The 124,501-nt window shown below is 42.3% G+C and overlaps 1 protein-coding gene and 1 pseudogene across 3 annotated transcripts; one reads left to right on the top strand and one right to left on the bottom strand.

The window, feature by feature from the left end:
* Window positions 1-5,768: 5,768 nt before the first annotated feature.
* LOC147018058 (filamin-C-like) lies at window positions 5,769-109,474 on the bottom strand. Of its 3 annotated transcripts, none has more exons than XM_085897351.1 (28): window positions 109,363-109,474; window positions 108,709-108,859; window positions 100,193-100,627; window positions 61,327-61,578; window positions 61,125-61,222; window positions 56,718-56,865; window positions 56,463-56,581; window positions 56,245-56,322; window positions 55,743-55,905; window positions 55,358-55,558; window positions 55,060-55,197; window positions 46,705-46,828; window positions 44,417-44,553; window positions 43,321-43,514; window positions 43,085-43,198; window positions 36,333-36,476; window positions 35,374-35,497; window positions 35,034-35,194; window positions 34,680-34,770; window positions 33,626-33,798; window positions 33,365-33,482; window positions 14,320-14,582; window positions 11,145-11,391; window positions 10,679-11,026; window positions 10,395-10,565; window positions 7,354-7,516; window positions 6,251-6,411; window positions 5,769-6,003 (listed from the first exon to the last, which is right to left on the bottom strand). In XM_085897351.1, exons 3-28 carry the CDS (start codon window positions 100,605-100,607, stop codon window positions 5,828-5,830), a joined length of 4,521 nt encoding a protein of 1,506 aa, XP_085753477.1. In that variant the 5' UTR covers window positions 100,608-100,627; window positions 108,709-108,859; window positions 109,363-109,474; the 3' UTR covers window positions 5,769-5,827. The 3 variants fall into 3 exon arrangements, with proteins under 3 accessions (XP_085753477.1, XP_085753478.1, XP_085753479.1); XM_085897352.1 differs by lacking the exon at window positions 109,363-109,474 and having other exon boundaries at window positions 108,709-108,781; window positions 108,818-108,859; XM_085897353.1 differs by lacking the exon at window positions 109,363-109,474 and having other exon boundaries at window positions 108,709-108,763; window positions 108,818-108,836.
* Window positions 50,196-50,336, top strand: LOC147018059 (signal recognition particle RNA; annotated as a pseudogene).
* Window positions 109,475-124,501: the final 15,027 nt, after the last annotated feature.

The following is a 124,501-nucleotide window of genomic DNA, read 5'->3' as shown; positions in this document are numbered from 1 at the left end:
TTCTGTAAAACCGCATGCCTTCATGGCAAGCACACACAATATACAATGATCCCCAGGCAGTTATTTCATTAATATTCATATAGTTAGTCCTCCCCTCATGTCTCATGGGTAAATGGGATGAACTGCATTGCATGGGACTCATAGTTAGGTCTAATATACATCTCTTCTATACGCACTTTGACCTCCACTTCAACCCTTTCCTTCGAGCCGTTATACAAAACATGCAGGCAAAAACATGCATGCACACATGCCACTCAACAGCAATTTAGCAGTCATGCTGCGGGTACATCCCGAGTGTTCAGATTACAAGCATCTCTGGCAGGTTCGCACTGCGAGCGCTCCCTGCCGACAATGAGTTGTTCCACAGGAGTTTGTGCACCAATATCCATACGAATGTGTGCCAGTTCTCAACCATAACCTCACCTAAAACCATTTCACTCCCAGAACCCAATAATCTTCACCAATACCACCTATTCAACTATTCACACTCATACCTCGCTGCAATTCGCCATTCTACTTTGAGTGCCACATCGCACCGGACATTACCCTGGTGCAGCGCAGCGATCGACAACTCCACAGGCACCACAATTACCACCTTTCACAGAAGAAGATACCTGCGTGAGCGTCCTGTTCTATGATCATCATAAGTGCCCTCAACCAGTCATTAAACCACGACAAAACCTCAAAGAACGAGGAGGGGACATGGGAAGGGCGATTCAAGGATTTGACGTGGCGCCCGAATGTGCGTTGCGACCAGTGGAAGAGTCCATAGGTAGCAGGAGAAGTCCGATACAATTCAACGTTGGAATAACAACCAGCGCACATTCAGGGCTTGGGTGCGCGCTCAGGGATTGCGGCCTCATGTAAAGTGAGGAGCTCCAAGCCGTGCCAAGTTTGGCAAGCCACTGCGCCTGTTTCTGGTCTTGGAGCCTGGTGGGACATGGTTAAGACCACTGTGGCCCAATCGAGGAGTGGGATTTGGGCCACAGTGTGTCGCGATGCAGTCCTCGACCCACCCTTCACCTTGGGCTCATGAAGCAGCAGTGCAGAGCCATTTCTCTCTCCCTTTTAGCCAGAGCCAGAGTCTTGAGTCTTCACCACAGCCTGCTCTCCTGTTTCACCTCGACTCCTTCCACCTCACCTCACCTTTCACTCCAGACATCAGCCTGCTCACGGTTATGAGTACATCTCACCTCCCCTTGCCATCATTGCGCCGCTGCTGTTGCTGCCAAACTGTGGAGCCAGTATGGGGTCACCAAGTAGCCAGTTCACAAACAGATCAACGTGGAGCATAAGGTGCTGCAAAGTCCCCATGATTGAGCGGGAAGGAGGGAACAGCACACAACTACCATGAGGTGGGAATGCTCAGGTGGAGCGTCCCACAGAGGTACACCATTCACACTTGCAGACATCTACATGGTTAGGATAAGGAATTTCCTCCTCACGCATTTAGTTCTACTATCTCTATCTACCCCCCCCTACCCCCAATCCCACCCACTGTGGATGCATAAGCCTGATTGTTCTTTTGCGGATCGGAACGAAGGAATGAATATACTGGCGCACATTCACATTTTCCTCTTGCAATACATCACACCTCCCACTCCCACATTTTAGACACCAGTATTCCTCCCACCTACCTCTCCCTAAGCATTCTGAGTTGCATTGGTCAACCGACTGTGCCAGGTATTTAGAAGACGCTTACCCTCACCTATTCTTCCTCTCTCTGCACCAACTAATTTTCCTCGGATGTGTGCATGTGATGGTGCCTGTCCTAGCATAAAATAAGACTGTAGAAGGTATATGGGATAACTCTACTCTGCGTCTGCTTTGTAAGAGTATGTATTTTGCCGCACCCCACAAATTCCTTGCTTTCCCTGCTGTACGTACCAATAAATCCCATCCATTGTGCCACATACCTTTCCTTGGCTTTGTTAAATAAATATGCTATTTAGAAATGTTCCCAGCTCGTTTTAGTGTTTTCTTTCATTGGTCCAGCATGGCCCACACCCTAGCTTAGCCAGTACATTATTCCCCAACGATCTATTTCATCGCCGGTATGTACTTGGCAGTTCCACTCAGCTGCATCTGATCTGGTTTAAGCAAGTACGTACCGAGGACGTGTTCCCCGATAATGAGATCAAGTGACTCTCAGGTAAACGGTTTTACAGTAGATGGAGGACCCCAAGACACACAGTCGAGTTATTGGCATTCGCGGTTGATTTGCAACCCACCGAATCATGAAGTTATTCGTGTGCAATGGTCTGCGATTCCAGTGAGTCCGGTAAGTAACCTAAGGCAGTCCATCCCTCGGGTTCTCCCCATGACACCAGCTCCGCAACAATATACTTATACCAAGTTTGGTCAAAATCCCTTCACTGGTTCACAAGTTTGCACGGTAACAGAATTTTTAGCTAATGGGACCTCTGACCTTTGACTTTTTAACTCCATAATCCAATTAGTTGATGGATACATCATTAAAATACTTGTACCAAGTTTTACTTTGACCACTTCAGCCATTCTCAAGTTATCACGGTACCGAAAACATATCAACGACGCAAGGACAGAACTTGAAAACATAATGCCTCCAGCAACTTCGTCAACAGAGGCATAAACAATGGGCTTCTTGTTGCTGTAAAATTGACAAATGTTTGTGACTACGTTATATGTACAGGGAGATCCGTATTCAAGTCCCTAGTTTAAAAAGAGAAAATACAACATTTTTGTTTTTGTTTGAAAGCTTGTTTATCATCATTAATATTTTTTTTTCTTTGTTTTCAGATTGATCCATTATGGCTGAGATTCACCGTTGCTCAAGGAACACAAATTGCTGCACCGTATGAGGTTTTAGTCTGTTCGAGCAGTTCAAAGCTGGTGGTGGTGAGAATTCAGAAGACATGCTACTTTGGATCCAAAAATGATTAAAAATTGTCACCAAAGGCAATTATAACTACTGGTTCAGTCAAGGACACAAGACGACCAAGAAGATCAGAGAGAGAGAGAGAGAGAGAGAGAGAGAGAGAGAGAGAGAGAGAGAGAGAGAGAGAGAGAGAGAGAGAGAGAGAGAGAGAGAGAGAGAGAGAGAGAGAGAGAGAGAGAGAGAGAGAGAGAGAGAGAGAGAGAGAGAGAGAGAGAGAGAGAGAGAGAGAGAGAGAGAGAGAGAGAGAGAGAGAGAGAGAGAGAGAGAGAGAGAGAGAGAGAGAGAGAGAGAGAGAGAGAGAGAGAGAGAGAGAGAGAGAGAGAGAGAGAGAGAGAGAGAGAGAGAGAGAGAGAGAGAGAGAGAGAGAGAGAGAGAGAGAGAGAGAGAGAGAGAGAGAGAGAGAGAGAGAGAGAGAGAGAGAGAGAGAGAGAGAGAGAGAGAGAGAGAGAGAGAGAGAGAGAGAGAGAGAGAGAGAGAGAGAGAGAGAGAGAGAGAGAGAGAGAGAGAGAGAGAGAGAGAGAGAGAGAGAGAGAGAGACAGAGAGACAGAGAGACAGAGACAGAGAGACAGAGAGAGAGAGAGAGAGAGAGAGAGAGAGAGACAGACATACCACACCTGGTGAGATCACCAGAAAACATTGGCCGAGTAAGAGAAGTGTTCCCAAGGAGCCTAAAGAAGTTGATCAGACAATCGGTGAGGGAGAGTGGAATAAGTTATTGTGCAATTCACTCAGTTTTGAAGGACGACTTAGGATGCAAACCATACAAACCTCGTTATGCTCAGCGGTGGTCACCAGATGATTGCGACAAGAGAATGGAGTTTTGTGAACATTTCCTTCAATGGATTGATGACTGTTCAGGTGTTAAATAACATGATCTGGTCTGATGAGGCCGATTTCCATGTAGGTGGTTTTGTCAACAATCATTACTTGTCAGGAAATTATCAAAGAATGACAGTCGATTGCAGCCAAAGTTGGCTAAAACTGCTCGTTTGGTGCGAATGACTTCAACCCAACTGACTGGACCTCACATGCTCCAAGATACAATGAACAGACAGAAATACTTGGATATGCTTTGAAACTTTCTTAAAAAAAAAACAAAAAACTCAGCAATGGGACAACAAATTAGATTTTTATGCAAGATTGTGCCCCTCTGCACTTCTTGATTGATGTTTGTAATGGTTTGGATACACACAGATGGATCAGGGGACAATGACCAAAAGTAGCCATGCATGAGTCAGGATTTAACCCCATGCAATCTCTTTTTTTTTGTGGGGATGGGCTTAAGAAAAAGTGTCTACCAGCAAACCTATTAATTTGGTCAAATTAGAAAGTTCTATCCACAATGTTTTTCCGATTTGCCAGAGGCGTTTCTTCAGCGTTCAATGTAAAATGTTGGCAAACGATTGAAAACAAATGTGCTGAGAACGCAGGAGCTTGTGTTGAAATTTGAGGTTTTCAAATTAAAAACGGCAATAAATAGTTTTTTTTCAGGAAAAAAAATATTTTGGCATTTTATTTACATTTCTATATTTAAAAGAGGGACTTGATTATGGATCACCCTGTAGGTCTCGCAGCATATTTTGCAGACTTATGCGCCTTGGTCAAAAATACCATCAATCCACCCCTTCCGTTCTTTCTCCTCCATTCAGTCCATGAAAGTCGAACACGTCCTGCTGCTTCGTCCCAGATGAAGGCCACATTACGGTCAAAACGTTTGACATCTGGGTCTTTGATCCAAAAATTAACTCCAGTGTTCATAGTTTCTGCAGCTTTTGTCATTTAGGTATCTCTGCATCAAATGAAAGTGATACATTCTAACCGCACTCAATTATTCTCCATTTTTGAGTGGCTAAAGTCAAAATCTGATCAATGAAGGTTTAAGATTTTCATTCCCCATTCTCAGCCCACCAGGGTGATTTCAGTCTATGAATTTGGAATCATTTGCATCGACATCATCTTAAAAGACATTCATGATATTCTTCCCTGTGAACTAATTGCAATCATTCATGTAAAACAGATAATGTAATGATGTTAGCAAATTTCTAATCTTGAGAGGGATTGATGTAGAGTCTGAAGGATAATACAAGAACTTCAAATATTAACAGTGATGATGATTTCTGGAATGACCCACAGGAGAGGAATTGAGTGAGTGACAAGTCATGAAGAAAGTAGACCGATACTACATAAATTTTGGGCTCTTACACAACTGAAGGCAGTAGTTTTTTTTTGATTTGGATTCTCAGCTGCTAAAACCAAAACCAATTCCAGGAGAATTACCATTTTACTAATGTCAGCAAGTTGCCCATGCCCGCACGGAATTGTAAATGGGGAGGGGGGGATGAGAAGGCAAAAATGCAAATGCTGTCTTCTGTCATCAAGCTGGCAATCATGGGAGATACGATTCACATTGAAATCCTCCAATGGTGGTCAGGTGCTGCATTTGAAACTATTTGTTCGATACATGTAGCTTTTTGATGCTTCGGGTCAGGAATAAAAATTTGTATTGGTGTCAAAGCCAGTGATCAATTGTAAATTAATAGTAGGATGGTTGATCAAATGAATACCAACTGGCTCATTAATAACTCATAATGGGAGTGGTCTGGTCAAATATGGTGCAAATCCATATGATGATTGACTAATAATGTCCTTGGGACATATAGTGATGGGCAGTGAAAAATAATTATATCTATGAAAAGGCAATGTGATGCAGTCTCTCCAAAATCAATCATAAAAAGTTTGGAAAGACCATATTAAATCAGATTACAAAACTGGAAGAACCTCCCCCCACCCCCTTGAAAAGACAAACATTGGCCTCGAGCCTTTCACTTCCGATGAAATGTATGTTTCTCCCACATGCACAATTTTGCAATCTCCACACACTCTGAAAGCCCATCAACCTCAAACCACTCTTACTTACCCCTCGGCCCCTGTACCCTCACATCTAATGGAGCCTGCCCAGCCTTGCTGGCATCCACTGCGAAGTTCTGGGGAACATTCGCTCGTACACCAGTTCCCAGGCCTGGCCCAGACACCCTCACCTTGCTTGGATCGACAAAATCCCGCACAGGCACACGGAAAGGACTACCTGCAAGGAAACAACAGCAAAAAGATTGTATGACTGACAAGAATGATTTTTCTGTATCACAGCCTTAGTTACATGATTGTTAATCACAATGTGACATGGCAATTGGAAGATGGACAAATTAACCAAATATACAAGTTTATGTCAATCAAAATGTACATTTTGAGAACTTTACATCCAGAGAGTGGCAAAGAAATTTCTGCTTAATGTTGTTGGTAAGAGTGTTGCAATATTCTCAGTATCCACACACCTGGAACAGGTAGGCCTCCAAAAGTAATGTTAAAGTCATAATCTCCAGGGACATAAGGAGTGTAATCCACCATGCAGCTTCCATCCTTGTTGTCTTTGCAAGCCATCTTGGCCTCTGATGGCCCTTCGATGGCCAGGCCGAGTCCACCAGCTCCTGCACCCCTGCACAATCAGCAGATTCACAAGGTTGTGTTCACACTGGTGCAGCTACTAACAGGATGCAAAGGCTTGGCAATAACAAACATTATACACAATGTAATTAAATAAATCAAACAGGATGATCACATAAATAATGGCAAGATAAAGGAAAATCTCACTCACCCTCCAAATAATAATAATAATAAACAAGCTCAAATGAACCAAGATCCTCACCCTCTTAATGATGACGTCATAAAAACGAATATGACATCATTGTGATGTATCAGGTTTGCGATAAATTATCTGTGCTAATGCCCGGCTTGATTCCCGCAAACAAAATTCAAACAGCTTGCCTAGTTTCGGAGATAATGGTATAGGTGATTTCCATTAGCGGCGATATTATGACGTCAACTTTTTTTTGTAGGAAGAATTTCCAAAATCGGAGATGGTTACTGCCTGCGCGTGGGCTTTCTGCATATACATGGCAAGTTTCACGAAGATCCGATGAAAACTCTGGGTTGTGAAACAAAAAATAGGAATGACGTCACAAAAATTGATAAGACGTCATAGTGATGTTTCATATGTGCGGTAATTAATCTCTGCTAATGCCATGTTCGATTCCCGCAAACAGAATTCAAAAAGCTTGCCTAGTTTCGGAGATAATTTTTTAGGAGATTTCCATTAGCGGAGATATTTTGACGTCATAACTTTTTTTCTCGGAGGATTTTTCAAAATCCGAGATGGTTACTGTCTGCGCACGGTAATTTTACATATTTATGCCAAGTTTCAGGAAGTTTCGATGAAAACTGTAGGCTGTGAAACAAAAAAGGCCACAAGAAGAAGATGAAGAACAACAACGTGAGAAAGACTTAGAGATCCTCCACAAGCATATTCACGAGAAAAACAGTGAAACAATAAATATTTTGGCATGGTACTTTTATGAAGATAAGGCAGGCGACACCACACCTAGTTTCCACAGTGAACTTGTTGGACTTGTGGCAAAGGCCGGATTCGAGACCAGGTCCATAAACTCTGACACGAGAAGGGTCACACCCATCGCTCACAGCAATCTGAAAGGGGCTTCCAGGCACTGGTGCACCATCATAGGTCACTTCGAGTGTATGAGGACCTAAAGAGTGATCAAGCATGCATCTGTCATTCAGGTTGATCATTCCTCCACTTTGAAATTTGAACAGCAAATTAAAAAAACACGCACACGCACACGTGCGCGCACACACGCACTTATCAAAACAGGGTTGTCAGCATTATTCAAGGAAAACTAAACAAAATTTCAACAACAGAACGAGTACATCACATCATCATTGACTTTTTCACTTTATATCCTTGCATCCAATAAATAAATATCATTTTCTGTCTGTCTGTGTGCAACACCAATCACACCAAAACTCATGGTCAATTGCCACTAAACTTGGCACATGGACAAAGTTAGACCTCATGGTGAATATGGGCTACTTGGATTTTTGCGCTGTACACGTCCCCAGATAGTGGGGCAACTTAGCTAAATATAGCATGACAATTGTGCATTTTGTGAGGAAAGCACCAAATTTGGCACACGAGTAGCCTATCATATTATGAACAGATTTGGATATTGGGCCATCTCAAATTTTTTGATGGCAGTGGAAAATGGCTGCCACAGCCATCAGCGGCTGAATTTGAGATGGCCCAATATCCAAATCTGTTCATAATATGTTCGGCTACTAGTGTGCCAAATTTGGTGCTTTCCTCACAAAATTCTTCTCACGAGAGGAGGTACAGGCTTCATTTTTTGCAGCGCACATTCTGCCTGGATGGTGCCACCACACAGAGTACAAGAGGTCGATGTCAAATTGTGTGTGTGTGTGTGTGTGTGTGTGTGTGTGTGTGTGTGTGTGTGTGTGTGTGTGTGTGTGTGTGTGTGTGTGTGTGTGTGTGTGTGTGTGTGTGTGTGTGTGTGTGTGTGTGTGTGTGTGTGTGTGTGTGTGTGTGTGTGTGTATTGCCATTTATTTTGGTGAGGCTCCTCCTGCTGATTTATCACCTTTTGGTGAGAAATCAACTGCACGGTTTCTTCACCATTTATGTTTCTTATGTGTTTGAGTCTTGTGTATTTGAAAAGTATGGGTTGACTGACTGCCTGAACACAACTTAAGCTGTGGATCAACTGATGTGGATCCGTGACCAAGGATGTGGATCCACCATTTGGAGAGGTGCTGAGCTGAAAGCATCCAAATCCTGAGGAAGAACGGTGCCCAGCTGATGATACATGAGTTCAGGAAAGTGTGCGCATGTGTGTGTGTGTGTGTGTGTGTGTGTTTTACTACAACACTTGGATAATGTAAACAAAACAAAACAAAAAAAGGTAAAAAAAAAAAATAAATAAATAAATAAATAAATATATATATATATATATATATATATATATATATATATATATATATATATATATATATATATATATATATATATATATATATATATATATATATATATATATATACACACACATGTGTCAAAAACTTGGTAAAATGGTGCATAGTTTGCCAATCATTATACAAACTGGACGGGCACCCAGTAGAGTGCATACCTCCACCACGTAACGCCTGATCTAAGAGAACATATCGGGCCCATTACATTTTTTAAATATCGTGCTATACAGTACTGTATAGTTTTTGGTCCAAACTCTCAATGGTGAAGAATCACTTTAAAATTTAAATAATTCTTGTATCCGGATCCAGATATTCACCAAAATCAAATCAATTCGGCCTTGCGAAACATCCAACCTGTCCACATCTTTTTGCGATATCTTGCTACATATCGGTTTTTCCCGACCTCTCAATGGTGAAGAATCACTTAAAAAAAAAAAAAAAAAAAATTAAATATATATATATATATATATATATATATATATATATATATATATATATATATATATATATATATATATATATATATATATATATATGCCTGGTGTTGGCGCAGTGGTTAGGGATCCAAAAGGTCCTGAGTTCAAGCCCCGTTGGACCACTGAATTAATACACCAGGGGGTTGACTCAGCCTGCGAAATGAGTACCAGTGTACTGGGCCGGTGTATACCCCGGTTAAATAGGTGTACCATATCCCTGTGTCGTAAGAGGCGACCAGGGTTGCGTCAGGAAGGGCATCCGGCGTAAAACATGTGCCAAATCACTATGTGGATCATACGGATGATCCGCTGTGGCGAACCCTAACGGGAGCAGCCGAAAGAAGAAGATATATATATATATATATATATATATATATATATATATATATATATATATATATATATATATATATATATATATATATATATATATATATATATATATATCAGATCCGGATCCAGATCTTCACCAATATTGAATTAATTCTTCCTTGTCACACACCCAACGTGTCCACCAAGTTTCACCGAATCCGTCCACATCTTACTGAGATATAATGCTATATATCGTTTTTGGCCCAATCTCTTTATGGTGAAAAATCACTTTTAAAATTATAATAGTCAGATCCAGGATCTGAATCTTCACCAACATCCAATCAGTTCATCCTTGTCACACCGAACCCATCCACAAAATTTCATCCGGATCCGTTGACAACTTTTTGAGATTTTCTGTACACAAACAAACAGACAAACGGGTGAAAATAACCTCGTTCACCTTTGGTGGCAGAGGTAATAAGAAAATAAGACATTATGTGACGTAATTTGGCACCTCAGTGACCACACCCTAACCAACTCCTTTTGGTGAAACTACAAATCGACAAATTTTATAGAAAGTAAAGAAATCCACCTAATTGGCAAAATACTGCATGCAAATTTCACAACCTTCAATTAATCATTCTACCCTTTGGAAAATATTATATAGAGTCCAGAGAACAATGACTAAAAGAAAAGAAAATAACTTTGCACCATATTTGTTTTTGAAATATACTTTGTCAAAACAGCAACAACAGTTCAAAACGATCCTTACACATACACAGGCATGCACAATACCTTCTTCTGCTGGCGTATACTGCACTTGATATGTTCCATCCTGGTTATCACAAGGCACAACTTCATGTTGAGCACCAGATGGGGCCTCAAGTCTAGCGTGGACTGGCTTCTCGGCTGTGCGGCCAAGAGCACGAGCGTCCACCATCACCTCAGTCTCAACATCACGCAATGCTGTTGGTTTAAAAAAAATAAATAATAACAATAATCATAAAATCTCCAACACAGAGACTATGACAAACACTCATTTCAACCACAATGGGGACTAACGCAGAGTTTCTGCTTACCTTTTTCTACCCCTGGTCCATAAACGCGCACACCGCTGAGGTCAAGCGATGGTTCCACTTTGAGAGTGGTGGGGAAGTTTGGAACAGGCTGGCCACCATAGGTCATGCCCACTGCATGAGGCCCAGTACAATGAGGTACATAGCTCACACCATAAATGCCATCTCGTTTCTCATCTACTGTGACATCAGCTGGCAATCCTCGTTCTGGTGCCACGGTAACATCGAGTGGTGCAGAGCCAGCACGAGAGCAATCCACTGCGAAAGATGAAGGCTGGCCCACATGACCTTTCTGCAGACCAGGTCCTGATGCACGCACCTTGCTTGGATCGAACTTGGAGCCGACAACAGCTGAGACACAAAACAAAATTGATAATTTTAGGCGACTAATAGCTTGTTACTTTAGGATATGGAGTACCAAGTGCACTAAAATCCACAAGCAAAATATCTCCCACGTTCCAAGCATTACCTTTGAATGGCGAGCCAGGAATATGGCAACCAGCAAAAAGGATGTTTATGAGGTAGTCTCCTGCCTGAGGTGGGACATACGATGCAGAGCATGTACCATCACCGTTATCTCGACACTCCAGCCGTGCCTCGCTTGGACCTTCAACAGTCAGCGCGAGCCCGCCCATGCCAGCACCCTTGGTGTCCACTGTGAAAGGAGCTGCCTTACCAATCTCACCACCTTTAAGACCTGGACCCGTTGCTCGCACCTGTATTTCACACAAAGAAAATGAGAGGAATTCGAAGGAAATAAAAAAAATTCAGTACAACGTCGTTTGGATAACAATCCATTCGAGGGCACTGCAAGATTTATCCGGTTCATCTATTGAACAATAACTCGATGCTCATTGACATATGCATTGGTGGAGAAATGGACAGAATTCTAATGCCTGAATACCAAAGCCTTATTTATTCATGCAAATGCAGCATTTCATACGAAGACACCAATAAATATGTACTGCGTTTTAGCAGCAGCAAAACCGTTTCTCAGCGACTATCCATTTTATGCTTCCGAAGGAATTAATGTCCTGGATGGCATTCACTGCAAAAATACCGTCAGTGGCATAACAAAGGGAACACATGAGCATTGCAATTGAATTTAGTTTTTTTGCTGTTATTAATTAGTTATTCAGAAAATGAACAAGTTATTGTGGTGTGTACTACAATTTGTGACCAGGCCATGATCATCTTGCCAATAAAAACAACAACTGTGAAAATGACAGACTTTAAAACTAAAATCCAACTGTTCTCTTCTCATAGGGTTACTACAGGAACAAGACAAGATAAAAATACATTTTGTAAATGAAACCCTCCCCCACCAAAACAAAACAATGAATCAGAGGAAAGTGAGAGTATGATAGAAAGGGTCAGAATGACAAACATACAAACATACAAAGGTAGCGGAAGAGGCCTCATCCAAATTAATGGACAACACAACATTTCCTTTCGTGTGAAAATACAAATTTGCAAAAACAAACAACTCAGTAAATATAGGCAAATTAATCAGGAGAGGAAAGATAATGATGTGATCCACATAGATTTAAAGTGGAGGAACTCTACAAGCGTTTCAGGTCATGATGAAATTTCTACAAGCATTGGTCTCTGTTTTCCACACAAGAAAGATTTGTGGAAAAGCCAATTGACAGTGGGAAACAGAGAAAAAAGAGAGAGAGAGAGAGAGAGAGAGAGAGAGAGAGAGAGAGAGAGAGAGAGAGAGAGAGAGAGAGAGAGAGAGAGAGAGAGAGAGAGAGAGAGAGAAAAAAAAAAAGAGAGAGAAAAAGAGAGAGAAAAAGAACAAGGAAAAAAAAAAAGAGAGGGAAAGAAAATGAGAAATAAAAAGAGTAAGAAAAAGAGTAAGAAAAAGAGAAATAAAAAGAGTAAGAAAAAGAGAAAAAGAGTAAGAAAAAGAGAAAGAAAAAGAGAAAGAAAAAGAGAAAGAAAAAGAGAAAGAAAAAGAGAAAGAAAAAGAGAAAGAAAAGAGAAAGAAAAAGAGAAAGAAAAAGAGAAAGAAAAAGAGAAAGAAAAAGAGAAAGAAAAAGAGAAAGAGAGAAAAAAAAAGAAAGAGAAAGAAAAAGAAAGGAGGAGGAAACAAACCAAGTTAGAAAGTTGGGTTCGATCGGGTTAATTGGGGTAAAAACATCGCAGGAAAGAATGGGGGAAGTGGATGGGGCATAATATGGCAGTGCACTGCCTGCTTAAAGCTCAAGAGAGAAGAATGGGATTGAACAGGCGGAAAAAGGTGATTCTGCACGTTGGAGAAAAGAGGAACATAAGAAAAGTGCATAGAAAAACCTGGATTTTGGGAGTTGAACCAAGAGGGGGTTACGAGAAGAACGCCCATGTACTGAAGGAGCTCAGGAGGGTCAGGGGGAGTAAGAACAGGAGAGGAGGAAAAAAAAAATCAAACCGATGTGTCAGTCTCATGTTGGGGGGAAAGGCCTTATGCTTTGGCCAAATCAAGACATGTCAATCATGTTAAGAGTTTTAGATTCCAGAGATACAATATAGGGCTCCAGCCCATAGGGGAGAACAGCACTCCATTGAGCTACAGACAAGAACCTTTTTGACAGAGCAGTTTCAATTTATCAAGGAGTTACTTGGAGCGACGGTGGATGCCCAGTGTCATGCTGGCTTTGGAGGTCAGCCTTAATACAAGATCAGCCCAGGAGAGGTCGTGGCAGATTGTGAGGCCGAGGTGTTCAAAAGACAGGCCTCTTCCTATGGCTTACCATGAAAATACATAAGTGTGTTAGCCTGACAATCATTCCGGGGCAACAGGGTGAGACTGAGATTTGCCGGCATGAAAAGACATTTTCCATTTGTCAGACCAACATCTAATCAATTCAAGATCAGCACAGTGACGCAGCTTATGCTATAAATCTGTGCAATAGGATAATTAAATATAAAATACAATGTGGGGCTACATGCAGAGGAGAAGGATTTCCAAAGCATCAGAGGTCGTTTATGCAAATGATGACCAAGACGGAGCCCAAGATACGGCCTTCAAACATTCCAGGCATACATAGAAGCGGACAGGATTCCATCGATACCAAAGCATTGGAGAGGAGGAAGTCAGTCAGGTATCAGAGACCTTGTATGCCACAGGCAGCCATCATAACAGAGGAGGATGCCACAGTGTTGAATGTCCAATATATGTCCAGGGACATGTTCCTGGCCTCTTGTTTGTGATTTAGGGCCTCCGACCATTGTTGAAAGAAGCATTTGCAGGTTCATCATGATGACGGAACCCATTATGGCCATGTGATCAGGCTGTTTGAAGAGGAAAGACTTGACATTGGCAGCAATGGAGTACTGCTCTCCCCCATTGGTGAATAGCAACATATCTATTTTGTCTGGATTCTGTGGAACCGAAACTCAACATTAATGGCATCTCCCAAGATTATGAAAAAGCAAAACTTGTTGCTCTTATTGCAGAAGGATTGCAGGCCTCTATTTTTAAATACCTCTCAGGTCAAACTCCATCCACTTTTTCAACCCTCCGATGTAAAAAAATTAACAAAGAAATTAAACTATGAACTTTAACTTAATACCACCATTTGACATGACTACAGGTTATATAAGCCAATGGAACATTTGTACTGGTCACAACTGCATAAAGTTAATATTTTCATAGACACCTTGCTGGGGTTTGCAGGGAGAACACCTTCTGGTGAGAATGGGCTTCCAGGGATGGGATGCCCATCATACAAGATGTCCACCTTGTAAGGCCCTTCGTCCTTGGGAATGAAGCGGACCGTGTGGGAATCCCCACTCAGCCCCGTGTCAAGCTTGCAAGGGACCGGCTTATGCAATGGAGAAGTCACACGGACATCCACCTTACCCTGGCCACCGGTACCACGTGTTGACACCCGGAACTCCTGGTCCTTTCCAACTTCCATTTCTGTCAAAGTCGTGAGGGTTAAGGACAGAATAGTTATCAATAATAAAGCAGAGTACATTTCAAATCCATGCAATGTTATCTTAACTTGCTCTCATTTGGGGCATTCAAAAAGTTATATGATAGAGAGAGAGGTAGAGAACACACAATCGTCAAAAACATGCCAAGAAGGCCAATAAATAATAGTTGGGAGGGTCAAAGTCCCTCAGAGGAAAGAAAAGCTTAAAGGCGATTGAGTAGAGCGGGACCTTGATCCTGCAGGATAAAAGGAGAAAAGACTAAAGCTTTAGGCTAGTGACAAGTTAAGAACATGCAACGGGGAATAACTCTGCAAGGAACATAGATTACCCAAGAGGAACACCATTAAAAGCCGTGGGAGGAAAACACGGAATCGATAAAGTAGAGAGGGTACAGGACTGGGTGAGACAATGAAAAACACTGGAGAGCACTAGCAGCGTGTCTAATGGAGTCACAAGCTGAGACAGAACGTAAACGACGAGGTTCGGAAGGAACCTTGAACCAACGAGAAACACAAGGTTAACGAGCCAGGAGAATGGCTAAGTGGGAAATAGATGTGTTATGAATGTTTGTAGTTACCTCTTTGGACGTATTTGTGAATACAATGTGATTGGAAAGGTTGAGTTTGGTGTTAGACGCAAGTTGAGTGTTCCAACCTGGAACTTGTATGTGTGGAACAACTTGTACGTTTGTATAGAGATAATGATTGGTCGTCATCGTAAATTGTGAAGACTTTCGATGAGGTGAAATGCGCACACCAAATCCAGAGGAAATGAGGCGACCGATTCTGCACATGTTGTTAATTAATTGTGCGGGGCGAATGTCATTAAGAGTGTTTTTACTGGATTGAGGTGTGTGTGTGTGTGTGTGTGTGTGTGTGTGTGTGTGTGTGTGTGTGTGTGTGTGTGTGTGTGTGTGTGTGTGTGTGTGTGTGTGTGTGTGTGTGTGTGTGTGTGTGTGTGTGTGTGTGTGTACTTAATAGGGAATTGGAATCACGCATGGTGGTCAGGAAAGGAGTCTGTGCAAGCCTGACTTGCTAAGCTGTCGGATTATGTAAAGATTGTTCGTGAATGGCTAAATATTACGGGTTTATGACTGATAAAATAATATTAATTAATTGTGTAAATTACTGTGGGGATTTGAGATTTTGCTTCAATCGATGTTACGGGTTCGTTTTAAAGTCAATTTGGATTCTGTTTTCATTTTTGGTGGTCGTTAAGCATGCTTAATACTTGATTGTCGAAAATCTGTTGAAAAAAAACTGATATTTTATGGGGTTTTTGCGGGTCACGTGACGCCGCGGGTTTTAGCATGCACCACAAAAGCCCGAGAATTGTCCCGTCGAGGGACTGCGTATTGTTAGGGTCTGGGAGATTAATTTTAACATTTTGGAAGGGTTGAGGACGTGCTTTATAGGTTTCTGTAAAAATTCCGATGAAAAATGAACGTTTTAAGATGTAAAAATATTTGTCACGTGACTTAGATCGGTAAAACAGGCGCGCTGATATGACGTATAATGCTCGTACGTGTGTGCGATGGTGTAATCGCACGGCCTAATCAAATTACATTCAGGATACGAAATTGATTAATAAGGACATTAACTTTGCTGGTAAAATATTGAAGCCAAAGAATTGCTTGATTTTTGTCTTTTGAGAGCGAGTGCCCACGCTCTCAGGACATAATAACAAATAGCTCCGCAAAGTGGGCGTAACCCCTCAGCCCATGCATTGTAAAAGGAAGCAGTAATATCACGATGATGCAGTCAGTTAGAGCACGTTGGACGTCATATCGAAAATCAATGAGACTTCAAGATGGCTACCGTGGCGGCAAGTGAAAATCGCAGCACGCCCATTTTTGAAAGGAACCTTCCTCTACTCAACTCCAACACACACACACACACACACACACACACACACACACACACACACACACACACACACACACACACACACTGCAAAAATGCATTTAATCGGACAAGGCAAGCCATTCTCGAAATTGACGAAAAACAATTTTAAGACGACTGCCGTGGCGACCACACTGAAAATCGCAGCACGCCCATTTTCGAAAGGAACCTTCCTCTACTCAACCCCAACACACCCTGCAAAAATGGATTTAATCGGACAAGGCGTTCTACTCGAAATAAACGGAAACAAATTACAAGATGGCTGCCATGGAGGCCACATTGAAAAGCGCAGCGCACCCATTTTTGAAAGGAAGCTTCCTCTACTCAGTCCCAATATACCCTGCAAAAATGGATTTAATCGGACAAGGCATTCTCCTCGAAATTAACGGAAACCAAAAGTTGACGGACGCCCGAACACCTTGGTATGAACTTTGACCTCTGTGACCTTGAAAAGTAGGTCAAATCAAAAACCCGGGTTATATATCATGTATACTCATCAGATATACCCGTGATAAAAATTTGGCGATGATCCAGCCATTTGTTCAGGAGAAATAGCCATTTTCTAGGTCCTCTACTCAGTCCCAATATACCCTGCAAAAATGGATTTAATCGGACAAGGCATTCTCCTCGAAATTGACGGAAACCAAAAGTTGACAGATGCCCGGACAATGCCTGTGACAACAATACCCCTTAGCCAATTCGGGCTGAGGGGTAAAAAGGCAGATAACCAAATTAAAATATACATACATCTCGATATTTTCATTCTAATTATAAGTTGAAAGATTAAAAATTTGCATTCGTACTTGCAGGAAATCGACTTGCACCAATCAAAATAAACAGAATTTTAAAATCTTGAAGAGATCATCACAACAAAACTTGCATTTTGCAAACAAACAAATTTAAAAGGGCACTGGTGTAATATTGGAGGCATTCATTCATTGTACCTTTATGTTACAATTCCCTAAAATTAGAGCGGAATCCGAATACCAGTTAATGACACCAGTTGTGGCCAAAACAAAATATAATGAAACATTACAAGCTGTGATAACCAAAGCATTTAGAATGTTTTAAGATAAGTGCAAGAAGCTAAGAACATGCATTTTCTCTTATTATCAACAATGGGAGGGTAATTATGCACACAATGAATGATGGCTGCATTTTTGACTCAGTGATCTGTCTTCTCCAATGGAAAGTCTCGCCGTTACACAGTTGGCTGTCTGCAGAATAACTTGAAGGCTTCATCGTACAAAGATAAAATTTGGCAGACTTTTTTTTTAATCCTTTGAACCTGAGTGGCCGTTTTACCAACCACTAGTCAAACTTCCATTTCCTCAAGCAGCCAGTATGCTGGCCCCTATTCAAACCTCCATATACCCGAGTGGCCGGATTTTTCTCCAGGGAGCCCAGGGAAGGGGAGTTGAAAGTCCATGGAGTTTAGGGTTAAAAGGGTTAAAGCTAATCAAGGAAAAGCCGACCATATTTTAGTGCAATTTTACATTTGAGGTCTCATGTTAGAGTATGACATTTTTCCAAAAAATAAATCTAGGATGGTAAGGATCAAGTGGTTGAAATGTTGCACACCACTTCAGGCTGAACCAAAGTACAGTTGATTAAATTTTGGTGCATTTTAATTGGTTTAGTGAAGGTCCCAGGTTTGACAATTGAGGAGAAATCTCACTCGTTACTGTATGAATGATGCCAAACTCCTCATAATCAAGTTTTCAATAACAATCATTGCAGTTGCAGTCATTGGATTTGGACCAGTGTCCTGATGCCAGTGCAACGCTGGACTGTGTGGTGGACATGAGGTCAAACCTTTCACCCGAACGATCACCAATTTAGTGACGGATTGGCCTCAGAGACCATACACTATCCACTGGGAAAGTCAAACAGATCTTTTCTTCAGCTTTTAACGTGCAGAAACTCCAAGATTGGCACCTATGTTAATTTCCCCATTTAAAATGGACTGGGGCCGAGCATGAACCCCAGGGAAATGTACCGCAATTTGCACCAAATTTCTAATGGCAGAGAGTTAAACTCATGCCATGGTTACAATTGCCAAATCTCGAACCGCATACCAGGCCGACACATAAGTGGTGAGAAAAACAGAAAAAAGAAAAGGAGGCCCTGAGGGATAGGGAGAACAAGCTTAAGTCAAACGTATTACAATAATGTGTACTCAATACATCAATGTGTGGGAATATAGAGTGCTTATGCAATACCTTACTCAATTACACCATGAGGATTCAGACAGGAACAGGTCACGAAAAAGAAAGAACTTGGTCCCCACGTGATGTTTGCTTGGGGTCGGTGCTAGCTCGGCCAAAGGACAGCAAGAGAGATTGTGAGTGTTTGGCGGGAGGAAGACATATCTGGCTGCATCATGTCCAGGCTCTGTAGCCTCTTGGTACATGTGCACTTGTCTGGTGTCATCAAGTCCTTTGTCTTGTCTATCCACCATGTCCACTCACCGGGCTACACAGGATCTCTCTTGCTCACTACCATCATTGCTCCACATTCTCTGCATCTCCGCTCCTTGCTTGGTGCTGTCCCCACTCATTGGCTTTTCTCACCTCGTGACCGTCCACTAATTAGTTTCCCATCTGACCTCTCAAAGCCTCTGGCCACACCCACAGTGGCGAGCGGTTTCAGGTGGATCCTGGCAATTGACAGCACAGCCGCAGCTCTCGTCTTCATGCACAGTCACAAGGAGTTACTTTTTCAGTCGAGGGGGAAAAGGGGAGGAGAATTGCTGGGGCTTGGAGCTGGTAAAATGTCCATTTAAAGCAACATAGACAGACTACAGAGGGAATAAGTGAAAGACTTGAGGGGAAATGGTGGGGAAGCTTTGAAATTTATTGCAGTGGGGAAGGGTCACAGTCACCAGCTCCTAAACAAACTTCGACACATGTTCTATCATCACACAGAAACCACACACTTATGCTAAATGTTTATTGATGGCATAACTAGTCTATTTTACACCTATTACACCACCCCCCCCCCCCCCCGCAAACCCAACAATATTATCCCTCTCTCTCTCTCCTTTTGCCAAACACCTACTCTTCTTCTCAATAACTGTTTGCAAATAATACCATTTCTCCCCCCCTTTCAGTAAAAATGCAGTCATAATCCAATAGATGACATTTTTATACAAATGGGAAGACATGGAGATTCGAGCAATGCAAAGGAGAGAGATTCAGAAGTATCAAATATATTTATCAAGAAGAATATTCACTGCACAAATACCATGTAGAGCCCTTACATCAAGCAGCGTTTGGTCTTTAAAGGGTCCGGCAGATTTCAGTCCACATCGCGACTGCAGGCATCATCAGTCGAGGCCGAGAAGCTAATCCTTATCCCTCATCAATGGAGTGATAACATGGTGCTAATTTAGCTGTGACATTATTCTGAAGTTCATCTCCTCCAATGTTGTTCTCTTCTATCTGCCTCTAATTATGTGTTAATGACCTCTGGCATGTATCCATTCCGACCAACTTGATAAATGATAAACTCTGGAATTGAGTATGCAAAGAACAAATAACGTTCTGCCTCACAGACCCGCAACTTGAACAATGTCTCCACCTGAGTATCGGTCCGTGCCCCATGATGACAAGAATGTGGACGAGCGAAAAAGTGACTGCACTACACTGTTCTACCCTGACCATTTATAGTTTCACAAGCTATAATTATAATATTTTTATAAGCAGTTTGTTTTATTCATTCCAACAAATTAAGGTCAGCGTATCAAGGCGTGTAGGCCAGGGTCGACATGGTGTTAAGGTGGGGTGATGCGGTGACGGAGCCGCTGGGATTACAGGTTTCCTGGGTCAAAACCAAGATCCAGGCTTTCAATGGCATCTTGGATGCTGCTGTCCTGTCTGTGTCTGTTTGTGGTGAGGATGTTGAGGTCATGGAGAGATTCACTTACCTTGGCAGTGATATTCATGTCTCTGCTGGCTGTGAGTCAGAGGTCAATCGACGTCTGGGTCGGGCCTGGGGAGTCATGGATTCACTGGATAATGGGGTGTGGCACTGCCAGTCCCTGTACGGGAGGACAAAAGTCCGAGTTTTCAGGTCCTTGGTGCTTCCAGTCTTGCTCTATGAGTGAGACTTGGACTCTGACCAAGGATCTGAGATAGAGACTTAATTCCTTTGGTACCAGGTCTCTTCGGAGAATCCTTGGCTATCGCTGGTCGGACTTTGCGTCCAACAAGCGGTTGCTGAGAGAGACTCAAATGAGATTTGTTACCTGCATAGTCTGTGAGCGTCAGCTGCGGATGTATGGACATGTGGCTCATTTTCCTGACGCTGATCCTGCTCACCAGATTCTCTCAGCAAGGGAGTCTCGTGAGTGGAGGAGGCCAATGGGCCGATCACATGCATCGTGGTTGCAGCAGGTTGATCAGCATCTCAAGGAGATGGGGATGGGCCAGGCATCTGCCAGGGGGATGGCCAGACAGAGGCCCCTGGACAACGGCGGAAAGTTGGTGCAGTGACGTGCTGCTCTTGCACATGCTCCCATACCTGACCTGACCTGATGCGGTGACTGTAGGGTACTGTTGTCTTTCAATTTTATTCAGGTTACCATCATACTTGTGAATTTCCCGAGAGAAGAATGTTAGCAGGGATGGGGAGCGAATAAATAAACTTTTATGCAAGAACATCTTAAAGGGGTGATGTCCACAGAATGTAGCTTTTACTTGTTTAAAATGCCTTTGGTTGTGTGGCCAATGAGGTGCAAGGGAATTTGGTTCTGGCCCATGACCAAAAGTATTTGAGGACCCACATGACTAGCATCAACAACCTGGGTCACTCAATTAAGATAGAGTTATTTAGACTTTCGTAAAACATGAAGATTGCCATTTGTACAGCCATAGCAAAAAATTCACTCGGGAGTACACCATGGAAGCCTGGTGTTGGCGTAGTGGTTGGGGTAGTGGCTTGGGATCCAAAAGGTCCTGAGTTCAAGCCCCATGGGCCACTTGAATTAATACACACCAGGAGGTTGACTCAGCCTGTCATCCTTCCAAAGTCGGCGAAGTGAGTACCAGTGTACTGGGCCCGGTGTATGCCCCGGTTAGAATAGGTGTACCATATTCCTGTGTCATAAGAGGTGACCAGGGTTGCGTCAGGAAGGGCATCCGGCGTAAAACCTGTGCCAAATTATTATGCGGATCATAATGGATGAGGAGAAGGAGAAGGAGAAGGAGAAGGAGAAGGAGAAGGAGAAGGAGAAGGAGAAGGAGAAGGAGAAGGAGAAGGAGAAGGAGAAGGAGAAGGAGAAGGAGAAGGAGAAGGAGAAGGAGAAGGAGAAGGAGAAGGAGAAGGAGAAGGAGAAGGAGAAGGAGAAGGAGAAGGAGAAGGAGAAGGAGAAGGAGAAGGAGAAGGAGAAGGAGAAGGAGAAGGAGAAGGAGAAGGAGAAGGAGAAGGAGGAGGAGGAGGAGGAGAAGAAGGAGAAGGAGAAGGAGAAGGAGAAGGAGAAGGAGAAGGAGAAGGAGAAGGAGGAGAAGAAGGAGAAGAAGGAGAAGAAGGAGAAGAAGGAGAAGAAGGAGAAGAAGGAGAAGAAGGAGAAGAAGGAGAAGAAGAAGAAGAAGAAGAAGAAGAAGAAGAAGAAGAAGAAGAAGAAGAAGTACACCATGGCATTGAGGAGCCAAATATTCCCATTCCCTTCTTTTCGATCGTATAAGATCTTGCGACAACTCGTTACTCAGTGCAGTCCCACAGAGACCATTTACCTCTTTTGTTTCCATTCTGCACACTAAATATAAATATTTAAATACAATTGGTTTGATTCCCAACAAAACATTGCAGGTAACAATGTTAAATCACAAATCAAACAAACAAACAAGAACATGAAACTAGAGTACATAGCACACAATATCCCACACAGTGTTCAAGGATATACTTAAAATTAAAAAAAATTTACTCGTGTGGATCGGCTCTCTACACTCGCCTCTCCACCTGTTGTTGCAGATATTGACGTCACAGATTTGCTGTGTTGGCATGATTTACACCAATCATAATAAAACATTTCTATCATAGCAATATATTTGTAATATTGGTGATATTACACTACCGGTCAAAAGTTTTAGAATACCCCCATTTTTCCAGTTTTTACTGAAATTTAAGCAATTTAAGAAATTTAAGCAGAGTACAATTCAATGTACTCTGAAATTAAAGCATAGAACAAATAAACAATTGCAGATAAAAAAAAAAGAAATCATGGAATCGTTTTGTTGAACAAAATTTAATCTCAATTTTTGACTCGTCAGAGTAGCCACCTTTTGCAGATATTACAACCGAACATACTCGTAGCATTCTTTCTACAATGGAAATCAAATATTGTTCGGAAAGTTCTTCCCAACACTGTTGCAGAAGTTCCCACAAATGTTACACTTGTAGGTTGCTTTGCTTTCACCCTTCTGTCCAATTCATTCCAAACCAGCTCGATGGGGTTTAAGTCTTGAGACTGTTGACCATTTCATGATTTGAAGCCTACAATCTTGTTCTTTTCTTCTGAGGTAGTTCTGACATAGCCTGGAGGTATGTTTTGGGTCATTATCTTGCTGGAGGATGAACCCCTGACCAACTTGGCATAGACCAGAGGGTATTGCATGGCACTGCAAAATGCTGTGGTATCCCTTTTGGTTCATGGTGCCAGTCACTCTGTGCAAGTCACCAACTCGGGATACAGAAAAAGAGCCCCAGATCATCACGCTTCCTCCTCCATGTTTGACAATTGGTGTCCATTGACACTGAGGAACCATCCTTTTGTCTACTTGACTGTGTACAAAAACCCTGCGTGACGAACCGAAGATTTCAAATTTTGATTCATCAGTTCATAAGACCTTCTTCCAGTTTTTCAGTTGTCCACTGGTGGTGCTCCATGGCCCAGGCAAGCCTCTTTTTCTTGTTTCACCATCTTAGCAATGGCTTTCTTACTTCCACTCGACCTGTCAAACCTGCACCTCGAAGTCTTCTCCTCACAGTTGAAACTGAGACTTCCTTACTTTGACCAGTGTTAAGCTGTGCTTGAAGCTGCTGTCCTGTGAGCCACTGATCACGCAAACTGTTGACTCTCAGAAACTTGTCTTCTGATTGTGTTTTGGCTTTGGGTCTGCCAGACCTCTTCCTGTCAGAGTTTCCTCCAGTTTCCAAGTGCCTTTTGATAGTGTAGGCAACTGTACTCACTGGCACCTTGGCTTACTTTGCAATTTCTCTGAAGGAAAGACCTCCACTTTTAATGGTTATAATGGTCTGTCTGTCTGCCTTTGTTAATTTTCTATTGATCACCATGATAGCAATATACTACTTCCTGCAGTGCAATATTATCCAAATAATGCTTCAGAGGATGGAGCAACACAATCTGTTCCCACTCTGCTTTTATCCAGACAGAGGATTTGCAACTAATCAACAAAAGTTGGGACACCTGTCGGAATAGTTTGCATCAACTTTCAAGGCTTAATTTACTTCCATTGCTGCAGAACAGCTGCAGTTGCCAACCAATTACTTGTTCCCTGAAAAGGGCCTTTTTTAACAACTCTGAAATTTACATTATTTTTCAGTTTTTGGTAACCTAAACGTCTTTTTTTTAACCAGTGGCAGTTTACCGCTTAGCTTTATACCATTTCAGGTTATTCACTGGACTTGAACTGCTTAAATTTCAGTAAAAACTGAAATATTGGAGTGTTCGAAAACATTTAACCAGTAGTGTATATATATATTTGAAATTTCATTTAAGACAAGGTCCAAGTGGTCTAAGTGGTCAAGGGTCTAAACGGTGTTGACGTCCAAGGGGTCTAAACCAGTGGTTCTCAAACTTTTTTTGACTACCGCCCCTTATGCCCTCTTGGACCAGCCCAATGCCCCCTTGTCCTATCGTTCGTGGTCGGACACCCAGTGGGCAATAGAATAGTCCGAATTTATATAGATAGGAAGCAAAAATAACCAAAGCCAAATATTTTCTGAATAATATTTTACTTTATTTTACTTTACTTTTCTATTTCATTTTACACTACCTACAATGTTTCAGCAGAACAGGTCCAGGTGAGGCAAAGTGGGAATCTGTTATCACAGGTTCAAATACCGTTAGTGTGAAGGGTGGGCCTGGTGACTCGCTGCGAGATTACGAACGTCTGGCTCCATCTCAGTGAGGTAGAGACACAGATCGCCCCTCTTGGTTATGTCAAGGCGGTTTCGATACTTGGTCAGCAGCACCATCACGGCGCTGAACCCTCTTTCAATGAGGTATGATGTGGGGAACGCCATCAGCAGCAGTTCTGCCTCTGTCCACATTGCTGGGTATTCGTCCCGCTCCAGAATCCAGAATTTTCCGTATTCATGCTGCAAGAATCTTGCCTTCGCCTCATCATCATTCCACAGGTTGATAATTTCGTCCTGTAATTCGCGCTTCACATCTCGAATGTCACATTTGAATGGGTTGATCACCCGTGCTGGCACCGACAGTTCTAGCATGTCTCTGAAACGCTGCTCCATATCACCACGAATCTTCTCAAGGTGATTGCAAGAAACAAACAGCTCTTCATCAGAAACAGCAGTTTCCTTTGCCAACCGGGGAAAGTGGTACATATCTCTGCGGCCGAGGGTTTCCCTGTGCAGAGTCGCCTTGGTTACGAACGCGCTGATCACTTTCTTTGCTTTAATCAGCGTCATATGGTCACCCTGGAGTTGTTTGTTGACATCATTCAGTACACTGAATATGTCCGCGAGGTAAGCCACATCATGCTCAATCACATTCACTTTCTCCGATAAATCTGTATTAATTTCCGACAGAAACTCGACCACTGTCGAGAAGAGGGCATGGAAATGGGTCAAACAAGTGCCTTTGGACAACCATCGAACTTCGGTATGCAACAAGAGCCTCTCGAATGGTTCATCATTCTCCTGGCAAAGCTGACGAAACAGCTGATCATGCAGAGACGATACCTTGATTTTATTCACTGCTTTGATTACTATTTGGAGTGATGTATGAAGTCTGGTGCTGAGAGCTTTTGCTGCAAGATGCTGGCGGTGCACGACACAGTGAATGGCGAACACGGACTGTACCTGGTTCTTCAGAAGCGCAATAAAACCACGATAGTGGCCAACCATTGCTGGTGCCCCGTCCGTAGCGGAAGCGAGAATGTTCTCCATCGGTATGTTCTTATCAGTAAAGTACTTCTCCAACGTTTGGAAGATGGAAGAACCCTTCGTATGGGTCTGGAGAGAGCAGGCAAACAACAATTCTTCCACCATTTCCTGATCACGGATGAAGCGAACGTAGCAGAGTAATAGAGCTTCACTGTCATGCAAAGTGAACTCATCCAGCTGGATGGCGAAGTGCGTGCTTCTCAGCTCACAACACAGCTTATCTTCTACATCTGATGACATTTCAACCACCTGGCCACGGAATCATTGCTGAGCGCAATCGACGAGAGAACTGGATACAGATCCTGGCCCATATCAGTTTTTATCACTTCCCCAACAGCCGGTTTGATCAACTGTTCACCGATTGAATACGGTTTTCCAGATCTGGCAATGAGCAATGACAGCTTATAAGACGCTTCCAGTCCTTTATCCACGAGCTTTTGGCTGGCTTTGAACATCGTCGTTACCGTGGATCGCTTCTCAAATTTATCTTTCAGCGATTAGAAATAGCTGACCTCTGTGCGAGCCTCATCACTGTGCTTTTTACTCAGGTGCTCGCTCAGTCGAGATGGTTTCATTGCTTCATTGGACAGCGTGATACCACACAACAAACACATCAGTAACTGCGTGTTCGTCAGGGATGGAATGAATCCATACTTGATGTATTCAACGGAATGCCGACGACACTTTTTCTTTGAGGCCGACATCTTGAATCCGACCGGACGTGAAGCTTTTTTGAATAACGAAATCAATTCGCCAAGATGTCGAAAGAGCAACACCAGTGATAAGGCCAAACAATAATTATATATTTCCGGTCTCTGGTCAGCGCGCGCATCTATTTTTACCCTGCACGTCAAAAATTTTTTTTTGAATATTTCCGACGGTAGCTACAACATCCGCCTAAAACACAATGCCGCGCCGCCTCGGTACTTACGCCTCACTGGGAATTGCGCTGCCGGATCAAACATGTATATGGTATTCACACTATGTGTGTATTAAAAAAAAAACACTGACTTGCATTGTTGGTAAACAAGTCTGTAATATGCTTGAAGAACTTAATGATTTTCAGAAGAAATACATTTTAAAATGAGTTCATTATTTACAAAAAGACCTACCTGTCCCATTGCCTGTCTTTAATTTCTCTCTGGATGGCGCCACGGCAAACGAGGAGGACCGCAACGGGCATTGTATGGCCAATTTGCCGAATGGCGCCGGGTAACCTGTTCAGACTGCAGGAAGCCCAATGAGCGCTCCTAATCGCCGCTGCTCCTCTAAATTGCCAGTGCCCCCCAAATCATTGCCTGCGCCCCCCCTACCACTTGTGGAGTCTGGAGCGCCTCCCTGAAAGTTCCCAGCGCCCACTGGGGGGTGGTAGGGACCACTTTGAGAACCACTAGTCGAAACGGTGTTGACGTCTAAGGGGCCTAAACGGTGTTGACGTCTAAGGGGCCTAAACGGTGTTGACGTCTAAGGGGCCAAAACGGTGTTGACGTCTAAGGGGCCAAAACGGTGTTGAGGTCTAAGGGGCCAAAACGGTGTTGAGGTCTAAGGGGCCAAAACGGTGTTGAGGTCTAAGGGGCCAAAACGGTGTTGAGGTCTAAGGGGCCAAAACGGTGTTGAGGTCTAAGGGGCCAAAACGGTGTTGAGGTCTAAGGGGCCAAAACGGTGTTGAGGTCTAAGGGGCCAAAACGGTGTTGAGGTCTAAGGGGCCAAAACGGTGTTGAGGTCTAAGGGGCCAAAACGGTGTTGAGGTCTAAGGGGCCAAAACGGTGTTGAGGTCTAAGGGGCCAAAACGGTGTTGAGGTCTAAGGGGCCAAAACGGTGTTGAGGTCTAAGGGGCCAAAACGGTGTTGAGGTCTAAGGGGCCAAAACGGTGTTGAGGTCTAAGGGGCCAAAACGGTGTTGAGGTCTAAGGGGCCAAAACGGTGTTGAGGTCTAAGGGGCCAAAACGGTGTTGAGGTCTAAGGGGCCAAAACGGTGTTGAGGTCTAAGGGGCCAAAACGGTGTTGAGGTCTAAGGGGCCAAAACGGTGTTGAGGTCTAAGGGGCCAAAACGGTGTTGAGGTCTAAGGGGCCAAAACGGTGTTGAGGTCTAAGGGGCCAAAACGGTGTTGAGGTCTCAGGGGCCAAAACGGTGTTGAGGTCTCAGGGGCCAAAACGGTGTTGAGGTCTCAGGGGCCAAAACGGTGTTGAGGTCTCAGGGGCCAAAACGGTGTTGAGGTCTCAGGGGCCAAAACGGTGTTGAGGTCTCAGGGGCCAAAACGGTGTTGAGGTCTCAGGGGCCAAAACGGTGTTGAGGTCTCAGGGGCCAAAACGGTGTTGAGGTCTCAGGGGCCAAAACGGTGTTGAGGTCTCAGGGGCCAAAACGGTGTTGAGGTCTCAGGGGCCAAAACGGTGTTGAGGTCTCAGGGGCCAAAACGGTGTTGAGGTCTCAGGGGCCAAAACGGTGTTGAGGTCTCAGGGGCCAAAACGGTGTTGAGGTCTCAGGGGCCAAAACGGTGTTGAGGTCTCAGGGGCCAAAACGGTGTTGAGGTCTCAGGGGCCAAAACGGTGTTGAGGTCTCAGGGGCCAAAACGGTGTTGAGGTCTCAGGGGCCAAAACGGTGTTGAGGTCTCAGGGGCCAAAACGGTGTTGAGGTCTCAGGGGCCAAAACGGTGTTGAGGTCTCAGGGGCCAAAACGGTGTTGAGGTCTCAGGGGCCAAAACGGTGTTGAGGTCTCAGGGGCCAAAACGGTGTTGAGGTCTCAGCGGCCAAAACGGTGTTGAGGTCTCAGCGGCCAAAACGGTGTTGAGGTCTCAGCGGCCAAAACGGTGTTGAGGTCTCAGCGGCCAAAACGGTGTTGAGGTCTCAGCGGCCAAAACGGTGTTGAGGTCTCAGGGGCCAAAACGGTGTTGAGGTCTCAGGGGCCAAAACGGTGTTGAGGTCTCAGGGGCCAAAACGGTGTTGAGGTCTCAGGGGCCAAAACGGTGTTGAGGTCTCAGGGGCCAAAACGGTGTTGAGGTCTCAGGGGCCAAAACGGTGTTGAGGTCTCAGGGGCCAAAACGGTGTTGAGGTCTCAGGGGCCAAAACGGTGTTGAGGTCTCAGGGGCCAAAACGGTGTTGAGGTCTCAGGGGCCAAAACGGTGTTGAGGTCTCAGGGGCCAAAACGGTGTTGAGGTCTCAGGGGCCAAAACGGTGTTGAGGTCTCAGGGGCCAAAACGGTGTTGAGGTCTCAGGGGCCAAAACGGTGTTGAGGTCTCAGGGGCCAAAACGGTGTTGAGGTCTCAGGGGCCAAAACGGTGTTGAGGTCTCAGGGGCCAAACGGTGTTGAGGTCTCAGGGGCCAAAACGGTGTTGAGGTCTCAGGGGCCAAAACGGTGTTGAGGTCTCAGGGGCCAAAACGGTGTTGAGGTCTCAGGGGCCAAAACGGTGTTGAGGTCTCAGGGGCCAAAACGGTGTTGAGGTCTCAGGGGCCAAAACGGTGTTGAGGTCTCAGCGGCCAAAACGGTGTTGAGGTCTCAGGGGCCAAAACGGTGTTGAGGTCTCAGGGGCCAAAACGGTGTTGAGGTCTCAGGGGCCAAAACGGTGTTGAGGTCTCAGGGGCCAAAACGGTGTTGAGGTCTCAGGGGCCAAAACGGTGTTGAGGTCTCAGGGGCCAAAACGGTGTTGAGGTCTCAGGGGCCAAAACGGTGTTGAGGTCTCAGGGGCCAAAACGGTGTTGAGGTCTCAGGGGCCAAAACGGTGTTGAGGTCTCAGGGGCCAAAACGGTGTTGAGGTCTCAGGGGCCAAAACGGTGTTGAGGTCTCAGGGGCCAAAACGGTGTTGAGGTCTCAGGGGCCAAAACGGTGTTGAGGTCTCAGGGGCCAAAACGGTGTTGAGGTCTCAGGGGCCAAAACGGTGTTGAGGTCTCAGGGGCCAAAACGGTGTTGAGGTCTCAGGGGCCAAAACGGTGTTGAGGTCTCAGGGGCCAAAACGGTGTTGAGGTCTCAGGGGCCAAAACGGTGTTGAGGTCTCAGGGGCCAAAACGGTGTTGAGGTCTCAGGGGCCAAAACGGTGTTGAGGTCTCAGGGGCCAAAACGGTGTTGAGGTCTCAGGGGCCAAAACGGTGTTGAGGTCTCAGGGGCCAAAACGGTGTTGAGGTCTCAGGGGCCAAAACGGTGTTGAGGTCTCAGGGGCCAAAACGGTGTTGAGGTCTCAGGGGCCAAAACGGTGTTGAGGTCTCAGGGGCCAAAACGGTGTTGAGGTCTCAGGGGCCAAAACGGTGTTGAGGTCTCAGGGGCCAAAACGGTGTTGAGGTCTCAGGGGCCAAAACGGTGTTGAGGTCTAAGGGGCCAAAACGGTGTTGAGGTCTAAGGGGCCAAAACGGTGTTGAGGTCTAAGGGGCCAAAACGGTGTTGAGGTCTAAGGGGCCAAAACGGTGTTGAGGTCTAAGGGGCCAAAACGGTGTTGAGGTCTCAGGGGCCAAAACGGTGTTGAGGTCTCAGGGGCCAAAACGGTGTTGAGGTCTCAGGGGCCAAAACGGTGTTGAGGTCTCAGGGGCCAAAACGGTGTTGAGGTCTCAGGGGCCAAAACGGTGTTGAGGTCTCAGGGGCCAAAACGGTGTTGAGGTCTCAGGGGCCAAAACGGTGTTGAGGTCTCAGGGGCCAAAACGGTGTTGAGGTCTCAGGGGCCAAAACGGTGTTGAGGTCTCAGGGGCCAAAACGGTGTTGAGGTCTCAGGGGCCAAAACGGTGTTGAGGTCTCAGGGGCCAAAACGGTGTTGAGGTCTCAGGGGCCAAAACGGTGTTGAGGTCTCAGGGGCCAAAACGGTGTTGAGGTCTCAGGGGCCAAAACGGTGTTGAGGTCTCAGGGGCCAAAACGGTGTTGAGGTCTCAGGGGCCAAAATTGTGTTAATTTCAAAGGGGAGTAAATGGTGTTAATATCTAAGGGGACTAAATGGTGTTCAGCTCTAAGGGGTCTAAAGCGTCTTTTAATATGTTTGAATCCTCAGGAACTTTTGCGTCTTCAGGGTCCTCAGGATCTTTGAGGTCTCAGCAGGCTCAAGGGTCAAAAAATACATTCCAATCGTATGGAAATTATAGACATATAATCACACGGCTGGACGGACAGAGGGAAGAAAGGATGGGACGGACGCTTGTCGAGACTGAGATGTGTGTGTGTATATATATATATATATATATATATATATATATATATATATATATATATATATATATATATATATATATATATATATATATATATATATATATATATATATATATCCGGAAGTTTAGCGATACTGAAGCAGTATTATACATTACCTTCATACACTAAAGTTTAAATAGGTTTAAAGGAATATAAAGAAATTAATTTCAGTTTTCCCACCATTTTACAGTATCTATTACATCACCCAATTTAACACGTTACATTAGTTATGTTAAACTGCAAACTTTTCTTCCCATTCATGGTCCTATTCATGTTCAAAATAACAATCAATCTGAACGTCATTCCTCAATCATAAACTAATGACAGACTGACATGAACCAATTGCTTCACCCTGCTTTTCCCTTGACGTGCGCAGGGTTAATAATAATTTTGAGTTTCAATATCATAAAACCGTTATCGAATACCATTAGTTAAAAAAAAAATGTTATGATATTATAAAGTAACATCAAACATCAAAAAGTTTTAAAACGTTTTCAACATGCAATGTTTGTGATGTTTTTAAAAACCACAAAATCATGTTTTCATAATATTTGGCTATGACGACGATTTTCAAATGTTGTTAAAATGTTTCATGTTAACTAGGATGGACTTTCCAACGAGGATGCACAAACCAAGCTGAGCTAATGTCTTTTCCAAGGGGGTCACCAGACATAACACTTGATCGTTTAAGTTTTTGCATGAATTCGATGAAATGAAAGTTTTCATTGTGATGTTGACCGTGAAAATTTAGTACAGCAATTTTTGGGAAAATTGGCCTTAGGGTTTGGAAACATATGAGAAACGAACAAGAATATTCGTGTTTGTGAGTGATTATAAATAAATATATGTATGTATGTATGTTCCCGAAATACAGCCAAAACGGAACACGATAGTGCAAAATCTTTAGGGCCACCTTACTCGCCATTCACCTGCGGTGTGCAGTATCAGGTTTCAATTCAAATTGGGCAAAGAATAAAATTATTTTAAAAATCAATTCCCGATTCAGTCAAGTTTTGGAATGATGATCCATAAAGCGCAAGGACAAACCATGGAGAATGTGTTGATATACCGCGAGAAACCAGTTGGCCGAATGATGACTCCCAAGGTAAATGCTCAAATTTTCTTCAAGTTAAAGTTTGACCGCAAAATAATATTAAAATTGTCTTTTTTATTTTATTTCCTTTTCTTCTTCATCAACCGCTGTCACAACGGGTTCACGGGTCATCGAGTAATATGTATATGTATATATAAATATGTTTTCAAAATATATAAATATATAGATAAATATATAAATAAATAAATTTATTTATTATGATTGAGCGATCTTTAATTACCAACATGCCACCTGGTGGAGGGCGCATGAGAACATCTCTAAATTCACCAGGTTAATTTGATGTGAATCAGCATTTCTGAGTGCAACAACCATGGTGTAATTGCCGACAAGACAGCCGAGCAAAGCCCTCCGGCTATCTGCATTGAGGCACATAAGCGTGGACCCAAATTGCTCATTTAATTGGATTCATAAGCCAATTTCCTAAGGGCTTGGGAGCTCGCTTCTGCCTTTGGGAGCTTTGTTGAAAACAAAGCCAAAGACCAGCAGCATTGCAAGACAAACCGGTGAAGAATCAAAGCATGCATGTTGCACAACCGGCAACTACACCACCAACAATCACTCTTATAAAGTCTGATGGTGCCCATCAAAGCACACTGTAGGACACTAATTTGGCAAAGCAGCAAGAAAGATATCCATAAAAGGGCAGGTTGCTAGCCCATTTGGTGGCCTGGTGCTGACGCTGCGATCGTGTTGCAGGCCACCATTATTAGCTGTCACAACTATCCAGATCTCCTTATAAGGGCATGTTTTTAGTCTGCTGGGTGGCCTTGCGTTCACCCCACAATCGTTGCATGCACCACACTCATTGGCCATTACAAGGGATTGAAATTTCATGAAAAGGACATATGGATGACGGTGGAGATTCAATAATGTAAGGGGGGGAGGGAGGGGGTGAGACCTGTAATTATGTGGGGAGACGAGGTTTCTAAACACGTGTTCGACAAGTTTTATCACTGCAGGAATTATACCACACTTATGCTGACACATATTGTGAAATAACTATTCTAATCTCGCCCCCTATTTATACGTCAGACCTAAGTAGTAATTGCAGGTGTTCAAGCAAAATTTGGCTTTATTGCCAGATCATCAACTGAGCATTTTGATGGACCGATTCGGTGATGGAGTGACTAAAGGCTTGTTGTATTGTCCTCACCCGTGGGTTATATTCCCATGCCGTATATACATTAATGTTAACATCATGAGTGAATAGTGACCTTTTCAGGATTAGTTCTTTGGCATGGAAACATTCATGACAGGTTGAGAGAGCCCCAAAGCACTGCTAAGAATATGGGACTCCACCACTTTCATGCACCACAGTTGGAAGGAAAAGAAAGTAGCCAAAGATAAACTTATGTGCATTACACGGTATACTAATCATTCATATCAAAATGTATTGCGCAAAGAGGAAGGCCCAAACCCTGCCCCATGAGCTTCGCGTACTGTTCTCCATCCCTTCGACCTTGATCTTGCTCAAGTCCAGAGGAGGAACAACACCAACAGAAAAAGGACTTCGGGGAACATGATCGCCACCATATGTAACTCCAACCATCATGTTACCCTGAAAGTCGAATGACAAAACGTATTCACCGTTAATGATCTAAACTGCTGCCACTCTTGAATCAACTAAAATCTTTGGTTTAGTTTCTATTTGCTGAAATAATATAACGCAGCAAGAAGAAGAAGAAGAAAAAAAAATCTCACCGTTTGCAGAGGTGTGTACTTGACAGTCTGTGTGTAGTCATGGTTATCTATTATCTCAACATCTTGTGCTGCAGGCTCGCCTTTGTTGGGTCCCATGAACTGCGCGTCGAGGCATGCTTTTCCTGCTCCGCGTGTTGTTGCCGTGAAATGGGTCGGTTTCCCGGCCTCAACACCTGCAACGTGTATTCAAAAGGGCACATCTATAGTTACACATTAAATGCATGCTGGTGTACTGAACCAATTTAAAACAGTGGCACCAGTCTGAAAGCAGCATAATTGCCTTAAAAACAAACAAATAAACCAATGTCACCCGCAGGGTGACCCGTATCTTGCCAAAAGGTGACCACGTGTGACTTCTTTAAGGTCACACTGAGGTGAACAGAGCTGCTATCCACCAGGAGCGACTCCTTGAGGAATATCTGCCTACGAGAGATTACGATGAGAATCGTTCTACAGAGTAACCATGAAAAATATGTGTTTGCCTCATAACGTCACCAAATGACGTCATAATGCCTCAAGCTTGACATATCTAGAAAGCACTCATCGAGGTGTTCAATTTGAGATACTACACGATATGGTTCCTAAAACTTGAAAATTTGACCTTGGGATCAAATATGTTTGACCTCAGGCACTAACCATGAAGGTCAAGGCCAATCGCCACCAAAAATTAATCAGCTGAGCGCCAGACCATGAACTATATTCCCATGAGGTTTGGAGACGATTAGATTAAATTACTCAAAAAATAATTGTTTCGTCGACTCCCCTGATTTGCGACAAAGTGACCTTGACCTTTGACCTTGACCTTCAAAATTTTATGTGCTGACAGGGACCTCTACAGGCCTCTGATATGCGAAGTTACAAAAATTTCCAATGATAACTGTGCTCTGCAGAATTTTTTATACGTGATTACAGACAAACAAAAAAAATAAAATAAAATAAAATAAAAAAAATAACATACAAGCTGACCGACATATCTTGCAAAAACTTCGTTTTGGCAAGATAACAAACAAACAAAAAACCACGAATACTAGTACAAGTACCAGTATGCTCTTACCCGTTTTGCAAAGTCCAGGACCCTCTGTCTTTACTTTGCTGGCATCATGTGAGGGGTCAATGCGGATACGGAATGGACTTGAAGGAATCTCCTACAAAAGGAAAACGTCAGAAGAAAAAATGTGTAATGCATTTGCTATGGCTACTGCATACACAACTTTGAGATTTTTCCCTTTACTTGGCCATAATAGAGCACAGCATTTGATCAAATAATAATTAAAGTCCCATAACCACAGATTAGTATTTAAACATAGCGTTGTGTACATGATTGAGAAAACGCACACGCACGCACACACAGTACAAAGTAGAGTCAAGCCTACAATCAACACACACGAGTACAAGAAAACTTGCTCACTTTGTCAGCAAAAAGCACCATGATGGTATAGCGCCCTGCTCCGGGTGGGGTGTATTTCACTGTGAATGTATCATTGTCATTCTTTATGATGTCAAAATCGATGTCGGCTTCAGCTGGTCCAACAACACCTGGTGAACACTTTATACCAATGCTCACATCACCTGAACATGGAAGGGAGTGAGCGAAAGGAGGTGAAAAAGGCAAGCTGGCAGCTTGGTCTGTCTATGTAATATATGAGCTTATAACAACTTTAAGCAAAAACATTTCCATCGACACCACACAATTTGGCTCACTCGTGGAACAAAAATGTTAGAAAGGAGGTAACGTAAGAAAAGATTACCCTGGCCAGCCTCGCTGCAGTCCACTGTGAAATATGTTAGCTCATTGGCTTTCAGTCCTGACTTTTCAACGCCTTGACCATATACCTTCACCTTCTGTGGGTGACTTCCTTCAGACACATTCACCTGAGAATAAAATTTAAAAAAAAAAAAAAAAAGTTAAACTTCCAGGTGATCCACTTATGAGCAACGACCTCTGGAGCAATATGTGTTGCATCCATCTCTGCACTGGTCGTTATATAGAAATAAGCATCGTCACATCGAGCTCACTGGCTACGAGCTCATCCCAAGTTCACCAACGGACCAATTCATATACATCACCCATTTATATAATCGTAGTGAGTAATAAATACCCAATATCTAAATCCTCCCCAAATTTAAAGACATCAACCAATTCTCACTCCAAGTTTGGCTGAAAGCACACTATACACACATCTCCACAAGAAGGTTAAGAATGTCATTTGTAGAAGTGTGAGGCACTTTTCCAAAAGTCTTCAAATATAAAAAGATGCAGGATAAATATAATAAAGAAAATTCAATTCAAGTATAACAACTTTTTTTTGTTTTGCCCTTGGACAAAGGAAAACCTATTCTTCTTCGGTCATCTCAGGTTTCACCAAAACACGCTATGCAGTCAGTGGATGTTCCACAGTAATCAAAAGCAAATACATATTGGTCTGGGATTAAACTACAAAATCAGACTACATATTGCATCACTACTGAGGTGTGGCTCTGCCACCAATTTGAAATTTAGCTCAGGTGGATCCATGCTCAATGTCCATCCACCGAATGGCACACCCATTGAAGCAATGCCCAGTGTGCAAAAGCCAAATCCGACAGGTGATAGTCTGATCGAGAATGAAATCCCAACAAGACAGCTCAAAGTTAAGTGCGTTAACTCCACAACATCCCATCAGACTCAGTAGTGTGTACCTGACTGGTCATCATTCAATTCACTCACCCTGAAAGGGCTCTGGGGAACAATGACATCTGCCCAAGTGGGAATGATGGTGTGTTTGGCTGCACGTTTGGGAGTGTAGCTGCACAAGAATGTCCCATCGTTGTTGTCCTGTACGTCGATGTTGATCGGCCGGCCATCAGAATCCTGCATGCAAAGAAAACAGGGACTCAGCAGGTTGGAATCAGGGATGGTCAAGGGTAACTGGCATTTGAAGGCCCATGCCTATAAACTTTAAAACATCTGCAGCCATGTTATATTTTTTAAATGACAAGACTGCTGTTTTGGGTGCATCAACTGCAGAATTGTCATCTACCTCTTGATGCTAGCTTTTAAATTTTGTCTATCAAGGCAGCGGTTGGCTCAAGATTAGGCCAATAAGCTCCAGTGAACCTTGTGGTGCGGAGAGAATTTGAGGATTTGACGCACGATTCTTCACTAGAGACCAAGAACGCAAGACTCGTCTGGGATGAAAAACATGTTCCATGTAATTGACCAAGCTCCAATCTCATGGAGGTTGCAGAAATAGATTTGGCTCAAGCCCACCTATTAAAAGGATGAAAAACTGGCACCAGATGGAAAGGTATCAAAGAAAATGGAAAGTCAGGAATGTAAATCAGCAAAAGGAATGCACTGCTCCAGGGATCAAGCAGCTTCCAAAGAGAAGAGTTGAGTGGAAGAGAAAACACTAAAAAGCAATGCACTGCTTGCACATCCAGAGTGTGTTTGTCAGGTGGATAAGGCGTTGACTTCGTACATCAAAGTATGGAATCTTCAAGAAAAGCAGGATGCCTGAACAATTGATATACATAGAGAGACTACTCTGACCTTATGTTTGATGTGCATAGTCTGCAGCATGTACAGGATTGAGTGGCTTGGTCAAAAATTAAACATTCTGTCCACCTTTCCTTGCTTTGAAGGGGTCATGTCTGAAATGTTGCTTCACCATTTCACAGCTGTCAGCATTCCTCCATCATCAACTGTCGAGAAAGTTCATGTCCTTATGTCTTTGCAAATGCAAATGGACTCATCCTTATAAAGACTAGTTTTCTGTCATGTAAAAAGAAAGCAAACGACATGTAATAGACTAGTTCGAGAAAGAATGACAACTGCTGCAATAATCAATTCCATAATTGGAAAGGATGATAACTGGTCTGCACTTGAAAGGATCAATGTTGCTGCCATTAGCAGGAATTGAAATTTCACTGGCAATCTTGCAAGTTGATGGTGGGAAACCAGATGTGAAGGACTTTGTAAAGCACAGGGACAAAGAAGGAGCCAGGTGAGGGGAGCACGTCTCAAGAATACAAGTACCAATTGCATCAGGTCCAATTGCAGATGAAGTGTAAACACCAATCCAGGAGTCTCTCCACCTTACGAAGAGAGAAAATTTCATACGATTCATTCCGTGAAAGGAGCTAGGTAAGGCCACCGATAGTAGTATAATGGAAACAATACCTAGGACAGAGAGGATTTTTAAGATTAAAAAACAGCATTTGGGTCTTCTGCTTCTATAATTGCCTACATTTATAGATACATTTAGCTACCTCAATGTTCCCTCTGAATTTAGATTTGTCAAATCATTGCCCACGGCTTTTTGTAGTTGGACCCACTTCCATCAGAAAATTTTAAAGTCTCATAGAGCAAAGGAGCACTGACTGACATCGAGTCACCAACTATTTAAACTGCAATAACCATATACTTTTCTACATCCCATGGACACGAGACATCAGGTCACATGACTGTTCACATTCCCATTTGGATGTCAAGCTAATCCAGGTGATCAAGCTCAAGTAGTTGTCAAAAAAATGTGCAACGTCAGAATTGAGCTCAATTACCTTGCTCAAGTATGCTCAAACCCTCAATTGTGTGACAACAGATCCCAGTCAAGGTTTGAACCTGTGTGGGGAAACACGATGTTCACCGACGCATATATAAACTTAGTTCTGAATGGTTAAATTGTGCACACTTGTTTATGATCAAAAAATAGTTATAAAACTTCCATTATTGTACCTTTAAGTCCCATACGTGTTCTACATCTGCTTTTGTGCCACATCATAAGGCGATACAGTCAAACGCATGGGCTGCCAATACTGTCTATTGTTCTGCTCTTTTGTCATCCAGGCTGTCGACCCACCACCCTCCCTCAAAATACACTCCTCTTGCTTCCCTTGATTACGTTTTAAATGAGAGTTCATAGAACATGATACCCCATGCAGTGCTCCAGTATACACTTTAAATTTAATAAAATAATAATTTGAAGGATCGTTTAAAAAAAAAACACAAAGAAAAATAAAAAGAAGAAACATCTGGAAGTTTAGCACAACTGAAGCAGTCTTGTACACCACCCTTGTACACACTGTAATAAGATGTCGAGTCACAGTGTCGGAGATGGAGGCTTTATTGATCACCACAGAACACAAAGCCTGATATGATGGCTTCTTCACAACGATACTGCAACCTCTCATCCCGCATTTTGACATACATCATGGTTCTGCAAAGTATTTTGAAGAAGATTTGTGTTCTCGTGTTCAAAAATAAGATTCAATTTAAATACAGGTTTAACTAAATTAATTCTGGGTTTTACTGCCACTTTACCCAGTGTTTATTACATCTCCCTATCTAAAGGCCCTGTCACACCTTGACGATTTAGCCAGCGTATGTAAAATTTGGCTAAAACGCTGGCACACGTCGAATATGTTATGGGTAAGTTTGTATACGTTAAGAGCACGCTGGCATACGTCGTAGTACGCTGGCTTTTTTCATAGTATCCTGGTATACATCTTTGCACGCTGGCATACGTCGTAGTACGCCGAGGTGTTAGACAAATTCTCCATGCTTGAAATTTTTCAACGTATGCCAGCGTATGACTCACACGTTCCACATACGCTTGGCCATAAGTTGTAGGCACGTTATGCGATCGTTGACACACGTTACTTGTAAGTTACTCATAAGTCGAAACACGTCAAGGTAATGGTTAGCGTCAGTGTTCCAGACTCCCTGTTTTTTTTGTTTTTTTTTTCTCTTCGGTATGACGGTGATGTTGACACTTCGATTTCTAGTGCGGTGATAATATAATATAATTAATAGGCTGCCGCTCAACGATTTAAATCATAACCGCATTAGAAATCGAAGTGTCAACATCACCGTCATACCGAAGAAAAAAAAAAAAAAACATGGGAGTCTGGAACACTGATGCTAACCATTACGTCGAAGTGTTTCGACTTATGAGTAACGTACAAGTAACGCGTGTCGACGCGTGTCAACGATCGCGTAGCGTGCCTACAACTTATGGCCAGCATATGCGGAACGTGTGTCATACGCAGAGTATGTCGAGAAATTTTTAACATGCTGAAAATTTCTCGATGTACTCTGCGTATGACGACGTATGCCAGCATGCTCTTAACGTATACAAAACTTACCCATAATGTATTCAACGTGTGCAAGCTTGGTTCGACAAATTTTTCATACGTCGGCATACGCTGGCTAAAACGTCAAGGTGTGACAGCGGCTTCACACTTCGATGTCTAGTGCGGTTATGATTTGAATCGTTGAGCCGCAGCCTATGAATAGCCACCGCCACGTGATCGTCGACGATACGCTGCCGCGTGCTATGCATAAAAGTTAGACTATCGTTGGGCATAGGTTGTGAACACCGACAACACGCTCAGCATTCGTTGGTATAAGTTATCTATATATGATTGAAACATTCTGTGTGCGTTACCAATACGTTATGCATATGTCCAACACGTTATTATACGCCCAAAACTTAAAAAAAAAAATCAATAGTTCAGCGTATGCCAGCGTTTTACATACATTTTGATACCTTGCCATATGCTGGCTAAAACGTCAAGGTGTGACAGCCCCTTAACACATTACATTAATTATTCATGCCTGTTGTTTGTGTCCTTTATAGCATCCTTAAAAACAGTGAGCTTCCTGTTTGGAATGATTTGCAATTTTGTTTGACTGCCAGACAGCCAGAGTAAAAATATTATCTCACTCATCAATGCACATGTGGAATCAGGACAAATTCAAAGTTCTGCAAAACAGCAAACTTGTCTTCCTATTCATGTTCAAAATACAACATTTGATTTAAATGTTGTTCCTCCATCATAAAGTGATAAGACAGGCAGTCGGATGGAGACAAACGAATTACTTAACCCTGCTTTCACTTCACATGCGGTTAAAAAAAAAAGAAGAAAGCATTACAAATATATATATATATATATATATATATATATATATATATATATATATATATATATATATATATATATATATATATATATGAGGGCATCAATTAATTATAGTAGAGATCGACCCTTTTGCGACCCATTGCACCCTTACGGTTTCAAGACAAACTCTGTGCAAGATAAATTAATACATACTGTACCACGGCAGCACCCACAAAGGACTACGCCAATACGAGCCGCTTTCACAGCGGCATTTGATTGAAAATAAATAAAAGCAGGTGCTTCTAAATCACCCACCGAAAGAGACCAAACGAGGCACAGGAAGTGAACATACAAGTGTCATCAAAAATTTAAAAATTTGGGATCAAAACCAAACAAATGGTTAATGACATGGAATAGGCCAATTATATGAACATAATGACCCTGTGATTGGATTCCATTGTAATAAATTACTGACAACCCCTAGCCGTATGCATCGATACCCACACGTGAAGCAAAAAGTGTAGTTAAGCAATTGGTTCACTCTGTCTACAAGCATCAGCTTAGGATCGAGGAAAAACTTAATTTAAAATTTGTTCGATTTTGAACACAAATCGGAAAAAAAAACCTGTTGTTTTAGACTTTGGGAGTGATATACAAGAGAGTGATAAATTTTTCACTCCGTCTGCTTGTCTGGCAGTTAAACAAGATAGAAAATCATTCCAAACAGGAAACTTACTGTATTTAAGGACATCATAAAGAACACAAACAGGTATGAAGAACTAATGTAACGTGTTAAATAAGGTGGTGTAAAAGATGCTGCATCAATGGCGGTAAACTTCCAAAAACATTTTTCTCGACAATCTTTAAAATATCTATTTTGTTTCAGTTGAATCATAGACGAGAACACAAATCGCCTTTTTGGCACTTTCATACCCTTCTGTTCAGCAGTATTTGGATAAAATATTACGGCATTTTATGTTATTGTGACTAATCAGATTTGCTGCTCGCAGAGCCCACCCATGTCCTTGTTTTTCCAAGACAGTGCAGGGTAAGGTGTTCTATGAACTCTCGAGTTGTAAAAGTTAATCAGGGAGGGGGAGGAAGGGGAAGGAGCAAGAATAATGTAAATGAAGGTGAAATTGTGAGGTTGAGATTGAACAGAACAGACCAATGGACAGTGCAGGCAAAGTGCAAATCTTACTGTGTATCACCCTGAAATTTAACCCAAGAGCAGATACACAACACGCATGGGACATGCAAGTGCAATCATGGACACCGATGTTTTTTAACGATTTAACAATCCGAAAACAAGAGCACAATTTATCATACTGACAGAACTAAGCTTATAAATGAATCGGCGAACCTCGCATCTTTCACAGGCTCGAACCGGGCAGGGATCGGTGGCAACAGAATCCGATGTTTGAGCAAAATTTGGCAAGACAATTGAACCAGAGACTGACATGGACATGGTTCATTCTTCATCGATGGTGACGACTCCAGCTTCATTGCCAGGGCTAGCTTCAGAGCCAAATGGCGGCAAACCAAATGCCATGTTCTCATGATGTCGTTTCACAAGGCCTATCAGAAATGGATAACCCATTTTAAATGTTCCATTGACAGATTGAAGCAAAGTAACACACCAAATCAAACTAGAATCTGAACAGTCACAACAGTATTTTGCTGACATCAATAGTTCCCATATGCATATCCTTCCCTTAATTTGCACATTGCTTTGGTTTTCATGCATTCGGTAGAAAAATCAGGTAATTGAAGATTCCGAAGGTTTGATGCATGACTGTACTATTCACGCATTAAATACTGCCTACGTGGTACTCATCTGAAGCCGAAGGTTCCCATTCCATTCTCCATGAAGGCAATCACCTATCAAATGGAGAATTTGTGTTTGATTACCGATTAACCTCAAATCAGCATCTTCCGAGGCTGGAAGCATAACCTCGGTGTGCACACTCATCTCTGAGCTGTCTATCCAGAGTTTAAATCTCAGCCCAGCTATAAATTGTTTTCGCAGACAAGGTGATACATCAATGTGTGCCGTCCCTCTGATGGATGTTAAACTGGACATCCGGTCTGTCAGCATTAGTTGGTGCACTTCAAAACATCCCACTGTGTCCTTCGCAAAGAATCGGCAAGCTATCTCCAGCACCCTCGCCAAATTCCAAATCCATGCTATAACGTGCATGGGGCACTGCATCAACCGCACGGTTATGGCAAACTGCAGTCACGTGCTGCATACAAAAGAAAAAGAAGGATCTTCCTGGGATTCAGGCAGGTATCCCTTTTGACATTTGTGAGCCAGTCATGGCCTCTCTCCCTTCCAGAATCATCTCTGGATTTGCAAAAATAAAGATCATGTTCAAGTTGTGTGAAAAACCAGCAATCTAGCAGCACATTGTCATCACCACTGCATACATATTACATTTTGTCCCTCCAAAAGGGGGCCAAGCTGTGATTTTATCCTCAATGAAGGCTTCCATCCCCATATTTGCATCTCCAGAATGGCAGAACAATGAAATTAGGCCTACCAGTTAAAGAGCAGATGCTAAACAGTCTCCTCACCTGGCACTGCACATCCAGCCATCCTTTGCCTCCAGCCTGTGCATCCACCGTGAACTCAGTGCGCTTTCCCACACCTGGCCCCTGGGCTTCCAGCCCTGGACCCCAAGCCTTCACCTGCAACATTTCACCAGAATGCCACAACACATCGAATAAATTGTTTTAATGATTTTCAAGCAACCTGCAGTTGAAGCCTATTATTATTATCCTTCAAAGGAGGTAAACAACAAATTCCTTGCCTTTTCAGGAAAGCAATTGGGAGGTGCATTCTGGATGTGCACCATGAATGGGCTATTGCCGATGTCTTCTTCATCACATAGAATGTGCACAGCATAGTCACCTGCCTCCATAGGCCAATAGTGCACATCACAAGAGCCATCACCCCGATCGTCACATTCTATGCGTGCCTGAGATGGGCCCTCAATCGAGAATCCTGGATTGCAGGAAAACATCATGCACAAAGCATTTGGGCTATGCTACACAATATCAGCTATTGACAACAGTTGCAGTCTCAGTCTGAGGGTTTAAAGATCATTAAATCATCATACTCATCACATCATAGTCATATAAGCTGATATGCACATAATGTCAAAATGTGTGCAAAAGAGAGGGAGACAGAGGTAGAAATGAAGAAATGCACAAATGAAAAAGTGGCTTCAAATTTCTCAATTGCAAAAGGCAAACATGCTCATCCTAACTCAAATATTGTACTGCTGAACATTATAGGATGTGACAAAGGCAACATGATGTTCTTGTCCAAAGCAGGACTTCTAATGCACTAAATCTGCCAAACACAATGACAAAGGAATCAGAGTAACATCTGTGCTGGGAATACCTCTCCCCTACCATCAGTGAATAGAATTGTCACTTTCTTTAAAGTCACTTTCTTTCCAAGTTTGGGCACCAAAGCATTTCCTGGATAATTTCTGTTGGAATGAGCAGTGTTCAGGCAATGCGGAAAACCAATGCCACAGGGGAGTTCTCTGGACCGTTGCCCACACTCCCGATAAGAGAATCCACAGACGCTCGGTGGAGCGGAATGAGAACACGGTATGCATTCCAGAACAACCGCTGACCTTCTATGGCAAAACGGCGTCTCAAAAATTGCCGACTCGTCCCTGGTGATGACTCATGCTCCCAGCACTCATTAGTCAAAGTAATGGTGGCCATGCCTCATGTTGGCTTTTCATAGGTTTTCTTCCGAGAACATTTCATTTTCTAACCTGCCAACGGTCTAACTTCTGGCCACAGCCCAATACCATTTGACTGGACATTACATCACTACAGATGGCATTACCATCAAGGAAACGATTCTCGATTTCATCCACAACTTACCCAGAGTTCCAACTTCTCCACCTAAAGCTTCAACCACAAAGTCCGCCGACTTGCCCACCATGCCATGCTCCAACCCTGGGCCCCAAGCACGAAGTTTCTTTTCCTTAAGCTCAAGCCCCACTTGCACCTCGAAAGGACTGTCAAGGTACAACAATAATTGCATCGTTAGTGAAAACATTGATGTTGCAGTGAAAAGATAAAAGGAGCAATGAAAATGAATTGATATATTTTAAAAGCACGAGTGCTTCAGTTTGGAAAATAAAAAGAAAGAAAAATAAAGGGAGAAAATATTGAAAGTGTGAAAGTGATGGTGGGGGAGGGGTTCCCTCTTTTCACAATACCAACCAAGACCTCATTTGGCATGAATATTTGAAAGAATTTGATTTCCCATTATTGAGCAAACAACATTTAATTAGGTGATTTTTTTTTAATCCTTTAATTCTTATGTATTGGTGTTTCAAAGCGATTGTTTAAAGTGTTTTCGGAAGCTTCTGTATGTTCAGTCCATCCCACAAAGCAGGCAACATGCTTTGCCAGCATCATTGAGTTTCTGTACTGCGTTCCTCCCCACAAAACACTTCTTCCTATATCGAGACAATTTGTTTCGCCTTTACGTCGACCTCCTGGTTGCGCTAAACAAAACCACACACATTGCCAATGATGTAATGGCAGCAAGCAAACACCAAACACGAAAGAGCTCACCTATAGACTGAATTACGTTCTTTCAGCCGGTGAACCTTTTGACCGTATGCTCTATGGCTGGTTTATAGTCTGCGTAAATCGCTGAATATTCCCCGAGATGGAAAATGAGCCTTCCCCCTCCACCAATTTTTAAAATCCATCCCAGATTTGCAAAACAAACAAACTCAAAATGACAATTTCTGGCATGTTTTTCATGAAAAATCGAAATGTTAGTGACACACACACACACACAACAATTTGGGGCTCAAGGTTTTCCATGTATATAACATTTTTCTCGACAGATTAACAAAACATTTTGCTTCCACCTGAAAAAACAAAAAACAAAAAAAAAAAAAACTGAAAACATCAACATTGCAATCAAAATTAAGCAAGTTCAACCATTCCTTTTTTTTTTTTTTATTTAAACTCTGCATCACTTTTTTTTTATTACTTTTTGTTCATCTTACATCGATTATAGTAAACCAAATTGGTCACATATGAAGCAAACGAGGCCATTTCCACTTTTTGTATACTTCACAACATATATTTTGGTAATGAATCTCATCACGAGATGCATGTGAGATGGTGCACTCAACATAGTTTGTGCAGTGACGTTGCCTTTTAGTTGAGACTAGTTTGTTGTGACGCTCTACCTTACAAATTATACAAGTTTATAAACCTTATTTTGTTCAACTGTTACATGAATGGAAATGCTTGTATTTTGGATGTACAGTACTGCACTACAAATGTTGTAAAAATAAAAGGCGGCTTTGTCTTCAGTCTTAGGTTACATCAAATGGTGGTGCCCAGTCCTTGTGCGATTGAAAAAAAATTCAATTAAATTATCTCATTGGTGAAACTTTTTGTATTAAAGGAAACACGTCACCGTGATCGATTATCTCTGTCACTGAAGGTGGATAGAGGTTATGTTTTCAACCCTGTTTGTCTATCTGAGCACAATATCTCAAAACGTTGTGGATGGACAGGTTAGGTTTGTGCAAGGACAAATTGATTTGATTTTGAAGATCCAGACATGAGAATTTTTAAAGCGATTCTTCATAATTAAGAGATAGGGCCAAAAATTATCGATAGCACAATATTTCAAAAACTTTTGGAGGGGTTATGACAAAACCTGGTGGATGAGCAAGAAAAATGACAAGAACAAGCACATTCAATTTTGGTTCAGGTCCGGATCCAGATCCGTCCCATCAGTTGGATACAAAATGTAAACTGTTCAGCCTGACAGAGGCACGCGCTCTACCCAGTGCCATTCTCATTTCAACTGCATAGTCACTGAACAATTTTGCTTCATCAAAATGTTTAAATTATTTTGAGTTTGTATTCATCTCATTACTGACCAACAGGCATATAAAACAAGATTAATTTTTATTAATCAATAAACGTTTGACCAAGTTTTAGAAAACTGAGAAAGACGGACCTCGATAAATGCATGAAATTTAATGGATTGATCGTTGCTGGAGATCAGTGGTTTGAAAGTAAACCATTTGAAGAGAAATTGACTGAAAACATGAGGTTACCCTTAAACAGCCACAAACAGAGCTGCACTCCACTGAAAGCAAAGAAATTAAAATGAGAGCTGCATTCACCTGTGAGGAATGGGTTGACTGCCCCACGTGATTGTCACTGTATACTTGCCAAGAATTGAAGGGTAATATTCAAAGGCATATACACCATCACCAACATCAGTTTTCTTCACTACCTCTTCACCTCCTGAAGACACACACAAAGTTTACTCTTATCCGTTATGGCAATAACATCCAAAATATGTCAAAGCAGAAAACCTTTTGGAGTTCCAAGTCAGACTTGTAAAATCTGCTCGGAAAGGTTCTCAGCAATCATTGAAGCAACATCAAGGATGAGATTGGAAATTTGAATCAATGGCAGTTACATATCAAAGCAGACATTTATTGCAATCGTCCTTTCACGTGACAATCAAAGAAAGCAAATCCATCTATTCTTCATAAAGTCCAGTGAATTTTACAAAAGACAAAATTTTCATATATTTTCAAATATATCTGATCTCATATGTCACTGAAAAAGAAAAAAAAAAAAAGAGAGAAAAGAAATCAAACATTTTGATCTAGTTTGGGAATCCCAGTTATACATTGTAACAGTGAACAGCCATGTCGTAGATGTAATCGCATAACCACATGTGCAATCCCCTTTTAGTGACGGACTGCCGAAATAGACCATGTACCGTCGTCCGCCAGGAAAGCCAAACAGATCTTTACTTCGGTTTCCGGCGCATGGAAAACTCGAATGTGATTCTGCCGCTGTGATGAGTTCCTCATTTGTTAATACTTGGGCCAAATGAACCCTGAAGAATCCTATCGCATTTGATGAGCCCCTAACGAGCTTGGTGCCAAAACTCACAGTCGTGGACCAACCCACACTGGGATTATAATTATAATACCAATGAACCAAACAGAACCACACATTGCCCAATACATACAAATGCTTGAACAGGTTTTAATAAGAGGGAAGGGCTGCAAGACCAAGGAGGAGGAGAATGAGGAAGAAGCACATCCCATGCACCCACGACACCACGGTCAGCTTAACCACGACTTCATCCCTTTCACATCACAGATAAGTAAGATGGGGGAGGGCATAAGAGAAACATTCTCCCCCTAACAGCTTAGGGTCTGTCATGGCTCTGGGTCCAGTCCTGGCCAAATTGCTCCTTTTGCAGTAGTCACCACACCTGTGCTCACTGGCATGGACCTTGGCATCTTGACGGCACACTGATCACGAAAACCCTCAACCACTCAATGCAGATCTCAAACTCCAATGCAGATGCCGACAACAACCCAGTGCAGCTGCAACTCTCCCCTTTATCACCACCACGCTACTCCTCGCCCACTCACCCCAGTGACCCCACGACTGCCCGTTCATTGGCCTTGCACACAGACCGAGCCATGCCATGACACGCCCACAGCTATTGGCATAACCACGCCGGCCTTTGGACATGATGTGTGGCCACATGAGGTCAGGAAAATCAGGACGTGAAGCACAGCACACTTGCTGGTGGACCTTGGCAGCCAATTCAGTCATGGAAGACATATAGGACATTTTATCGGGGGGGGGGGGGGGGTGGGTCAAGAAAGGAAAGGAGGGGGGGAGGACGGGCATGGGGCTTGGACACCAAAGAAGGGGGGAAGGGAATCACTATTATTGCTTTTGATACATCCTTTGACACGTTCCGTGTCGTTTTCACATTCATACCATACTCCATATGCTGAACAGATACAAATGACATAACTGATCTATATTACCCCCCCCCCCCCCCAATCACGTTTCTGCAACAATATGTATATATCCATACCAGCAGGAAAAGAAGATCTGACATACAGCAAATAGTTACATCAATTGAATATGGCCAAACTTAATTTTCAGGAAACTTTTCCTTCTTCGGTTTCCCCATGACCATCTGACAATTGCACGTGCTTTTTGCTCACTGTATAGTTGATTCACTGTACACATCTTTAGTTATGTGATATTGTTACATGTAGTTTTGAGTAATTCACAACAATGTATGATTCTCTATGGCTGGAGTGGTGGGCTTGGGATCCGAGTGTCCCGAGTTCAAATCCCGCTCAGCTGTTGAAATAATACCAGGTAGGGTTGACTCAGCCTGTCATCCTTCCGAGGTCAGGAAAATGAGTGCCAGCTTGCTGGTATCCTGTGTCGGAGTGGCAACCGGTCCAGGATTGTGCCCAAGAGCCAATGAGACTTTTTAAGCAGCACCAACGCTCTGCCCATGGTATGGTATGGTCCTGATGGATGGATGATCATTTGGTCTTTCAAAGGTAGCTTCACACATTTGTCAAATTTGAAATGTCTATCTGGATGGCCTGCCTTTCTGAAAATGGGTATCGGCATGCTCGGGACCAAAATGGCACAAAACGTCGATACTATGTGGCGAAGCACCAAAGACCAACCACATTCTGAGTGACCGTGTGTGACATCACATTGGCAAGATAATCATATCCACTGAGTGAATCTCTGAAATCGGATCCAGACTGCAGCTTTGACAGCCAGAAGCATCCCTGGGTTGAGACCAATCAGATGCTAATGGTGGTTCTACCAGATACCAACTTTGTTTGATAAATTTTGACCCCACACTTTGAGCCCCTATTGAACATGCCATGCACAAATTTGTTAACCTTTTGAGATTGGTTTATGATACACTGAACATTATGAAATAAAGTCAACAATCATGATTCGTTGTATCAAAATACTAATTTTAGATGAGTCTCAAAGATTTGCATGCACCTTTCCAGATGCAAACCCCAAATAAAACCAAATGGGTTACAACCCTTTTGAGTAAATGGTTCACAGAAGTACAAATGAGTATACTGCAGAAATGCCCTTAGTGCCACTGGCAACACATCTCTCAAAATACCATTTGAGAGGTCACAGACGCCTTCAATTTTCTGACAAACAAAATTGTGTTCTTTCGGCATCCAAGATAAAGGATCAGGAGGCCAGCCTTGCCAATGGACTTGCTAAACGAGTTATTTTTTTTTTTAGGAATTTCATACCTACCATGGAAGAAATAAAATAATATAAATAAATAAATAAACAAACAAAAAATTATGACTTACAACTACATAAAGAGCAAACAGATTATTGATGAGAACAAAACAATTTGAAGATATATTAATATATATATATAATTTTGTGTGTATTTTCCAAGTATATATATATATATATATATATATATATATATATATATATATATATATATATACATATACATATACATATACATATACATATACATATACATATACATATACATATACATATACATATACATATACATATACATATACATATACATATACATATACATATACATATACATATACATATACATATACATATACATATACATATACATATACATATACATATACATATACATATACATATACATATACATATACATATACATATACATATACATATACATATACATATATATATATATATATATACATATATATATACATATACATATACATATACATATACATATACATATACATATACATATACATATATATATATATATACCGGGCGTAGTGGCGTGCGCCTGTAATCCGGCTACTCGGAGGTTTGGGTTGGAGGATCGCTTGATGACGGGAGCTCTGCATTGGGCTTCGCTATGAGAGGGTGTAGGGCAGCCCGGAATCATGGCGAAACCCAATCCTTATCCCTGTGTCGTAAGAGGCGACCAGGGTTGCGTCAGGAAGGGCATCCGGCGTAAAACCTGTGCCAAATCAGTCTGCAGATCATAACGGATGATCCGCTGTGGCGACCCCTAACGGGAGCAGCCGAAGGAAGAACGAACATACATATACATACATATATATATATATATATATATATATATATATATATATATATATATATATATATATATATATATATATATATCAGATGTTGGGTTCCTCAGTTTTGATAAAGGACACGCGCACATGCACGCACTCATATCACCACCAAGCTGAACAATTCACATTTTGTATTCCACCGATAGGCCAAATCTGTATCTGGACATTAACCAAAATATAATCCACCAAGTAGTCATAATCGATCAATAATGTTTTGATATATCATGTCGCATGTCATTTTTTTTATCCCCATCACTCAAAGGTCAAGAATAAGCCTGGTGTTGGCTTCGTGGTTAGGATGGCGGCTTGGGATCCCAGGGTCCTGAGTTCAAGCCCCGTTGGCTGCTGAATTAACACCAGGGGGTTGACTCAGCCTGTCATCCTTCCGAGGTCAGCGAAATGAGTGCCAGTGTACTGGTCCCGGTGTATGCCCCGGTTAGAATAGGTGTACCATATCCCTGTGTGTCGTAAGAGGCGACCAGGGTTGGCGTCAGGAAGGGCATCTGGCCATAAAACATTGCCTCAAGAAAAAGCCAAACCCCTGCACAGCAGGGAAAAATGGCTGTAAAAACGGTCATTTATTTTTATTTTACTCAAAGGTCAAGAATCACTGTATAAAAATAAATTCTCGGATCCAGAGATGAATCAGGATCTTCACCAAAATCGAATCAATTTGTCTCACACACAACCTCCCACCAAGTTTCATCAAAATCCATCCACATTTTGAGTTATCCTGTTCACAGACAGACAGACAGAGTCAAATGGGTGTGAAAACAACCGTCCACCTTTGGTAGCAGAGGTAAGAACCAGCATGTAATAAACAAGCAATCCCTTTACCCACTACCAATCATCCACAGCAGACGCTCCCCATTGGATGGAGTTACATTCTTGCCAAACTCCGCAGAGGGCAAAACCACGATGTGCAAAGTTAAGACCTTTTCGTAAAATAGGGTTGGGGAACCAACTAAAATTTATCGACTTTTCCACCTAAACGAGTCATAAAAAAATTAAAAACCCTTAAAATTGTACTTACTTTCATGATGATGATGGGTGTTGTAGATGACGTCGATGTCCCTGGCTTCGGGTCATCAGTCATCAGACCTTGTGAAGGAGGTGTTCTTTGTCTGCTTTGCTTTGTTCTGTTCTGCATATCTTAATAGACCTCTGTACAAGGTGCCATGACAGCATCCATCTCATGCTCGATTTTCAAGCACCTATCCGTGAAGACTTTTTCTTTTAGTTTCAACGGAGTTTTCAGAGCCACGAGGCTCAATATACGCCACGCACCCAACACTTCAGCTGAAGTAGTAAAGTCGGGGTGACTTTATATTGTTAGACCCATTTCTTTCTTAAATTTCAACAACGATTTGCAGAGTCAAGAGTGCTTCTGGGTCAAACGGAACAGTGTGTCCGGTACACACAACCAGGTGATCCCCATCTTTCGAGCAGAGTGAAAGAGGGGCGATCTGGGTCCCCTGCACTGAGGGCATTGTGTGAAGATGTGATCCAAATCTTCGGGACCCTTACACCGCTCGCAGAACCCCATTGGAAGACACCCCATCCTCTGTAAATAGGAGTTTAGAGCACCATGTCCATGTCTGAGCTTGGAGAGGATTGCCTGGTCACTTCAGGAGTGTCGGGGAAACTCAATAAAGACAAGCAACAACCCCTCAAGATTTGTGCCTCATTCTTCTTTTACCCCCCAAGTGTTCTCTTTCATGCTCCTCAACTTTATCTTATTCAGCCTCCTCACCTCAAAACAAACCAATATTTTCCCTCGAAAAAAAAATGATCTCATTCTGCCTCCTTTTTCCTTCTTTGGTTCATTCTTTATTTCTTCCTTTCTCATTACCGCCTAATTGAACCAACATACCTCAAAGTAATTAATTTTCTTACTTTAAAAGCATTAAATATTTTAATCTTTCATTTGCCATATTTCACCAAACCACACAACTATTTACTATCACGATCACCCCGAGATATCAAACCAGATCATGCGATATCACGCAACAGTCTGTGCAGAACGATATCGAAAGAGCAACTGAGTCTGCAATGGAAGCCGGCGTGGGGTTGAGGTGAGATGGAGTATTCATCCGCACGAGACCATGATAGAGCGAGGGAGCCATGCCACGATGGGCATGAGTTACCACAATAACTCAACAGCGACAGAGCGAAACCACAATGTGGAAACACGTGCTCGGGGGCAGACCAGCTGCACCAATGAACGGGAGATCCTTACATATCCTGTACTTTAGGGCCCGATCAAGCTAACCACAGGAGATAGACATGGATAAGAGGCAGACAAGACAGAAAATACCCAAGCTGTGCAGGCATGGCACAGCTGGAACCGAAGCACATGGAAGGCCTGGCTTGTCCTTGTAGCAGCTGTGGTCCTCTCATGAGGAGGAGGAGAGGCGTGGCTGGTGGAGTGGGGGCATGGCTCTCCTTCAGCAGTCCTGGAGACTGATGCAGCTTTCTCCTCGGTGACACCCAGGTATCTTCTCCCCTTCCCCTCAGCACCTCAGTTATGCACGTCAATGATGTCGCCATGCCCCTCCACCCACCATTGGAGGAACATCCCAGTCTGGGGGGTGGAGCGACCCTTCACAGTGATCTCCTGGGGTGATGTGTCATGGCTGAAGGTATCTATGCCAGTCTTCCATCAAAACTGCCACATCAAGGTCTAGCGAGTGCCTTAAAAGAATATGAAAGCGATTCCAAAGGGTAAAACATCAATAAATAAGGTCAAAAGGGATGGCAGTTTTAAATACACACGAGGATCGGTTGACTGTCTGGACGTAGCAGCGATGCATCTCTAACATCACATTCAATTCCTCAATGCTTCTGCTTAACACTCACTATGGAAACATACACGTATGTTATACAGTAAACCCTCAAATAACGTGGGCAACCTGTTCCAATTTTGGGATCGTGGGATTTCATTTTGGACAGTCGTGTTTTTTTTTGAACCGACGAGCCATCGTTTGCGTCGTGCGTTTGATTACCCCTCATTACGAGCCATTTGTTGTTTCTTGCGCACTGCACCACTAATTGTAGCAATCAGACCAGCTCACAGGACTGAAGCTAAATATAATAATGAACCATCATTGAACAGGAAATAACACGCGGAGATCCTGCAATACTAGATCTACAAGTTGTAGTAGACACACAACGGTCAATGATGGCACCCAAACGTAAAACGACGGGGGAAATTAATCGTGCCGAAAGGCAGAGAAAGGTTATGACTGTGTGAAGAAATCGAGTTGTTAGATACATCGGCAAGAAGTGAAAGTGCGGCATCTGTGGGCCGCCATTACCAAATAAATGAATCGACTGTATGTAAATGAGTCAAACATCCATGCAAAGGTTCCTCCAAGAAAAGCGCAAAAGGCTCATTCTAGTCATGTGATCATCATATGGAAAGGATGGGGGGGAAAAAAAAAAGAAAAAAAAAAAGAAGAAAAGTACTTGATGTTTGGATCAAGGATCAAAGAGAAAAAATGTCTTCGAGTGGGCTGGTGCACAAGGGAAATCATTGCAGATTTATCAACGTTTCCACGCGACACCTGGGGCCATAAGCTCCAGTTCGACCATGGCTCATGGAACAAATCGAGGTGAAGGGACTTATGCTGGAGCAGGTTTTTAAACATAAAAGAGATGGGATTATTTTGGAAGAGAATGCCATCTCATACCTTTCTCTCCAAGCAGGGAAGATCTGCTCTGGATCAAGGTGGCCAAGGACCATTTTACCCGTCAACGTGGCAATGCAGCAGGAGACTTCGTCGTGCTCCTGATGATCCAACAGCCATGGCAAGTTCTATGTCCACCATCTCCCCAATAGGAGCATCAACATCATCATCGTCATAGTCATCCCAAGCAAAGTCTTGGGTTTTCGATTTACGGCAGAGAACAATACGAAGTACGTAATAAGTTTACCCTCACCAACTTTGCTGTTGGGAAACTTTTATTTCAGGTAAAACTCTTGAGTTTTTGTTTAATTTACACTCTATTGCATTTGCATGATTATTTCAAGATTAACTTGCTTTATTTCAATTGTAATGTGATCATTTCTGGTTGCCGTCAATCTTCCTCGATATTTTCTCGAAGTCCAGGAAGCGAATCCCCACTTTCTCATTTGCCCTTAGTTTCCACGATCACGGTTTTAACAATCATGGCATTTTCCAGGAATCTAATCCCTGCAATATTGGAGGGTTAACTGCATTAAAAATCTTTAACCCTCGAGGAATCATTTATATGACAAAGTGTATGATATACAGTGCATATACATGCACGCACGCACGCACGCACACACCTTTTGGAGATCAAACTCCACCATTACCCTGGTGTTTCACTCGAGTGATATATAGCAATGCCATTTGCTTTCTCATGGCTTTTCTAAGTTTTGTAATTATCCTCAAGTTGGGTTTCCAAGCAAACAGGTAGACAGACAATCAGTGTATTAAATCATATTCTTGACAATACCTGCTTTCAGCCTTTCACTTATACTTTGGAAGGAACAGACTGGTGCATGTCGAGACAACTTACTTGGCCCTCTGATGATTACTTTCAGCTCTCCACTGCCAGCACCCTTTGTGTGCACCCGAAAGTCGGCAACATCTTTGGCACGCACACCCCGTGGCTGCAGACCCCTTCCTGTGGCCCTACAAGCCCCCGGGTTGCATGCTGTGAATGAAAGGGGCATGAAAGCAATGTGAGGAAGTAAAAAAATTGCGATATAGATCAAATTAAATTTAAATCAGAAAATGGAACCATTTACGATCAAATTGTCAACTGCAAATCATCAGGTCCTTGAGGTATTGAAAATGCATGAAAACAAACAGACCTTGCCCAACGGTGACGACATATGGGCTCCGAGGGATCTGGACACCGAGGAAGGATATGTAAACGCGGTGGGTACCCTCAGCGACGGGGCAATATGTGCAGCGCTGCACATTGTCACCCTTTGACTCCAGTGTCACTTCTATGACATCTCTTGCACCATTTGGATCTTCCACCTCCACGACAACATCGCCCAATCCTGCACCTGCAGAATGAGATTGTGAAGTCCATCTGGGTAGAATTCCAATTTTAAGCGAGTACTTTAATTCAGCCAAATGTTGTAAAATAATCAAGACAATATTCTCTCTCTAATTACTTGAACAGACTTAAATTGAAATGATTACAAATGGTTGAACACAGCAATTTTAAAGTCCAGCTGCTGTGCTTACCAGCAGTGTAGATGTCAAAGTAAGTAGCTTTATTAGCCACATTGCCAGTCGGTTCCAGGCCAGGTCCTCTGGCAGTTACTTTAGTAGGATCACCCTGAGGCATACCCACATCCACCTCAAAGGGACTTTTGTTGATGTGCTGGCCAGCAAACAGCACAGTCACCTGTGTACAGGATACAGGTTCATGATGAAAGCGACTTTGGTGAGACACAGATGTAAGCGACAAGTTGAAGAGAGGTTTGAAAGACAGTTAAAAGTACACTTACATCGATTCTTGAAGATGTAAATTCACATGTCGACACTTTAACAATAAAAAGAACAATTGCTATTCATCTAAACTATTGCTTCTTCAAACTTTTCTCATTGGCATTACATGTTATTAAAACTACACCACGAATGCTCATTTGAAAGTAGGATATGCAACTTTAAAACGGTTAGAAAAAGTGAGTTTTGTAAAAAAAAAAATTTTTAAAGGGAAGATAAATGGAGATTTAGATCTGACCTTATGTAGTCCAGCAACTTTTGGATAATAAACAACGGAGTACGTTTTGTTCTTATCGTTGTTGGCAGTAACCTTTGCCTAGTGACAAGTTTGACAAAACAGGTGGGAAGGACAAGAAAAGGTGGTCAAAAATCAAATGCATTTTAAAAGTACAAATAGGTGCATCAACAAAGATATCACAAAATTGAGATGTGTGTGCCAAGGCCAAGGCAAGTTACCTCTTCTTTTAGTCCTTCAGGGTCTTCAATGAACACAAGAACTTCTCCAAAACCTGCACTGACCGTCTCTACAGTGAAAGCAGCTGGGCGACGCACAAAATTTCCGGTCGCTTCGATCCCTGCAGGATGTCAAAAACTTCGTCACACCATTTTGTCAACCCGGACTGAACCAAACCCCCACGCAAGGTCAAGGCCTGTGATTTTTTTTTAATGCTTCTGAAAATTAACACCATACAGGTAAAGAAGATAACAGACCTGGACCATAAGCTCGTGCTTTCTTAGGGTTGAGTTTAGGACGGAGTGGTGCACCGGCTTTCAACTTCGCTTTCGGAAACTGAGACAGGTATGTCATAACCGAGTGTTCATCCACATTGGGGTCAACAATCTCTTCCGGAGTGATCACCTGGTTGGCGCATCAGGGGTGGGATGTGAAAACAGGGAAAACAAACCAGAAAATGACAACAGGTCGTGAGCTAGAGCTTCATGCATTATGAAAGGCCAACTTTTTTTTTTTTAATATAAAGTTTGCTTTTAGATGAGGATTTTCAAATGCTCATTTCATTTGGGAGATTGGAGAGCATCAATATATTGACACCATGGCAAATTAGATAAATCCTACATTTATCACTTCACAAGGTCTCATGTTCAATTAAATAAAAACCAGCCTTGGCGAAAAACAAAAAATAAAACAAATGGTATTCCAAGAGCAGAACAAGGCTCGATGTTACATGATATACAGCATTTCAAAATCTTTATTTATCTCTCGTAATAAATGCGAGTATTAGTGAGCGTGTGAGTGCGTGCATCCTCCCCAACTCCAACACCATGAAACTGAGCAGCTTGAAACTTTGCAAGCATACAAAGGGAACTCCAAGATGCATGAATGAAAACTGGGTGTTTGAGTTAAGACACCCCTTTTGAAGATAATTAATGGCCTTATTTCATTATATCCTTTATTCTTAGGGTTGAGCCTTGGTAAGCCCTCTTTCAGCTTGCTTGGCTCTTAATTCGCCATTTTGTTTGACAGATTCAAACATGCCTCGATTTGGAAACACGATCCACTCTCACAGACTCATTAAATTATTATATCCGATTTGAGAATCGGATACGGTGCACTAAATAAATGCTGAAATCTGAAAATTTTAACAAATTAGCAATTTTTCTGACCAAGTCTATTTTATTCAAGGAAAGCATTCAACTTAACTTTCTCTACTGTTCAGGCGATTATATTTAGTGAAGAAATGATAAATAAATGTGCAGAAAGTGGAAGTTCATTTGGCACAACGCTGCTTTTTACACTCGAACATGCTTTTACAATCCATGACGGTAGAGTCAACGGTGGTGGGGAGTTTTATAGAAATTACGCATGCAGATTGGTTTTTCCCGCTTTGTGTGATTTGCTTTCATGAAAAAAATATTAATATATTAATAGTCAGCAGTAGCTGAAAACGAAGAGGAACGTAGACGGCACCCATGGATGTCAGACGTGGTGGGGTTTGTGCATGCGAGCAAGTTGGAGGAACACGCATGGGTTGGGGCATGTTGGCAGGCCTTTGCCAGGGAGAAAGCATGCATTTTAATTTTTAAATGCTCCCACCCGGTTTTACATCGAACACGATGGTTAAAAATAAAACTTTGCCATTTCAACGAGTTTCATTTCGCCAGTAATACCATGGTACACTGCCTACCCTCCACTTATACTGCCTTCACTCCTCCTTGCCCACACCCCACCTCTCGTTATTCTACTCCCAAACCCCCTCCTCCATCATACCCCTCGAGGTCAAGGAGAGGAAGGGGTGTCAAAGAAGTGCGAATTGGACAAATGAAAGTATTTTTTTTTTTTTTTACTAGTTCCCCCCTTTAATATTCTCGTCAACAAAGTGACAGATTGTATTTGCCAACCCAGAATAATTTGCCTTCCAGTTTGGGGTTTATGCCATGTGGAGGTTTAATTTGCAGCTGCTCCTTCCACAACAAAAAAAAAAAAAAAAAAAACAAACCCCATGCATTGTGTTTATCTATTATATTTTCATCCAATTTTCCATGTTCAATTGTACCTGGTTGTGCTGTATTGTCAAGTTTGTTTTCATGTTGCTCAAGGCCTACTCCTAAAATAGCCAGCACACAAATTATGTTTTGATGCCGTACCCCTTGTCCACTTCTTCTCCCAGACACCCTCCTCCTCCCCCAAGTATTGTCCTTACTGCCTCCTTAACATTATCTTACTCCTCTTCCTCACTTCAAAAATAAATAATTTCTCTTCCTCAGTTTGTTTCTGTATCTTTTCCACCCTGCACATCCTCCCTTACCCATCATTCCTGCTCATTTCCCTTATTTGTCCAAGTCTCCCTCTATTTTGGCCAACCATGCTGTTGGCATGTCCCTCATTCTACTGTTCCTTTTGTTCTGTTGCATCCCAAGGTTGTCTGGGTTCTAGCTCTTCTTCAGCCCTCGACTTCGTGTACAAAATTAAATAATAAAAAAAAAATCAAAGAATAAACTCAGCTTAATTTATGTCCCGATAAAACAAATCGCTCATCTTGCCAAGTAGGATTATCACATCCACCAATATTTATTATACTCAATTGTTTAAATCCACAACGTTAGTTATTCTCATCACAGAACTTGATGCACTTTAAATAATTATACATTTTTTAAGTCAATACATTTTTTGTTAACAGTGATGTCATGTTCATGGAGGAGCTTGTACATAAAACTCATACAGGATGGTCAACATTTCCATAAATTAGGAAGAAATGAAAACAATCATATGGTAAATGGGATTTGAACCTGGGTTCTCTATCACAAGTCAAAGGTTTAAATAGCAATACAAAAAGGCAAACCCAATTTGTGATATTGCCACCTTAATGATAATAAAATAAATTTTAAAAATCAACTTGCAACCAAATAAGTGTTGGAAACTTTTTTTTATTTTTGGCTTTGTTTTATTTGCCCTTGGAAGCAATGAAAAGCCTAGAGTTTGAGGAATGCCAAGGAAAGGGTGGGAATGGCACACAAATGATGCAAACACTTTGCCTTTACTCCGGCCTTCGCTCATGCGACCCAGTACCTCCGGATATCCTGCTTCCCAGACTCGCAATCAACATATTATGGACACTTTCCTCCCACAAGCAATCAGAAGTGAGAAGAATAAGAAAAAAAGTAAATCTAGAAGACACTTCTGGTATTCTTGCAATCGATAGAAGACATGTGACCAAACATTTCCAATGAGGGAGGGATGACGTCTCATTCATGGAAATTCATGACCATTCATGGCCTTTAACTACAATGACATCTCATTTTATCTATTACAACACAGGATGAGAGGCTAGGCATGAAATTAACGGCGAAGTGAACAATTTGTTTCATTGATCATTAGATAGTTTATAATGCCAAGACAAAGTTTATTTAGCAACTAAAGTTGTTTTATGCTTCAGCATAAAGCTTCTGAGGAAGAGAACCCTTGATGCATTATAAATCCGGTTGAGGTTGTGTGATCTCTGCACATTGTGAAATCCATAAGGTTGGCAGGAAATAAAATGTTAGCCTAAACGAGTAAATCGGGGCTCTCGAGCTCCCACTCAACCCCAGAAATGGTGGAAAGTGAAGGTGGGAATGAGGTAAACATCTGCTCAGCCTACAACATCCCCTACTGTGCAGAACATTACTCTGAAAAGTCTCCAAGAAGACAATTTTGAAGGCCTTGCCAAAAGGAAATGCGTGCAAATCTACAAGCAATCAGGGTTACAGCTCCTTTACATATGTCCATAAATTGAGGGAATCTTTCGAGTCTCTCAACATCCAGGCCGCACCACACCCTTTGCATACCCCCCACTCTGTCCTTCCCTCCCCCTATCCTACAATGTTCTCCCGGTTCATTTACTCCCTTTGCAATGCATCCTCTTCCTTATATTTACCCTTCAACCACCATTATTGTTATTTTATACCAAGATACAAAAAGTGTACGATAATTTAATGTACAAAAAGGGTCAATTCAACCATATCATGAAAATAAAAACAACAACTTTATCAGAGTAAGGTGGGGAAAGGTATCGCCCTCCTCTCTCCCGTCCGTCAGTCCTTCCTGGTGACATGTTCGGTATTCTGCAAGCCCCCACTGGAGGACTCTCCAGCTGGCTATAATGGGTAATCTCCCATTGAAAATGTTCAGTATATTGAACAAAAGGACAAGAAGAGGTGGGAATCGTGCCAGATATTACTCCACATAGTCATTTTATCAATCCTGAATCTAACCAAACATATGACTTTTTACATTACACATGAGGCAAGGCTCATGAAAAATGTGCATTATAAATACAACAGTCAAGATAACACCAATGACTAAAAATAAAAATTATGCCCCCCCCCCCTACTCATATTTTAATTATGCTGCTTGTGAAATACTGCAAGTTGTGCAAAAATCAGCCAGAATTAAAGGCCTTTTTCCAAATTCACAGTAGCATGCTTGGGGGTTACAACACAGATTGGAATTATAGTTTTACATACTGGATAGGTTTAAAAAAAAAAAAAAAAAAAAAAAACACAAAAAAAGAAAGGAAAAAAGACTTGATTCAAACTGGACAGGGGCTCAGAAGTTCCACTACATCAAGTATGAAGTAAGTAAATAGCCACCTGATGAACCAACAACAAATATTAACATACCTGTGCCACGCCAAGCCAATCATCTGCTTGCTGCATTGCCTCGCGTGCATTTTCGACTGGGTGTGTAGGGTCCCAAGTCTCCCAGTCTGGACAAAGGCCTGAGAAGCAAACCCACATAAAGTGATGTTATATCTCAAAACATTTTACCATTAAAGATATCACTAAAAGTCACTGCCACATCATATGTCCAAATGACACTTACCAGGAGCACAGCTGTCGACGAGTGCACCGAGTGCTCGGCCATCTCTCCAGTCACGGCTGAAGTTTGTGACTGGCATGTCTGGGAGCTTGTTTTGTATCCAACCAAGGAGACGCTGTTTCGGTGTCTGCTTCCTGGCTTCATCTTCATCTCGTTCATCTTCCCACACCGGCATTGAGATGGAGTAGTGCAGGATGAGAGTCCACACAAGGCCCAGGATGAGCTTGAGGTTTCCATCCACAATGGCTTTGCTATCTGTTCATGTGACAACAGAAAAAGACCATTTTATAACCACAAAGTACTATAGCAAAAAAATTACCATGAAAACACAATATGTGGTAAGAGGGCAAATAGGATAGCTTAGAGGTAACGTCTCTGCCTTTGCACTGTCTCGTCTGGGTCTGAATCCAGAACCTGCTATAAACTGCCATTCAGGTGGTTCACAAGTAGAACAATGAATGGCTGAGTGCACCTTGCTTCAGGAGGGACAAAGCCAGGTTTCCCAGCCTGCGAGCATGTGTTGGTAGAAGGTCAAGATCCCATATGTCTTGAAAGAAGCCTTTGCATGCTAGCTGGCACCCAGGCCAAATTCCTGACCCGACTACCACTGGGAAAAAGGTAACGGCAAACCACCCAGTGTATTTATTTGCATGAAATGAACTATTGTTGCTGGTGAAGGCTATTGTCCATCAATGTCCTGTTGATTTAATCTATTATCCTCAAGGTGGACAGCTTTGGCAGCACTATGCTCTGGGAAGAATATGAATGTTGGATTGGCCAAGTAGATCATCCACACAAAATTAAGAATTTCAGTTAAAATGAAGATGAGGATCAAATTTTTTTTTTGATGCACAAATTCAGTAAAATAAGAAAATTTAAATTAAAAACCAACCCCCCCCCCCCCAAGGGATACTGAGAAATAAAAAGGCACCACCAAGGAGATAAATTGCCTGTGGTTAAAGGCTCAAGTGCTGCGCTGGCTGACCGAAGGCAATTGCTTTCTTTGGTACTATTTTATCCTCGAGTACAAATGCTCCCAACCACAAGTCACTCTTAGCAAACAAAATGGTACCTTGGGATCTTTAATGTCCACAACCTCATTAATGGAACAGTCTACCTTGTATCCACATCCAAAATACAGAGGTGCTCATACATGTAGCATTCCCTGCTGGTGCTGCCTCAGAACAACAGCATTTGATTTCAACAGCAGCACACCTTTTTCAATGTTGACATTTAGCACTCCTTTTGATTTGAATGTATAGTTAGCAGAAATATATAATGAGTTCAGGTGGCATTCAATAAAAAACCTTTAAAAAATGGAAAAAAGAGAAGTAAAACACACTATGTATGTATGTATGTATGTATGTATGTATGTATGTATGTATGTATGTATAATGGATTTTAGAATTGGATTCGATGAATGCACACAGCATTCAGGTCCTCACAGTTACTTGCATAAATGCATGTTCAGAATAGACCCACCCCCTGGTCTGGTGGGATTCTAACTAATACATTGGAGAAGGGTAGAGAACAGATTCCCTTTCTGATGGGATGGCCTTTCCCTCTTTACGACACATTCATGCATGCGAGAGATAGCCGTTAGCCCAACGAAGACTCGTTCTCCCCCTTTCTACCAGGACACATTGGCTTGGAGGTGGACGATTTATTTACACTTTGGACTTGCGGGACATTTGATTAAACACACCGCGGGCTTTTCCTGAACAGTTATTCTGAGTATCAAATACGGCTGTGGATCATTTACCTCACCTACCTCTCTTTCACTGATGTTTGACACCCACCTCTCGTCAATGCCTGGCGTCCGCCTTTCTCCATCTGGCCTGGAGAAATGCTGGCTGGCCCTTGTCAGTGTTGGGCTGGGCGGGGGGTTGGGGGAGCGGTGGCCACCATTGATATTTTGTCAGCACTTTGCGCCCCAACTCAGTTATTCCAGACTGTGGCCACTTTCTGGTGCTCGTCCAGCACCCCGAGTGTGGTGTCATGGGCCGGGCCTGTGTTGATTGGGGGTTGTGTCTCGTGAGATCGATGGTTGGAGGTCACGTGCGGCGATGTGCCAATAAGCAAGCTGGATTTGGGTGAAGTCTGCTTGAGGCTCCACCCACACTGGTCACCTATAAAAAGGATAGGACGATAGCCTGCCTGACAGTCGCTGACAGTTGGACTGTTCCTGCTGGTTCTGCTCGGCACCTGCTCTTGGTGTATCTCATTATTGGGAGTGACGACGTGATGTCGTTTGGTGTTCGAGCCCGTTTGCGGGTCGGTGCACGGCGAGGCAGGGCACTGGCAGCGGACCAAGGCACGCTCACATGTTTTGTGGCATTTTATTGGACGCATGACGATGACTACTTGGTGAGCCGAAACCGGATTTCTTCCCCCCCTGAATGATCTGCTGGGTAACCACATCTCGTGTTTAATTGTTAAATAAGGCATAGTGATAAGTATCTGCTCAGTCTATTTTTCTATCAATGCCTGTTGAATTCTTTATTTGAGATTATTTTGATTGATTTGGATTCATCAATTTACACCACAATAAAATTAAAAGTTGTTCAGTTTATTTAATTTTTCTTGTTGATAAATTCCTTGTTGACGTTTCAACCTGTCCGTGCTTGCCCTTTTCTTCCATTGATCAAGCATTGTGCAAACCTAGATAGACTGGGAGGTAATTCCCAAACTAATTAACCCATTATAGTCGGTGTTTCCACAGCGATAAACGGATAAACGCTCGGCCACCTCACTTAAGATCTAATCAAGATAAGATTGGTGCCTCACCAATGGCACATTCCCTGATCAGGAGGCCGCATGGCCTCCAGTTAAATGGCGAATTAGATGGTGGACACTGGAACTCGTGGTTAAGCCAATCACCATACCACAAAGTTAATTGTGAGCAGTGGCCCCAGGTCTGGTTCTTCTGAGGAGAAACCTCCCTCATAATACACTATATTACTGTGTGTGTGTGTGTGTGTGTGTGTGTGTGTGTGTGTGTGTGTGTGTGTGTGTGTGTGTGTGTGTGTGTGTGTGTGTGTGTGTGTGTGTGTGTGTGTGTGTGTGTGTGTGTGTGTATACACACACACACACACACACACACACACACACACACACACACACACACACACACACACACACACTTGTATATGGATACAAACAAACAACATAATAGTGACCGAAGCTTTTCGTGTTTCACTCTTCAGGGTAAAAATTGCAGCAAGTGAAGGAGGAAGTGAAGGTGTGTGCTTTATACGCAGGTCTCAATAAGGTAGACGCTGATTGGTTCAACAGTAATGACGTCACAGTTAATCCGACCACCCATTGATCGGCTCATCATCTTCACCTCGAGCTTCCATTGGTTGGAGCAGAGTTTGTCAATGATTGACATTTGCAACTGCATCCTGGAGAGAGGGGGGATGGGTTTCCCCGAAAGTCCATTCCCCATTTGTTAGCGTACTTCCCTTGATCTTTCCATGCTTAAAGACACAGAGATTGTACAAATTCCTTTTGACGACATAAATATTGGATCGGTGGTGAGGATGAAGGTTCCTTCCAACATGCGTAAATGAAACAAGCTCCGACCTCGGCTCAATATCCTGAACATATCCGCATTGTACGGGTCTGCAACCAGGTGCTGTGCAATGGCAGATGAAGCAGGTAGAGTGGCCGGTGGTTGCTGGATATTTCTACATGCTCACACTGGTTGTGTTCTCAATCTTTCCTCGAATCACCAAGGGGACGTGTTGTTTGATCCGATCAGCCAATCTTAGTGTTGTGCGGTCCACGTACCGAGCTTCACATCGGCACTTAAACTCATAAATAGCATCGCTGGTTTGTCAGGTGTGTAGCACATCCTTGTTGACTGATGTCATCAAACGGTGAGAGGTAAAGATTACTCGGGTTGCACAGCCAGAAACATGTTGGACACAATATGTTTGATTTGTACTTCAAACCTTCGTGCCTGGGGCCCTTTCCAGGGCATCCTGATATAGACTGGACATTTGCCTGGAACGAAGCACGTGGTTTCATGTCGCTGTGTGACACAATCCGGTTATGTCAATACATTGCAGCGATTGTCCAACGTGCAGAGATGGCGACGCACAAGAAATGCGATCGTACAATCGGCTGGTTGAAGGTGAAACTATTCGGTTCCCCGATCAAAGACTCATCCCAGCATGTCCTCAATAAATCGCACTACAAGCTGTCTGACACGGAAAGGTTCGCGTTGGCGCACGGTTTTAACTTCGGCATTCCCAACCAGAATATCAAGAGGGAAGACATTTTTTCCGAGTTTGATCTCCTGTATGATCAACTCTCAACACATCAGGCTGTGTCAAACGAAGCAGACCAGGCGCTGAGGGCGAGACTATCGGACCTCGCACATGCGTACTGTGGAATCCTGAATGACGTCGCGGATTTTCACATGCAACGGGATGTTCTCTTGGCAATACAAGGATTGAGGAGGAATGCTGCCATTCACATCTGTAAACCGGATAAAGGCACCAGGAAGGCTTAAGGTGGTTAAAAACATTCAGAGCCCCATTTGTTTTGGCTTAAGTGGTGATGTAAATTCTGTGTAAATGTATCCCGTAGCGCCGTTCCTGGTTGGAGTGGGTATGAAAAGTCACAATGTAATAAAATACTCAAATTCTCTGCATGAAAACCAGACGCTGGAAATTATCATGATCATTAGAGATGTTTGTTTAACTTAGATATGCACAGCTTGATAGATATGCACAAGTGATGGACATCCTGAGAGACGAAACCAAATTTAAACATCTGGACGGTGTAACGGAACATGATCGCACACCTCAGGTGGAAGGTCAGATCGTCAAACGACTGTTACAGCTTCTGACATAATTTCAACAGCTGAGCAGGATTTGAACTCAGGACCCTAAAATCCCAAGCCCACCACCCTAACCATTAAGCCAACACCAGGCATATATTAAAGTATATTGTGTATAAATTTGAATAAGATTTTCCTTTTCATAAAGGTGCATTTGCATTGAACGTAGTTTTCATTTCCTTATGCATCAGAATAGAAAAAAAATGCAAAATGTTGAAGACATTTACATGACAAAACAAACAGCAACCCTTCATATATATATATATATATATATATATATATATATATATATATATATATATATATATATATATATATATATATATATATATATATATATATATATATATATATATATATATATATATATATATATATATATATATATATATATATATATATATATATATATATATATATATATCAGGCAGGAGTTTCCATGGACTATGATGTTCGCGGATGACATCATGATCTGTAGGGAGAGTAGGGAGCAGGCTGAGGCGAGCCTCGAGAGGTGGAGGTACGCACTGGAGAGAAGGGGAATGATAGTCAGTCGGAGTAAGACGGAGTACATGTGCGTAAATGAGAGGGAGGGTGGTGGTATGGTGCAGTTGCAAGGAGTTGAGGTGGGGAAGGTGGATGGGTTTAAATACTTGGGATCAACTGTCCAAAGGAATGGGGTGAGGTAGAGAAGTGAAGAAGAGAGTGCAGGCAGGATGGAGTGGGTGGAGAAGAGTTACAGGAGTGATTTGTGACAGAAGGGTAGCTGCAAGAGTTAAGGGGAAAGTATATAAGACGGTAGTGAGACCAGCTATGTTGTATGGCTTGGAGGCGGTGGCACTAACAAAAAGACAGGAAGCGGAGCTGGAGGTGGCAGAGTTAAAGATGCTGCGATTCTCGTTGGGAGTGACGAGGATGGACAGGATAAGGAATGAGTATATTAGAGGGACAGCGCAGGTAGGATGGTTTGGAGACAAAGTGAGAGAGGCGAGATTGAGATGGTTTGGACATGTGCACAGGAGGGAAGCGGAGTATATCAGGAAAAGGATGCTGAGGATGGAGCTGCCAAGTAGGAGAAGAGGAAGGCCAAATAAGAGGTTTATGGATGTGGTGAGGGCGGACATGCGGGTGGTTGGAGTGTCAATGGAAGATGTGGAGGATAGAGTGAAATGGAGACGGATGATCCACTGTGGCGACCCCTAACAGGAGCAGCCGAAGGAAGAAGATATATAAAAATATATATACATACATATATCATATCCCTTCTCTCACTACCTTTTCTTCCCATTCATCCCTGAGAACAAGCTGCAGTTTTAAGCTAATTTTGTCAAGCTGTGCATATCTAAGTTAAACAAACATCTCTAATGATCATGATAATTTCCAGCGTCTGGTTTTCATGCAGAGAATTTGAGTATTTTATTACATTGTGACTTTTCATACCCACTCCAACCAGGAACGGCGCTACGGGATACATTTACACAGAATTTACATCACCACTTAAGCCAAAACAAATGGGGCTCTGAATGTTTTTAACCACCTTAAGCCTTCCTGGGTACAACAAAGTTTCAACTCATTCCTGTCCAGCAGTAAGGAGAGCATTCACAACAGACAGAACTGGCTAGCTTTGCAAGTACGAAGTCTGTTCAAAAATTGTACTCATGGATCAAGTAGGATGGACAATCAGCATTGTATATTGAAAATTTGGAAAATGGCATTTACATTGCATTTGTAGCAGAGTGTAGTGCAAACCAAGTGGTGTGCAAAAGCACGGTGCTCATGGAAACGTCTGTTTTTCATCATGCACCACCCGTCCATTATTCCACTCCCCAATACCCCAGCCCCTTGGACCTTTTCAACCCTCAACCCCCATATGGCTGCCGGTTCCCAACTACAGCTGCAATAAAACAGTTTATTACAAACATTTTAATTTTCATTGGCAAAAGCCATCTTTGTGACCACTTTTAAACAGAGGTGATCAGCATGAGTTTTAATACCCATGTTCATTTTATCACACTCTTAAACAAAACCCACTATAATACATAAAAAAAAATGAACATCTTCTCCGATGCTCTTCTGCCTCGTAAGTATCACAAAATATAGTAAGAACCTACACTTGGCCAATGGGAGGTTATAACAGCCATGATGAAATCACAATTTTACAAAATAATAAGACTGCCAGATGTTGTGAGCAGGAAGGAGGGAGAAAGAAACAAAAACATCATGGAGGAAATCAAAATGAAGAGGTGGAAATGGAATGAGCATGTAATACCCAATTTATACATATAAAACAACTTCACAAAAAAGATATGCTGGAAGCCTGGAGGTCGAGGGAGGGTTGGGTGACAAAGACCTGACAGCATACGGTGGGAAAACATCGACAAACCACCTGAACGATGAGCAGTCAGTGGGCCCAAGACAAAAAAAGTGAAGCATGTTCCTCAAAAGGTTCCATATGTAGTCACACATGACCGGATCCTCAGGAAGTACGTCACATTCACCAATAATACATCACTTAAGTTCGATTTAAGTAACAATTACACAAGTTAAATTTCACCAATTTGTACGTCCGATACATCCGACCTGTCTCGTAATCAAAATGACTAATGATTTGGTTGCATTGCAACCAACTGTATGTTAGTCGATTAAAAACCACTGCATTTGGTCAATGCAACTAAAGTCCTTAATCAGTTCAGGCATCGTAGCTGGATTCCAAATCAACACAATTTGACCAAACTGCTTGGTTCATGTTACCAACGTCTGAATATAAATATTTATCATTACTATAATGCTGAAGGTACTTTAATCATACTTGTGAAAATTGATGATGAAATCATCACCATGTAGAACTCCCAAACATGAAGCAGTCCTCTTCCTGACTTTTAAGAGGACAAGCACCCAAACAACTAGAATATAAATTAGAATTAACAGCTAACATGTTCAGCATGATACATGCATAATGCAGCTTGTCCAGATAAGTTTGTGGTATCCCTTTTAAGGTTTCAGAATGGAATAGAGTGTGGCTAATATGTAAATACATCGATGAAATAAAATGCATTGCAGAAACTCGTGGCATTAGTTCACACAACTCTGACCAAAGGCAGCAAATATTTGAACCAACACAAAGGTATCAATATCTCGATCCCCCCATCACCGAAGATTGGTGCCGCAGACACGATTTTTGATTTAAAAATAAAAAAAATAAAAAAAAACTTTCATGGGTATGCTCAAGTCTACATACATCAATAATCAAGCGACTTGTATAATCAGAAATAATTTTGGAAATTACAGCATTTACCACCAAGTCACTTGAGGCAGGAAGGTCAAGCAATTGGAGACTGTCACACAACTTCTGTAAACTTTGCCAGAGTCCTCACAGAACTTCTGTGAACTTTGCAATCAAATATCTTCCTTCCAAGGTTTTGGTGGTGCTCGTTTGATTAACAAAGCACCTCCCAGCAAGTGGTATACATAAGCAATTTTAACCAGATTAACCCACGATCAGGGTGGGGACAGAGGAGTAGCCTACTCGATGTACGAGTCACTTCTGGGCATAAAAAGAAAAATCTCAGACATGGTCTATTTAATTGGGAGTCTGAGGAATAAGGGTTGAAAATGAGCCAGGTATATAAAGTGTGGTTGCTTTTGCTCTGGCTGGGCCAATAAAAGTGAGAACACATTGGTTTCCGCTGGACTCCCTGCTGTGACCTCCATGCTCATGCAACATGACAGCAGAGATTTATTATAAAATGCATGCACAACTCATTACACTTCCTCATGAGGCTTGCTTGATATACTAAAGCTCAATGTTCAAAAATCTAAGTGCAATGACCAAACCTCACTCTGGGCCATATTGTCGTTCATCTTAATCAGCATCACCCCGGGATCGCAGTATGTAACATGGTTTTAGAAACGCACATCGGTGCAATTGCCAAAAGCGAGCTTGTACAAATATGTTTGTAGCAAATCACTCATGAACCAATCATGTCGGACTATGGTAAATCAAGATAGCTAGATGACAGATCAATTTGATGCTTTTTGTACTCATCTCAAATACAGATCTTTTGCTCATTCTATGGAAACAGATGTCGGTGGACATCATTTTGCTCAATTCATCTTGAAGCACTATTAACAAAACTCAGAGGGGCGTTCAAAAAGTTCTGGGAACAAGATACAAGAGCACAAAAAACACCAAACTGTATGAGGTCCGTCTAAAAAGTAACGGGACTGACGACAGAAATTTTATTCCAAAAAAGATATTGAAATCACAACTTGTCCCATTCAAAATAGTTTCCCTCCAGTCTCACACACTTGTCCAACCTCTTCTTCCACGCTTGGATGCACCCCCAGAAGGCTTCTTCTGGATTCCTACAGAGCTCCATCGTCGTGGAACTTTTGATGGCCTCCACATCAGGAAATCAGGTCCCCTTGAGCTTGGGGAAGAGGAAAAAAAAATCACAAGGGGCCAAGTCTGAAGAATACGGGGGTTGCTCCAGAGTTGGCATGTTCCTCTCCACCAGAAACTGTCGGATGCTCAGGGCACTGTGAGCAGGGGCATTGTCACGGTGGAGCACCCAGGCATTGTTTTCCCACAGATCCCTCCTCTTGTCCCGGACTGATCTCATGAGGTGCCGGAGGATCTCCTTGTACACGTATCGTTTCAGTGTTTTACCCTGTCATAGAAACTCGAAGTGGACAATGTCCTTGATGTCAAAAAACGCGATGAGCATCACCTTGACATCCTTGCTTTCTTTGGTCTTGGTGATGCTAGACTTTTCCATTGATGACTCTGTCATTTGGTCTCGGGATCAGATTCGAATATCCACGATTCATCACCAGTAATGACTCCCGAGCAGGTCTGGATCGTCCCCAAGGCACTCGATAATGTCTTGACAGACAGGGACTCTTTGCTGTTTCTGGTCCTCGGACAACAGCTTGGGGACCATCTTTGCGCATTTCGAGATTTTCAGTGATGATGCTCCAGACAGTGTCCTTGTTGATGGAAAGTTCCTCAGCAATCATCCGCACCGCGAGTCGATGATCTGTGCACACCATCTGCTTGACACACTGGATGCTGTCCATCGTTCTGCTCGTTGAAGGTCTTCCAGACCATGGATCATCTTCAACCTCATCCCCTCCCTCTTTGAACCTCTTGTGCCATTCAAATACACGTGTACATGACATAGTTTGTTCCCCGTAGGCTTGCTGCAGCATTGCGGACGATTCGGAAGGTGTTTTGCCAAGCTTGGAAAGAAACTTCAGATTTGCTCTCTGCTCACGACTCGTAGTGCAACGACTCAGACTAAACAATGTGTAAAGCACGACCTATTAAAAAATAATAATAATAATAATAATAAATCACAATGAGCACAGTCAACAATCACCAATCATATATATATATATATATATATATATATATATATATATATATATATATATATATTGCTGGAATGTTGCGAAAGACTGTGACACAACCTGTTCATTCAAGTTGTGCAAGTGGAGCACACAGCAGGCTCAGCCCCGTTACTTTTTAGATGGACCTCGTATATTTTTCAATTTCAACATGCATCATGAGGCAGAAGAATTAAACAGCAGCATGTCTTTAATCATTATGAACAACTCATTCAAACATTTTGAACACCCTATGGCCTATACATATTACAAGGCTTTCCTTTTTGAAGCACCTTAAACTTCCATGGTATTTTGGGTAGGCCGGCTCATCTGGCTTAGCTAGTTTATCATCATCACCTGCTGATCAAGTGTTCAAATTCTGATTCGACAAGGTTCACAATGGCTAAAAAACATTCATTGGCGGCACAACCACAACCCAATGATGATGACATCTTGTAGGTTATTCACATTGACCCGATTTGTTTCTACTTTGATGCAATGAAGCTTCAAAGAAAATAAACTCCAATGTCACCGTTTTCTCACTTATCAGGAGAAAGATGGTGGCTTTCTTGCAACATCAAAGTTCAGTTTTCAGTTTGACTTCTTAATCTGTGATTTACAAAGCCATCTTTCCTCCATGCAAAACTAGTCTTGGTGGTGAAGGCTAGTGGCCATCTGTGTCGGCAGACAGGTACAACAATGGATGAAATAAACACGCTGTTGATCGAGGTATGCGAACCACCATGGGGAAGCAAGGAGAAACTGACATTTCAGGCATTGACTGTTAATTGGAGAAAAAAGAAAAATAAATAAATAAATAAATAAATAGAAGCAATTGAAAGGAGAGACATTTCCTTTTTTCCCCTGACAAAGGGTTAATGCTCAAAACGTCAGCTTCTCCTTGCTTCCCACGGCAGTGAGCATACATCAACATTCTACCAATTTGATCCATTATTTTTTATTCCATAGTTGGCACAGGTTTTTCCAGACTGGCAGAATAGCCTACAGGCATGCGCTAGTCTTTGAGCCATCTAGCCAGGGTTTGAATCCCAACTCAGCTATCAACTCTCACCCTGGAGTTTCTCATGCAATGTGTCCATTGGTTTAGCGCACGTACTCAACTGCTGTCAAACTTCATTTGTCACACGACCAACCAAATAAAATATTTAAAAAAACCAAGAAAAGGATTATGAAGATTAATTGCACTTGTTCCTGCTCCAGGATGCTGAAGGTAATTTTAAATTACGAGAGGTTTTGGGGGCTGCATTTGAAAAGGGATTGGCTTCACATCATTTCAAAAGCATCCACTCTTCACCTGCGTCCCTTCACCCGAATGGCAAAACGCTCTGTAAAATGCTTCCAATCCCCGAGTACATTATAGGAAGTGGCAAGGAGCCACATAAATGCTAAATCATTGCCAGAAACAAAGCTCTATGGGTATTCTACAATGGCAGCAGGGTGCAAAGAGGCTCTGAGAAGGGCCAGGTCTGAAAGCTACTCGGTATCCATGGTGCTGCAGCCTCAGTGGAAAGGCCACCCTGCTCCGCAGATGCAGCCCAGATGAAGTGGCTGGGCGTTGGCTCGACTGGATAGTTCGTGCTGGCTGCGCAATGCTGATCACAAGATGATTTTGGCCCCCGTTCCTCAAAATGATATCTTTTACCAAACTTTAAAGACTTATTTGCAAAGAAAAAAAAAAAAGTAATGTTAAAAAGCCAAAAATCCCAAGATGAACACAACAATACAATTATACCATACGGCTCATTATAATGACGTGCTCAATAAGTCCTCAGCAAGCTTTACCAATCAGCAAACAGTTCAATATGCATTGCTCATTTTCTGGATGGAAGAGGATTTAAGATCAAGACAAGGCAAGAAAGCAGAACGAACTTCAAACATTTGTTTCCCCAATTATTGGCAACGGTGAAAGGAGCTTAGAGTGGAAAACATGAGACATGGAGGGAGGGAGGGAGGGAGGGAGGAAGGGGGAATTTTTTGGATATAGTTTTTTTTTGGACAAAAGCAACAGAACATGCTCAACTTTTATCAAGAACAGGAATCGTGTTCAACTTGTATCAGACTAGAGTATTCCAGAGAAACGTGGAAGGGTACAGCCATGTTTGTAGGGTGGGCAGACAGAGGCTGCATTCCAGGAATGGCAGAGAGAGAGTAAAAACTACCAACACGGAATATCTCGCAGCCAGTGTGCTTCCAAAGGTCAACATGTTCCTTGCCGCTGCTGAAGTTGCCGTCTCATCTTCGAAATATTATGAAGCTTTTGCATATATCTCATGACTGGGTCATAGACCGAAACAAGACAAGAATAAGGGTGGGTAGGTACAGGGAAAGTGATATGGGTGGGAGGAGGTCTCTCCAGCTGGGCCCCAAATCAGCAGTCCAACTTGCTACAGGCACCCCTACAAAATCACAGCGGTCACTTGGGAAAAAAAGTCTCCTTTTAATAATTCGTTTTACTGCAGAGCTGCACTGTGTGTCATGCAACGATGCATGGAATTCCAGCTGCTGTCAGACCGTGGGATAAGGGTCAGCAGGAGAACCCTGGGCCTTCTTTACCGAAGCTGGCTCCATCTGCTGTGGAAACAAACGGCTTTTTTCCGAGCAATGGAGGCTGAACAAGGGAAGAGGGGGTGGGGGAAGATGATAAAATCTTGCACATAAGTCAGGCCTCTGCACTGCCATCCAACACAGAGCAGAACAAGGGAATGATTCTCTGAGGACCAATTGATCATGGTTGACGTGATGTATGGAAGAGATGGAGCAGGAATAGATGGGAAAGGAGTGTTGAGGGAAGGAAATGTCAAAAAAAAAAGAAGGAAAAGATACTTATGGAAAGGTTTTGCTCGCACTTGAAACCATTTATTGCAATAATGATGCTAAAGGTCATCATAGCACAACATAGTTTTTCAGACGATGTGATCAAGATAAAAGTGAAAGCACAGAATGAATATAATAGAATGAGGGGATGTTTGGAAGGTAAATCGAGGGTTCACAGGAAAGTTAACTGGGTAAAGGCATGGGAAAAGGAGAGAGTGGGTGGTGGGTAAATGGGAAGCATTTACCAATGACATAGTCTGAATAAAACAAATAAAGGTTGGATTATCTGGTCATGAAACAGTCTAGAATTTGATGAGCAGGTGAAGGGTAGCTTTAGTTTAAATATATACTTTTTTTTTTAACATCAAGTGTGCAAGTCATCAGAATGAAAAGAAAAACACAAGGTTTCCCATGAACAAGATCACAGACAAGTTCAAAGCTCTCAATCCTCCCTTGGTAAAGATCTTCAGGATTGCAAAGGATCTGCAGTCTGGTCGAAACTGCAAGCTGAAGATTTTGCAGCATTACAAGAAAAAAAAAAATTAACAAAATACATTAAACTATCAAAACTACAACAAAGTTCATTTTGTAAGAATGACCCAAGACAAAATAAGGAGAAGCAGACCAACAGCAACACCGTTAGAAGAAGAAAAAAAAACAAAAAAAACAAAAAAAACCCAAAAAAAAAACAAGGCCTCCTCGCCAAGTGCAACTTCTCCATGGCAACCGGCACTCTAAGAATGAAGGATTTCCTTTCTGGATCAAGTTTATGGAAAAGAAGAAAGTACACTTCAAACATGCTCGCTATCTTTGCCACCAAAACTACACCCTCAACCTCGGTTCATCTTGTTCCGTACGCAACTGTACAATTCCCCCCCACCCCAACATTTACCCCCAAACTCTCATCCCCCTCATTCAAATCTGCATTGCACATGACAGTGCTGGTGTCAGGATGCTACAAGTCGTCCATTTCAATCACTAAAGTGTTGCTCAGTTCCAATTTTTTTTATTTCTATTGTTTCATTAAAAATAAATAAATAAATAAATAAATAAATAAATAGTCACTCAGGGATGTTTTTATCCCACTACTTGCACCTTTCCTCAGCAAACCACCATCATAAATGGCTCTGTCTTGACACTCACCCACCAATTCATCTCTTAAAGACTCGGTGCTGTTTGAGTTTTTCCCAAAAAATATATTCATTGTCCCCCGACACGTCGTTTTACCATTCCCTCTCGACTACGAGAAACCTCCGATCCCCATATTCACCCCTTTCATTAGTTTCCTGCTATTTTGACATTCTTTTTTCAAAGGCAAACACCTCCCTGATGGAAAAACTGGTAACTGTTGGCTATTCCTAACAACTGATGTAATGGAGCAAGTATGGAAAGCCAAGGGTCTGGCAGGGTACACAATGCATATTACACACACAGTCTACTTGCAATCACAAGAGACATTCTTCTGCGATTACAAAGGTTCCCTATATTTCTACAAGTCTGTTCTAAAGGCCAAAGGTTTTCCTTATATTCTTCGAATTTGAATGACAGGTTGCGCTCTCCCATCCTGTCAAGCAGACAGCACAAGGCATACATTCGTGTCGAGGGAATATTAGACAAGCAAGACACCAACCACACATGTGCAAATAGCTATGAAGTATGTTCAAGAAGAATCTTATGTGCTTATTGAAAGCAGACCACAAGGAACCCTTTTCCCGACACCCACTACAAATTCTCCAAAGTAGCTGCGCATTGACAGCCTAGAGGTGTGCGTATTCGCCGCTGAGCTGTCTCGCCAGAGTTAGAATCTTGACCTAGCTACAAACTGATACCTTAGTGTTAAGCAGACAGGGTGACGTGTGCACACTCTGTATGGATGTTGAAATTGGATGTCACAACTGCTAGCATAAGTTGGTAGACGTTAAAAGAAGAGGAAGGGAAGTTATCGCCAGCAAAGTGAACAAATTATAAGTTCCGGCTCTAAACTACTGGGGCACTGCATCAACAACACAGCTGTAACCCCCTCCCCCCAGAAATTATGCAAATCTGTAGCCTCATGTTGCAAAACGAAGAGAGAGGGGGAAGAGACGAAAGAGGAAGAGTGTGGGGAAAGGTGGGGGGGGGGGAGTGTCGGAGGGGAAAGGGGCAGGGTGAGGATTGAGATCTTGAAGTGACATTTTATATTTAATATGTGGAATTACCCATGAGAAAAACTGTACATCACATGTGCATGGTCATTGTATTCACATATGTGAAGGAGATAAGGTGTAGATTACATCATTTCTGGATCTGAAGAATTGCCAGTACCAATTTTGCAAAACTCTACGTACAGCATCTACCTCAAGATGTCCAAGGCTGTGGGTTTCCTGTGGGTGTCCCACTCATATATCATCACACCATTTGAAAGCCTTTTTCCCTGAGCAGGGGTCAGCTTTTTGCGAGCTCCAATCATGGTACCCTTTCTTGTGGCAATGTTTTTACGGCCGGATTCCCTTCCTGACGCTAACCCCTTCGTCGCCTTCGACATGCAGGTATAATTACCAGTATATTGGTGCTCATTTCACTGACCTCGGAAGGATGACAGGCTGAGTCTACCCCCCTGATGTTAATTCAGTGGCCAGCAAGGCTCGAACCCAGGACCCCGAGGATCCAAAGCCACCACCCTAACCACTAAGCCAACACCAGGCTCTATTGCCCCACCCATACATGTTATATACATATTGCGATGTTTGTGGGGTAGATGGAGAAATTTCATAGAAAAGATAGGATTGTATGGAGTAGCTTGGTCCGTGGATGTGTAGGAGACATTTTGATGCAACTTAAGTGGGGAAACTGTCAGCTTAAGTGTTACGTGTCACCACACAGAGAGTGGTGCCATGTTAAATTAGGTAGGGTTGAAGGAAAATTTCTCCCAGTATGTGATTGCCCCCTGTAACCTTTTCCTACGTCTTTGCATTTCCAAGATAGCGATAAAAAGGAATCACATCCCTAAAACAACAACCAAGCCACACAGTTCCAAGCAGGCAAGAAACCTTGCCTCCAGGAACGATAACGAGCAAACCACACCCCTGGAGCAGAGAATTAATGGGAGTGACGTCAGAGAAGAGAGTTAGGATCCGAGTCGGGAAGCGAAAGTAGAGGGGAGGAGATGGGATAGAAGCAAGTGAGGCAGAATCGTGGGAGTGGGAAGAGAAGGGAATTGTGGCTGGCTTTCCCTTGACATGGTGAAGAAGGCTGTACGATTCCCATGTTCGTGTTGAGACGAATTTGCCCCTGTGATGGAGCCAGACGCTAGCCATGGACTATTCGGCTGGGTCACATGAGACCGCACCTCGAAGCCTTTTGTTGTGCCATTGGGAAAAGGCAGTGCTATTCTGCAGAGGAGCGGCATCAGCAAGTGCAATCAATGAAAGAAACAGCATGGCAGTTTGAGCTCTCGTGTCGAGTATCCCCACCGGAATTGCCTCCTGTACGTTTCCGTTTCCCCGCCCAGAGAGCGGCTGGGCACCATTTTGGGAGCATTTTCGGCACATTATCCTCATGCAGTGACACGGTTTGGCAATCCCCAAGCTTCAGAAACTCATCTCTGGGCATAGAGCTAAGTGTCAGGAGAAAGCGAGGATTTCTTTTGTTTATTCTGTCCTTGTTTGTATTAAAGTATGTGTGGAGGCGTCTCAAATAGAAATTTAGCTTTACCTCGCGTTCTGTATTTCTTTCACTTTGAATTACCATTGTAAATATTTTATTTATAGTCATTAAACCCCCATATCGATTCAAGTTGCTTGTGTTGTCTATTTGTTGTGGGTTCGAGTATAAAACCCCTGTGCTGTGCTTCCGTCTGCTACATGCCTCCATGTCCCATTCATGCCATTACCCCCCGAGAATCTCGACTGTTCGCCTCGAAAGGAGAAAACTGTTCAGTTATCCATCCAGGTAGGGGCTGACCCCCTGAACACGACAACTGGTGTCAGGAGTGGGATTTTTTGAAAACACACACATGGCATCGGGTGGGATTTTTGAATGCATTGGGACCACAACATTATGGCCGGAGTGAGCTGAAGCTTTAAAAAAAAAAAAAAAAAAATTATAATTGAGAATTTGAATTGTTAAACGATCACCTCCACCATTGAGGGAGCTGAGATTGTTGTAACCGAGGTATAAATTGTATGGTTAATTAGCGTTGGGAGAAAAGATCGCTTGGAAATTTAAGGGAAATATTTCTTATTTTTCTGAGGCGATTGAACACGCGCAGGAAGGTGCGGACGTGCAACTTCCTGCACGAGATGGTGATGATTGTGCTCGATAGTGACCATGAAGGAAGCGAGCTGAGGGGAGAGTTCAAGGACGATAGGATAGAAGATTCCCGAATCCCGAGCATCGGTTCCCCCCTTTTCCACACTGGTGGGGAAAGATGCAGGGAGCAGATACAATGACTCTCCAGGAATGGTAAAACAATTGATAGAACAAATGAATAAACGAGGTGAACAGAGAGATTAATTAATGAATGAACAAAAGAATACCATGAAGGGACTGAGTGAACAAGTGAATAAACGAACGAGCGAATCGAAGGGACAAATTAAGAGTGGAAAACAAAATTGATGAACAAAGGAATGAAATTGGGGAAAGAATTGGAAGAAGAAATTGGGTCAACAAATGAAAGAATTGGCAAAGTAAATGAGTACCTGGAGGGCTATCTACCTGGAGGGATGCCATAATGCAACAGCAGGTAGAGGAATTGGAATTTTTTTCAACGACACCAGGGTGGTGGTTTGACTGAGGAGGTGCAAATGTTGGAATCTCATGCAACAGAACAAGAGGGGGTGTTCATTGATAAAGGCTTGTGGGGGCCACAATTGACTGGGGAAAGGATGGATGAGACGTTACAGGAGCGGCTGAACACTTGGGACAATACCATCAAGGGGAGGTGGGAGAACCAAAAGTTAGTTATTCTCAAATGCGACGTTGATAGTTATGTTGAGATCACGCTTGGGATTATTGACTCGTACAAAGCCAATGGTGAAGTTAAACTGGACTCGCTGCATTTTGGCATTGGAGACGTTACTGAACAGGGTCGAGCATATTTGGCAGAGCTAATGTTTGAACCATTTGCAGGACATGTAGTGGAGGAGAGCAACAGTGATGTCGACACGCCAAGTACCGAGCAAGTGGCCGATTCTGAAACAATCGAAGGTGAGCTTGCTAATGTAAACGAGAGATAATTGCCCAATTTGAAAAAGTGGAAGGTGGTTTAACAATCATGGATGGACCTCAAGAGGAAGAGCAGGATGTTTGTAAAATGGACAAGTGGGAAAGTGATGTTTTTGAAAGGAATCCACAGAACCAATCCCAGAGTTCAGATTTGGATGGTAGTTGTGAAGGCCAATTACTCATCATTTATGAACTGTATGGAAGAGATGCCAAGGCAGAAGGTTATGATGAGTAGTGCTTCTGGCTGTTGTAATGCAGATGGTACGGCTGTCATTGGAAGTGGATCTACAGAAATGAATTTGATGATTGTTCAGTACGGGGTAACATTGGATACTGTGAAGAGTAATGACATTGAAGTTGTGAAGATGCTGGGGGAGGAAAGTGATCTTCCAGAACTTGGTACTTACAAGGAAGGCAAGTCTTGAAGTTTGTTTTATTGAGCCAATATTGGAACAATCTCAAGAAGAATGTGTTGTGGAGGAGAGTTGCAGCAATGGTAGCTTCAAGTTGGTTGAGCAAGAGGCTCATCTTGAATCAAAGCAGGGTGAGTGAAGTGCAGGCTTTGAAGAGAAAATGCCCCCACTTGGTGTGAATGTGGAGGATGCCAGTAATGAAGATGATGCTCAGCATTTTTCAGCAGATGAACTTGCAGTAGCTGATGTACTCCAAGAATCCCTTCCAAATGTTAAACCTATAGATTCATCAGCGGGGTATGCTGAGAGAAACAGCTGGATGGGTTGCATGATGAAGGCTAATAAATGTGTATAATAACATGTACGCAGGCCATGGCAGTGAAGGAACACGACCACCATTTTTGCATTGCAATGTTTGAGAATTGAATGGCAAAAGGGAGGAAATGAGATGTTGGATTTGGTGGGTAGGGGAGATATGTGGGTCCACAGGTATGGATAAAGCTCTGGAGGAGTGGTGACTGCAGCTGCCCCTGAGGTAACTTGTCCTTGGCAGCCAGTGGTGTCTGGAAAGGGGGACCCGTCAGAGGGAAGGTTTGATTGTGCGACCAGTGGTAAGGAGACCCCTGGCGACCCGCGTGAGGCTGGATGGTGAGAAGACCCTCCCTGGTGGGGCAAACCGCAAAAAAGCTGTTTGGCTGTCAGGGACCCAATAGTTGAAAGGAGGGGGGGAGGGTGGGGGCAAAGAAGTCATAAGTCAGGTGACTTGTTTTTTTTGGACTGTGGACACCACAAATGGAAGTGCCCCCACCATCTTTGTTGTGTGGTACATCCCCGCTGCCTAGTTGAAGATCACATGTGTGTGATACAACATTGAAGCCATGATCTTGCAGGGTTTGGAATGAATGATAGTGTGCGTGTGCATGTGCGTGGACAGGTTCACTTGATCCATGTCACTAATCTGTACCAGAAAGACAAGGCCCGCAGAAATTGATTCAGTAAATTGGGATGGCTCCGCAGGTAACATTGGGTATTGTGGCATCGACTGGAGAATGCAGTCTTTAGAAGGGGTGGTGCAAATGTTAAGTTTTTAGTTTGGGTTTTATCTGTTACGATCGGTTTTTGCACGTTTTGACATTTTCAAAGGGGCTGTAAGGTCCCAAACAAGCCACCTGAGCTGCCATGCCAACACCAGGCTTACAGTGTGCCATCGACTTCACTCTACATAGTTACCCTTGCTGAAGGAGGGTATTGCGTTTGTCCACTTGTTTGTCTGTCTGTCCGCACAGAACTTTCGTGTTTTTCTCCGCAACTACTTGTCATATTGAAACAAAATTGTCACCATCGGTGCGACTACTCATGGAAAATGTTTGACTCAAAATGATGTCAAAGGTCGTATGGTGTGGCAGCCATGTTGGAAAAACAGAAAAAAAAAAAAAAATAACTTTGGATCTCAATCTCTGAAACCGCAGCAAGGAAAAAATTGAAACATGGAACACAGCAAGTACACCTCGTTGTGCCTTTGTTACGTCATAATTGCATATGTAGAATGCTACATCTGATCAGTATGAAAAATTGAGGGTCATCTCAGGATAAAATGGTCCACAAAAAAATTAAAAAAATAAAGAATAAATTTTGATGACTTCATCGGTCATGCGATTCAGTGCCATGTGTATATATATACATATACATATACATATATATATATATATATATACACATATATATACATATATATATATATATATATATACATATATACATATATACATACACACACACACACACACAGACACAATTTTAACTTTCAAAAATCTTCTTCTCTGAAGAGGCTGAACAGATCGAGGAGAAACCTCACATATGACCACCTATCCATGACAAACAAAAGGTTCACATATATGATGTCATGGTTTACATGGTTTGGCAGCCATATTGGATTTACCCTGAAACCTACAAAAATCTTCAGAACGGCTGGGCAGATCGAAGGGAAACTTCACAAATATTCCCCAAGGCTTGAGAGTATAAGTTTGAGGAATTATTGATAGGTCACATGGCAGCCATATTTGATTGAAGAAAATTATGTAATGTTTTCTCTGGAATCACTGAATCAAATCGACATGAAACGTCACAATTATGGTCTCGCAGTGACGGGAATACACGTTTGAGAATTTCAACTTGGACATATGGTCTGGAAGCCAGAATTATTATTTTTTTTAATCTGGGTTCTTTTTTATTATCAAGTTTTTTTTTAATAAGGCTCACTTGGCTGTGCTCGGATGGGTTTGAGGGTAAAGGAGTCACAGTTGAAATGTGAATCCTATCCAAGTTCTTCCTGATGACCTCATCATTGCTTTTTGCTTGTTCAGGTTCCTTTGGATGACTCCAAATCAAATGGAAGACTAAATAGGTGCAGTCCTGCATCAAATTTATTTTAATCTCATTTTAAATTCAAATGAATAATAAAAAAATCGTCATGGGTCAGATCAGGTGTCCAATCAAAGCGGGGTTGCATCAAAGCAGGATGTCTTGGTACCTCATCATCACTGCCAGCGGTTTTATAAAGTGACAGTTCCAATTACGTAACAGCAGTGCACAAACACCGCCCAAAATAAGTCCTGGCGAGGGTCTGCAATATGATTGCTCTTTCTAGTTTTGACTCGTCAAACCAGCTTCTAGAAGGTGGCACGATACGACACACGGTACATTGGGGTTCTCACCCCACTCTGAACCCCCCCCCCCCCACAACCACCACCAAAGCCCTCCCAGACACACCCAGAGTAAAACTAGCAGTTTTCAACTCCAGTTGTTCTGGAGTGCAGATAAGTCAAGCAAAATACCCCAACAAAAACTCAAATTGCATTGGTGCGATAAAGCACTTTTTTGTATCGTCGAGGCTCGTATGAGAGCTAACACAAAGTGCACAGCAAGGAGGTCATGAGACGAGAGGGGCAGGAGAGGGAAGGACAGAACAGTGGGGAACAGAGACATTATGAGTTCTGTGGAAGGGAGAGGGATGGGGCGGTGAACACGGAGTATGCAAGAAGGATATTACAGGGACTTTCAGGAAGGAAAGCAGGGAATTTGCACGAGGTGGTTTGAAATTATTGGGGTTTTGGATGGGGGAAGATAAGAGATGGTGGTAAATGGCTGTTTTGAAGGCCTGGAGGGAAGAATGGGATTGAACAGAGTGAGGGAGTTTATTCCAAAGGCGGGAAAAAAGGAGCAATGAAAGAATGAAGGTGAGCAGTGAGTCATGATTGTTGTAGTTTTACCAGAAGGGGGTTGTTGGTGGATTTTGAGCACCCTGCAGAAATATGGTGGGAACATATCACAGACAGAGTGGCGAGGGGGGGGGGAGGGGAGACCAGAGGAGATGGTTGAAGAGAGAAAGACCATCGACCTGCCTGCAGTGAGAGAGGGTGAGAAGCCGAAAGACTCAGCCTCATTGCGGGAGATGCCAATGATCCGAAATGCCTTGGTTTCCACAGCATGAAGCCAAGAAAAGTGGGAGGCAGGAGCACCAGCCCAGAGGGGAGAGCAGTACTCCATCAGGCTGTGGACGAAAGCTTTGTATGTGGTCAGGAGCTCAGGTGGGCCGAGGAAGGACTTTGCACGTTGGAGGATTCCCAGTCGGCGACTGGCTTTGGAGGCCAGGTTGGAAATGTGGCTTTCCCAGGAAAGATCATAGCAGATAGTGAGACCCAGAAGCTTGAATGAAAGGATTTCTTCCAGAGGATTGTTGAAAAAGTAGATGGGGGGGGGAGATTTTAAACATCTTAGATTTCTCATTGAAGACCTTGGACTCATGAAGCTGTCATTGTGGGGAGAGACGAGGAAGCATTCCAGGTAAACACTGGATATGTCCATTTTAAACAGCAATTGGGAAAGTCTCCAAAATCTCAACACCTCATTCCCCTCCATTAGCAGATTGGGGCAGTTTATGCTACTTCCAGTTTTGAAGTTCACACCAACTGTAGTCTCAATTACCACTTCCCAGCACACAACCCAAGGAGATGTCAAGGCACCTTTTTGTGGGTTGGATCTCAGCAGACATACATGTGACACATCATGAAGCCTTCCCCTATGGTGTAGTAATGGCAGGCAATGTGGATGTGCTGCTGTTATTATTGTGCATCAATTACCCAACTGCAAAACAGATAAAAGAATACATGTGACAGCCGGACACACAACATCATGGTGATGGTTCCAACGGCATGATGTAGCACCGACATCAGCATTGATGTCATGGATTTGCATGAACTGAGATTTTTGGAACAAGAGGCTTTCTTGGTCGGATTTTTTATTCCCAAGCGAGTCTATGCCACAAAATACAGTAAATGGAGATGGCACCAGGAATCACATCTCGACTTATTCTGCAAGATTGACACTGCGACATTACCAAGATCGACACTGTCCAAGGCTCCACCCAAGTGGCATTTTCCTATGCAAATGGAACCACTGATTATCTGCTAATAGCATTCATATTTTGTATCATATTCGGTTCTCGATTCAAAATCTGAGATACCAGGTCGTAGCATCAGACAGACTCGTCATGAACACGCTACATTTCAAAACTGGCCTTCAGAATCACATTCAGTAGAGCACATCTCAGCCAGCCTGAACAGTTTACGTTTTGTATCCGACCAATAGGCTGGATCGAGATCAGGGCTTCTAAAATCTAATCAGCTTGTTCTTGTCACATACCTAACTCATCCACCAAGTGTTGTCATAACCTGTTCACAACTTTTTTGAAATATCATGTTACTAGTGTGGATTGGCCCAGTACACATTGTTGCAGAGATTGACATCACAGATTTGCTGAGTTTTCATGATTTACATCATAATACAAACATTTATTTTCTATAAATTTATTTGTAATATTGGTGATTTTATATTTATTTGTAATACAAGTTCCAAGTTGTCTAAACGGTCAAGGGTCTAAGCTATCGAATCTGTCTGAAGGGTGTTAAGGTCTGAGGGGTCTAAAGGGTCTTGGGGGAAATCAACATTCAAACAGGACATGTTTCTCGGCATATAGTCTTCATGGACTGAAGAATGGCTTCACCGCACCTTTTGTCATGTGTGTGTGTATATATGTATACATACATACATACATACATAATCTATGCATCTTTTTGGTGCTCTCAATTATGAAGAATCCTTTTAAAAATTAAAAAAAATTCCCAAATCCAGATGTTCAACAAAACCAAATCAATCTGTCCTCGTCAAACACCTGACTTGACCAAAAAGGTTCAACCAAATGCATCCATAACTTAAGATATATTAAATGTTAATATGTCGATAGTTGTTGGCTCCATCTCTCTATGGTGAAGAATCATGAAAAATAAAATAAATAAATAAAGAAAATTAGTGCCCAGAGCCGGATCTTCACCAAAATCGAATGTATTCGCCATCGTCACACATCCAAACTGTCCTCAGTTTTATCTGAATCCATCCTTAATTTTTAGATATCCTGTTCACAGAGACAGACAGGCAAACAGGGGTGAATACAACTTCCATCCACCTTTGGTGGCTGGGGTAACAAGGTGCAGCCCTTCCCCAGCATTCAACGTTGCATCTCCTTCAAAGCATTTGAACAAAGTTTTATGGAGTATGGATCTTCTGTGGGACAGGCCATTGTATACAGCATTCCTCGAGTGAGGGCTCGAGCTCTATGCATTCTTGGCATTAAACATTATTTTCGGCAGAGATGTAGAACCAGCTTTCAACAGCAGACAGGTCAGCAAGCTGTCCATTCTCACATCATGAAACAATGTGCATCTCACTCCTGCCCTACCAAGTCAACATCGATACAATAACAATCCTTCTTGTTAACCCCTCAAAAAAAAAAAATAAAAAAAAAATCAAAAAAAAAATCAATGAATCCATCTTTATTCAGCTTGTGAAACAGTCTCCCTACATTTGGCTATTCATTCCTTCAAGGTAACAACTCCATGCCATTTCACATTATCCCTCATACTGAGAAATAATAATAATAATAAAAAAAATTTAAACTAGTCTCGAACATCACTTTCATAATAACCCCTCCCAAAAACAATAGGTCATATTGCTACGGATCTCATCGAGCTGTCCCAAATCTGCTCGTTTCCCCCACTGTTCTACTATACTGTCAATATGCTGACGTCTCACCCACTGAGGCATAAATGCTTTAAGTGAGTTTGTACAAAATCAACACGTACAGGAGATTTTAGAAACTGGCTCAAGCACAGTCCCAAAGCCGACTCGAGTCAGCGGCTGCATTGATGTGTTTTTTTTTTTTTCTTTTCTTCTCCATTCCAGCAAGCATCTGGGTTAAAATACTCTGAAAGATTACTCCACCCAATCCTTCAAAATAGATACTGTAATGATGAGAAACACATTTGACATCACAATATTTAACAGTCCATCAATGCACTCATTTCAGTTCTCAATACTGGTTGGTCTCTTCGAGATTCCCCACCAACCCCCTCATCCCTCAACTCCCTCCCCAACCACCTGCCCCCCTCTCCTCACTCACAGTCACCCACACCCCACAAAAAGTGTTACAAGAACACACACAGAAACATTGTACAAAGACATTATTCCTGAAAAATGTCCAACAGCACCAGGGAGCCAAAGTTCCCCACAACTTTTCATGACTTTCATACAATTTTATCTCGACTCGACAGTTCTAAAAATTTACTACAAGTTGCTGAAAGTTTGCAAAACATATGTCCCACAAATGGCAAACAAAAAAAAAAAAAAAAATGCAAGATGAAACATATTGATGCTTTTAAAAGTCTTACCACCTTGAGAAGACAAATACAAATGCAATATGAGAAGAGCACTCGATACAGTGGAAACCTCCACCACGCAATTCCTAATCCACGAGAACATATCGAGCCAAATAATTTTTTGATACATCATGTGATACATCATTTTTGGCCCATATCTCTCAATGGTGAAGAATCACTCTACAAAAAAAAAATTAAAACGTTATTTTGCCTGACATCCATATTATACGTAGATCCAACTGATGGATGTACTCGATACTTGACATGAGACATGGTGCAATTTACCGATTTTGCCATGAGGCGGTGTGCTCAGTTTGGTTAGGATAGCCCGATTATGGACTGGCAATCAGGATAGCAAAAGAGACAGAGGTTATGCTTTCACCTGTATGTCTGTGAGCAGGATATCTCAAAAAGTTATGGACAAATTCAGACGAAACTTGGGCAGGTTGGATGTGACAAGGACAAATTTATTAGATTTTGGTGAAGGTCTAGATCCAGATCATAGAATTTTTGAAGAGATTGGGACAAAAATGATACATAGCACGATATGTTGTGAATGGATTGAGACTAAACTTAGTGGACGAGTTGTGTAGGTTACAAGAACAAGCTTATTAGATTTTGCTTCAGGTCCAGATGCAGATCCAGCCCATCAGTGGGATACAAACTGTAAACTGTTCATTCTTGGTGGAGGTATGCTTTCCACAGATTGCCATTGTTGTTACACCTGTGATTGTTCCCCTGGACCAACAGCAAGGTCCCAATTTAATCTTTATGGATTACAACACCCATTGATAGTGTATATGTTAAGGATATGCTGAGGACCACAAATCACATGGACTGCCCTGCACCATCTTGGGACTTTAATCCTACTTAATATGCTCAAGACATCCCAAAGAAGGTGATTGCAATCAAATCCACCAACAGACAACCTCCTGGCCAACTAAAAGTGTCTCTGGTCCAAGAATGGTGAAACATCTCACAATGAGAGCTTGATATGACGGTCGATAAGCTGTGCACAAGCTTATATTGGGGTCAACGATGGTCACACATGCCTGATTCTCCCAACATAAGCTTGTCTGTGATCATTCACGGACTAGCATCTGTTCAGTTTGTAAACTATGATCAGGCAATATGGGGTGCTGTCTCCAAGTGATTCAAGAACCAATGGAGTGAAAGAGCCATCTTGGAATAAAAGGAACACACAACTAAAGATTGTGCTTGAGATTCCTTATTATGAAGGAAATCACACCAAAACATGCAATTTTGTGTGTCTGTCCGTCTTTTTGACTGCAATACAGTAGATTCAGTCATTACTTATCCAATCTCAACCAAACTTGACTGGAGGCTGAAGGGTCACACGATGGAGGTTGAAGAAACTTCATCCCCCCCCCCTTCCCCAAGGAGTTTTTCCTCCTCAGACAAGCACCACGTTAATGTGCATAAATAGCTTATCGGAGAGTTGTGTGGGGCACGCCTACCAGAAGGAAAAAATAAAAAAAAGCACAAACATCTATGATTATCTTTCTAGACAGTCAACTGCTGTTTAACATAACTGGGCGTAGTGACGTGCGCCTGTAATCCGGCTACTCGGAGGCTTGGGTTGGAGGATCGCTTGGACGGGAGCTCTGCGCTGGGCCACACTATGAGAGTGTGTAGGGCAGCCCAGAATCATGGCGAAACCCAATCCTTATCCCTGTGTCGTAAGAAGCGACCAGGGTTGCTTCAGGAAGGGCATCCGGCGTAAAACCTGTGCCAAATCTGAATGCGGATCATAACGGATGATTCGCTGTGGCGACCCCTTACGGGAGCAGCCGAAAGAAGAACAACTGCTGTTTAACATTAAACTCAAATGGAGGAAACCCGACGTTCTTGAGGCATTGTCTGCTTATTGCGTCCACCACAGACCAACAGACCCGGGCCTAGATCTCCTGTAATCTATATAACCATCGAGAGGACATGACCCTGCCTGCTGCTCCCATACAGAGTAGGTGTACTAGTACAACAAATTTAGTGAAGAGGATTAATAGTTTATCTCCCAGCCCCATCACCATTCTTGGCTTCCACAGGCAAACTGACTTAGTGTTGAAATCACTGGATTTTATCTTTCAAAATGTACTTTGCTGCCATCAGACAACACAGAAAATGCAGCTACTTGATATTTTGAGTCCCTCACATGAACAAATACCAGACAGCTTGATAGAAAAGACTTCGATTCGCATTAGGTAAGACCTGCTTATAGATGATGACAAGGTCATATGAGAGAAGGTTATGGTCCTTGCCATCCAGATGGAATCGGCTGTGACCAATGGGCATCTCCCGGTCCCTCAAGCGGCATAGGTTCAGGCTGTCCAGGAGCAATAGGTTAATATTCGACCCAAGCACTCAACAGCCGATAAAACCTTGCTGAAACTGTGGAAGGGTACATGAAGCAAAAGCAGTGCCCTGGACGTGGCAAACAGTGTTCAAAGTGGAAGTACTTTGCACGAGTACACAGATCAGCCAAGGAGTTGACTTCATCAATTCATCATATTGATTAACCCAGTGTTTACCAGAAAAGGATTCTTCATTATAAATAGAGGGCAGACATAGATTTGCCTGCTGGTAGATTCCTGTGCATGTTCAGTGGTGGTAAGGTATCACAAGGTAAGAAGCAGTGAGGTGTGTGTGTGTGTGTGTGTGTGTGTGTGTGTGTGTGTGTGTGTGTGTGTGTGTGTGTGTGTGTGTGTGTGTGTGTGTGTGTGTGTGTGTGTGTGTGTGTGTGTGTGTGTGTGTGTGTGTGTGTGTGTGTCCTCGTCCTCTATCCCTTTCTTTCTTTTTCTATGGAGAAGGAAATCTTGCAAACAGTTTTTTTAAGGTTCACTTGGCTGCACCTGGAGGGGGTTGAGGGTAAAGGAGGAGCAGTCAAAACCTGAATCCTATTCAGGTTCCTCCTGATGACTCAATCTTTGTCTATTTGGGTTCCTCCTGATACTCCACTGCTGTATTTGGTCAGTTATTTTCTTAAAGTCACTGTGTGTTAAAAGTTACACGTCCATATTATCATTTCTACTCAGCAGAATGACAACTTCAAGGATTGCCAAGTGTGGATCAAGGGAAAACTGGCGTCACTCAGTTTCTAAAGTGTGAATCCTGAGCAAAAACCAGGTTCCACAAATGCTTCTCATGTCCCACTTACATCTGATCATCCTCACCTTCAAATAAAATAAAATAAAATAAAATAAAAATCAAGCAGCAGTACCCTTCATTGGTCAGTGGTTTCGGGGGAGTGCAAGGGTGCATCGTCAGTATCCCGAGTGTGGATGTGGATACTTCAGTTCTGCCAGAGTTTCAAACCTTGAGACACTCATCTTTCACCGTTCACAATTAAATTTCTGAATAACTGAAGCACCTTGAATCCGAGGGCATGATCCAGCACATCGAGTTACTTTCTTGGGTGTCCAACCGAGTCATTACATGATGCAAGAATGGAGAGTTCAGGCTACATGTTCTCATCAGTGAATAAAGCCATTATTCCTGACATGTACCCTCTTCTAACCAGCGAGAAACTGTGATTAATTTCACAATTCGAAAGTTCACAAAGCTAGATACGAGAAGCTACCTTCAAGTACTCTTCGTGAAGCACAGTTTTTTTTTTGTATACCTTGGTCGAGGCTCGTATGAGAGCTAACACACAACTCACAGCAAGGAGGCATGAGACAAGAGGGGCGGGAGTGGAAGGGACAAAACAGTGGGGAACAGACACATTAGGTGAACTGTGGAAGGGAGAGGGATGGGGATGGGACGGGGAACATGGCGAAGAGAAGATGGACATTTCAGGGACTTTCAGGAAGGAAAGCAGGAGAAATGAAGGAAGTGGGCTTGGTGGATTATCGGGGGTAGAAAAGATCGAGGATTTGGATGGGGGAAGATAAGAGGTGGTGGTGAACAGCTGTTTTGAAAGCCTGGAGGGAAGAATGGGAAAGAATAGAGTGAGGAAGTTTATTCCAAAGGCGGGAAAAAAGAGGAATGAAAGAGTGAAGATGAGCAGTGATTCGTGATTTTGGTAGTTTTACCAGAAGGGGGTTGTTGGCGGACCTTGAGCGCCCTGTGGAAATGTGGTGGGGACAAATCGCAGAGAGAGCAGGGGGGCAAGGCTGGAGAGGAGTCTGTAGAAGACAGAAAGACCACCGACCAACCTGCGGTGATTGAGTGAGAGGCCCAAAGACTCAGCTTCATTGCGGGAGATGCCGATGATCTTAAATGCCCTGGTTTCGACAGCGTGAAGCCGAGAAAGGTGGGAGGCAGGAGCACCAGCCCAGAGGGGAGAGCAGTACTCCATCAGGCTACGGACAAAAGCTTTGTAAGTGGTCAGGAGCTCAAGAGGGCCGAGGAAGGACTTAGCACGATGGAGGATTCCCAGTCGGCGACTGGCTTTTGAGGCGAGGTTGGAAATGTGACTTTCCCAGGAAAGGTCATGGCAGATAGTGAGACCGAGAAGCTTGAAAGAAAAGACTTCTTCCAGAGGATTGTTGAGAAAGTGGATGGGGGGGTTTTGTAAACGGTCCTTTCGAAGAGACATAGTGAGAGTGTGAGATTTGTCTGGATTGAAAGACATGTTCCATGTGTTGGACCAGTTTGTGATTTTATCCAGATCTGCAGTGAGCGAAGAAGCTGCTGCTTGCCGCTCTGAGGGATGACAGATGGTACGGCAGAGGGTGAAGTCGTCGTCAAAGAGAAATAGAGGATTTTCCAGAGAGTCCGAGAGATCATTGACGAAAACCAGAAAAAGAACAGGGCCCAGAATGCTACCTTGAGGAACTCCAGCCTGCACAGGAAGAGGGGATGAAAGAACTCCATTTAGGGCCACACGTTGACTGCGACAGGAGAGGAAGTCTGCGAGCCATGAGTGGAGATGGCCTTGAATACCATGGGAAGAGAGTTTGGTGAGTAGGGCAGGGTGCCAGACTGTGTCAAAAGCACGTGATATGTCCAGGGATACGGCTCGGATTTCCTGTCTGGCATTGAGGACCTCCATCCATTGATGGGAGAGCAGAAGCAGCATATCCAGGGTAGAGTGACCTGGTCTGAAACCAAATTGATGATTGGAAATCAAGCCATTGGAGAAGAGGAAGGATTTCATATCTGAGGCGATGATGGATTCCATCACCTTGCTGATGATTGGGAGAAGGCTGATTGGTCTGTAGTTACAGGGATCTGTTTTTGCACCTTTTTATGCAGGGCAGTGATGTTAGCAGATTTCCAAGCAGATGGCAGATGACCTTGGGCAAATGAGAGGGTGAATAGAACAGAGAGTGGGTGAGCAAGAGCAGAAGAGCAGGCTTTGAGGACACGTGGGCTGATGCCGTCTGGACCGGTTGCAGAATCTGACTCGAGGTTTGAAAGCAAGCTCTCCACCTTGTCAGGAGAAAAGGATACAGAGTCCAGGGACAGGTGGGTGCGACTGGGTAAAGTGGGTAGAGATAGTGATGGGTTTAGGACACAAGATTTAGCTGCAAACACCGAGTTTAGACATTCAGCTTTATCACGTGTGGAATCAGCAGTGCGGCCATTTGAGGTAAGGGAGGGGATGGAGGGGGAACATACACCAGAAACAGATTTGATTAAACGCCACCAGGATTTTGAGGAGGGAGAGAGGTTTGAGAGTTCAGACTTGAGATGAGAAAGATGTTGTTTTCTGGCTCTCCTGAGGGTAGATACACACTTGTTCCGAGCTTTGTGGAAAGAACTGAGATTGCCCTCAGTTGGGTTTGCTTTCCATGAGGCAAAGGCAAGTTGTTTCAGGACAACTGCCTCGCCACAAGCTTCAGTAAACCAAGGGCGGGAGGAAGGGCAAGACAACTGAACACGAGAGGGGATAAATCTGTGCATGAGGGAGAGCAAGTTTCTTTGAAAGAATTCCCAGGATGAGTTGATGTTTGAGAAAGTAGAGATAGGAGACCAGTCTGTAAGTTTGATGGCTGCTCGGAGACCCTGCCAGTCAGCTTGAGTGAAATGCCAGACTCGACGGCGGTGAGGTGGTTCTCTGATAACAGCCAGAGAGATGTCCACTTTGTCAAGGACGTGGTCAGAAGAACCAATTGGAGCGAAGGAAGAGCAGCAGATATTGTCAGGGAAATTTGTCAAAATCAGATCCAGAAGAGATGGAGTACCATTGGTTGAGATCCGGGTCGGGAAGTTGACTGATTGAGTCAGTCCCAATGAGTCGCAGAAAGCTTTTGCTGAGGTGCCATGGCAGGTGAGAGAGGTACCCACACCTAGCCAACTGGCGTGATGACAATTGAAGTCACCACATAAGAGGAAGAGAGGGTTTGGATGAGAAGATAGAAGATGGTCCATGTTTTCGGATAGTGAGGTGTAGATGGAGTCATCACTGTTCGGTGGACGGTACAGTACACATATAAACATGAGGTGGGAGTGGAGGGGAAGCCAAAGCCAGAGGTATTCCTGGGGGTGTGGGGGAGTGAGAGCAGTGCAGGGAGAGTGAGGAATAGAGTCTTTGATGAAGAGAGCAACACCACCAGGACGAGGCTCAGGTCTGTCATACCGTAAGCGGGAGTAACCAGGGAGAGATACTTGGGAGTCAGACACGTCTTGGGAGAGGAAAGTTTCTGTTAGGCAGATAATGTCTGGTTCTGTGATTCATGGTGTGTTTTAGTATCAGACTACCACACAGATAGAGTTCTGCCCAAAGCACATTTCAGAAGATAGTCTCCTGTTCTTTTGGGCATCGAGGGGACACCCTCCTCGACATCATTGTCCACAGAAAGGACAAAGTAGAACATGATCAGCATTTGAATAGCATGCCATAAAAACGATCAAAGCATAATCTAACTGAAAAAGTACACATTTGCAGTATCAGCGATCAACTTCCTTGGGTTCAGCATAACCACGGGAATGAAGAGCCTGTGCAGGACTATGTTGCAGTGATAACAAAAAAATTCTCTCGATACTCTATCCAACATGGAGTTTTAGCATCGGTCCTTGGTACTACAAATGTCTACCTGAAGTTAGTAGTATACACAAGATGGCAGTGGACCAACAAGGGCTTTTCATGCTGAAGGAAAGAATCGTACCCCCCTGGTTCAAGCATGACAACATACATCAACTGATGCTTCAAATACTTCAGTAGGAGCAGTTCTTTTGCAAAACATCATAGGTCCTGAATGCCCAATTGCTTTTGTATCATGCACAGTCAGAGAGCGAAATATTCCGGAGGTTAACATGAAGCACAAGCTCCTTCTGCATCAATGCCTGCAAACTTGTACAGCAGGAAGTTTACACGGTGTAAAGATCAAACATTGACAATGTTGCTAGCAACAGCTGGATCAGGGCAGACTCTTACTCATTTATCAATGGTCTGATCAACTCCATCAATAAAACTTTGATTTGGTGGTTGAATACCGAGCAGGTAGTCAACACCAATGGATATGCAGTGGAGCAACAATTGCAGACAGCAAAGTGAGTAGCAAGTAGAGGGACGTCACGGTAGCCATGCTTGGGATAGCAACAGCAAATCTCATAACGCAAGGGGAACTGAAAGCCGAGTTAGCGACCGATAACATACTTCAAAACTGAATGGTCTTGTGATATATCTGAAAAATTTGTACCATATTCACAAAGCGTGCAATGAGCTTATGCTCTTTGAAGACAACAGCATCACATCACAACAGCAGCAATCCTCCTGAAAGTGCCACAACATCGTGTGTTGTCAACCCTTACACGACATCATGATATAGCAAGGCAATCTGGTGGCCCGCCATAGAGTTCATCATCGGAAATTGTGAAGCATGTACACCTCTAACCAGTTTATGAACATCTTTGAAAGCACCATTTCAACAATAGAAGTATCAAAACTATTGTTGCTTAAATTGTTATAAAGATATAGTTTGTGATTAAATTGTTATAAAGAGTACATTTCAGCTGCTGCTATCTTTTCCCAAGCTTGAAACAGTTATGTAATCAGCCTTTCAGTTATTCCTATTATCTCGATGATCATCTCCATAAATGTTTCAGTAAAGTATTCATGAAACCTAATATTTTAGCATGCATACCTTTCCTAGTTTAGGATCGAGTTCATGTAACAAAGCCTCACCAACTTTGGAAAACGTAGCTATATATAAAAATATTTTCTTCATTTCTCAACATCCTCACATCTGAATAAATTATACATCTCTCAGAATGAATGGCATCAATTTTTCCATTGTGCTTTACAGTCTGCAAGTTGGTGGTGTCTGTAGCCCATATTAGTCAGACGCTAAGTTGCTTGGGATTTGGAATGTCAGGACATCAGCAAAAAAAGTAGCATACACTTTTAGAACAACATGGTGGGATTTCTAACATCCACAAACAATTACATGGTATCCAATCACTCACCACTTCCACTTTATTCAACTTTCTAGATTAATGGCAGCAGAAAATTTGGAGATCACGTTCAGCGTTATCAAAATTCAAATCAAAATTGTACAATTACTACAGACATTTTCAGGACTTCATTTTAACCTGAGATTGAATCTCTCTTTAAACAACAACAAAAAAAGCCTCATATGGAACCTTTTGTTGCAACAGTAACAAAGGTTAAATTACAGAAGGTGGAAAAGGCGAGGGAAAGGACGGAGGGAAGAGGGCGAAGGGGGAAGGAAGGGAAGGAGGAGCAATGCCGAGTGATCAAAAGCAGGCACATCTGGTCAACAGAAGAACAATGTTTTTTTCTTCGAAAATGGCTGCAGTAAAATTTAACAAGTTATTTAATTTTTCACACAACATTGGACCTAAAATGGCTCACAACATTGAATATTGGGTTTAATATAAAAATTTGACAGCAGGAAAGGTGGGGTAACCTTTTGTTATATTTGAAAATGAATATCACAAAAAAAAAAAAAAAAGGTATTGAGGTTTTGAGTAACATTTCAAACAAAATAATTATTGCATCGAAATTACCACTTCAATAGTTCTATAATTTCATGTTCTTTGGCAGCAATAAAGTGTCAAACAATGGGAAGTTGCTGCTTATGAAACTCAGCGTCCATGTGCAATGATTAAAATACAATTTCATCTTATGAACAAATTTCCGATTTCATTCCATGATTTTCACACTACCAAAGTGTTCAAAAACTTTAAAATGTTCTTAGACCTATCCAAGAATACGGGACTTTCAAAATGACGCAATCCACCCCAGAAACCTCTCGTAGCAGCGGTCATCAGAGCAGGGAATGTATATTGTGCGTGTCATAAGGATTGCGATCTAAAAATGGCTTACAAAGCTCGAAAAGAAGCCGAAAATATTTGAAAAAGTACCCGAGAGGAAGAGGTGTACCTCCGCACAATGAAAGATTTGGAAAACTTTCCAATAAACTCACCCAAAATGGTAACATCTTGCAGCCTGTACTGCAAAAACTCCCAGCCATGTGGGGCAGAGGAAGGCCTGTGGACGGATGCGTTCTACCCAACCTCAATTATTAGTCAGTGAGTAATTTTGAACTTTGCGGTATTACCTAGTGTGAACCGCTGCTCGCTTGTACCAGCACTAAATGGTACGAACTCAACATCTCGTATTTCCTACATCTCCGTTAATCCAATTTGCATTCAGGAACAGAATGATTATGGTTAACCATTATGAAATTGCCAGTCTTTCGTCCAAATGCTGAAAATTATGTTTTAAAAAGTGGATTTGAATTGCAGATTTCATGCTAGCAATGGGCAGGTTAAAAGTGCCTGGCGAGCAGAACAGTCACTGAAAACACACGCACACACAGCACATGCGCAAAAGGCTTAGTTAGCATTCACACGTCATTTTGAAAATCCCATATCGGAACAGGCTATATAAACAGAGGGCAACATGGTTCACAAACCATCGGGGAAAAAAAAGAGGGATGAAAGAGTGAAGGTGAGCAGCGATTCATGACTGGTAGATTTACCAGAAGTGGGTTGTTGTTGGACCTTGAGCACCCTGCAGAAATATGGTGGGGACACATCGCAGACAGATCAGGGAGAGGGAGCAGGGGGAGGGGCAAGACCAGAGAAGAGATGGTAGAAGACAAATATCACCAACCTGGCTGTGGTGAGAGAGTGAGAGGCCCAAAGACTCAGCCTCATCGTGGAGATACCAATGATCCCAAATCCTTGGTGTCCACATCATGAAGCCGAGAAAGGTGAGAGGCAGGAACACCAGTCCAGAGGGGAGAGCAGTACTCCATCAGGCTGCGGGTGAAAGCTTTGCATGTGGTCAAGAACTCAGGTGGGCCGAGGAAGGACTTTGCATGACGGAGGATTCCCAGTCGATGACTGGCTTTGGAAGCCAGGTTGCAAATGTGGCTTTCCCAGGAAAGATCTTTTGCAGATAGTGAGACTCAGAAGCTTGAAAGAAGGGACTTCTTCCAGAGGAGTGAGAAAGTAGATGGGGTGGTGGGAGGGAGGGTTCTAAATTGTTCTTTCGGAGAGACAGTGTGAGATTTGTCAGGATTGAAAGACATGTTCCATGTGTTGGACAGTTTGTGATTTTATCCAGATCTGCAGAGAATGCAGAAGAAGAAGGGTTAAAAGTAAACTTTAGGACTCAGCCTCCTGCCTAAAGATGTTAATAACAAGGAAAACCTTGGTCTGTCTCCAGGGGAGTTAGGTAGGCAGGAACTTCAAGTGGTGACCCATACACCATGATTCACTGCAATTAGTTTGAAGCTCAGAATTGCCGATATCTGCAGAGAATAGAGGCCCGATCTGCCTTGCGCAACTCCCCTTCCCTCCAAAGTGGCATCCTCCATACAATTGGCATTTCATTTGGCAGATAACACCAAACTCAAGTCAGTAAATCATCTACCCTTTCATTTACAAACAAGAAAGCATTTTTAACAACTAAGGTTTCTGAATCACCAATCTGACTTTCTGAATTATAAACCATGCATTTCATAAACTAAATAAGTACGTTTATTTTCAGAGGAGAAAGGTCTGGCTGGCTGAGATTTTGCCCATTGTCACAGTAAAATAATAGTAAATAAATAAATAATAATAATAAAATTCTCCATCACCACACCTGTTTCTTGGGAGAGTCTGACCAAAAAAAACAACATTGACACTATCCCTTTACATAGATGAGTATTTCATGATTTCTATAATTACAAGTTTCAAGTATCCGTGGTAAATGCAGATTATGCGATTGAAACCTTAGTTGTGAAATTACGGATCATACACATCTGTGAAAGTAAGGACGTTTCATTTCGCACCACCCTCAAAGCCCCCCCTCTCTCTCCAATGAATCCTATCCCAAATTTTCTCACCTCTCTTCACTGCCTCCCTTCTTTCCTCATCCTCCACCATAATCTCGATTATTTAAGTTCTCAATTTTTAATATTCTAATTAATCACACTCTCACTTGCATAACTAATGCGAAGATGGCACTTTGACAAAGTTTGGTTTCACCTTACAATTAAAACCAAGTGCGTCGGGGGAACGAAACTTAAATTAATCGAGATGCTTTGTTCTTCGTGTTACATATTTTTGACGTCAAAGTAAAATGATGTATCGAAGGTAAGACCCAAAAACAGGCAAGGAAACAAAAGTTACCGGTTTACCCTGAATTTACTTGATCAATTTGCATTATATCACCAGTTAACTGCATGGATGAAAAGGGGTCAAAATTGACAGTTTTCAAAAACAGAAGGAAATGTACTGCTGATCGAACACCACACTATGATTTGAGACCCATTGATATTGGCTCGGAGATTATGATTCCCATGGAATTCACACAAAATAAGTCCTCAACACTGCTTGGTCTGTTTCAGTTGAAATTGTAAGAAACATATCAAACAAAGACCACTCCTTTGTAAAAATTCCCCAAAATGCAAGACAGTAAACCTTTGGTGTAGCTTCAAGTACATTGGATTGAATCTTCTTATTATTATTATTTTCATTCTGCTTTCCTTGGATCACCCCATTTTTGCTTTACAATTGTATATCGATTGCAGCACTCGCATGTTAACCTCCTCGGTAGTTCTTCCATATCTCTTCCTCACCATATACGTTCAACTCACTTGCTCAACTCAAATGACCCTCATGCATCCTCTGCATACTGCCATCTCAACCTTCTGTTCCCCTCACATTCTCCATATTGGCGACCACAGCTCAGACTCGAAGGGCACTCGGCAGAGCGTATACCTCCACCACGCAATGCCTGATCCACAAGAACACATCAGGCCCATCACATTTTTGAAATATGCCATACAGTACAACTGGATATCGTTTTTTGCCCAATGTCTCAATGGTGAAGAATCACATAAAAAAAATTAAATAAATCTCGTATCCAGATCTGGATCTCCACCAAAATCGAATCACTGTGTCGTCACACACTAAAAAAAAGACTTGTCCACAACTTTTTGAGATATCCTGCACACAAACAAACAGAAAGGGGTGAAAACGACCTCCTCCACTTCCGTGGGGAAGGTAAGAATCCATACCTATCTCAGACCATCAGTTGTAATATGTTGATCAGTTTGTCAGGTTCAACTGCTGATGGTTTTATTTATTTCTCAATAAATACATGAAGCTCTGGTCTGGTGTTGTGCCAGCAGGTCCTGCATCAAGAAGTATGCCAAATTTTCAGGAATGTTCAATCTACAATTTTGGACAGATAACACATTCCACAGTAACTTTTCACAAAAGTAGACCTTCCAGCCATGGTCACGTTGACCTTGCCAACAAATTAAACAGTAGGTAGATTTTAGGAACTTTTGGCTGGGGATCGAAATAACGTGCGAGGCAAATACACTTCGACATATGGTGGAGATACTGCACATGAACATATGGTCGAGGCCAATCACAGATCAAGTCAATAGATATTTGCTGGAATGTTGATGCAACTTCAGGCAAGGCTTTCTTTTCTACAATTATTTTTTGAAACTGAACGTAGTAGTTTTGATAACCTGTGAGACATTAACACTGCACAATGTGAAAGTGTAGTGAAAAGACCGTGAGCAAAAATCAAAGTTCAACAAGAGTAAAGGGGCCAAAATGAAGCATGGGATAAAGAGGGCGGAGATGGGAGTGATCCAGATGCAAAGGGAGGCACCACAATTACACCTTCACACCTTCAAAAAGACCCTCAGTGATCTTACAACAATCCCCAAAGTTTGGAACAGCAATTAAATTAACAAAAAAAAAAAAAAAAAACTTAAACAGTCTCAATCATCATCATTCTTGATCACAAATAATATCTTTGAAATTTTCATCCATTGCTCACAAACCTAATAATGCTACATGTGATCTTCCATGGTCCAAAATCTACCCCATTGCATGACCCTCATTAAAGCATTTAAGCCATTGATTACAGGTCATCCCCCACCCGGCTATCAATTGCAGCTCGGCCCCTCCCAGGCCACATGCCCCCCCCCATCCGTTCCCCTTCCCGCCCAATTACTCACCGATAGACACAAGGCGGATGCTCTCGCGGTCGAGAAACTCCAGCGCTACGGAGACGTTCTCCAGCTGCATCTGACGGAACGTGGGCCTCCCATGGTACTTGCGGTACATCTTCTTCTGACTCAATACCTCGAGCAGACCGATGAGGCGAAGTCCGTCCGAGAAATCTTTCTGCAAGTTGTGAATGCGCTTGTTGACACATTTGAGGTGCTCATTGCACCAACGGGTGAACGTGTTTTGCTGGATCTTCTTCCAGGGAGCATCATCCGCAAGGTCCTTCTCAGTTGCGGGCATCTCGGCAGCTTCTCCCGTTGCGTTGCTAGCGTTGGGAACAGGACTCGAGCCGCCACGTTGCTGATTGTGCTGCTGCCCTTGGGGCTGCGAATCGCCCGTGGAGCAGGCTCGGGCACTGCTCATGGCCTCGGTGTTTTATACAGCTGGGCAGGGCCAGGAGAGGGAGGGGAGAAAACAGGCGGGGCGCGGGAGGTCAGTGAGCAGTGGGAAATGGAACGCTCTTTCTTTTACAAGCTGTAAGAGCCCCTTTGCACAGCACGGTGCACCCAAGAACATTTAAACAGCACAATGCCCAGGACTCCAGAAGGTACCTGAGCAGTTGTGCCCAGAGATCATCATGCTATAATGCTAGCCAGATTGCCTCAGGGTTATAACTGCACCCTCAAGATGAATGGTTACAAATACTTCCACTAAGCAAATGGTCAGTACTAATCTGCTGCTGGGCAATGTCGCCCTCTGCTGACTCTTTGGACAATATGCAAATAACCAATTTCGATTTTGGACAGTTACAAATTTTCACACAGATTTATTGACGTCATAACTTCAGCGCAAATTTAGGATCAATTGGAGTTGATTGCTGCTTACCTGAAGGATCCATCATTCCACTGCCAATTTCAGCAGATAGTACATTTTGATGGTCTTCAGAAAATAAACTTTTTAAGCACGCCTTTTAGAACAATTACTGAAATAGTTTTAATACCCTGTAAGATCATAATTATTATTTTGTGTGCAGCCTGTGGCTGCTGGTTGCATCATTGCTGGGAGCACAGCTGTCCTTCTGATGCAATGCCTCGTTTCCAGTAAGCTGGTTCTCATTTTGCAGACCTCCCAAGAATGACAGGTTGAGTCAACCCGCATGGTGTTATATGATGGGCCGATGGGGACTCCAACTCAAGACTAGAAGAATTTAAGCCAGCCACCTTATCCGTTAACCCAACACCAGGCTTAAAATGGTGATGACAAGGCTACACACTGTTCTTTGCTCAAGGTTGGAGAAAAATAAAAATCCAAAAATGCTTTGGAATTGTCCTCTTAAGATTCCAATCTGAACCCCTAGCAAATTATGCATGGAATTAAAGTTCGAATCCTATATATACATGCCATGCACGTTTGACGATTGTCTTTTGTCCAATTTAGCCTATAAGCTTTTAATCACACAAATCACTTTCTTGCAAGTCGAGCATGGATATCGTGGGTTGTGCCCTACAGGTTGGGTTGTGCTCTGCCGAAAAGGCAAACTACATCCTCCGAGACCATAATCCATCAGGGAGCTCTGGCTGAACTTTTGTCAGCATAAACACCTTTATGTGTCACGTCATCAAGTCTATGGCCTATCATTATTCATCCTTCAACTTGAGTTTGTGTAAATGTGAAGGCTCATCCTAGGATTGCACAAAACTACCTCTTTTTCATGGCAAGAAACAGCATTGTGGGTTTACGTGACAAGTTCTTTTTTTGTTGAAAAAAGTATTTAAGCCTCCCCTGCTACATACAGAAAAAGCAGCACATTTCGTACTGTTTATGTGGCTGTTGACGCTCTTACTCAAGTGAAAGAGTACCTGTTTCTACTTCTATGGGGACATATCTATGAAATCCTCCAGCCTCGACATCTAAACAAAGTGCGTGTTAATTTGATGAAACAGATGTTAACCTCATCCGACGATCCGTTTCAAATACAAAGTTGAAATCCTGCGCGAGTGAAGTTATTGTATTCCGGGTGACATGTTGCAAAATGTCCCCCCATCCCCAAAAACCACGGTTTTTGTATTAGAAGGAAATAATCACATTAGCAGTCCATTCCACCGCAGTGAGAGGTTGTTGCAGGCATGTTGTGACAGTCTTATGTATGGTCTTCAATATAATTTGAACAAATTGGTTGAAACAATTAAATGTGACAAATAAATTTTAATTCAATCAGAGGTGAATGTTACAATCTCGAAAATGAAAGGTACCGAACCACCCCAACCTCCCATATTTATCTAAACAGCAACAGCAAGCCCGAGTAGACCTGCTGTAAGTCACAGGCTAAAAAAAAAAAAAAAAGGTTCATTGCCTTTTTTAAAAATGATGTGAAAGTCGATTGGTTTACTGTCATTTACCAAGGAAATTGTTTTAAAATGATGAAATGCTTTTTGCGAACCTCTCGAGATGAGAATAAACTATTTTATAATCAGTGCGTCAGATTATTGAAAAATAATTTTCTCATTGTCACATTTTAAAACTGTTTGAGTGTAATTTTTGCATTATGCAATATGAATTTTTTTTTTTTCCGCATTAAAACGTCTATTGTTTATTTGTCTCGCCCCGAAGGGGATACAACATTATTGCAATCGTGTGTGTGTGTGTGTCTCCAAATATTTTCACTTTTAAAATGGTTTTCTCTGCAACTGCTAGTTCAATCGATGCAAATCCTTAAACATAGGAGGCACTCCCCATGGAAAAAATGTTATTGCTAACTGACATATGTAACATAGTATGACAGCCATATTGGAAATGAAGAGGAAAATAAAATAAAAAAAGAATAGTGGACATAATTTTCTCCGAAACTGAGCAACAAAATATTTTTGAAACTTGGCATGTTAGCAACAGCCCATGGAATGTATAGGGTGATAACGATCAAGTCATTGGTGTAGTGGTATCCCAGCCACAGTTGGTTGAATTCAAATCCTCATACAAAAAATGGTTTCTCTGCAACTGCTTATCCGATCCAAATGAAATAAATTTTAAAAATAAAAACTTTAAACAAAAGAGGGGACTCCCCATGGAGAATATTTTATTGCTAACACTGACATCATAGGTCACATGGTACGTCAGCCATATTGGATTAAATGAAAAAAAAATTGGACATTTTCTCTAAAACCTCTCAATGACAAAAAAAAAAAAAAAATGAAGCTTGGCATACGGCATCAATTCCCCATGGAGTATATCGGGTAATAATGATGATGTCATCCATAAAGTGGTATTCCACTCACAATTGGTTGAATTTAAATTCTTATCCAAAAATCTGAAACTTCATATATCTGATCTATGACCCGATGTGAGTGAAGAATTAAATTCGACGTTCATAATTCATGCCAAGAAACTATGCGGAAAAGTGTTGTGTATCGATGGTACAGGTAGCGGGTTCAGTTAACAATAGTATTTTTATTCAGAATGAACACACGAGGCAAGACCATGCGCTCTACGAGTGCTATTCCAGTTTCTAAGGCAACTTTAGATGCCAACCAGGGGAACAAACAATACATTGTTGTACAATGACAGGCTATGATCATGGCCCACAGCAAATTCCAATGAGGCCACAATCATGGCCAACAGCTCACAGTTAAGGGACTATCTATTGATTACATGTGTGTCGGTGAGTAGATATGCAGGAGTGCGCAGGTATATGTATACATCTGCACATATTAGTGTTTACATGGAGTGTGTGTATGTATATATATATATAGCTCTGGAAAAAATTAAGAGACCACTGCAAAATTATCTGTGTTTCTGGTTTTACTATTTATAGTTATATGTTTGAGTAAAATTAACATTTTTATTTTATTCTATAAACTACTGACATTTCTCCCAAATTCCGAATAAAAATATTGTCATTTAGAGTATTTATTCGCAGAAAACGACAACTGGTCAAAATAACAAAGATTCAGTGTTTACAGACCTCAAATAATACAAACAAAATAACTTCATATTCATTTTTAAACAACACAATACTAATGTTTTAACTTGGGAAGAGTTCAGAAATCAATATTTTGTGGAATAACCCTGATTTTCAATCACAGCTTTCATGAGTCTTGGAATTCTCTCCACCAGTCTCTCACATTGCTGTTGGGTGACTTTATGCCACTTCTGGCACAAAAATTCAAGCAGCTCGGCTTTGTTTGATGGCTTGTGACCATCCATCTTCCTCTTGATCACATTCCAGAGGTTTTCAATGGGGTTCAGGTCTGGAGATTGGGCAGGCCATGACAGGGTGTTAATCTGATGGTCCTCCATCCACACCTTGATTGACCTGGCTGTGTGGCATGGAGCATTGTCCTGCTGGAAAAACCAATCCTCAGAGTTGGGGAACATTGTCAGAGCAGAAGGAAGCAAGTGTTCTTCCAGGACAACCTTGTACGTGGCTTGATTCATGAGTCCTTCACAAAGACAAATCTGCCCGATTCCAGCCTTGCTGAAGCACCCCCAGATCATCACCGATCCTCCACCAAATTTCACAGTGGGTGCGAGACACTGTGGCTTGTAGGCCTCTCCAGGTCCCCGTCGAATCATTAGACGACCAGGTGTTTGGCAAAGCTGAAAATTGGACTCATCAGAGAAGATGACCTTACTCCAGTCCTCTACGGTCCAATCCTTCGGGTCTTTTGCAAACCTCAGCCTGGCTCCTCTTTACTTCTCATTGATGAAGGACTTCTTTCTAGCTTTGCACAACTTCAGCCCTGCCCCGAGGAGCCTGTTTTGAATCGTCCTCACCGTGCACTTCACCCCAACTGCCGTTTGCCATTCCTTTTGGAGGTCATTTGATGTCATCCTACAGTTGAGTGACATTCGAACGAGTTGGCGGTCATCCCAGTCAGTGGAAAGTTGTTTTCGCCCTCTGCCAGTCTGTAGCTTTGTTGTCCCCAATGTCTGCTGCTTGACCTTGTTCTTATGAAGCGCCGTCTTTGAAATTTTAAGGATGGAAGCAACGTGACGCTCACTGTATCCCTCTGACAGTAAAACCAGAATTGAACCCTTCTTTTCCTCACTCAAAAAACTTTTCTTTTCAACTCTTTTGGCATGGTCAATAGTTATTTTTTTGATTCCAATTACTTTTGAGGTACTACTAGCACTGTTTTTGCCATCCAGCTGGTCCTCTTGCAAGAGGATAGTGATGACCACAGCAGTGGTTTTTATACTTTTCCTTGTGAAATAAGATTCAGCTCAGGTGATCACCGAATCAGTACCTCACTCAGTAGAATGAGGTGTGCCTGTGTTGGAATTCAACAGACACTGGAATGGAATGGCTGCCATACATGTAGAGATGCCGATTTAATTTTTTTTTGGAGTGGTCTCTTATTTTTTCCATAGATCGATATATATATATATATATATATATATATATATATATATATATATATATATATATATATATATATATATATATATATATATATACATATACATACATACATACATATATACATATATACCCATCTCTGTTATCCAAAATGTAAAGAGACTTTATATACAAGAGTGGGTCACTGAGGAAGGGGGAAACCAAACTGACAATAGGGCCACGGATAATACAACTAGCAGGAGAACGAACAGAGAGGAGGAAACAGTCACCTGAAACTAAGGATAGGTTAGTTGGGAAAAGATCAACAGAAAAGTTGGGGTAATTTGGGTTAAGAAAATAAAATAATTATTTTAAAAAAGAAATAAAAAAATAATGGGGTGTCAGAATGGGAATTGACCTGAGGTACTGCACCACTGGATTGAAAAATCTGAGTAAGGTAGTCCCTAAAACAAGAGGAAAACTGAATAAAGGAATGGCGATGAACAAAAAGTCTGCAGTATTTTCAGAGTTTAACCAAGAGGGGGTTAATGGAGGAGGTAGGGTTGGTTGGAGGACAGAACATCTCGTTCCAGACCAAGATCTGATACAAGCCAGTTTTAAAAAATAAAATAAAATAATAATAATAATAAAAGAGGGCCACAAACTTGTCTGCGATGCGAGTACAACAGACCTTGTACTTCAGTCTCAAACAAGGAGATGCCACTAACATCGAGAGCTCCACATTCCACATAATCCAGGAGAAGCATATGTGATGTGCAGCATCAACCCATATGCATGGGAGAACAATGGCTTTGGAGAGCAAGTAGTTGCAATTTTTCAAGAAAAGACTTGGAATGACGGACAGTGCCCAGTTCGTAACTAGCCATTAGAGACAAGCTTTGCTATATGGTCATGGCTGAGAGAGGCCAAGAAGTTCAATGGACTGAACTTTTAGTGAGTGATCATCAAAATAAATAGGTGCAGTTCATTTGACAATTATTTCAGAGCAACATGCTGAGCCATGGGATTTGCCAAGATTTAAGGACATGGTTCATCATATATATATATATATATATATATATATATATATATATATATATATATATATATATATATATATATATATATATATATATATATATATATATACATATATATTACAGAAGATGATTTAATAATTTACAGATCAACAGAGTGATGTATGTGCTATCTGTCTGCGAGTTGGATGGGGGCACTGAACGAGACAATAGAGTCATCTGCAAAAAAGAGAGTTTTCCAGAGTAGTTTATGAAAATGGGAAACAAGGTTGGTCCTAAATCACTGCTTTGGGGCAATTCAGCTTTCACGTGGAGTGGAGTAGAATCCCTTGATCACAAGACACTGACTGCGCGAGTGGAGAATGTCAGAAATCCAAGAATGATGGCAGCCTTCTTTGACACAGGAAGAGAGATTGGTAAACAGAGCATGATTCTGCAGTGTTTTATGCCCGAGATGTCACAGTTGCATAATAGGAACGTGCATGCACGCACAGTCAGAGTAATCGTCCGAGAAGGTGCAGACAATGTGTTGGCCGGATTCACATGTTGACGAGTTCTTGAAACAATTAAAAGATGCGGAATTCTTACATTTAAGCCACCTGTACCAGATCGTGTTCCACACCGTTAGGATCCGTTCTGGGTATGCAAGTGTTCTTTAACTTTTACTTTGTACCAATACTTGTATACTGAATTGTACAGGGTGTCCATAAAGTCCTTGTGCAACTTTGAACTGCGCTAAAAACTTTTGATGCACTACAACCTGACATAATCAAACTGTAAATGGCATATGACAGCATAATTCATCAAGTTTGGGCATTTTTAATCTCAACGTTGTTATATACACAATTCCAATGGGTTTGACGAGTTTATATTTTCTGGTGAGGCAACTTCTACAATCAGTGGTAAAGTAATAAACCACCACAATTGCCACATTCCAGTGATATAAAACCTCAGGAAGTCTGGCAACATTAAAGAGACCAAAGATTAATGTCTGGTGTTCTCTTGGAGTCACATCAATCAACGCACCATTGTTCCTGTTTTTTGGACGAAGCAACAATGGTGAATGTTATTTTCTAATGTTGACCGTTCTTGAATGAAGTCTTCCCAGACAAGTGGATCAGTTCTTCCTTTTGTGTATGGCAGCTTGGCTGCCACATAACTATCATTTCTTGGAAGCGCAGCTGCGCCACTGATGCCGTGCCCCTCTACGAGTACACTGGTACTCATTTTGTCGACCTCAGAAGGATGATAGGCCGAGTCAAACCCACCTGGTGTTAATTCAGCAGCCAACTGGGTTCAAACTCAGGACCCGAAGATCTTAAGGCCGCCGCCCTCGCCACGAAGCAAACACCAGGCTTAGTGGATCGGTCGACATGGATCAATTAATTATCAGAGAAGCTTGGCCACCTCGTCGGCCTGACCGGACTACATTTTAGGGGGCTACGTAAAACTGTTTACTCATCAAAACCACGTTCTTTGGATGAACTCGAGGCTGCGCTCACAAATTCATGAAACTACTCAGCAGCAACCAGAGACCGTTTTCAGAAGTTGGAAAATTTGATTGAATGATGTATTATATGAAAGATGGTAAGTTAAGTTGAAGCCACAAAGTTTGAACTGTATCGAGTAAATACTTGATGAAACCATTTGGTGTAAAATTGTTGTGTCGAAACAAACTTCCAAAATGTACGAATGCAGGTTTAAAAAAAATAAAAATAAAATAAAAAGAGGGGGGGGTATAGGGGAAATAAATCAAATTCGGACACATTTGCACACGTAATAAATAGATGTCAAATTGCCTGCAAGTTCGTAAACGACTCGAAAAACAAATATTTAGTCCAAACTCGAAAAAAATAAAAATTTAAACCACAAGAGATTAAAAAAAAAAGTTCTTTATTATACGGAATTTATGACGTAAGACGTGAAAAAAACGGATAAGGTGCAAACGACCACTTCTTCAGTCCCACCGAAACCCCCACCCCCACCCCCACCTGTGCACTCATAAAATACCACCTGGTAGAATGAGCCACAGGAACAACCTGTCGTCCTCCATGACACGGGGACTGCTTGAGTTAAGGACATGAAAGTAAAATCCCCGTTTCGTAACGAACGAAACCAGTTTAACTCCGACGAGATAATGTTTCGAACTCACCCGTTATCAGAGCGATGATCGGGTCCACCTGGTCCACCTGGTCCACCTGGTCCACCTGGTCCACCTGGTCCACCTGGTCCACCTGGTCCACCTGGTCCACCTGGTCCACAGCGCGCACCACCCGAGCCCCTCGATCCGGAACGAGCTGGAGCTGCCGGAACAGTTTGCGCATTTAAAAGGACTGGGGGGTGACGTCATCCGGGGCCGAACTCCAACCCCCCCTCGCACACCCATTCTGTTCGAATCGTGTTCAGGCAAGAGGAAGACTTTGGAAATGAGGGCAAGACAAACTTCGCCATTACAACCACAACCACAACCACAACCACAACCACAACCACAACCACGAATGACCAATGACCATGAAATGTTTGTGAAGTCCACATGAGTGCATTGAGCGAGTGGTGTTCGTGACCGCGGTCTCCCTGATGGATACAAGACCTTCGATCACCATCGCTGTAATTGGATGGAGCATTAAGGTACGTACAAAGTGAGATTTGTAGAACGATTACACAAATGTACATCAAAACGTTACTTGTACAAGCTTTCCAGAATTTTGTAAATGTCCCACGATTTTGTATATCTACAATATGATAGCATCCGAATCCATGTCTCCACTGCCCCCCTCGTTGTCCGAGTACGTTGAGAATGTCTCACGTTGTCCGAGTGTGTTGTCATGATGATGTATGGAGGATTCTGTTGTCCTTGGTTGTAAGAAATCCTGTCCAAGCAAACGTTACGTGCACAAGGCGTCTGAGCTCATGTAAATATCCCCCGTCTTTCTGTACCCTCGACAGACTCCTGCTGTAATAATGACTTCAGCATGAAATATCCTTGCCCAGAGCTTTGACCTTATAAGGGAAACAAGTCAGGCTTGCGGAGCGAGGAGTGAGGGAGAGGGGTGGAGGAGATGCGGCTGGTCTCCAGGGCTGCTGTGTAATCGCTCCATGTTTGCCTCTTATCAGCCAAACACCTCATGCTGATGTACAAGTGTGGCACATATGGTCTTCCCGTTGCTCCAGTGGCTCCAGGAGGCAGTTTCAAATGGTGGCGTTCCAGTGGAAGATCGGATCGGATCAACCGTCCTCATTTCTATTGATCGCTGTGAATCGTGATTGTGCGCGCCATCACTCAGCAGGCTCCTGTGGAGGTTGTTTTGGCATCCAACAAGCATCTCTTGTTTCAAAGATGGACCCTGATAAGCCCACCAGGGAAAGCAGCTGAAGAGCAAGCTACCTCGCCCATGTCCGTCCAGACATCATGACGGTGGATTGTCCACCGGCACATTCACGATCCTGCGCTCATTCGTTCCTCTTTTTTCATGCCCGACCTGGAACCAACTTCCACATTATCTTCAATCTCATTCTGCCCTCTCAGTCTACAAGACAGCTGTTGAATGTTCACCACCATCTTAGATGATATTTTCACCATCCTCCATCAAAACATCATGATCTTTTCTACCTCTACCCCCGTTAACTCTCCGCAAGCCCATCTCTTTCCAAGTTTCCAATATTTTTCATCTCAAATTACATATATATATATATATATATATATATATATATATATATATATATATATATATATATATATATCCTCCATGAGCCTCGACTTTGCTTACAAAAAAAACTGTAAGAGAGCCCAACAGAGCTGGAGGGTTTTACAAGATCCATGCTCTGTTTTAATACTCCATCTTCTTCTGCAGCCACAATTATTCCCACGTTATTGGTGGGGTTGGCTTGGGGAAGCCCAAGTCGTTCACGAACCGGCTGGCCAGACCTGATGTTTCACAAAGGGGAATTTGTTATTATGGCCATGGTGCCGGCGACAGCCACCCCTACCCTTCGCAAAAGATACCATGGGATGTTTAACGTCCACCAACTAATGTCGGCAAATGTGACGCCCAACTAAAACGTCCATCCGAGGGACAGCACACACATTGATGAATCACCAGTGCCTGTGAAACATTGTGATGACTGTTTATAGCTTTGTCAGGATTTGAACCCAGGCTAGACCGCTTAAAGGCAAGTTCTCGTACCTCGAGGGCCGAGGCCATTCTGTTAGCCCACTCTCTTTTAATACCGACAAGTGACAATCCTTGTAACTGGGTCTCCGACTTCACAGCGAAACCATTGGCATTTCAGATCTCATTTTATTGTCATTTCCCATGTCACCTTCTGTGCAGATGGCATACATGGCTTTTAACATTGATGTTCCGTGTTCATTCACGCTTCTTCCACTGTCACGTCCTTATAAGCACAAACTTTTGGCTGAACATTCCGACTCGCAAACATCACATTTCTTCCACGATGTGTTTTTCTTCCCCCCTTCCCTTTTACAACTCTGTTCCTGCATGACGATCCGAGGAAGGAGATGAGACAATATTAAACTCCCTTCTTGATGATTTACAAAATATATATATATATATATATATATATATATATATATATATATATATATATATATATATATATATATATATATATATGTTTGTGTGCATCTCCTTTTGAAGCCATCAGATACAGGACACCTCGGTTTGGTATAATAACTCCAATGCTGTCTTTCATTTACAATAATATGCACATGCAAGTACTTTCATTGATATTTATATACAGTCGATCCTAAAACTATATACAATATGGCTTGAAAATCCATGTAATTCAGCCAAGGCCAAGCGAATCAAGGTCGAGGTCGTTTATTCCTGATAGGTGAAACATCCTGCAACTCGTGCCTGCAGAAACCAGACTTTCTAGAACGCCGGCCACATTTTCAATCCAATCATTATGTAACTTTGTTAAAAAAATAAAACACAGACAAAGAGCTGATACTCTCAGTCCCTGCCTTTTGTGTGGTATGGGGGAAGAGAGAGTTATATGTGTAATATGAAAGTTAAATCTTGAATGAAATATCACGTACACATGCAAAGTTATCGAGATGGTTGCCATGGCAGCAACAAAATTCAGCCAATCACAGCCGTGATGTAATCAGGTGGAGATAATGTCATGAGGGATAGAGATCTGCAACATGAAAGCTAAACATTCAAACGTTTTTGAAATATCACGGACGCAAAGTACATGCACAGATGATCGGTTGTTCAGTCAGTCCGGTCGGACGGAGTTCATTTTATTGTCCCTTGTCTCTGACCTCGTCGGAGAGTTCAGGGGACAAAGATTCTCCATGGGTATATTGGCACTCCAATGTTGAAAGGTTTATGCCCATTGCTCAAGCAGTTACAGAGTAAACAAATTCAAAAGCGAATAAAGATGAAAAAGTGAGGGCGGAAGAAGAAAAAAAGAGGGGTTCTCAGCCGATGTTGCAAAACATGATCAAGTATGGTTGTGTATGCCTATTACTAATTCTAAGTAATCATATGCCATGGGGGTCATATACCGTGTCCTCAATATTTAGTGTTGACAGCTCAAGACAGCATATTAAATTTTTCCACAAACCAACTGGCCAGGCCTCACTTTTTTGTGTCCTCACCAAATTGTGAACAAAACAGGCTGGCAGGATGGCTTAAAGGCTAAAGGAATGCACAACTGTCATCCTGGTGTCTCGCAGGCAGGGAAAGGTATCGGTGTGTGTACCATCCCTTGGATGGATGTTAAACTGGGCGTCCTGTCTGCCGACATTAGTTGGTGGACATTAAAATCCCACAGTGTCCTTTATAAAGATTATGTGAGTTATCGCCGAACACTCTGGTTAAATTCCAAATGCTGCCCTAACTTACAAGGGGCACTGCATCAGCAGCACAGGCACCGACTCAGCCAATGATGCTGCTCGCAGCCTTGTGCTGCACATGAAATAATTTAAAAAAAACAATGAAAGAAAAATAAACGTTGACCAAATGACCAAAACCCTCTCCCTGAGCAACAATGGAACTCGAACCAGTGAGGGCAGTGCAACAAGGCCTTACCCACTCCACCATGAGTCGAAAAGGAAATGAGAGTATAAACATCAACACAAACAAACAACCATTGCCAAACTTAACACAAACAGCCATTGTCAAGAGTCACTCCGTAATGATGGTGATGAGGCATTGTTGAATTTTTCTCCAAATTCACATTTATTTCCTGTCTTGCATCTGGATTTTTGTTTTCTGCTTCTTTTCTTTTCTCTCTCTTCTCTCTCTTCTTCCTCTCTCTCTCTCTCTCTCTCTCTCTCTCTCTCTCTCTCTCTCTCTCTCTCTCTCTCTCTCTCTCTCTCTCTCTCTCTCTCTCTCTCTCTCTCTCTCTCTCTCTCTCACAATATATACCAGTTGGTTTATGTTTTCCTGCTTTAAATAAGACGCAGTTCAGTGAAGCTTCAACGGGCTGTCCATATATTATGCAATGCATTTTTCAGCAATTTTAGACATATCTCCACCCGGCAAGTCAGCAAGGCCCCATAACACTGGCCAAATACTCTCCCAACAGTCATCAAACGCTTTGTTACTTCATGGGTTATCACACGGGCCTGGTCATTTTTAATACTCCTTCACTGTATTCCGTTAATTATAAAAGGATTAGGAAAATTTTCAATTTCAAAAAACATTTATTTGCATATCTTCCAATATAAATACAGTGGAACAAAAAATATACTTAAAAGTAATACTTGCAGAACTTGGTGAACTCACAAGGAAACAAACAAAATAACAATACAGAGAAGTAAATATGGAGGTATATTCAGAAACCAAGGCTTGTGTTGATGATATGTCTCTGGACTAACAATATAAATGACAAACGACAAATTGGGCCAAAACTACCGAATAGCAAAGAATTAAGAAAAATTGGTCAAGAATACTGTCAATAACAACAAACAAATAAAAATAAAATAACAATAAGGCTGAGACTTGCTTGAGTGAATGAAAAATCAATGTGTAAGTAAGGAAACTTTCAATAGTAGGAGATAAAATTTTGTTTATTAGAAGACTTAAACTGACTGACAGACAACTGTGCCTTGACTGCTTCATAAATACTATTCCAAAGATGTGGCCCATAATAACATCGTGTATAAATAGAGTCCGATGTGCGAGTAAAAGGTAGAAATAAGTTATCTTGTGATCTAGTGAAATGAGTGTGGATATCATGGACTGCTGTACAGTAAGATAAAAAGACTTGTGGAAGAAGATTAATTGATATGCTTGTGCATAAATATCCCTGTATGTAATTTATTAATGTCAAAAAGTGTCAATGTGTTGAGTTTGGTGAAAAGAGGTGCAGTGTGGTCCCGTGGATGAGAAAGGGTACAGATCTTTATAGCGCGCTTTTGAATAACTGAGAGTGAGTGCAGCTGATTGTTACTAGAGCGTGCCCAGACAATGTTACAATAGTTCAGGTAAGGGAGAATTAAGGTATTATACAGGTAGAATAAAATATAAGGAGGAAGGAAGGTACGAAGTTTAGACAGTATGCCCGTGTTTCGAGAAATAATCTTAGCAGTCGATGAAATATGATTAGTCCAGCTAAGTTTGTCATCCAAGGTAACACCTAAAAATTTTGTTGAATGAACAAAACTAATGGGTTCATTGTCAATATAGAGAGAAAAAAATCGTGTCAGCCAGAGGTTTGGTGGATATGCTAAAGAACATGCACTTGGTTTATTGGGATTTATAGAAAGATTGTTTGATTTAAACCAGGATGAAACATTTATGAGCTCACTATTAAGAGCACTGATCAAAGATTCGTAACTAGGATTGGAACAGATAGATGATAGTTGTATCATCAGCAAAGAGAAAAAAAAGATAATAAAGAAGAACAAGTATGTAGATCGTTAACATATAATAGGAAAAGAAGAGGCCCAAGTACAAAGAGATCCTTGGGGGACTCCATGGCTAATAGCTTTCTTCATGGCTCCATGAAGAATTAGAGCTTTCAATGACTGTAAATTGTTGCTCTTTTAGTAAGACAGTCTTTAAACCATTCAAGAGCACAACCTCGAACTTCATAAAAATCAAGTTTGGAGAGAAGAATATTATGATCAATCGTATCAAAGGCTTTGGACAAGTCAATAAAAACACCAGCAGAATACAATCTGTCAGAGAGGGAATTTTAAATTAAATCTCTCACATGAATAAGAGCCATATCTGTGGAGTGCTTCCGATGACAGGCAAACAAAAAATAATAATGTTAAACATAGAGAGAAATTTGGTTAGATGCTTATAAACAAGTGTCTCCAAAACATGAAAGAACAGATATGGGTCTGTAATTGTGAATAGCCTGATGAAAATTACTTCTGAAAATGGGAGTAACTTTAGCAACCTTCAGATTCAGAGGAACAGAACCGGTAATAAAATTTAGTTTGAATATATGGGCTAAGGGGTGAGAAATAAAAGATATGACAGAATTTATCACAGAAGAACGAATTTCATCCAAGCCACAACTGGTGGGATTAGTAAGCTTACTTCCAATTTCAATTATTTTGAAAGAATTTGTCAGTACAAGGAAAAAAAATGTGTTGGTATTGTGCAAATAGTCCCTGAAGTACGATTTAGATGGTGGAATTTGATTTGCTAAGATGCTCCGATATTAGTAAAATAAGAATTGAAGGAATTTGCATTATCTGAAGGATTGGAGTAAACATCCTGCCCAACGGAGCAATTTTCCAGAATATCCGCTTTATTACCTTTACCAAGAATTTTATTAATTTCACGCCAAGTATTCTTCATGTTATTTTTATTCATATTAAACTTATTGATGTAATAATTTTTTTGGCAAGTCGGATAGTAGTGGTTAATAGATTACGGTAACTCTTATAATGTTGCCCATTATTCTCAGAGGGATGATGTAAGAAGCGCCAATACAGCCTATTTTTGTAATTACAGGAATTGATAATAGATAATTGGTGAGCCATGGATGATTGGTCTTTCCTCTTCCACTTCTTTTCATAATAAGTGGGAAATGATGATTGAAAGAGTTAGTGAGAAGAGAAAGAAAAGTATTGTAAGCAGAGTTAGCTTGATGGCATTTACAGACTTCCCCCCAATCCATGGATTTGATATATGCAGTAAAATAACACAAGGTGTTATAGTTGACTTCCCGAGTGACGTAACTCTTTTGAACAGAAGTAGAATTTAGAAACAATGAAGGGGTAATCTGGAATAGAGGTAAGTGATCAAAAATGTCAATATTTAGGATACCTGCGTAAGTATCATCATCGTTATTGGTTAGCATATTGTCGATAAGAGTAGTACTTTGAGGGGTAATGCAAGTTGGCTGGTCAATCAGTGGATGAAACCCATATGAATAAAAAGTGTTAACAAAGTCGTTAGTGGGTTGATCATTAGAACAATTGAGTAAGTTGAAATTAAAATCTCCCATCAAATAACAGTATCTTTTCTCCAGCAATAACATCAAGACAAAAATAAAGACATTGTTGGAAATTTTCAGGATAAAAACCAGGAGCCATATAAACATTACCAACAGTCAAATTACAGGAGAACTCAAGTTCAATTTCAATAAATACACTTTCCTAGCTGTCAGAAGACGGCATAAGGTCGTCACATATACAAAATTTCAACAACTAATAAAAACAGCAACTCCACCTCCAATTTTATCAGAACATGAAGAATGAACAAGGTTGTAATTATGCGTTGTAATGCATGGAGGAGGAGATTCTCTGAACCAAGTTTCAGTAAATCCGTAAACTGAAAAATAATGATTCAAGGTGGGTGGACAGAAAAATCTTGAATATCAGAGAAATGTCCACAAAGGCTTCTGGAATACACATAAAAATGGAGAAGCACCCATCCTATGGTATATCTAAATCATTGAAAGTATCACCTTCCAAGATGTAACAAGTACCATTTTGAAAATAATGATTAGAAAATTCATTTACATTTGGAATAAAGGTCATATGTCACAAAGACAAATTAACATGATATACTAAAAGAGAGGAGAGAAAAGGGGGGGGGGAGGGGGGTAGGAACCAGTGCAGAGGATAAGGTACAAAATAAAAAGAAAGGGTGATAATTACAGTTCGCAATTCCTTTGAAGTAAACTCGAGCGAAGATGAATGAATGGAGCTAGATACTGCACATCATAAGATGCTACTGAATACATGCAAAATAGGAGCAGATTGTAAGCAAAATAGGAGCAGAGCAGATCCAAAGGCAGAAACACGGTAAGAGCTGGAAATCATAAATTTGATGTTTCAGTTTACAACTCCAGCACTCTATTTCTCGTCTTCACCATCTTGTGGGTGGAGTCTCAAAAGCATTTACTTGTAGGAGAAGTCCCAAAAAATTTATTGATGAAGAATGCAATGCAACAAGAGAAACAAATAAATGAAACAGCAGGTGATAAAAATTGAAGCAAGCAAATTATGTTTGATGATAGAAATGAGCCAATATGCCATATCGTGATATAAATCGTCAGCTTTCCCACCACCCCAGCTTCATCCCGCCATTGCCAACACTTATCTTTAGAGTCGATGGACATAGATTTTGCAAAAGTGAGATGAAATTTACTTATTAAGCAATTTTAAACTCTGAAGAACATGGAATAAGGTTTCTCAAAGGTAAAAAAAGGAATGAACAACTTGTTCATCAAATAAGGCCATCAAATGTGATCATCAAATGTGATGAAAAATTTATCATCAAATGTGACAAAAAGCCTATTCTTAGTATTTTATTTGAACAGTTGGAAACACTCCTTCCCAAAGCGGATGGCCAGGGAGGTCATGTTATTTCAATCATTGTTATTTTTACGAATTATCATTTTGCAACAATGTTAATATTATGTCATTATCATTATTGCTATTACTCTTTTTTTTTGTAAGCTGCCTTGCAAAAATGGCACAATTACGTGTAACGACGCTCATACTGCTATCGAACACCTTAACATGGCGTTTCTCCAAGGCAGAAACGCCAATAAAACATGTGAATTCCTCTGAATTTGTTTTTGCAATCGAGTCTAAAGAATTATAGGCTAAGTGACTGTGAAAATAATCCCTGAAAATGTATAATTAAGGCAAATATTGTGGAATATAGTTTGATGATATTGCCTTCCTTGATGATATCACCTACCTCGAGTGAAAAAACCCCCATAGACTCAGCTTTATCAATTCCAATAATCTTGAAGGCCTTGGTCAAGCTTAGCAAGGTGTAATGTAGGAGCCTCAGCCCAGATGGGAGAGTAGTACTTCATCAAGCTGCAGATGGAGGTCTTGTCGGTGGATAGGAGTTCAGGTGTGTCAATGAAGGACTTCGTATGATGGAGGATGCCCCGTCGGCGACTGGCTTTTGAGGCCAACTTAGAAATGTGGTTTTCCCATGAAAGATCATATCTGATAGTGAAACCCAGGTGACCCAAGAGTTTAAGTGACTGAATTTCCTCGAGAGGATTGTTAAGAAAGTGGATGGGATGGTTTGCACATCATCGTTTCAGAGAGAGAGATAGTGAGTGTGTGAGTTTTGTCAATATTGAAAGATATATTCCAAGTGTTTGAATAGTTTGTGATTTTGTCAAGGTCTAAAGAGAGAGAAGATGCTACTGCCTGCTGAGCTGTCCCACACAATCATAAGTCAAATCTTCCCCCATCCTCGCAGGGGATGGGGAAGGAGATTATTTTGTGCCCATGACCTGACGCTCGGTACCCCAGCATGTGTGCAAAATTTGGTGGATATTGGCCCAGCTGTTTTCAATTTTATTAGTATTGAACCGATCACTTCACTGACGGTATTTGAGCAAAATAACTTAGATATGTTATTGTACAGTAATACAGTTTATTGACAGTCAGTATTTGCCATTCATCATCTTTTGGTTTTTGTTCAAGTTGAAAAATGCAATTCTCATTGTGTCATGAATAATACACTGTCGTAAGGGCCTAACCTAGCACTAAACATAACGCCGTCTTACGCCACCACCATCTTACTAAAGCTGTCATTCCGACGGCTTATGGCATTCTACCTGTTGCCTATGGACGTTAAGTAGTCAAATCGAGTCGTACATATGGGTTATGGTGTTCAACTGCCATCAGTGAAGTGACGGGATGGGTTGAGTGCTGGACACCGAGCTGATGACGTGTGCGTCCATAGAGGCCTAGCATAGAGCTGGACATAATTCCATAATGAAGTCCGAGCGAAAAGAGCGTGACAGACAGAGGGACAGACGGAGAACCCGCCTTCTTTAATTAAACTTTGTAATTATATCAGACTCCACACATACACAGAATTGCCTTATTTTAATATAACTAGAAATACCCGCTCCCACCAGGAGTGGCTGTGGGGGGAGAGGATGGTGAGGGAAATGTCTTTGTGCTGTGGCTAGTAATTCCCCTTCTCTCCAGCAGGGAGTCAGTAAACCTCCTGTGCTGTGTCAAATATACCAGTAAAAATGATGTCGTCTTCCCACCCTCACGGATTGGGGGTTTGGGGGGGGATTTTATGTCCATGACCTGAGCCTCAGTTCGCTCAGCATGAATTTAAAATTCGATGGATTGTGGCTTAGCTGTTTTAAATTTTATAATTATCAGATGTAAAACACAACACACACACACACACACACACACACACACACACACACACACACACACACACACACACACACACACACACACACACACACACACACACACACACACACACACACACACACACACACCTGCCTTATTTTATATAGTAGCATGGCTGACAAGCCTGGTGTTGGCTTAGTGGTTCAGGTTAGGCTGGTGGGCTTGGGATCTTCGGGTCCTGAGTTGAAGCCCCATTAGCTACTAAATTAACACCAGGTGTGGTTAACTCAGCCTGTCATCCTTCCAAGATCAGTGAAATGAGTACCAGTGAATTGGTAATAGAGGCATCAGTGGTGCCCCCATACTTGGTAGCAGTGGTGATGCACCATTGATTAATAGCCAGTTTAAAGCATGAAATAATGCCACCACAATAAGTGGCACTATTAAAAAAGGAGGGCTGAAAATGTTTGTTTTTGGACTTTTTGATCTCACAACGACCCACCCCAAAATGTGTGGGCAGATCTTTCTGATATTTACATCTCATTTAATTGTCAATTCACATGCCACCATCTCTCCAAACGGGATACATAAGGCGTAACATTGATGCTTCATGTTCATTTTATGTTTCTCTTCCACTGCCACATCCTTGTAATAGTCCAGGGCCCAACAAATGGGTCCCGTCTGCATTTCGTGGTAATTTTTTCCGACATGTACCGTTGAAGTCGATATCATTAGAGCTTATTAAAAAATACATGTTGGGAATTTTAAATCTCACCACTAAAGCCTTGAAAATGAAGATGACCAACAACAACAAAAAAAAAACCTGCAAAATTCCCATTACTTTATTACAAATATGAACCCCTTATTAACGTTTACTATGTTAATTTACAAGTAAATGCGAACCTTAACACATGTATATTTTTTTTATCTAATACATCTTTCGTTCTATTGCAGGGGTACAGTATGTGGTGCCGTATTCAGTGAATGAAGTGGGCAAGATGGAGCACTTTGCCAGTGGGATACCCACCAAAAAAGTCCAACTGAATTTAAACTACAAACAATGCCTCATCAGAGAGAGAGAGAGAGAGAGAGAGAGAGAGAAAGAGAGAGAGGGAGAGAGGGAGAGAGAGAGAGAGAGAGAGAGAGAGAGAGAGAGAGAGAGAGAGAGAGAGAGAGAGAGAGAGAGAGAGAGAGAGAGAGAGAGAGAGAGAGAGAGAGAGAGAGAGAGAGAGAGAGAGAGAGAGAGAGAGAGAGAGAGAGAGAGAGAGAGAGAGAGAGAGAGAGAGAGAGAGAGAGAGAGAGAGAGAGAGAGAGAGAGAGAGAGAGAGAGAGAGAGAGAGAGAGAGAGAGAGAGAGAGAGAGAGAGAGAGAGAGAGAGAGAGAGAGAGAGAGAGAGAGAGAGAGAGAGAGAGAGAGAGAGAGAGAGAGAGAGAGAGAGAGAGAGAGAGAGAGAGAGAGAGAGAGAGAGAGAGAGAGAGAGAGAGAGAGAGAGAGAGAGAGAGAGAGAGAGAGAGAGAGAGAGAGAGAGAGAGAGAGAGAGAGAGAGAGAGAGAGAGAGAGAGAGAGAGAGAGAGAGAGAGAGAGAGAGAGAGAGAGAGAGAGAGAGAGAGAGAGAGAGAGAGAGAGAGAGAGAGAGAGAGAGAGAGAGAGAGAGAGAGAAAGAGAGAGACAGAGGGAGAGAGAGAGAGAGAGAGAGAGAGAGAGAGAGAGAGAGAGAGAGAGAGAGAGAGAGAGAGAGAGAGAGAGAGAGAGAGAGAGACACAGAGAGAGAGACAGAGACAGAGACAGAGACAGAGACAGAGACAGAGACAGAGACAGAGACAGAGACAGAGACAGACACAGAGACAGACAGACAGAGACAGACACAGAGACAGACAGACAGAGACAGACACAGAGACAGACACAGAGACAGACACAGAGACAGACAGACAGAGACAGACACAGAGAGAGACAGACACAGAGACAGACAAATAGAGAACCAAATAGTGAACAGCCCAGCTTCTGAATCATATGAAAGGTTTCTTGAACTCATTAAAGAAAGAGCAGAACATGGAGATGAACCATATCCAACCGGCTTTGCATGCTTATGAGGCACAACTTCAGTCCAACTCAAAGACAACCATGCTTTCTGGCATAGAGACTGTTATGCCAAAATATGCCAAAAGAAAATGTTAAAAGCTGCTAAGAAACGCGATGAGAAATCATTGCAGGTAGGGAGGAATCCCTCATGCAGACAGGTCCCAGGATGCCTCACAACAACATCCTCCCATACAGTGGATGATGACTATTCCTCCAAAGCCCTACACAAGATTATCATCAAACTCTGTGTTTCTTCTGCCAGAAAGATGATTCAAAAGAACGGCTACATGAAGTTTCCTGTTTTTTTTAACGGAGGAGAGCAACTAAAAACTGCCGTAAACACCTCTGTATCAGATTCTCTAAAGGTGAGAATGGGTGCAGCAATTGGCCCGAAGGATGCACGTGCCATTAATTTGAAATACCATCTGAAATGTTGGCTAAGAAATGTTGAACATGTTATTTCAAGGGGGCTAATTCATCTGTAAAGGGCACAGAGGAACTTTTAGAACCATCAAGAGAAAACCAAAGAGTAGTGTTGGCTGAAATTGTACGTTTCAACATGTTGCAGAGTCTGTTCCAAGATGGCCTCATTCTTGACATTGCTGCCTCAGAAAAGACCTTTGCAGATATCAGAAGAGCCGTCTCATCATAAATGTTGACACTGACAGGAGAACACTGAAAAACAAAATTAAAGAACACTTCAGTGATATCCAGTTTGGAAAACATTTTCATGAGTCTGAGAGTCTTTCTGAAAGCCACGACAGATGCAGCTATTGGACATGTTGCAGAACGGGATGACATGGAAGCAATTTTCAAGAGTGGCATAATTTTGTGATCAGTGATAGCAACTAAATGTTGTGAGGAATATAACTTTCGAAGATCCCTCTTCGAAACAGAAGACCATGTATCTCCTGGGTTGTATTCCTTTTTGAGATGGTTGTTGGGAAGCTCAAAGACTTGTGTTGATGGCAAGAATCAAGATGAGAGGATTCACAAAGATGTGGTCACACTTTTTGATGTGATCATGCATGCTTTCAAATATATTTTCAAATATACTTTCAAATATTCGAATATATTGCTGAATGAAGCAATAGTGCCAAAACCACTGATAAAGGGTTGTACATCCCACCAGGACTCCAAAAAGGCCACTTACTATTTTTTGCTTTTGATAATTCTGACTTCAACGAGGACGTGTCTGATGGAAAGCAAACAACCCACGACCGATGTAACTCCTACTGCAGTGTTCCAGCAGAACTTTGATGATGACGCAACACCAGCTGTCATATTCCATCGTAGACTTCAAGCAAGTCCTTTCATTGCCCAACAGATCAACCACTGATGCAGTGCTTCATATCTACCAAGACCAAGCCAAAGTCTCCGAGGTTTTGTTGTGGGAGAAGATTCAAAACTTATTTGCATCGCAAAGAAAAAGATATGGTGTGGCTTTTGGCCAAAGCAATAGTCTACGAACCGAAATACAACCAACATGCAACACTGGGCCCAAAGGCGGAACGCACACCTTCTTGGGCAGCTTACCATTTCTTGATAGCTAGAAGCTGACCACTAAACCAGGGTTTGTGTTTTATCGTTACTTATGGTCCCTGTTTTGGATTGGTCTACCCTTCTCACAGTTCTCAAACAAGCCCAAGGAAACAATACTGCTGGAGTTGGACCTGAGAGAAGAACGATCATCACACTTGATATGCAATTGGATGAAAAAGCTAGGCATATTGAAATGGCCAGGGAGGACTGCAGAGGAAAGAGGTTGTCATGTATTGGGCAGCATCACACAGTGATGACTGCAGTCAGGGCAGCAGGCAGCTTCATCGAAGGAAGTTGGCTGAAAGATGCATGGTAGAGGCAGACATCTTTGGACCAGAACCTGATGAGCAACCAAGTTGGATATACAGGGTGTTCCAAAAAGACCCAGACAACTTTGGTTGTTAATATATTTAGAACAACAAATAATACAGAAATACACTGGTGTATATGATACAGACACTCATAAAGTTTTGCTTGGCTGCCCGGTAGCTATCATTTCTTGGAAGTGTCGCTTTGCAACTGACGCTGTGCCCCTCTACCAGTGCATTGCTACTCATTTCGCTGACCTCAGAATTATGACAGGCCTCCACACCACCTGGTGTTAATGCAGCAGCCAACAGAGCTCAAACTCAGGACGCTCGGATCCTAAGCTGGCCATCCTAGCCACAAAGCCAACATCAGGCTTTGTGCACACCATCAATATACTTCAAAGTGCGCTTCATTTGTCACACGCAGGACATCAAGGCGGCGCACGAGTTGTTGCAATGTTCAGCTCAGCATGTTTGTGTCCACTAATGCACATGCAGCTGTGATCTGAGAATGAAGATCTTGCAGGTTTGCCACCTTGGTGTTGTAGACAACATCTTTGACAAACCCTCACAGGAAAAAAAAAATCAAGGAGGGTTATGTATGTTGATTGTGGGGCCCAGGCGGTTTGTCTGTCTCGGCAAATCAAGTGACCTGGAATTTTTAAATTCAGGAAGGCTCGAATGACGAAGGCCCAATGAGGGGGAGCGCCATGCTGTTTAAATATGACAGCAAGTTGCAGATCTTCAATCTGTGAGACGGTGAATCCTTCCAACATGTTCATGTAAATTGTTGAGGTCACTGTATCCTCCTCAAAGGAAAATGGACCCACCAAGTGGTCCTGGAGAAAGCCACACGACACATTGACCTTTGGACTGTCGTGTATTTGTTCAATAACCACGTGGGGGTTTTCAGAGCCCCAGATCCTCACATTGTGCCGGTTGACCTTCCTCGGTACATGAAAGTAACCTTCGTCTGTGAACATGATCCTTTTTCAGGTAATCTTCATCATCCTCGATGCGACTGAGCATTTCCAAGGCAAATGCCTTGCGTTTGGGTCTGTCATTTGGTTTGAGTTCCTGCAGAATCTGCACCTTATAGACATAAAGCTTCAGACTTTTCGGTAAAATCCTGCGTGCAGTGGTGGTTGGTAGTCCCAGTTCTCTGGATGTGCATCAACTTGATTTTCTAGGACTTTGTTGAAATTATTCACACACTCGTTCAACGTCTGCTGCACTGTTGCTTGGTCGACCGGTACTTTTATATTTCTGACAACTTCCAATCTCCTTAAACCTCTTGTCCCACTCTCTGATACGAGCTCGCGATGGCAGAGTCCTTCCATACCTTGGACGGAAATTACGCTGAACTTGCGTGTCGGATCTCGTCTCGATGAACCATTCAATCCACTGAGCTTTCTCCTGTGGAGTCGCCATTGTCTTAT

Source organism: Eptatretus burgeri, chromosome 10 (genome assembly GCF_056783735.1).
Source record: "Eptatretus burgeri isolate ZD-2024b chromosome 10, Ebu_testis_v1, whole genome shotgun sequence".
Taxonomy (NCBI): Eukaryota; Metazoa; Chordata; class Myxini; order Myxiniformes; family Myxinidae; genus Eptatretus; species Eptatretus burgeri.
Note: the sequence above shows the minus strand (reverse complement) of the source record. Positions and strands in the feature narration are given on the sequence as shown.

Bases quoted from the DNA above. Each gene is read 5' to 3' on its own strand.
- LOC147018058 (XM_085897351.1), bottom strand. From the start codon at position 100,607: ATGAGCAGTGCCCGAGCCTGCTCCACGGGCGATTCGCAGCCCCAAGGG. The intron at 7,517-10,394 runs GTATTGTGCATG...ATCACTCTTTAG, and splicing joins GTATACGCCAGCAGAAGAAG to GTCCTCATACACTCGAAGTG. The intron at 6,412-7,353 runs GTGTGGTGTCGC...CTGATTGTGCAG, and splicing joins AAGTTCACTGTGGAAACTAG to GGGTGCAGGAGCTGGTGGAC.